This window comes from Pezoporus occidentalis, unplaced genomic scaffold (genome assembly GCF_034315485.1).
Source record: "Pezoporus occidentalis ecotype Australia unplaced genomic scaffold, CSIRO_AGI_Poc_V1 ctg15, whole genome shotgun sequence".
Lineage (NCBI taxonomy): Eukaryota > Metazoa > Chordata > Aves > Psittaciformes > Psittacidae > Pezoporus > Pezoporus occidentalis.
In genome coordinates, this window is record NW_026913316.1 from 10345429 (window position 1) to 10480555 (window position 135127).

The 135127-nt window shown below is 39.6% G+C and overlaps 1 protein-coding gene across 3 annotated transcripts; it reads right to left on the reverse strand.

The window, feature by feature from the left end:
• Positions 1-796: 796 nt before the first annotated feature.
• On the reverse strand, positions 797-60938 carry LPCAT1 (lysophosphatidylcholine acyltransferase 1). Of its 3 annotated transcripts, XM_062611016.1 has the most exons (15): positions 60588-60938; positions 53785-53927; positions 52083-52297; positions 44046-44158; positions 42583-42643; positions 40062-40120; positions 34873-34907; positions 31910-31964; positions 28423-28505; positions 17493-17618; positions 10857-11010; positions 9870-9968; positions 7553-7691; positions 2811-3022; positions 797-2239 (listed from the first exon to the last, which is right to left on the reverse strand). In XM_062611016.1, the coding sequence occupies exons 1-14, from the start codon at positions 60702-60704 to the stop codon at positions 2838-2840; spliced, it is 1584 nt and encodes a 527-aa protein (XP_062467000.1). In that variant the 5' UTR covers positions 60705-60938; the 3' UTR covers positions 797-2239; positions 2811-2837. The 3 variants fall into 3 exon arrangements, with proteins under 3 accessions (XP_062467000.1, XP_062466999.1, XP_062467001.1); XM_062611015.1 differs by having other exon boundaries at positions 797-3022; XM_062611017.1 differs by lacking the exons at positions 28423-28505; positions 31910-31964 and having other exon boundaries at positions 797-3022.
• Positions 60939-135127: the final 74189 nt, after the last annotated feature.

Consider the following 135127-nt stretch of genomic DNA (forward strand, 5'->3'; position numbering starts at 1 on the left):
AGCTATGAAGTTCACCACAATTAGTAAACATCTCCCTCACCAAAACAAACATGAAACCAAATGAACCTTTTGGTTTTCAGAAGACAGATCCCCAAGTTACACGCACCATACATGCAAATTAGGCACGCTCCTATTTAGCCAACTTCAACCAGCTTTCTTTGCTCTTTTATAGATGAGGACAAAGAATCTCTTCCTCTGGAGCTTTTAAGTTGTCCACGGGATATTAAGCTTAACTTTTTCTTCCTTTCAGATGCGCCTCAGGGAACTATCTTTCATCCCCTGCACTCTGAAATTCCCAAATTCTCAAGCTCACATAACAAAGTTGAAAGATAACTACCTCAGCCAGCCTGAGCCATGTGCCATTAAAAGTCTGCAAGATGCAATATGCCCAGACTACAGTTCATGTGCTTTCCCTTATATACCGGTTTAAATTCATGCTGTATTATCACAGAAAGTAGACCTCAGGATGTATCCCTGTACCCTGGGGTATGCTCAACAAAATAAAGTGTCTCCATCTTAGTTGTCTGTTCTGTTTTTATAGCCTTCAGTGAAGGAAGGCTCCTCACCCCACCTGGAATAACCCATCCTCCCTATTCTAATGAGATGCACTGTAAGGAAATTTTCCTAATGCTTAACTTGCCTTTTAAATAAATAGCCTGTATCTACTATTAACGTGGAGAAAAGGCTGTTCCTATCCTCTCTATAGGAATGTTTTTCATATTTGAAGACTGTTTTCGCATCTTCCATCAGTCTCCTCTCCCTTTCATTAAAGAATATTTCATGATTTCTCTTTGAGTACTTTATGTCCTCCAGAATCTATCCAGCCACTCCCCATCTCTCTCAGGTGCCCCAACATGGACAGGTACTTCATCTGAGGCCTTACCACAACTTGAAAACAGAAATACCACCACACTTCTCACATGTTAACATGAGTTAACAGTGCCCAGTTTGTCATACTCTATACCATCCCTGCCCCAAGATGTTTTATGCAGTAATACCCACTCCCTCCTCTGCTTGTGCAGTTGACTATTCCTACCTAAGTGTAGTTCCTTATATGCCTTATTTTTCCAAACCACTTATCGTATTTCTCATGATCAGTTTTAACTCAAATTTTGTCTGTCAGTCTGCTGCAGCCCTGTCAGCTCAGCATGTGTTACCTGGATAAATCAAAAACTATCACCTCCAAATGAGAACCCACAGACCCCAGAGAATGCATAATTTCCTATGTTTTTTTCCCTCATACCCTTTCTATTAAAGCCAGTTTCAGTTTGGAGACTTGCCACATACAGTTAGGAATGTCTAAGGACACATTCCAATACCCTAATGAGCTTTAAAACAGCTCCTGCTATGTAAAAAAAAAAATAGTAATAAAAGCATTTGGTACAAACAGATTTCCTTCTGCTAAAATTCCTCCCTTCCAAATCTGTATGACTCTAACATGTGGAAGATTCAAATCTCAACAGTTTTCCAGTCACAAAGCCATCATATTTTAGCGCAGCCCTACAAAATTAGTCAGAGAAATGATCTGAAAGTATTTTTGGTTTGTTTGGAAGTAGAGTTGCCATCAAGAGTTATTTTTGTGACAGAGTCCTTCCCACTCCTTGAGGCTTTTGTCACATTTCCCAATCAGCGAAGCTCTGTGGTTTTATAATAATCTGAATTTTTCTCTGAGACCTCCGTTGGTAATTAAGGCAACTGGCTTTACAGAAGGAAAGATAAGAAACATTACTAATATAAGTGGGTTTAGTTTTTGTTGTCGTTTACTTTTGTTTAACCAGTTCTAAACCATTTTAAGCTCATATACTGCATATAACATATATGAAGGTTTCTATAGAGATTTAACTAGCATTTCTTAAGAATGTTCTAAAACTTGTTGGTGGCTTTGCCTTTGAAGTAACTGCAACCTTTTGAAATTTGGGCTGATAACAGCAAAGCTTCCATAATGCATTCCATGCCAAGTTATCTGTGTATACAGGCTTGCCACAAAAGAAACCTGCGATTCCTGATAAATCGAGAGTAACTACGATTGTGTAAATGCCTCCCATTTAAACGCTGGGTGGGCATGACTGGAACCGATTAGAAGAGAAAAGCACAAACAGTTTTGTCATGTATTTGCCAACAGTATGTGGCATGTCAGTTTGGAAAACATTCACATTTAATTGCATATGGAAGATGACAGTAGAAAAGCGTTGGGGTGTGGGATAAGGAACCTTTCCTTTTCATCCTACCGTGGAAGAGACTGAAAAAGAAACAACTCTGTCATTCAACAATAAAAATTAAAAGTAATCCTTAGCAAGTTTTTGCATTATTGTTTCCAAACTGTTCACTGGAACCAAAACAAAGGGCCAAAATATGCTTGCCTTGCTCAAGAGAATAATCCCACTGAAATCAACAAGACTGACTATGCAAAGATGGACAGCAAAGTTTGGCCCCAGATAAACATCCCCGTAACTAGGGAAAACACTAATCACCAAAGTGCACTTAACACCATAGTAGCTACAGTTTCTTTACACATGCACAGTCTCTGCGACACCTGGTACATGAAACTAGCCAATGGAATATAAATAAGTGTGCCGCTTCCTTTTAAATATGAACATTAATAATGAAGCACATTCACATTTTTGCCTTTCAAAGACCTTTTTGGGAAAAAAAAAAATAAAAACACCTTCCCCAAAATAACCTGGAACATGTTGTTAAATATAGCACATATGATCAAAGAACGGTATTAAAGAACTTTCACACACAAAACTGGTATTTGCTGTATAGCTGGAGTGACTTATGAAAATCCCAAGAAAAGACAATCCTCTCACCAGGAGAGGAAGGGAACAGCTGTAGTGTTAATTCAGTTTCTTCTGCAGGGGCTTGTTTCTATCTTCAGTGCTATCAGGGCTGAAGTCAGTACAGATACCATTAGGAACAGAAAGAGATGAAGTCTCCAAGCCACTCTCAGCTCCCATCTGATCAGCATAGAGATAGTCTTCTGCAAAGTGTGGGTGCAATTCAGCAAATCTGTAGAAGTCATCTAAAAAAATACAAATTGTTGTTACACGGAATCAGCTCTTTGAAACAGAAGGGTGCTAAATTTGAATAGTTACACATGTATAATCACATGATCACTTTGGAGAAAAATAGCAGCAGTTAGCATAATGCTATTCCCACAGCCTGTTTTAGTTTCTCAGCAGAAGTTTACCACATCCCCAGAGGCAAGACGCTGCAAAAGGTTATCAAGCCCTCCTAACACACTTCAGAGCAAAGCTTAGCTTGTATGGTGAAGGAGTAAACAGACTCAGATTTGCATTAAAATGCATGAGGAGCACCCCATGTCCTGACATAACATCCCACTGTTCACTGGGGGAAGGGTAGGAGCCTTCCAGCTGAAAAACAACAAACGGCAAGAGCAGTCATTTCTTAAAATCTGGGCAGACTTTTGCAAACATGCCCTTTAATGCTTTGCACTCATAATTCTCTTCAGCCTAACACCAGCTGACCTTGCTGCCTTCCTCGTTCGAGATGACAGCATGTCGAAGTCCTAATATTTTGGAGAATATTACTGTGAGAAGATCATTAATTTGTAACACATTGGGGAAAAAAACCCTCCAATTTTAATGTTGGATACTAAAGAAGACAAAAGAAGAACAAGATCACCTCTTGGGGCAGGGGGAGGAATCCTTAACATCAAGAAATATAATTTTGTGTTAAAAATCAGACATTGAAGCCTTGTCACAACTTGCCCATATGACTGTTTATACAGGCATAATTTGAACACAAGATACGAAGTCACAAGTGGCTATACTTATAATGTAAACTGATACTGGAAAACATTATCACCAACTCAGTCACCTACAGTATATCACTCACAGCCCACTCAAATTCACAGTGAAGAGTTTGTCATCAGGCAATCCATGAATTTCCTAGAGTGCAGCACAGATGCCAGCTGAAGTACCCTTTCAGAGGTGTGAATCGCTGGTACAACTGGGCTGGTGTGGAAGAAGGGAACTACCACAGCTTTCCCTCCCCGAGACCCTTCTCCGTTTCAGATGACATGTTTTCCTCAGTACTCCGAAGGGCGAGGGAATGTCAACTGTCTCACAGGGGCACTCAACTGGTAGGTCAGCCCTGCTTCTGAACTGTTGCAAAGGGAGAAGTGGGGAAAATGAAATAAACAATTCTGCAAATAAAAAAGCATGCATCTTTTATCCATAGTTTATATGGATCTAAAGTATTGGACCCTGTAACTGCAACAAAAGCTGAAGATGTTCAGGCTATGAAAAACAGCATTACCATCTTTGTTGAAAAACCTTTATGTACAAGGCTGATCGATCATGTAAATGATAAAGGCCTTCACAGAAAAAAAACGACTACTTAAATGTTTGAAAATATATACAGCAAAGATTTTTAATGCAAGTTCAACTTTTTTTTTTCTAACTGTAATCCCATAGCAAAGGATGTGATGTATCTGACCTTTTTCAAGAAAGGAAAGTAGAGTGCTCTTTTATATTTAGAATACTCAAAAGTGGTAGTAGTCATTTCTGGTAGAGCTCAGGAAGTAGACATTTTGGGTCTTACTGAAAGAACTCCCGAGGTTATTAAGGAGTATTCATCAAGCCTGTGCATAGCAGAGCCCAAGGAAAAGTGCCTGGATCCCATTTGCCTCATCAGAAATGTGAGACAAGGTGATGGAGGAAGAATGAGCTATTTCAGCATTACTTCTAATCACAGGTCTCATCTTGGAGTCAAGCTTAAAACAATTGTGAAGCATGAGACTGGAGAAAAAGATAACCATAGTCATTTACTTGGGAAAAAGTAATTTTGCTTCCTAACCCTGCTAAAGGGAAAAATACAGAAAGAAAGAAAGACCCCAAAGTGAAGTTCTTTAAGACTCCTATGTTTTTGCATTAAGTATGCATATGTACAGTACAAACTTAAAGAGGTCTGTCTCCTGCCTTTGCAATACCCTCATAATACTTGATGCTCCTGACAGAAGCTCTGTGTTCATGAACCTCCTAGTTTTCGTTCCACCTCAGCCATGTAATTAATGTACACAAACTTAATAGGATAATCCTGTAGATAATACAGGCAAAGGTACTGCATTTTAAAGAACAAACACTTCTTCCTTCTCTCTCCAGTCATCCACAGAGGTATTCACAATACTGCAAATCCCCCTTTTCTTCTTATTACCATCAAGTAAGGCAGACTTTGGAACATTTGCACAGTCACCATTTGTCTATCAAGAACAGGTGGAGAGTATCCTAGAATTTGCAATGCCAACCTACAGAACCTATTCAAATTCTCCAGAAGCATATTTTAAGACTGAGAAATCATGCCTGTTTCCAGGTCACACTGAGCACAGCAGCTCTGGAATAAAGGTGTATCTAAGCAAGTAAGCAAACAGCACACTGCTTTAGAGAACTGATACACAGATCTTTTGACAACTAGTGTATTTTTAAAGATGTGACAAAAATCCAGACTTCTAACAATTCCAATCCAAGATTATCAGGCTAATTATACAATCTTGATTTTGCTGTTGGTCATTCTGTTTACCTGGACTTTTCCTTTGGGATGAGATCTCTGGCTTCAAGGACTCTGCTATATGTCCAGCAACTTAGGTTTGCTACTTTGGATTTTTTTGCTGTTGTTGTTGTTCTTACAAGGAAAACTGAAGACTTAATATTCCTGCTTCACACTCCAACACACTAGAAAGAAGGAGCTTGTAAACAGAACCCTCTGCCATATGTGTCCAAAGTAACGTCAGTACTCTTTTACCAGATACAAAGTTCTGATTTCTTAGAACTTGGCTGAATAATGCCTTCAGAAAAGGCGTAGTCTGAAAGTTTTCCACCTCTCCCTTCTCAGCATTTAAGTGCAAAAAACCGAGTAAGTGGAGTCATATGCTTAGGAAAGGCAAGAGACTGGTTATTTATGGCAGGAATTTTGAAGGAAGAAATGCAATACCAAAAGTTTACTTTCATCTTCTAATTCTCTACCACAATAAACTAGACATTTATTCTCCCTATTAAGCTTTCATATATGTTAGAATCTCAGTGCAATGCTTGTAGTGTACAATGAGCATTTCTATAAGAAAAAGATCCAAGCAAAGTTTCAAAGAACTTATGTGACTACCATCATACTTTGTGTAGCCTCGCAGGAGACTACTCTCAACTACAGGAAATAAAACAGTGAAAATGAGAGTTAAGCACTACAATGTCCACTGCTGTGTCTCAGTGGTCCAGATTTTATTGTGACGTGAACACACCATGATCACGTAGGGAAAAGGGCAGACTTAAATGCAACTAAGTACTATTAAAGGTGAATATTCAATTACAAATTCTTTGCTAACTCACATGAACCGGCCTGAGTTCACCTGTACACTATTTCAAATTTAGCTATTCTCAAACAATGGAGCGTGCCAGAATTAGTATTCTGCTAGGCTTACCACCTTAAGATTCTGTGCTGGTATTTTTGAATATGGGGGAAGAGTTGAGTCACTGCTCAAATGAGTTCAGGGACAAGGAGCAACAGAGATAGGCAGGAAAAAGGCAATAGCATAGGATGCACCAGGAAATGCTGGGGACATGGCAGATCAGAGGTACAAAAAGGAGAGGGGTAGTATGCAGGAATCAAGGAGGCAAGACACAGCAGTCAGGAAATAGGGGAGGGCAGTGTCCATGATACTCATTCCAATAATTAAAGTAGTTCTGTAGTTGAAGATTTACATATATATTGCATGACTGAAACATAGAAATTATTAATGTAGGATTTACCAGCATTCATACCTTAATTTGTAAGATTTTTACAAATTAAACACATCCTGATTATCCTGAAGGAAAGCCACTAGGACATGGCATGTCATAAGCACTTCTATTGGAGATTTGTGTTATGTTGGCTATCAACAACTCAGTTCATACTTAAATGATGTAACTAAATTTAGAACCTTACTGCATAAACGATGAATAATCTGAAGTAACACTCAAGTACTTTAATTCACAGCATAATCTATTCACCCAGATCTCACCATTTTTAAATGCAACTTTCTCGCCTCTGTCTCACCGGCATTACAGGCTATACATATTGAGCAGCCTGGTTAATAGCCCCGTTTTGCCCCCACATACACTTGTGTCTTATTTTCAAACAGGCTGAGAAATGATTATAGGAGCAGAAAGTATTATATCACTCTACATTCTGTAAGGGCAGAAATAGTGGGGAACAGATAAAAGAGACAAAGCAACAGGACAGAGCCAAGAGAGATTTCTTAAAGACATATATTCACATACCTAGAAGTCACAGAATAGAACATTCTGAAAGAGATCGAGGTATTGCCTGACTTAATGTGTAAGGAAAACCTCTGAAAATATGCAAGCATCACATCTGATAAAGGGGAAACTCAATTTTTTCCAATGTAAATTTACTTTGTTTGCAGTGCTTTTATCATTATTAAAGTCAACAAGTCAACTAAAAATGGTAAAGTTTAGTACAATTGACTGGTTTGTGTATCTACATGAGTTCAGACAACTTTGGCATTTTGCGATAGCTCATATCCACCTAAAATACTCACCATAAGTAATCTTTCCCTTTTCTTCTTCATCTACAGCTTTAAAAAGATGCGTAACATTAATCTGTGACACACCCATGGCAGTCTTCAGAATATAGGCTAAATCCTCTTCTGTTATAGTTCCATTTTCTGACTGGTACATCTATGAATCAAGACAACAAGATAAATCACTGCATAACTGAATGCTAACTTCTATAAACAGCACCACGTAACTAAGTAGTTATGCAAAATTAAAGCTTGGTACTGGAAATTCTAGTCACTCTCACATTCAAGTGACCTATTAAGGATTTCTGATTAGTCTGGGTAAAAGATAGCATTGATTATTAGTTCACTTGTGTATTCTTAAAAAGCAAAGCTTGCTATGTTCAGAAAAAAACCCCTATGTTTACATGCATAACCACCGGAATTTCAGCAGTATTCAGAGACAAGACAGTTTAACACTAACATGTTTTGCAGATGTGTAAATGAATAATTATTAGTCCACTGACTTATGTGTCTGAACTCCAAGAGAGTCAGGAGATACATGTAAAACATTACGCTTTATCACTGAAAACAAATGACAAAGTGCTTTTCAAGAAATTGCACATGGCAGAGGACAGCACTTGTACCAAGCCGCACATTTATGAACTGGCTAGATCCTTCACTGGCTCCCAATAAACTGTGTGAATATCTCACTGTACACAAACCCAGGACAGGGGACAAGATTAAAAAAACCCCTCTCTTTCCATTTTTTCTAGAACACTGTGAGCAAAATTTCCTCAGCTCAATACTGTTTTTGACCCTTCCACTCATCACTAATAGGATAAAGTGTGCCATATCTGCTTCCTCTTGCTGAGCGCTTCACCTTTTTAATACATGCATAGAACTTCTTTGCAGTTCTACAGTTAACTTTATATTTTACTTTTATAAGTAAATTTTATACTTTTGAGGGAGCTCAAAATTATGTATTATAAACTGTTCTATTAAATTTAGGTGCTTCCAAAGGAAAATAACTGTCCAATCTGAGCTTTTTTTCCCCTGAAATGGTAAAGTACATTGCACATTATGCATGATGACAGCTAAATCTTACTGAAATACTGTCCAAAAGCCACCTTCAAGTTTACTTTAGTCTTGTTCATTTTAATATAAAGACACAGAGTTGACCAAACAGCACCTGAGCATTTCTGTATGCCATTATATAGATCAAATGGAGTAAGGACAGAGACCTTTCTGCTTTTCCCTCAGAAGCAGCAGTAGGTTAACAGCTATTAGAGGCAGATTTTCCCAAATGTCTGTATGAACTAAATATTTTTGTTCCTTCCTCCTTTGTCAATCTTTTTTGATATTGACAAAAGGGTAAGAATGATAGATCTGGACACTAAACATTCACGGGAGCCTCATATCTTTAACAAAACATAATTAAGAGAATAATACACTTATGCTGAAGACCTTGAAAACATCTACTCAGAAAATAAGGCTGCCAAGTAGAACCATGCAAGTGAATGTTCTCAATTCCATTCACTAATGAAGACAGCATCAAGATTTAGCACTTTTCAGTTTTAACAACATTAAAGGCACTAAAGAGTTCAAGGCAAAGGGAAAAAATGATGCAGGACGCAGCAGTTTGCATGCTGAAACAGAAATATTAAAGGAATTAACAAACAATAATTCAAGGTGTCAGACAAACCCACAGGAATGGCAAGCATTAAAGTATTGCTGCTGTCACTTTCCCAAAAAGCCTGCATTAACCATCTATGCTGATGCTATGACAAACCACTGAGGACAGAAGAACAAGATCAGGAGCACTTTTGGGAGGCATAAAGTCTGGGCAGAGACTGCAGGACTAACATAGAAGCATGGTTAAGCCTAAGAGGGAAGAAAATCTTAACAAGAAGATAAAAGGGGGTAAAAATAAAGCAAAGCAAAACAAAACAAAGCAAAACCAGAACTCTATTAAGATGTACGAAAAGTTTTTACTAACTTGAAAAATGAAATTTGATTGAAACATTATAAAAAGTAGTAAGCACAACTCATTGGCCTTTAGTTTAGAGGAATAAATACAAAGGACTTCAGATTTTCAGCATGTTTCAATGTGCTGAGAAAGGATTCTACCAGAGGTCCACAGGGAGCAACTTCAAACTGCAGACTTCCATAATTCTACATAAACTTGCAGTGCATTCCCTCTGAACATGAACTCTTAATCTAATTTTCCATTACTGTTATTTTAAAATGTAATTAAGTATTAAAAGAGCATGTGAAACGAGCTTCTCTTAAGTCTAATGGCAGTATTAATAACTTCTAAAGGTAAGTAAACTACACAGAGGCTGAAAACGCTGCTTACCTGAAATGCCAACTGAATTGTTTCCAGAGTTTTGGATGGCTTGCAGACAACTGACAGAGCAATAACAAATTCCCGAATGTCAATTATGCCTTCTTCATTCTGTGAAGGAAAACCTCACCTCAAAATACTGCAGTTTGTCTGAATGTTCATAAATAACCAACAGTTAACAAAGATGCAGAATATTCAGAAAGATCATTTACAGTTACATATGCCACCGCAAAGAAGCCTCACTGAAATGGAATTATATGTCAGGGCAAGACCTTAGGTCACCAAAGCTCTGCAGAACCTTTTCAGAGTCTCAGTCAGAAGTGATAAATCTTTTTGGAAGACAGTGCTGCTACTGTCACCCTTCATTTGCATATTTAAGATTTTTACATTAAACCATCTGAATTACCAGGTAGAAATTAAAAATGGAGAACCACAACGCAAGGTAGCCTAATTTAATCCCTGAACACATGACATCTGTTCTTCGGTCTAAGAGAGAACCCTGTGCACATATCCATCTCCTGCTCCAATCAGCACCTCATCCAGATAAAGATAATAGTCGTTTCCCTATTCTGACTGACTGCCTGATGAATGAAGAACTGGCTCATCTGCCAAGTTCCTAGGTCCTTCAGGTTTCAGACACCCTAGAAGAACAAATGATTTATTTACAAGGTTAAGTAAAATAACAGCTAATAGGCACTGCATTCAGTTGCAACAAGCAGCAGCAAAGATTTCTTCCTCTTCATATTTTGCATTTAAAAAGAAAATCAGTTTTGTCCAGCTGATGCTTCTTTTAACTTCTACCTCAGTGAATCCTTTATTTACTTGGTAACAGGTGCTCTTACTTTGCTGGCAATGGAATGCAGTAGGCAAATAATGTGGCAAAGTGCTCAAAAGATCCAGCCCAAATCAAACCTCTATGAACTCAACTGGAACTGAATTAGGCTAAAGTAAAGTTTACTTTTAAGTAGTAGAATTTTTAAACATGATGTTGCTTCTTACCTCATCAAAAAGTGCAAACATACTTTCTAGTGTCTGTGAAACTGGAAATTCCAAGTATGCTGAAAATTCTTTAAGATCAATCTTTTCTTTTTTCATTTTCATGGCACTTGCAGCATATTTATCAAGATCATCTTCAAGTGTTTCTGGCTTCAGCCTAGAAAGAGTATTATTTTTGCACATTTTAAAAATAAACCCGATTTTAACAATACAAAATTCAATATACCAAGTGAAATAGTGGATGATATTGCTGTAAAACATTACAAAATCTAGAATCATAATTACTAAGCAACATGATAAAATAATGTATTAGTAATGTAATTTTAAGGCTACAATTAGCTCTTAAACTGTATCAGAAATTACTGCAAGGTTTTAGGAACTCTAGTCTTAAACTTGTGCTCTTCATTCTACCTTGGTAACTGCTATTCTACCTTGATTACTGCTTGTAAGCTGTTCAACATGGACAAGAAACACCACCATTATTAGAACTAGCTAATAAATATCAGGCATGATGTGGGTGGGATTTAGGTCACCTGAATATGGCTGTATTATAGGACAGTAACATAAACCAATTAAGCTTCCAAATTTACTAATGTCTCTGAACAGGAAGGACCTGATGCATCTTGCCTACAATAAATCAGGGATTACATAATAGAGATTATATGGCTAATCCTATTTGCCAGTCCCCGTTCTTCACATTCAGTCTGGAGCTGGACACCATTATGAGCTGACCCAAACAAAGTTATAGCAGTTTATATAGCTACAGAAATTTCCCCAGTGCTTCTGATTACAAAACCAGATTCTGACTGATGAGTGAATGAATGGCAGAGATCTACTGCATGGTACTGCAGCATGGTTGCTGGTTCTTTTTGTTTGGTTTTTTTTTTGCCATCTTCCCCACCCTCAATTCAAGCTTCCTGTTTCTGTTCTGTGAAATGAAGTCTTACTACGAATATGATATATGGTTCTCTTAGTACGTGGGGAAAAGGAAATTCCCTCCCTACTACAGCAGCGATGAAATCTTGACTAGCAGGTTTCCTCTGAACTGATTTAGAGGACATCCAAGCATTCCAGTCTGAAGACAAAAGAGACCAATATATTCTTTTGCAGTATTATTCTGCAGTTGCCTGATTTGCTGTTTGCTGCTGCAGACAAGGAAAAGCAGTTATTTACAGAACTCATAAGCTCACTCCAGAACTGTTACCAGACTGCAGATGGGACTCATCAGCAGCTTCCTCTCAATGACAAGAATGAATAAAATACTTAATATCAGCATTCTCAGGAGCTTCTGAGAAAAGATAAGAGCATTTCTGATAGGAAGATTATCTGATACATCAGCCCCAGACCATGATCACTTCTTGAAATGAGCCTTCCTAAAAATTACTGCTTTTAAGCAAAAACACAACTACCATGCTTTCTGCCATTACTTAAATGACATGTCAAAGTTTACTAACTAAACAATGCGAAGCACAGTAATTCTAAATTATAAGAGCCAAACATGCAAGAATTCTTCCAGAGACCCATGGTCCCTACAGAATATTCATATGTTCTCCATCCTGGCATTAAAGCACCTATCTTAAGTTTTGGTCCCTAGACAGTATAAAAAGAGCAGCAGAATACTCCTCTGCAGAAATTCATTTTCCATGATCAGGCAGAGAAGCAGCAGGAACAATGACAAAGAAAACCATGGAGGCTTCAAGATGCACGAACAACCCAGCTTCCCACATGCAAGGTTACATTTAAGAAGTCTCCACAGATAATACAACCCCACTGTAGTAGCCGAAATGGATTGTAACTGTATCATAGAATCATAGAATAGTTAGGGTTGGAAAGGACCTTTAGATCATCTAGTTCCAACCCCCCTGCCATGGGCAGGGACACCTCACGCTAAATCATATCACCAAAGGCCTCATCCAACCTGGTCTTCAACACTGCCAAGGATGGAGCATTCACAACCCCCCTGGGCAACCTATTCCAGTGCCTCACCATCCTAACAGGAAAGAATTTCCTCCTTATATCCAGTCTAAACTTCCCCTGTTTAAGTTTTAACCCGTTACCCCTTGTCCTTTCACTACAGTCTCTAATGAAAAGTCCCTCCCAGCATCCCTATAAGCCCCCTTCAGATACTGGAAGGCTGCTATGAGGTCTCCATGCAACCTTCTCTTCTCCAGGCTGAACAGCCCCAACTTTCTCAGCCTGTCTTCATACGGGAGGTGCTCCAGTCCCCTGATCATCCTCATGGCCCTTCTCTGGACTTGCTCCAACAGTTCCATGTCCTTTTTATGTTGAGGACACCAGAACTGCACACAATACTCCAGGTGAGGTCTCACAAGAGCAGAGTAAAGGGGCAGGATCACCTCCTTCGACCTGCTGGTCACGCTCCTTTTGATGCGGCCCAGGATACGGTTGGCTTTCTGGGCTGCAAGCACACACTGCCTGCTCATGTGCAGTTTCTCATCAACCAACACCCCCAAGTCCTTCTCCACAGGGCTGCTCTGAATCTCTTCTCTGCCCCATCTGTAGCCTGGCATTGCTCTGACCTAGGTGTAGGACCTTGCACTTGCCATGGTTAAACTTCATGAGGTTGGCACCAGCCCACCTCACGAGTGTGTCGAGGTCCCTCTGGATGGCATTCCTTCCCTCCAGCGTATCAACCGAACCACACAGCTTGGTGTCATCGGCAAACTTGCTGGGGGCGCACTCAATCCCACTGTCCATGTCAGCGACAAAGATGTTGAACGACACTGGTCCAAACACCGATCCCTGAGGGACACCACTCGTTACTGGTCTCCAACTGGACATTGAGCCATTGACCACAACTCTTTGTGTGCAGCCATCCAGCCAGTTCTTTATCCACTGAGTGGTCCATCCATCAAATTGATGTCTCTCCAATTTAGAGACAAGGATGTCATGTGGGACAGTGTCGAACGCTTTACACAAGTCCAGGTAGGTGACATCAACTGCTCTACCCCTGTCCATCAGTTCTGTATGGATGTAGGATGAAGACAGCTGGCAACTGAATCCTCCCTTAAGATAAGCCACTAGTGACATAGAATATGCAGGCTAACATCTGTCTCTAAATCAGAGACATTTGATTTGCAATGAATTGACTCAAAATTCATCTTCTAGTACTGAGGGAGTACTTGTTTTATGAGGTAGTATTTGAGACTTGTGAAATGATCTCTTCACCAGCCAATTAAGTCTGAAAAGCTAAAGTCTGAAGGCGAAAACTTGCACAAAAAGTAGCATGGCTTACCATGAATCTTACAGACATATCTTGTGGTTTGCGTTTCGTCAATATAGAAAAAGAGATGCGAGACAATCTCAAGAGTCAGTGGATCAGTGAGACAGACTTACTGCTTCAGCTTGAGTATGACTGCATTGTACATCTGGTAATCCAAAGTGGGCTAACTTCCTTCTAGCCCTTTCAGAATCGGAAAGTAATTGATGTCTGGATGACCATGACCTACTGAACATCTTCCTAAGCCAAATGTCCCAAATCCCACAGTAGGTTCTGAACCAATCTGTGAAATAGTTTTGAGTGTCTCAATGCCTTTAAAATTGTTACTTTTAGTCCAATAGAGACTATAAAAGCTAGAAAGCCAACAGAGATGCCTTTGCTCATGAAATCATGCTCCTTTGCCTAATGGCTTCCATGCAGCATCTAGGCTTTACAATACATAACATTATTTGCTGCTGTGGCGTTTGGCTTCATTTTTTAGGCCAATGTGCACTAGAGAGAACCAAAGGTCATTCTGAGTCCCTGAAGATGGAAAGCACATTTTTCAAGATTAACAGCTCTAAATCCTTTACAGCAGACTTCACAAGGAAAACCAGATCCCTGAAGGTAGGGTATTTTCAGCATAATTGCCACTATTTTTAGCCAGTGAGATGTCTTACCTCCTTAAAGCTAGTTTTAGCTGCATTTGACTATTTGAAAACAAACTCCTTTCTTGCACGCTGAGAACCTGCCAAAAACCTTCTAGTGTCTCTCAGAGCTGGAAGTTGCATAAGAACAGCTGGATCCTGTAGCTAGTAACTGTAAGCTGCAAGCTCAGAGAAAGATGCCCTAAGCCAGAAAAGCACAATACATTCAGTTCTACGTATGCTGGTGCAGTTCCATGCTACTTCTTGTCATAGTGGAGAAAGGATACTGAACAGCTGCAAAACTGACCTTCCAAATACTCTGGAAAACCCTGCCTTGATCCACAGGGCAGGGACTATCATGGTTGGTATTTGCTATGTTACATCTGATCTGTGATCACCTCCTGTAATGGACAGTATTGATCTGATCATGAATACAAATGGACAACATCCTCCAGAGGCTTACTCTTGTTACAGATCTCTGAACACTCAGGCTCAAGAAAGCAAAGGAAGTAATTAAAGATCCAAAAAGAACTCCAAAATAAATTGCTGCCCATTGTTAAAGACAGAGATGAGACCTAATTATACTGTATTAACATTTTCTGAATGAGAAGATATCTGAAGAAGTCTTTCATAAGATGCAAAGTCCAAACAAGCTTCAATGTCTCAAACATGGCAATAGATCCAGTCAAAGTAGATGACTGCTTTAAACAATGGCGTAATTAACTGTGGAATAAACAATCAAATGAAGCAGAATATTTACAATGTATAAAAGCTACAATAAAGACTACATACAGCATAGTGATCAGCATATTATTCAGACACAGATTACCAGGCTCAACAGAAGCATAAGTGCCTGAGGACTAACAAACGCAGAATCTGAGAATATGAGACAATGATCAATTGATCTCATCGGTACAGCAGTCATTTTACCACAGGGCTCAGCAGGAGACAGATGAGTTTCAGCCAGCTGTGACCCAGCAGCTGTACAGCTGTGTTAACAGAGCCCAAGAACTTAATTAGATGAAGCATGAGAACTTGCTGCTGTGGCTGCATGGCTTCTGGATTGGACCCCATCCAGCTGAGCACAAAGCAAGCAAATTTTACAGACAATGTTAATGAATTCTGTAGATACACAATGTGAATAGAAATAACTATCCAATATAGCAAACTGAGGTATAACTTGATTCCAAAGAACCTAAAACAAAAACAAGTCTGGATTTGCCTTACTATAAACTCTTGCATTTAAAACTGGATGTTACCTTGAAGGTACATTATTGCTTAAAACCAAGTATTAAGACTAGATGCAAAATCCATTTGATAAAATGTATTGTTTCAGTTATTTAGGGATGTGAATGGATGATCTTAATGCCTCCCTGGCCTCAAAACCTTTGAAGAGGCAGCAAAATGACTGCATCACCATCAAACATGCATCAGAAATGAAGTCATATTACAATCTTCACCTAATCATGCCCTTTTACTGGCACATACTCAAATCAAGACAAGGTACTGTTTTATCAATGGTCAATTACTCAAACCAGACAGAGAAATTTTGGGTTGTGGGAAACCTCACTCACAAACGCACGCAATATTTTTGGAGGCCAAAACAAAAACCCAGAAAAGCATAATTTGAAAGAACAGCTTTAAATTGAGCAAACAGAAGCCAGACAATTTAATGAGAGGATTAAACTGAATCCCAGGATTACCGACTGCCTAAGAGACAGGGGTGTTTGGGTTGTTTGTTACTTTTTTTTTTGTTTGCTTTTTTTCTTAGTACTGTAAATTCAGAGCCTTTGGAACAAAGCAAGAATCTTTGCTTTCCCTTAGAATTTTCTCCTATTCTACCGAAAGTCCTATCAGATGAAGGTCCTGACAGCAAATTACAATATGCTTGTCACCTGAATGATTAATAAATGCTGTCCTACATTATTTTCTCCAATAGATATCTCTTCTTTTTTTTTTCCATTTACGTACACAGGATGGAAAATGAAAGACAAATTAATAAAAGGAAATAAAGTACAGAATGGAACCATGAAACTGCACTCGCTACTTTCAGGTGAGGAGAAAAAAAAAATGGAAAAGGGTGTTTGTATATTAAAGCGGTTAATAGGATGAGGCTGTAAATTCAGTCAGTGGAGAAACAGGAGAAAAGCTGGAAAACAGCAATCTACTATTTGGCTTTTCACTCTTTGTTGAGCCTTTTCTGAAAGGTAAAGCCAGAGGGAACTGACACCGAGAAGAGAGGAACCACACTGCACACACTAACCTACAGTTTCATTAGAAAGTCCATTTAGCAGTAATCTACTCAAAAGATCAACCACTGCTTTGTGCTTCTTGAGAATGGGTGACCCCTCTGCCCTCACTATTATAACGTTACTCCACTCACAAGACTTGTATGGCACCACTGCTCTCTTTTCATTGTGTCACAGGGAAGGGCAACTGACTTAACTATATCAAATATCAGGAATCCCACAGTATTCTAGACACTCTTCAGGAAGTGTCTTTGATATTTGCTCAGGAATGAACACTTCAGACACACTCTGCTCACTTGAAAGAGTGTGGAAATAAAATGTTATGACCTATGCTACTCACGAGGATCTAGGGGTGGCGCTCGTAAGTGGAGATCAATATCAGTTTAATTTTGCATTAGTGTTTCCCTGATTGTAACAGAAAAACATTCCATATACATCCATAATGCAGTATTGTTAAATGAAGGGAAAAACTATATAAACATAGATATATAGCATCTTACATATAAATATCGTATATGCTCACCCAAGGCTTCTTACAAGTTTTGCAAATTCTAAAAGACACGTGTCCGAAGGCAGACGAAGTTGTCCTTCAGCCAAAGCTAACTGACAGTCTTCAAATGTATAGTCTGTCACTGAAACTCCCAACGCCCTTGAACAAACCAAAGAAACACAGTAAGCAGGATAAGCTGAGAAAACCGAGTAGAATCATTACTTACTTAAGCAAGAAATCCTGTAATAATTATGCTCTTTATTCTGAAGAACCATAATGAAGAGCCCATAAAAGAAGGTTCACATACAAAGAATGAAATATGGTAATCTAGGCATTACAGGACATCTATTTTTGCTTTACAAATACATGAAAATATAAAAGAACACAAGGGAAAATATAGGCAAAGACTTTCAGTTTCCTTAATATTTTCATAGAAGTGAATAACAAGGGTTTCAAAATTACACATCTAGAACAAAAAATACATATTTACTAATAAATATTTATATTAATACTACATTAACATTAATAAATCAATAATCACCTGAGCAGAACAACTATCCCCTTCAGGTAATACTGAAATTACACAATAGGCAAAATTTCTCTATAAAGAGTGGCTAGAACATAAAGTATAAAAGCAAGTAACTTCCAAGGAAACACAAGTTATTTTTAACTGTATGACATAAGAAGGGTAGAAGAAAAAAAAACAAACTCCCAAGCTTCCATATGCCAAACAAGTATTCATTTTTCCTTTTCTTCTAACTTGATGCTCTTTATTAAGCATCACCAGCTTAATAGCAGCACCAACAAGCAGTCTAATGAAGCCTTCACAACTTTTCTTGATTTACCTTTATTCTTTTTATCTACAGGTTTTCTACCTTACTACAACCACCTTCTTCCATCTCTGAAGTTACTATACAGTAATGGCAAGATTGATACAAAATCCTAAATGCCATATTCGTTTTGGCTTTGACAAAAATTCTGCATTGAATTTTACACTTTATTATGTACATTTTGACCTGTAATGGCAGTTACCTCTCATGCAATAACCACTTAATTTATGTTAAGTAGCCTCTTTCCCAGAATCTTATTATAAGGCCTTTGAATGTCAATGTTAACAACATAAGCCAGTTCTCTTTTATCCACTGACTAATTGTCAAATTTCAGGAATTCTAATATATATTAAAACATGAACTTAACATTAAAGCTACTGATTAGGGTTTCTCTCTTTAAGGCTGAGAAAGTCAAATATTCAGGAAGAACAGCTCACTAATACACATGCAAGCCCCAAAGTACCAAATACGTTAAATAATTAGATCACATAACTGCAGAGTCATAGAATGGTTTGAGTTGGAAGGGACCTTAAAGATCACCTGGTTTCAACCCCCTACCAAGGGCAGGGACACCTTTCACTAGACCAGATTGCTCAAAGTCATGTCCAACCTGGCCTTGAACACTGTCACAGCTATTTTTCTTTAAGCTAGTTATGAATAAACCAAGGACATACAGCATAGTGATTTTGGATGAACAGCTTCTCCCTTGCAAGAAGAAACAACAAACAGAAAGGAACAAACAGAAAAAACCAAAAAGATAGGGGTACATAGGAAAGGCATCTTAAAATCCTGAAGACTGCTGAAGGCTAGATCACCTCATACAGGTGATTGTAAGCAATTAAAGTCAGTTCCTTCAAATTTTTCACTTCTTTATCTGTTCCTATTTCATTATTCTAGTCGTTCTAACAGTGTTCTAGTAATAGCTGTGAATCAGTAAACCAACTTAATGGAATGGACAAGATATTCTTGTGATGCCAATTTATGGTTAGCATAGTAATGAATGTTGCATAAACATGTTGTGGTTTAAACCCAGCATCACACCCTCTACTTTGCCCCCCTCCAGGGTGGAATGGAGGGATGGGAAGGAGAATCAGAAGAATGCAAAATCAATGGGTTGAATAACTAAAGAACAGCTTAATAACTCAAGTAAAATATAGTGATGATAGAAAGAATACCAACAATAACAACAATGGTGACAATACAAAACAACAAGAGAACAAATGAAAGCTCAGAAAATACAATTGCTCACCACCCATTAACTGATACCCAGCCCAACCTGAGCAGCAATCTGGGCCTTCCAGGTAACTCCCCCGACTTTATATACTGGGCATGACGTGCTGTGGTACGGAATACCCCTTTGGCTAGTTTTGGTCAGGTGTCCTGTCTGTGCTCCCTCCTGGCTTCTTGTCTCCCTCCTCACTGGCAGAGCATGAGACTGAAAAGTCCTTCATCAGGGTAAGCACTGCTTAGCAACAACTAAAACATCGGTGTGTTATCAGCATTGCTCTCAAGCTAAAGCCAAGACAGAGCCCTGCACCAGCTACTAGGAAGAAAAACAACTGTTACAGCTGAAACCAGAATAAAAATCCAGATGAACTCCCACATGCTGCAGGGATTTAAATCCAAGTTCAACCTGACTTAGAGATCAAGTATTGCAGGTCTTGTCAATTATTATGTAATAGGCTATTCAATATAGTTTTGTATCATACGATATGACATCATTGATTTTGTGTTGTATACTACTAACTTTCTTTGGAAAAAGGGGTGGATGAAACAAGAAGCATCTATCCTGCCAGTTAAGAATATTTCCTAGTCCCTTCTTTTGTACTCTGTGTGGACTAGATCATCCTTATAAATTTCCCTGTAAACTGCCAGTGAAGTAGCTGAATTCCTAGGGCAGCAAGGACACACTATAAGGTCTTCCATCCACAGTGGCTTAAAGAATGTGGTAACAACTAAAGATCTTGCCCAGTCAGGCACAGTACGCTAGACTTCATCAGATTTTAAGGCATAGCACACAACAGAAATACAGGAACCTAATGGTGATCAGCTGAAGCCTAAGGCAACTACAGAGAAAAGGGGAAACTGGCTAAAAATAAGTTAAAAGCAGAAACTGAAAGGATAAAGTGCTCATTTGTGGTACAAAAGGGGAAGTGACAAGACACTTAAAAAGAGATCCTGAAAAGGGAAAAAAAAAAAAAATCCAGGAAGACTCAGCAGCTGATTAAAGGTGGCAATTAGAACAAAAGACCTCCGTTTTTAAACAAACTCCACATGGTCTCTCAAGGAAAACAGACAGACAAGTTAAAACATAGCCATAAGGCGGCAAGGCAAAGCAAGAAACAGTAACTTGTTGAAACTAAAAGCTAGAAGCTTTTCAAACACATCAAAAGCAAGATGACTAAGAAAGATCAGGCCGCTCAACCTAAGGGGGGAGGTCAGAATCCTGACTGACTGTCATCCAGAAACAATGCCAGATTTAAATAACTTCTCCAAAATAATGGTCCCCACACATGTTGAAGGAGCCTAGCCAAACACAAATTAACAACAAACACACAAACAAACCCCAACAAACAATCTAACCCAAGCTTATGATAGAGAACAAATTCCACACAAAAGCAGGGATCATCTTAGACTTGGTCAAACCATAAGGGGAAAAAATAAACTTCATCTTTTACAGCGGTATGCAACCCTTCAAGAATGAGATGTATTTGGACCAGACTTCAAGTGCTTATCAGCACAGAAAAATTCCCACTACAATTAACGCCTGCCTACATGCACGCCTGGTGTCAACACATACACAAAACAAGTTTGAGAAGGTTAAAAGCATCTTCCCTTTCTCACTGATGGCAATTTTCCAGCCTTTGGACTTCCAAAAAAAAAGCAAAATAAATTGAAACAGTGTGTTTCTATATGCATCCAAGCTTTCAAAAACTTTTGCTCACAGTCAAGTGCTGTCATAGGATCAACCAGGGCCAGATAAATTAAGAGTTCAGTGGGCTCTTCAGATGATAAATCACAAGCTGCATAGGGCTACCAGTTTAACACAAAATGACCTCGATTTCAGCTCAGAATATTGAAGAAACTGAAGCTGGGGAGCATCTGAAGTTCATTATTTGTGCTAACACTTGTTAATTTTTCAATTTCTTAGAAAAAAGACTGGCGTACTAAGAGTTCACTGTAAAGCCTGAGTGCAACTGCAACAAACTTATCTCAAGGGCAATCTTTCTCTACTTCAGTTCAACTGCTAGAGGAAAAAAAAATCATTTCAATTTGAGATGCAAATTGCAAGTGCAACCTGATGCTTTTAATAAGCTAGGAACATAACAGCTTTTCCCATCTCTTCATTTACAAGCACTTTTTTCCCCTTTTTTCTACTGCTCCTGCTTTCACAGTCAGTTAACCCAAGCCTAGCCTTTTTACTGCTCAGCAATTTTTATTTGGCCAGATGCGTGCGTCTGTCTTGACATAGCCTGAGACTTTTTGCCTTCCCTACCTTCCCTGACGTGCTGGCTATTTACCTTTCATAGTATCACACTACATGAAATTCCAAAGTCAGGAAGTCTCTTCAAAAAAATAAAACCAAATCAAAACCCAACAAAAACCCGAAAGCCTCCTGCATACTCAATCTGTCACACACAACAGTTGTACTTGTTATAGCCTGACTTCTCACACCAAACAACTCCTATGTCTAACACTTGTGCAGTCACAATATAAAAATAAATGATCAATGTTCTCATATTCTGCATACCAATCCACTATGCATGCAAAATTCTGATCATAAAACAGAATGTGACTGCTGGCAATACTATGCAAAGTGAGAGAAAATAGTACAGGCAATATTGTGACATTCTGATCTATGCTTCAACAAAAACATTTACAAAACGTTTTACACTGTTAATGACCAGATCTGTAAACTAATCCAGAAAATATTCCACAGGCTACTCACGAAAAAAAACACTCCTTTAAATCAGGCATCATCTTTACAGGGTGTGGAACACATTAAAAGGCCATCAAACTTGGTATTCTACTTCACTATCAGGTATTTTGGAAAAAGACATGGTGGAGGGCCACGAGGATGATCAGGGGACTGTAGCACCTCCTGTATGAAGACGGGATAAGAAAGCTGGGGCTGTTCAGCCTAGAGAAGAGAAGGCTGCGTGGAGAACACACAGCAGCTTTCCAGCATCTGAAGGGGGCCTATAAGGATGCTGGGGAGGGACTCTTCATTAGGGACTGTAGTGATAGGACAAGGGGTAACAGGTTAAAACTTAAAACAGGAGAAGTTTAGATTGGATATAAGGAAGAAGTTCTTTACTGTAAGGGGGGTGAGGCACTGGAATGGGTTGCCCAAGGAAGTTGTGAAGGCTCCATCCCTGGCAGTGTTCAAGTCCAGGCAAGACAGAGCCTCGGGCAACACAGTCTAGTGTGAGGTGTTCCTGTCCATGGCAGGGTGGCTGGAACTAGATGGTCTTAAGGTCCTTTCCAACCCTAAATATTCTGTGATTCTATGACAAATAACCCAAGCTTCCAACAGTCATCTGTATAGCAACTTCCTGAACCAGAGAATATTTGTACCACTGTATTGTAGAATCACTGACAGACCAATTTTTTTTACAATATATCCCATCTCTGATTAATTCCTTTAATGCATCTGGTAGTGAATGCTACAATTATGTACATGTTTTCAAGAGTATTTCCATCTACTTTCAGTTGATCTACTGCTGAGTGTTTTCTCTTTCCTTACTATGCATTTCTAGAACATCATGATTTCACTGACCTTCACAACAACCCTCCACTTTTTGATTTCTTTTTCTTCTTTCACAAAGCTGAATAGCTTTCAGCTATTTAGTTTTGGAAGGCCAGGGTAAACAGCCCCTTTACTCTCCCTGAATTACTTCTACATTGTCCAACCAAACGAAGGTTCAGGCTTAAGAGTCTGGAGGTCACATCAAGATACAGTCTTTCATGACGGTTTAATTTTCAGACAGAAAAGGGAACTGTTAACAGCTACATTTATCCATTGTGTTAAGAAAATGGATTCTGTAATGTTGGCCTTGGAGGCCTGTACATCACAAATCTTCAAGGAGTAAAAATGAAGCAAGTTCTTTGTGTTGTCAGCATTCAACATTCTAGTTCAAACCAGACTGCTGCAAAACAGCACTTAACTTTAAAAAATTATTTCTTCCTTGAGAGAATTAACTTAGCAAGAAGCTGCACAGAGTTAACCCCGTTTAGTAACTACGCTTGCCGAACTGCCAAACAGCCTTCACAGAAACAAAGACTGCACAATGTGGTTCTCATCTCCATTTTTGTATATGGCCTGAAACTTAAACAAATGGATGCTTTTTAAGTTCAGCACTTCAGTAACTGCACTTATGTTGATCCTCATGCCTTTGATAATATGATCAAAATGACCAGAAAGCATTGGCATAGAGCACAGCAGTTTTTCCAAAGCTAAATCTAACTGGTCACCAACAATAACAACAAATAGCCATGACAGACCAGTAAGCTACTGAAAATCTACATCTTCAAGGCTATTCTTCAGCAGCTGGCATTACCATGTCACATATAGTGATCAAGATCACATTCTGATACTGTCAGAGCCTGCAAGAAAAAAAGACCTGATTTTGACTTAAATAGAAGATGACAGAAGATAAAATGGACACAGGAGGCTATTTGTAATATCTTTTGACTTCACCAGCATGCTGGAAAAAAAAGGATTTACTTCTCTTTTGAGAAAGATAAACAAAAACATAATGTTCATTTGCCAAACTGATAAAGAGTTACTGCTTTTAACAGTATGACATGCTCCAAAAACGGGAAATGATCTTGACAAGGACTGGGCAGAGAAAACATAAAACAGATGTTTTCAAGTTCCATGTCTAACACACTGCACTTTAACTGAATAGCATGTATTTAAATGTTTGTGTAAATGGAGAAGAAAAACAAAGTTATCAGAAAAATGCAAACCAGACTACGACATTTTGGTATTTCTGCAGGAAGTCTGCCTTTCTGGGCTCACCACAAAAGAAACTCAAAACTCCTGGCTAGTGTTGCATCTGTAGCTATGCCAAGTTCTAACACCAGAAAGAGCAGAGAAATGAAATGCTCAAATCAGAGATGCTGACAGAACTTCACCTGAGGTGCTTACGGTTTTGAAAAAGAAAGGTGCAAAGATGTCCAGCTTCCATCAGGTTCCAGTCTAAATATTTGAAAAATGCATTAAAAAAACTGAACAAAGTTGCAATATTGTAACTGTATTTTTTCTTGAACTGTACAATCTAAACCATATTCTTCTGTTCTGAAGACAGTCTCTAAGAGAAACTAAAACAGAAGCAAAAAAATTGTGCTTACATGTCATTAAGTGACCAACAGGCCTGTGTATAATTACCTAAGCAGCTTACCTCTAATTATGGGTGAGGTTACTTCAGACTTGCACAAAAAAGCCTGCACTGCAGATTTTCACTTAGCTGCCTGCACTACCACTGGCTTATTTGTATACAAAATGAATAGTGCTAAGTACATGCAACTAACTAAAAGCTGAGCAACTGACGTACTCCTTTTAAATATATTTCATTTCTAATGCATAGTAAGGTAACAAAGTTTGTTTTGCAAAATGGGAGTGGAAAAGTTACCTACTTTCTCGTTAAAAAGAAAAAGGAATAAATATGAAGAGTGACATAACTCATTACTAGCTGAGAATAGTAAAATTGCCGAGGCAAAAAAGCTGTCATATGTAATAAATACATAAGAAAAAAATTAAGATTACATGTCTCATGAATAAAATTAAGTACTTTCCAACGCTTTAACAGCTTCCTTTATCAATGAGAAATTTTTAGAAATAAATACTTGTGATGGCAAGGTCAGATCATTTGTCCCTCCTAATTCTAGAAAATCAGGGATTGAAGCCCCAAGCCTACACACTGACAAATTTATAACACTACTGTAGTCCCAGTAAATCTTAACTAGAAAACACCTAGAAGAAACAGTAAGTGCTGAAATTAATAAACATGAATTATTGTGATCTGTTTAATCCTATCAATGTAAGGTGATAACAGCTCACACACAGAAAGACCAAAATGTTGATTTTGCAGTTTTAAAGTAAAACTTACAAAAGTGAGCCAACATAACATTTATCTACATGGTGTGACCTACTAGCATGGTCGTTTCAGAAATTTATTATAAAACAGAACAAAGTGAATTAAAACTCAAGATACCACCAAATTTTATTTGTTTTAAAGAGAGAACCTGAATGGACTATTGCCAAATTTAAAAGCACTCAATCTTTTCAGCGATTTGAAAGTGACTCAACACAATTCTTGATAGCATGCTGAGAATGAGATGGACATCAACTGAACAGAATAGTAATCAGAACAAGCCCAGAAAGACAGAATAAGACAGATTCACTCGAACAAAGTAGGCTGTATGAGAAAAATCAAATGCAGGGTATATTGATAGGAAGGAGGGGGCCATACTTTAAACAGCAGATTAACCTAACCAGCACATACCTTTTGCACAGAAGAAGAAAATGATACAAAGGAAGACAAGCCTTGAGTAACTACTCAATAGCGGTGGCTACCCTGCATGAGTAATACCAGTTCCGATTATACAGATAATCCCCGAAACAGAAGAAACAGTGATCTGAGTAGCAGTAACAAGACTGCACATGATTCTAGTTTTTTTGTCAGTGAGAAAAAATGTTGACAATCACAGACATTAAAATACTGTTAATTGCATAGGTGAGAGTAAGAAACCCTTTTAGAAAGAAACGAAATTTTTATAGATGCTGTAAAGCTTTTAAGGCTTGAATCTTGCTCATCCTCCAGAAGGACTGGAATAAAAGGTATCACATTACTAAAAGTAAGCTCTGTAGCAAGCAAACAGCCATTACTGCAAATGAAAGGTCTACAGAATTTGTGAGCTATAAATTCATTTTCTGTGACCCTATCACTTCCACCTGTGGCTGCCCACAGAGAAGCTAAACAAATAAGGCTGACCTAAAATTTCTCCAATAGAGTCAACAAGAAGAAGCAACGTAAGAATCAGACATCCTGTGCTTTATTCAGTATTTAAAGAGAAGCTGTTCACAAGACAAAATTATGAAGGCAAACAGATTTCACGACTCAAAATCATCTCAAATGCTGCACTCAGCAAGTTCTATCAATTCTCCTTGAAATCAGGGGCAAGACACAAGGTTTTGCTGCAACACTGGTTCTAGACTCACAAATACTTTATTATTTGTGACTGCCACCTCTGCTGCTGTAAAATATCCAGTAGGATTAGACTCTTCTTCCAGAAGAATATGACTGGGAGGAAGGGGAAAGCAGACATCTAAACAGATCCTGAAGTGACCTCTTGGTGTCAAGTGACCTCTTGACACCAAAATGGTCCACTGCCACCAATCAACCACCACACCAATTCAATCTTCCAGAAAATACAAACCTAGCAGAAGCAGTAATACTGTCCTTTATTCAGCAATGCATAGTGCAATTCTAGCACCAAATAACACCTGAAGTGCTAGAACTGCAATTGCTACAGCTCCAGCAGTAACAGACTGACAGCATCTGAGCTGGCCAAGAGCCACATGAATGAACTGGGAGAGTCTGGAGAACTACAACTAGAAGTAAGCATCTGGAAGTGGTCAGAAGTAAATAAGTTTTGGCTATGTTTGGCTATGGTATTTTAACTGGCTTACAGTAATCTACAATATCCATTCTGTTTCATTCTATCTTCTACATGTTAACTTCTGAACTTTGATACACATTTATTTTCCTTTCATATCAACACAGCATCTACAGCCCTTCTTCATCTCAAAGCAAGCCATATTTGCTACCCCCCCCCATCCTAACAGGCCTCCCTTTAGACCTGCATCCCATTTCTGCATTTCTGTTACCCCAAATGGCTGATTCTTCAGAGGTAGGAGGGAGAAAGAAACAGATGAAGAAAATCATGTCTCTTCTCTTGTGCACACATAGGAGGGAAGGCTTTCAAGATGCTGTTGTAAACTTCTGTGGGCTTTCAAAATGTCTCTTTATACCACATAATCCCTGCCATTTGACTGGATTACAGTTCAGAATGAAGGTTTGAGAACCCAAAGTTTAAGGACAACACTATTATGTAGTGCCAGCTGACTGTCTAAAATTAACTACAAAAATCTTCGAGGCCACTGCAACCCTAAGACAGGTTGATTTACAGAAATGCTTTTTTTTCTTTTATGAGAAATGTCCTTTCGTACAATGGATTCAGTATTGATTTATTGTTATATTATAGGCTCAACATCCTCAAGGAAACTCACAGAGCTGAGTTGTGCTTATAAGCTGGAAAAGTATTACCAGTTCCTATCTACAAACTGGCCTTTGGTTGAAACTGGTAACTCAGAAATGGAAGAGTAGTTACACAGAGGAAATCAAGATTTCACAAACTGTTTCAAAATTAGGATTAGAAATATTCCTAAATCCTTCAAGAGTTATTAATGATCACAGACCTGAGGGTTTCTCTGTAAATACTGAAAAGAACATCTACAGACTAATGGAAGATATACTAAAAGGACAAAATGAATGAATAAGAAAGGTTCATAAAAAATACAACATGAGAACATTATAGACAAGTGCTGTAGGTGTTGTCATGTTAACATTCAGTTTAATTAGTTTGCATCATATCAATAGTCTATTTCCAATAGAAGCAGCTTTCCTGTGCTTTACTATTTGAAATAACCACAGGATAACAATGAATACACAAAACTATTCTTAACCTCATGGAAAATAAAAAAAGCATAGCTTCAAAAGCAACCTCAATACCACGAAATTCAATTATGTTAACTTTCATAAAATTCAACTAGAGCTTTCTCCCTAGACCCACAGCAACAAGTAGAACTGGCTTGTTATATATGAAGACACGTTAAAAAACAAACAAATAAAAGCCCAATACAAGCTCCTATAATTCCTGCTGTATTTGTGGCTCCCTGGCCTCCTCAGAGAGGAAAGCAACTGCTAGATAAAAAGTTTTGTACACACTACTGCAGACTATAGATTCTTTGCAAGCAGGCAACTACACTGACTGGATTTCACATTTTCTTGATCCTAAAATTAAAATCACACATCTATTTTTATTCCATATTACAACATACTTACTCTGCCATTACACGTCTGACGTTATTGGCATACAACACTGGATTTTTTCTTTCTTCTTCTGAAGGAATATACACAGGCAGAAACTGCATACAGAGAACTGAATTATACCAAGATCATTTAACAAGTTAAACAACTTCTATCACAGCACTATGGTAGAAAATGTATACAGTTTGTTGCTACTTACAAAATTATATTAACAAAAGGACTATAAAAAATTAAAATTGAACTCTTAAAATCTTAAGGATGCACTATACTTCCAGAAATTCACATAACAGTGACTCTGCTCATTTCTTACCTCTACCAAGTAGAGTTTTATCTTCCTTTCGTAAGTGGGACCAGGAATTTCTAAATCATTTAGAAGTATAAGCCTTCTCTTGCACAAACTTTTCTTTTACATCCTGTATTGCTCATATCTTTCCAGATAACCAGGAAAAGCACCTGCTACATGAACATTGTTCTATAGCTTAAATACTAAGAGTTCAAACTCTCAGGACATCAGGTATTACTGTTCCCCCCCTTGCACATTTTGAAATTATATACAATTGCTTCATGAACATATTGGAAATGTTTTTATTTTCTACTGTTTGAAAAATTTCTCCTTCAAATTGGACACTAGATATTAATGCTCAGTTGAAAGAAAGTCTAAATAAATGCAGATGGCCACACAGTCACAGAATAGTTGAAGCTCGAAGGGGAATAGTGAACCAGAACTGCTGGAGCATGCAACAGAAGAGGCAGCGTTCAAAATGTGATAGCCTATATGTTCATTGAAATATGATACAAGCCCCAATATAGTGGCCAGCCTTGCCTACAAAATCCCTCAAAGCATGCCATTTCTGCCAAGTAGCTAACAGAGAGAACAAACAAGAAGGGATCACTCCAATTCCCATTCCTGCTCACTATGAGACAGAAAATCCCCTTAATGGTGCAATGCAATGATATAATTTATGCACTAAGTGAACAAGATGGTCATAATCTTGTGGAAAGCCCCTGAAGTAGAAACCAAAGTTGTAATGAGCTTAGTTGTATTTGATGTATTAACCTATGAATATGATATGGGAATTATGATCCATAAATTTTACACTGGTCTTTAAAAAGGAAAATAACTGGAGAAGAGATACAAATTTTATCATTTAAACAAATGCTTCTCAGTACCTATGGAGTTAGCCATATTTTCAGAATCACAGCAGTACCCAAAACGTTGCCATTTGCCTAACTCTTTCTTAGAAGTATACAACAATGGACAAATCTATTTTGGATTTTGCTATGGTTTTCCCTCCATGCACCACTGCAACTGAAAACATGAATCCTAGGTGTGCAAGCAGGTACACCAGCCTAATGTAATGCAATATACAAAATGACAAAGATCGTGAAGCTAACATATATGGAAAGATTGTTCCTTCAGCTTCCAAGCCCTGTTCCATTTCAGTAGCAAACTGCTATCAAGTCATTCATCCAAACACAGGACAAGTTTGAATATGAGGTGATTTCAGAGGTGCTCTACATGTCTCTAACTAGACAGAAATAACATGATCATTTCAGCACCACTAACAAAACTAAGAGAAAAACTCTCAACTGTTACAAACTGATGGATGTACAAACACTGAAGCTAACAGGCCAGCGAAACAAACTGGCAGGAGCCAAAACAAACCTCACTTGCAGATGATCATATATTCTTTCTTCACAAGATTGCTTGCATGCCAGGTCCAAGTATAGGATGGAAGGATGGGTGGGCCAATATTTGTAACAATCAATTATGAATTCTACACAGACGCTTGCTTCTCAATAAACATGCGGGATGACATGTATGGTGTGACAGAACATAAATTATATGCAGAGAAGCCCAGACTAATAAACTTCAGATCCTGATTGCTGGCTGTTAGACCTTACTACCTATCCTTACTGAAACTGTGTTGTCTTGCTCTACACATCCCTGAGTTATTGGGTCTTCAGCAGTAATTCTGGCACCAAGGCTAGTTGGCATTTGCCCGTAACCCTGTGCTGATGGAACAAAGCAGGAATAAAAGCCAACAAGCTTTGAAAACTGGTGGAAAAACATGACTTTGAACACAGAACAACTCATTTTTCCTCTACATTCCTAGATCTCCTCACTTCCTTATAAAAACAGACTCCACAAGGAGCTCCCAAGTACTCTACCTCATACTTGCAAGCAGTCTTGCAAACAGCTCTGCTCCTCTACATTCTGAAAGCTCCTGCTTTTTAGCCTGGAGTTATTTCAGACAGCCACTAGTTTTTGGGTTGTTTTTTTTTAAAGACTACCAAAGATCATAACTTGTCCTTATGCAAGGTATGTTTGAGCTACACAACCTCATCATCTGCTAGCAGCTGCCGCCTCAAAAATCAAGACAGCTCAGCAGTGTTCACTTCTGTGTAAAAGAGCCCATTTTTTACTTGCCTAGGGCAGAAAACCATGATCCTGAGAGACAGTAAAAATCCTGCCAATCAGCTGTGTCAGGCAGATACTCACTGGCCCTTCTGTCAAAAACAGGCCACTATTTTAGAAATAAGATTTTTTTTTATAAATATATAAAATATTGATAGGTAGAAACAGATGACTAAAGTGATAAAGTGCAGATCTCTGCGACAGATACAACTATTCATTGGCTGCTATTTTGTGAATTCATTATTTTTGCGAATTCATAGTGCAAATAAGTGAAGAGCACACTGCAGTGATAAATACTGTGATTGTCATGTGTTATATGTTACTACGGTAACATATATGTGTATGTAAATATGTAATAGTTCTTCTGACTAATTCACCCTGCCATCAGTTCCATCAGAGATAAATAGCTGCTTCATTATTAGAAAATCTAAGCATGAGAAATGCAGAACATCTGTCAAATATCCTATGTAACACATTTAAAATACCATACTTCAAAAGAATGCAATTACTTTCTGTAAAATGCATAGGACAGCAATTTAGAACTATTTAATTGGCTATGTAGCTTCACTAGTCTTCAGCCTTAGGATCATAAGCGTTTTCCTCAAACAAAGTTAAGAATAGACATAGGTTTTCTGTTTTCCAATTTCACATTCTGAATAGTGCAGCCTAATAAAAAAATTAGCCCAACATATTAAATAACTTATCTGGCCTATAAAAAACTACCTACAATTAATTTTCTCTAGAAAATAGTCATTAATTCGTATCCAGTAGTCTGACACTTGGATATCTAAATTACACAGTTGTTATGCTAGGTGTAAAAGAAATCAGGCCAGTAAAAGACAAAAGAATTGTTTAGGAAAGGCTCTAAACAGAGTCAGAAATCTGTCAATTTAAATTAATAAGTAAAGTCTTAAGCCAAGTCTTATTGCATTTTTAGGCTACATTTTCAGATACAGAAGCCATTTATAGCCTGTTTGTACAGACATACATACAAAGTTTGAATACAAACTTTTTACTGCAGAAGTAAGTATAGTATTATGTATTCTGATACTGCTCAGAATACACTGGGGTTTTTTTACTGACCTCAATTTCCACAGAATTGTGCAACTGACACAAAGTGAGCCACAGAATTTCTAACCTAGAAAGAAAAAAAACAAAACAAAACAGGAAAATGATTGAGGAAAAACATCTACAGGTATCAAAACAGTAGTACGTTATGCTCCAAAGTCTTCAACTAGAATATGATCATGTTTAGATAAAAAAATTAACAGAAAGGTGGAACAAAAGCAATTTGCATTGAAGTTGCATCTTAAAAGATATCCAAACAGTAATATGATACGCAGGTACTAATACATCCAGTAACAGATGACGTATGTACAGTGTGTACAGAAAGAGTAAGCGCATATCAGGAAAATGTTGCATTCAGCATAGAGTTGGCAAGATTAATTACAACTACTTGTTACCTTGGTTTGGAATCAAAGTTCATGAAATGCAGTATGTGTGTCTTAGTAGCCTAAGACACAAAATAACTGGGATCAACTTGACCTTGGAAAGCAGTAAGAATCAAATCATAGCAAACCTAACTTAGGGAGCAGTGTTAGTAGCAACAATTTATACAGTATGTGGGTAGTTAGAGCAATCAATCATTATGAGGTGAGGGCTAGTCAAAATCCTCTTAAGTAGATAAAGTGCAGTTCCTAGAAGCAACACCCTACTCATTTTGCTACCAGCTCATTCAGGGCTGCAACATGTTTTTTCTCCCTTGTTTCCCACTGAACTTCCAAAACATTAAAGCAAAGAAAAGGGGAAAAAACAAGAGTGGAACTTGTGATTTGAAGTTTATATCACTGACAGGACATGTGTAAATGTGGTTTCTAAACCCTTGTCCAAGAACATTAAAAAACCCCAGTAAGTTACAAGTGAAGTCTTCTGTCAACTTCTGTAATCCTCAAAGATTGAACCTTAAAATTTAAATATCAATTTAAAAACTGACAGAACCTGTATCCAACTCAAGTCTTATGTAGGAAAAAAAAAAAAAAGTAAGTTGTATGCTATAGTCAATCTGTGTTTTCAAGGTGGAGTCACAGGCAATCTGTCAAACCAGTAAAAACATTACTTTCCATAAATGGAAGAAAGTGACTTAAGTTTCCAAGTTCTCAATCCATTTTCGAGGCTACACCACTTCTGAAGAAACAAAATACTCCTGAATACAGCAACATTCCCTGATTAAATTTTGGCTAACACTGTGACAGAGGAAGAGAGGCATTTGCTGAGGAAGTGAAGACTGCATCAGTCTTAACAGTATTTTCTGTCAAGACATTAGAAACACATTTTAGGTCACTCAGGAGGATTAATCCTAATTAAATAAAGCTGTAATTTAAACTGACCCAGTAAATTTGCGTAACATCACACACCTCAGATTTTTAATTTAACATTACTAACAGAGTTCAGCACTTCCAAGTGTTTTGTACATTAAAGTGATCTGAGGCAACAAACCTACAATTTCCTTCCCTCTTCCTTCTCCTTGTGTTCTTGACTCCTCAGGTAGGACACTAGCTGGACATAAGCTATTCACCTTTCCCCCCTCTGGCTGCATTAATTTGCTAGATGAACTGCAATGCAAATGCAAGGGAAGAGGTAGGAGCTCACTGAGAACAGAAATCCCTGCATGCAGCAAATACTGTAGCACCTACTTTAGACCTTATCACGGATTGATCTACTTCTAATGTTACGATTTAATTGAAAGCGGAACCTTTGAAAGTGATCAATGATCTCCTCAAGTTTCCAAATCATAGAATCACAGAATGGTTTGGGTTGGAAATCACCTTAAAGTTTACCCAGTTCCAACCCCTCTGATACAGGCAGGGACACCTTCCACTAGACCAGTTTGCTCCAAGCCCTTTTCAACCTGGCCTTGAACTGCCAGGGATAGGAAAGCCACAGCTTCTCTTGGCAGCCCGTGCCAGTGCGTCACCACCCTCATAGTGAAGAATTTCTTCCTAGTGTCTAATCTTAATCTCCTTGCTTTCAGTATAAAGCTATTTCCCCTTGTCCTATCACTACAGGCCCTCATAAAAAGCCCCTCTCCAGATTTCTTGTAGGCCTCCTTCAGGTACTGAAGGCTGCTCTATACCTTCACTGAGCCCTTACTTATCCAGGCTGAACAACCCCAACTCTCTCAGCCTGTCTTCACAGGAGAGGTGCTCCAGCCCTCTGTTCACCTTAATGTAGACATGTCCTTAATTAGATCTGGTTACCAGTCCACCTGAAGGTGCAAAATTAATTAGCACCTAATTCTAAGTTATATGAATCTTGGCTAATTTTCCTCATTAGTACTAAAGTATAGGATATCAGGTGGGACATTCAAAACAACATTTCCCCAGGAGGAGGCTAATGGCAAGCCATTAACCATGCAATTCAACTCCCATTTACTTAAGGTTCAAAATTTCTTGGTTTGATCTTCATCTAAACATTTCAGAACTTCAACCCCAACATGAAAATAAAGCTAAAAAATAGTTTTTTAAAACAAGCAAGAACTGCTTCGTTTAGTATTTTACATCACAGGAACTTGCTAAGAACCTCTAGAATAACATTTTGTTTTTAAAAAATCAAGTTACATTCAGACAAGGTAATGGAAAAAGTATCTCCAAATGCCCTGAGTGGGTTGACTGTTTCCACGGGACTACACCAATTTAAAACAATAGCCATACAGATTTTATACAGAAAGACACCAAATTGATTTGCAGGCAATAAAACACATAAAGCAGAAGCAAGTTGTTTTACTTCAGGTACTTGGCTAAAAAAATTTGAAATAAAAACCTAAAATCCATTCTGCATACCATTAAAATCATAGAAGTAGACTGCTTATACCTGGATTCCTCTGAATATTATAATAATTAGGGAATACTAGATAAAAGATATAAATTTATCCCAAAGAATAAATTTACTAGAATTACTACTCAACTACACATGCCTTTAAGTCACGTAAACAAGAACTAATGAAGGAAAGTGATCATGATGCAAGCAATAAAACACAAACCACTTACGCTCCCGGCCCTTGCCATGTCCATGTGATTGTATCCTAGGAAAAGAGGGATGATAGTTGCAATTAATTACTGCACTTTAAACTTTTGTTACACTATAGATAACTGATGACATATGACTAAAAGGTTTTCATGGAAACTTCAATGCCCTCTGCAAAAGTTCTCAATCCTACGAGCAATCAGCCTAGTAATCTACCTTTTAAACACGTAATATCTATATTTAGAAAACAGTTAAAGATGCAGAGATTCTTAAATGTTGTTAGCCTTGGAAAAGAAAGTTATGTACTCTAAGAGGATGCTGCTTGCTATGCATTGTCCATATATTTTCCTAACCCACCCTGCTCAACAGGGTGTCCCTCAAGTGTCCCTATACTTTACTTGGACCTCCCAGCAACAGATACAAACATGCTGTAACATGAAGAGTCTTGGACCTGTGGGGATGACTCACAGGAAATCTGCTCAACTGACATGAGCAGCAGGATAAGTAAGACCTTTGTGTCTTACCTCAAACAGTATTTTTCCAGTTGCCTTTACTCACAGACATCATGTATTCACCTGCCTGATCCAAGAATCAAAAAGGTACAAGACATCTAAACCCACCAATTTACTCTCAGGCAAAACCAGCACCACTTTTATATGACTCAGATGAACCATGTATGCTAAGAGAGGACAAACAGCAGTAAAAGAAATGAACAAGATGCAAATAACAAAAGGGAACAGCGATCTGGAAAAGAGCATATAACAGGGGACAAGGAGGAATATGACAGTAAAGGTCATCACATTTTTAAGACTAAGAAACTGTATGGAGAAAAAACTGCAATACTGGGAGACAAGATTTAAGTGTAGAAGTAAGGATTAAAAAAAACTGAAAACAAGTTCCAGCTACTGTTTTGACCAACTGAAAAAGAAAAAAAAGTGCAAATCACTAACGGAAAGATATGAGGACTTGGTAATTCAAGTTTCTGAAAGATCAGAGGCATACTTCTGTCAACCTACTGAAATTATTCTAGTTCAGTTCTGTGCTAATATAAAGAACCGTTTTAGAGAGTTACATGATCACACGTGCCATGATCTTGAAAAAAAACAAGTCAAACTCATATTTTAGGTACCACTTAGAGCAAAAGGTTGTCACAATTAAAATGAAAGAAAGCAACGCATCCATAAAAAGTGAAAACTGTGATGAATGTGGTAGATCAACAACTTGGAGTAAAGTCAAAATATTGTAAAGGACTACTAAATATTTAAATCTTGACTTTCAACTATTATTTTAAAGTCAACCAAAATATAAGGAACAGTTCTATATCTAGCAATCAACATACATGCATGAAAATAGGCTTCGCCATGCAGTGATCTTTTAGAACTTTAATGTCTTCAGTTTTACTGTTAAACTGTTTCTGGCAATTTTGATGTCTCTGGTAATACTGAAAATAGAAGTTTTACAGGTTCCCCCCCCCCCCCCCAAGAAGCTTTTATTTACAAATCCTGACATCTTGGCGATGTAGATAGGTGGTAATTTCTCTCACCTGAGATTAGATATGCTACGTAGAACAACACCACAGCACTATACATATCCAACTCGGCTCTCCAAATTGCAACAGTGCAAAAGGAGACAAAGCAAAAAGCCAGCTCTAGAAAACCACCTGGCCTGGGCAACTGATCACAGAACAGCAAACAAATATTTTCACATTCCAGTCACTATGCTGGAAACATAGTCAAAATATCCACTCACAAAGCAAACTGAAATAAGACACATACTTACCAGCAACCCTGCAAGAAATTCCCAATGTGAATGTCACATCAGACATGCATGTTTTTTCTCATTGAGAACTTGAGGACACAGCAGGGGTGATGGCTATAAATGCTACATAGTAGAAAACAGGATTCTGGTCTGCAAGAGGCAGACATATTTTGTAGGAGACTCTTGCCAGAATATCCAGTATTTTTACAATAAAAAGCAGGAAGCAGAAGATGGGAAGTGGTATATTCTGTACTTAGTTCAGATACCTTTTATATTTATCACAGCTACCAGCTTATCTTTATGGATAGAACTCACTTTGATAGCATTCTGAGTACACTTGGAAATTTTTGCATCTAGACAATGAATTCTTTGAACTGTGTGGAAGTACATCTTCCATATAATTTTTATTTGACACAAGAAGATACTGAGAACAGTGCCAAACTTCAAACAGCAGATTGGCTGTTGTTTTATATACTCAGTCAACCCTGGTACACCAAAGCTGCACAGGAGATGCTGCCAAAACTCTTATCAAATAGCAGAGTTACCTGTAGAAGACACCTGGATATAAAAATACATTTAAAATGGCTCTGTGATATTTGAACAGGTAGATAGCCTTTCATAATTACCAGCACTCTGACAGAAAACTCAAATGAAGGAAAGACACAAAGATAACCAGTGTAAAAAAGAATTGCAAAATGACTCCTGTATAACCTATGGATGGAAACATTAGAACATTTATTTTAATCAGATTATAGGTAATAACTGTCTAGCATCCAATAGGCAAAATGCTACCAAACTAGCTAAACAGAAGTAAATTTTTGAATTTCATGTCTAAACAACATTTTAAGCCTTACAATTTCTTTCCACTCGTGCATCAAGAGGGGCAACATACTAACATACTACTCCTAAAAAAACATTGATACGGGACCAGAGGCATCATGTACTGCAAATAGTTGTAAGCCCAAAGAAAAAAGGTATTCAGAGGGCAAGCCTGACTATAGAGTTCTTCATGGCAACCAGAATTAGATTTATTTTCTAGAGAAAGCCCGAATTTACATTACCAATTCTGCCACAAGTTTCAGTCAATAGTACTTTCCCTAGTTCTTGAATAGAGTACAAGGAAATCAACATGTAAATCACACACCTACTACATTCACCCCAGGCTCCGATCTCAAAAAGCCTCCCAAAAGAGTCAGGTGCACTCAAGTTCAAGAATGTTCTCATCTGTACTGTGTAACTCAGAGCTCTGGAGGTGGATCAGAGCAGGCAGTCCAAGCTAAAAGCAGTGGGGTGACTGAACACACCGCGTATCTGGAATACACTGACTAAGCAAAGATCTTAAACTCCTTTATAAACCTAAAATTATAATATGCAGTGGCCAAACAAAACAACAGTGCATGCAAAACAATGTTTCCTCCCTACTCCGTTGCTCTTACTTGCTCTTAACTGTACCCTAATCAAAATAAACCTCACCTTCACACATCACATCATGTTTCTCCTTCCTCCGCTTTCTAACCTTGCTGCAAATCTTCTTCAGCCCACCCAAGCTAATCTAAAAATCAAACATTAATAGCAATTATCCCTCCCTCATTAGTGCTTAGTGGAAGTAGACTGTAGGAGGTTAAAAGATTCTGTAAGGCACTGAAAACTAAGTGTTTTAAAGCAATCAAAAGTGGTAGGAAAAAGTAAAGTTCCATGCACAGATTCAGGCCAACTCTGATGGATATCTATATAAATATTTAGAGTTTGTTTTATGACATTTTGCAGTAATATAAAAAAAATGGAAAATTTCATTAAAATTTATATTGTTTTACTTCAATGTAAAAAGCTGACCATCTCTGTTAATAGAACATTAGGAATATTTATTATTAGCTGAAACATTGCATATTAAGTACTACAGGCAATAAGGACATTTCAGTATGAAAATGGATTTCTGAAGACTTTAACATTTGATAGTTTTATATTGTTATAAAATGTTTTACGCTAATATACCATGTTACTTTCAGTGAAGTATGATATCAGGCATGTGCACATTTGCAACTTAAACTGCCAGTGAAATAAACATTCTTTTCTAAAAGAATTTTTCTTCCTGAAAATAAAACAATTATGTAATGAGAAGTCCCAGGCAACTTGTTAAAACACACTTCATACTATGCAAGCATAACAGGCAGCTATTCTTGTCACAGCATCCACAAAGATAATTTTGGGCTTTCTCACTGCAAACTAGTTGACTGCCATCACACCATGTCTCAGTCAAGAGCTAACAGTGCTCTATGTAAACTACCTTTGCTTAGATTCTTTACTTTTTTAATCAAGGATGTGTCTTATACCAACCTTTAAAGTGAAAGAAAGAACAATGGTTGGAACTACTTTTAAGTGCTACAGGTACCAAGAGGAGCTGAAATCCTTCCTTAGATCAAGGGGTTAAAGGGCTAGTCAGAGATCTGATGCGACAGGCATCGGCCAAGGTAGTCCTTATTTTACTTCTGATGCTTCTCCCACCCTCTCCTAAATAAGTTCTATTTTTGAAGCGGACAGACTAGATGTGAAAACAGCCCAAGAGGGCTCAAAAAGAAACTTCAATTATAAAAGCAAGCAAAGTTCTCCAAGAAGCATCTTCTAATTAACCAAGGAATGCAGACAGACAGGATTCTGGCTGCAGTAGGACAAGAAAGTATTCACATCAAGTAAATTGAATAATAATTAAAAAAAAACAACAAACAAACGAACAACCCAAAACAAAAACCACAATATAAAGCTCTTCTCTGCTTTCCTGTAGGCTTGTTCTTGAAGTTGGTAAAGTGAGCTTTGTCTTAATTTGTTTGCCTATATCTTTAAAAGCATTTGTAAAAACCAATTTATATATTATTAAATACACACTATAATTTGCATTTTACCCGAATCTGATTTATATTGAAGGACTACTCCAAATTAGTCAATGTCTAGCATCCCCTAGCCAAGCGCACAGTAAATGCAAAGCATGGACAAGAAGACACATTATGGAAGTGCTGAACTCCTCAACATATTACTCTATTATCATTTAGCTAGTTGCATTAATTTACGACCAACACCCCCACAGGTAGGGGTTGCAGAAGCATCTTCCAGCAATAAATGATATCAAGAAAACTCTTCAGCACACACTGAAGTACAGGGAGCACATGGGAACACAGATCCTAGACAAGACAAATGTCAGTTTCTGTCACTTGTACAGTACTTCCTGTAACAAACTGAATAACTTTTAAAGCACTATTCAGGAGCAACCTAATAAAAGCAGAAACATTTGAACTGTCTCAGTTGAGATTATTTATACTGCTAGAGGCTTAACAAATGCACATTTAGCCAATAAGCATTCATTAATGATTTCCAAATTTCTAAACCTATTTACCTGACCTAAAAGATTACAAAAGTGCCAATGTTCTTAGAGGAAATGCCCCATGTTTCCAACTGAACTTACCAGTTTGTTTGGATAACGTAAAACCACTGGCTGTACCGGAACTCCAGGAATGAACGCTCCTAGAAGGCAAATATCACACAATCACTGTACAGTGCATTTTGGTACAGAAGTTTATTGCAGAAAAAAAAAAGTATACAATTAATGAACTGATATGCACAGAAATGAGTTGATATTGGAAAAAATAAGATCTGAAAGTAGCCTTAAAAGTAATCTAAAAAGCAAGCACTGGAGAATGACAATGCATCTTTTCAGCAGATAAATAATAAAGAATGCTTGCTTATATTTTCTAATTTATCCTCTACCACTTTCACAATTTGTCATGTACACAAGTCAAAGCCCAGTACCAAATTCAGATTGATAGATGATTAAAAAAAAAAAAATAAAAATGAGCATGTGCAAGGTAAGTCGATATATTCCACGTGGTCAACAGCATTTATTGGTGAAGCACCTAAGCTTTCGTATTGAAAAGCAGCGTTCTATTTTTAGCTAAGCAACATCAATTTATAGGAAATTTATCATCTCTGAAATAACTAAATTAATGTAACTTCTGCCACTAGTTATTTAGAAAAATCTAATAGAAAGTATTGAACTACAACTATTGTACCCTAGTATCACTTCATTTCATATGAAAATTACAGTTCTGATAAATACGTAGCACACAATCCGTAAGTGCCATTTACTTGGTTTCTAGCACAAAGAGTGGGTAAGAATGGTAGGTCTCTTGCTCAAGATTTCTCTTATCATCTTTTCCTCATGAAAACAATTAAAGACAGCTGCACTGAAAACTATATAATTCGAAGCAATTTACTAAGTTATGCCTAATATTTTGATTAAAAAAGAAACAAACAATGGAATTACACTGAATTCTTAGCATTACATTTGCTTTACAAAATAACTGGCCAGACCTAAAAGAACCAACTGTTAATGTAGTATAAACATCTTTAAACTAAGGTTGTCTGAATGAGATCCTGCAGAGATTTGGTTCTTGGCCCAGTGGTACTTTCTATTCAGTCTCCAAAAACAACAGCCTAAGCAACTTTTGAAAGAATCTGAAGATGACAAAATCTGAATGGCAGATGACACCACCACCATTGAAACAAAACTTGACTAGCTTGCCATGTATGACTAGCTTGTACAAATACAAAACCAAAACACTTTGTAGGTAAGAGCAAGGAGTGTAGGCCACATGAAGAGAATGGGGAAAGGCATCGTGATGGAATTTACTTGAATAGACAGCTGAAGTAATTTGATGTGAGAAATTTTGGCCCAAAGAATTTCTGAGAGGCTGGATGGATACAGAAGCAGGTTCCAGTAGGAAAAGTGAGACAGTCAAGGCACAGAAAGCAGTAAGTACTAGACCAAAGGAAAAGGAAGAATAGAGAGGAAGAATGGAGATTGAGGCATAAAGGCACAGAGGGAAGGTGTGAAATCCGGGCTTTAATGAAGGATTCAGGCTGTTTTTCAAAGCATGGCCAGGATTCAGGTGGAGAGCAATACAGAGGGAGAGTAAAAAGCAAAAAAAGAGGATGTTCTCCTAACCACCACACGTTCATCTCAAACAGACAAGAGCTGAGTGGGGAGGAAGAAAAGCTTTTTGAATATTTGTTCAGGAGACAACACTGAGATTCCTTCAGCCAAATGAATCAGTCCAAGGAATCACAACGTTGACTCATCACATGATATTCTAATAGTGATATGCAAGTTGTAAACACCACAAAATACAAGACGCACAGTAAGACCTGAACACAATGAGCTAGGCAGAAACCTCAGAAAAGTCAAAAAAAACCCCAAACATTCACAACTGCGTTGCTCACTGCAGTCTCCTTATTCACCATCTCCCTACCTACTTCATAAAGTCAAGCTTACATTAAACATTGGTGGTTCTCTACAGTATTGGCATGTCTCCCTGCTGCAACTGCAGTTTACACCTGCAACAATGTTCAGAGTTATACCCTCTAAATGGAAAGAGCTTAGACTATGAATGTTAAGTTAAAAAAATATTATAAGAAATGAAAGCCTCTGTAACAGCGGTATACTGGCAAGACTCTTACGCCTTCTTCACCAGAATGCAGCTCAGCAGAAGAATGAGAGGAATCAACCACATACAACACAGCAACAAATGCTGCAGCAGCCTGAAATAGATACACACTGATACCTTAAGCTTTATAGCATATTTTAATGCTGCATGACAGACCCAAAATAGGAAATGGAGGGGGCAAGAGAAAGAAAAAAAGACAACCACAAACAAAATCCCAGTAAGAAACATTAGTCCTCCAGCTCATACACATCCCAGAAGCCAAGGAAAAAAAAAAAAAAAAAAAAATCTGAATTACCTGGTTTCCTCAACAGTGGAACTCAAACCTTTGCTAGCATCATAGAATTTCTATTCCCATTCTACCCTACTGCAAGATTTTTAACTCAACTTCTGCAACAGCAAGAAAATTACAATGCAAGTGGTACTTCAGAAAATGAAGATACAAGAACATTCTGTAGAGAACAGCAAAATGAGTATCATACCTACCAGGCTTGAATGTAATTAGACAGGATCGGTTTGTGCAAGTGCCCTCTGGGAATATCATTATCTTGAAGTAAAAGAAAAATTGACTTTTAAGAACTATTTCAGTGTGGATTTATTTATAAACACATCTTTTCAAAGCTAACATTAACTGAGTACAGTAAAAAAGTTTCATAGCAAAACAGTTCAGATTTAAAAAAAAATAGTGCTCAACGAAGAAGTCAAAGTTTTCTCTTAATAGCAGAAACACTTTCTTTATTTGTGATTTTCACCTCTTTCTTGACCTCTGATAATAATTCTATTCAATTGGAACACTGATAGTGACCAGAAACATTTGTGAGACCAAGAGAACTTTCACAAGAGATTTTGGTGCTGCTCAAAATAGCATAATCTGTTCTGCACCAAAACAAAATTCCTTCTCCCAGGCTACCTGCTTACAGGGTAAGAAAAGGAAGACTTACATTGTTTTTGCTTTTACTACTTGGTATGTGCACAGGTGTCAGAATGACAAAGGCTGAAAATACCTAAACAGAATTCTAACAATTTGAACTGAATTCAGAGGGTAGACTGTAAAAAAAAAAAAAAAAAAAAGGAAAGAAAAAAATGGAAAAAGTTTTGGACAGCAAAAAGCCAAGAACTGCTGAAATTTTGTGAAGAAAAAGACATTTAAAGGAAATATACATTACAAGGGGACAAAGTAATGAACTAGAATTAACAATACTAGTTTTATTGCCCACTCTGGTACTAGCTTGATAGATATTCTGCAAACCACTTCAGTTCTGCAACACAGTTTCTTCCTCTGTAAGTAAGATTATCTGCTTTGAAATCTATTGAAAGTCATGATGTGAAAGCTACATATCACCTTTTTGTCACACTGTTTATAACTTTTAATACTGTTTACAGTATTTCTGCAGTCCAGTATGACAGTTGCTATGACAGTCATCCTGTATCTTTATCTCAAAAATTTACAGAAAGAATGCTTCAAAACGAAAATAGCTCCAAGCCACTTATTTTGGACCACATGATGAATGCATTGCTAACAGAGGTGTATACCAGTTATTGGAACATCTGAATTGCTTGTGCTGTCTTGGACAGTATCACATCTCCAAAAATGACAGTATGCCAAAATCCCGAGAATGGTTAGAACACACAATACTCCCCCAGGTATTCTCCTGAGCACGTGACTATTTTCTTCTTAGAGAACTTACCATATGACAGCAGCTTTAGAATGACTTAGAGCTGTTTGTCCATGTACTTACCAGCCAGTATCCCCTTGAAACATACTGCAGTGAGATGGCAGTGTTTTGTATAGATAAGAATCTTCTATCTTCTAGAAAGGATGGGGTGGGGTGTGGAAATCCTATCCCTCACAAACCATCTAAAGCCTCCCACAAGTTAAAATGTTAACTGCATATCCAAAGCCTGGAAATACCAAATTCCATCTGTCACACAGTAGTAGTATACAGTACCTGTGGCCATTTACCACCAGACTGAGCACGCCTCTTTATTTCTTCAACAGTTTTCCTGCGAGAATCCTGGTCTGACCGAGATACAAACACTGGTCGGATGTATCTGATTAGAGCTGAAGAGGAAGGAAAACAAAACCAGCCTTTATTTCCCCTTTGTTTGAAAAATATTTCCTCCCCTCCCAGTAGTCCTCTGAACAAGTACATAACCTTTTGGTACAAGTACATAACGACTTTACTACATTACACTGCAAACTGAAATACTCAGCTGAATTACTGCTGTTTTATTGAGACATTTTCATAAATTCCTGTAAGGAAAACCGTTTTCATAATTCTGGCAATTTCTACTTGGTCAATAGAACAATACACATACATCACAGATAATTTAAAATATGATTGTACATATTATGCGTAGGTTTTTGCAACAAATCAGCTGTGCCTGACTATAGGCCGTTTCCTTCTACTACAAAAGTCACAAAAATCTATAGACACTCCCAACGCATCAAAGTATGTCTCTATGCAAGTGCTTCCAAAACACATTCTCTGAATCAAACTCCCGCTGTCTTTAGAGCTTTTGTCTTCTATGACAGCTCAAATTCACTGAAGATACACCAGAGATACTCCAGACACAGTTATTGTCTTGAAATCAGCATCATCAAAAAAAAAAGCATGCTTACTTCCTAAGCTGTCACCTGCATGCCTGTTCCTCATACTAGGTATCTGGCATACTCTTCTTGGCTTGGTGGGAAACCTCTTATATACAGCGAGATACAAAACGAGCATGACCAAGAATCAGAAATCAATCTACAATATGCTCTCCATGCAAATCTGTCACAAGGACACCAAGGCCCACTTAGAAAATAAATATCATATACAACTCTTTCACAGTGTCAGAAAGCACTACAAGGGAAGCATCTTCAAGTATACTACTTCATGCTTTTATTTAAGCAGGTTGTCTTCAAATACCTTTTTATCATTTTTGTGTCTTGTAAATACATTCAAAGGTTCAAGAGTCACTAAATAATTAACTATTCTATTTGCCTAAAAAAAAATAAATAAAATACAGCTTTTATTTTTCCAGCCACCATGGGATGAGCTCACTGACACAAGCTGCATAATCTTCTTTAGTCAAGGATAAACTTGTTGCATTAATGGATCAGCAGTGCTTAAAGTGTGAAGAATAAAAAGTGTAAGAAATTAGAGTCCTGTTCTCAGCAAAAGCTGCTGGTTCTGGTGTTACTTCACTGGCAGCTCAGCCAGCAACTCATCAAAATCCTACTGTGGTTCTGTGAAACCTGTCACACTTTACAGTAAGTTCCAAACATTCAGACAACCTCTGAAATACTGCTTTTATCCCACAGGCTGCTGAAGCTTAGGAGATAGTGTATCAGAGAAAAGTTACCATGTCCTTGCACTTTTCCCTACATGCCCGTTCTTATATGGTATCCATAGAACAATGCTCGCTAGGGGAGCAAAAATCATCATGGGTCAGCTGAGGTTCCTGCTGTGGGAAGGTAAAACAAAACAAAACAAAAAAAAAAACAAACCCAAAACCACCATATACAAAAAAAACAAAGCAAACCAAAAACAGGACAAGGGATAAAATATGTGAAAAAATCATACTTTGTTTCATAGAACCACAGAATCAACCAGGTTGGAAAAGACCTTAAAGATGTTCAAGTCCAACCTTTACCCCAGGACTGCCATGCGCACCACTATATCACATCACTGAGGGCCTCACCTGCACGTTTTGTCCACTTCCAGGGTCAGTGATTCCACCACTTTCCTGGGAAGCCTCTTCCAATGCCTGACCACCCTTTCAGTGAAGAATTCTTTTTCCTAATACCTGTACCTGTTTGTTTTCTTAGTGATGCCAGTTCTGAGTTTCCCCTACCACTGCAAACTACTATTCCATAGCAAAACCAGCATTACCAAGAAAAGGAAAGCAAAAAAAGATTCAAACATCCTCAGCCTTCACCCTGAAGTTTCTTTTACATTAGGCCCATCTGATGGAATTCAGGTTACTTCAGGCCAAGGACTGCACAAGATAAAGGCTTCAGAGCTCTGGAATTATTTGAGGATATGCTGCAAGCAGTCTCCTTTATAATACATGAAATTAAGCAAGCAGATAGATTTTACATAGGGCAGTATGACCAAAACATGAGCCTATAGACAACTCACCAATTCAGAGTCTCTAACAACTAATGTAATCTGTATCTGAAAACCGGGCAGGCAAGCATTGTTAACCTGAGAGCTTTACTCTTACAATCTTCCCAAATAGCAAGCTACTGCAGTGTTACCAAGCCCTCAAAAAACCAACCACACAGCATGTTCTCTTACAAATGGACACCACCACAAACAGCAACACACCCAAGTGCAAAGAAAAACTATTACAGTATGCTTAAACAGAAGAGGCAACTGAAAGCTTGGTTTCCTATGGATTTGTTCTGTCTGGTGAGTTGCATGATATAAAATAGGCTTCAAGGCAAGTTCATTTCTTCTCTCCCAATTCAGACACTATTTTCACACAGCCTGTAGAACTTTTATCTTTTAAACCATCAGCTTTCTTTCAAATACGTATGAAGCCATCACTATTTCAGCCCAGCACATCAAAACTTTATATATTGTTTATTATTTATAAACCTTGTCTATTAAGCTAAGCTTCCTTCAGGATCAGACCAAAAATCTGACAGAAATCTCAGCATTAAACAGCAACTTAAGATCCTATAAGACATTGAAACTCTCACATCATTAGTAACAAGCTGAAAAAGTACATACCATGGAAAGGCTAATTCTGTACTTGCCTTTCCTCATACACTCTTTTTATAACCATGTTTTAAAACAGAGCATAAGGCTACACAGATCCTTACTCTCGCCATGTATTTTCATGTTCAGTAAACAAGACAGTAATCTGAAAATTCAAAGGCTGTACCAAGTTGATCTGTGCAAGAAATAGTCAGAAGCAGGGCCAAGAGTTTGTAAAGAGAAACTGAGAAACATACCAAATAGGTGGACAAGCTGAGGCTGCAGTCAGAAATCGAGTCATAACATAGGAAGCCCTAGAGACAGTACTGTAAAGTAGTATGTAGGGCAAGGAATAAGCTGGACTAGAGCAAAGTCAGACCAGGAGCAAAAAGCAGCATGCATGAAAACACTTCAGACAGCTGGCATACTGAGCTACTAAAGGAAACAAGCAAAACTGTGCAATATGCTTAATAAATAGAACATAATCTTAACCTTCTCTGCTTGTCAACTTAAGTGACCATCCTTAAACTATAAATTCTAGTGGGCAGAAAAACCCTCAATTCACAAAATTGACCTTGCCAGTGTCATTTTTCTCTAGCACTGTCAGTCCTACTTGATGTAGTCACTCTCATCCCCTGTTTCAGCTCATTACAAGTGCTCCTGAAGACAGGTGAAACGCTGTACTTCACCTTCTTAGGCAGGTGCCCGCAATTTAAACAGTACCACCAGTAATTCATCAAAACCTCTGCCTTGCAGGGCAGCCAGAATGCCAGATACACTAACCAACAGAAAGTTGCTCTAGCATGAAACAGCATGTTTTAAAGGAGCCTGCAAAAATTCAATATTGCTGTAATTAATTGCAGGGTGGCAGCTCCAACTGATTTCAGAACAGTAACTCCCATGCAATCATCTCAAGCACCAGCTGATGCATAAGCAAAAACTGTTCCTTTCCGATGAGCTGAACACATACAATTGCTGTCAATGGACTTCTCAGAATAATGGGGTTGGGAGGATAAGGGGGAGGAGGTATTTCACCTACTTCCAGGCAAATGTGGGTGAGGAAACCTCATTTCAAATCAAGACATGAAGTGCTATTTATATACAAAAGTATTGCAATAAACCATTTAAATTATGCTGGACAGTTACAGTCATACAGAATAAAGCTACACTGGCACCACCACCACCGGTCTATAAGGTATCAGAGAACACAAAGCAACAGAATGGTACCGTGGCACTGAATACAGTACTAAAACGTACCCATACACACATTTTTGAGTAATAAGCAGTTACATTTTCACTACTGTAGAATCAGAGTGACAGCTGAACATGAAGCTTTCTCTTGGCCTCTCCCTAAAACACAAAACCCATCACCTACATTCCTCTGATACACTGAGATGGCAACCTATGAAGCCAGCATGAACGGGGTGGACGGCTGGAGGATTAGTCTGCATACAGAAGTCATGAGTAAAGAATTTGGCATATTTTAAGTTCCAAGAGGAAAACATACCCAGCTACCACAGCATAAATAATTCCGAGTTACTTATTTCTTGTATTTTAGTCATGATTCTCTAGAAATGCTTATAAAACACTTTCAGAAGGTGAGCTTGAACAAAAAAAATGTGGGAGATGTGGGAATAAAAAACCCACAAAAGAACTGATAGGTCTTACATCGCAGTATGATTCTCCCCATTTCCTCTGTAGCGCTTCCGTATTCTGCCAAGTACAAATGACCTCCTTGCCATTTATACATTTAAGCTAACATATCCCCCATTCATTTCACAGGTACCAAGGTTCCTCTCTTTTTTCAGAGGGTGAAGTTACAGATGTCAAGAAGCCGATTTAAACTTCAAGCACATCACCTTAAAGTTAGTTTTTAAGAAGTCAGACCACTGAAGATGTGGTCTGAATCACAAAAGTTGTCAGTAAATTTGATTTCATGGGGATTTTGTCAGACAAATCCTTTTTCCTTCTTATTGAAGTATTTCTGCAGTAGCACCAACCACTTGAGCAATGAAAAGTAACTTTTACCCAGGTTGCTTTGCCAGCCAAAACCAAAAAGACAGTGAAGTGTAACTATCCAGAAATTAGGCAAATAGTTTGTCCTGGCTTGACATGGGGTCCAGAAGACAAAACGGGAAAGTTTAAGGACCTATGCTGATGAAAGAACTGATCTAACTTGTTCAGCCAATGTAAAGAGCAATGGATTCCTGAATGTCATCTTTGTTGGGCTGCACACTTTACATTAAAGTGGTGCAGTGAACTTCACATCTCCAACCTATCAAAACTCTGGAAAGTAATTGCATAGAATACATACATGTCCTTCTTCAACATTGTGGTGATGTGCTCTGTCTGTTCTCGGCATTCTCCACTTCATTTTCTTTACTATTGACCACTAACTGCAGAAGTCATAACTCCCCCATCAGATCAAAAGAGCATTTTTAATATGGTTCCCCCCCCCCCCCCCAATGAACGAAGTTGTCTGAAAAAGTCACAAGACTTAAGTCTGCTTCCAAAATTGGCCTCTGTGGTCCAGGAGAGCTGCGTTTTAAGTCAGAAAGCACAAGAATACTCAAACACACTTGTGGAATACTTCCATGAAAAACAGGCTTTCAATCAACTGGACTTAAAACCAGATCAAAAGCTTAATATTCCATGACTGGCAAACTAAGGGTACAATAATAATAACACAGGCAGCTGCTCCAGAAACCTATTAAAATACTTTTGAAACCAATCTTGGTAACCAATTCACAATCAGATCTTTTTGTGCCAGTTATAGCACCTGATCGCTCTGGCACACAATGTACAGTGTCTTGATAAACGTTGCCATTACATCAAAAAGGCAACCTGTCTACCTCATGTTTGGATAGTCTGGATGAAGATCTACTCTGCACTTAAAGTCCTCATCCATGGAAATTATCTTCGGATATCTTCCACTGATACATTTTCTATATGCTGAATTCTGCTAAGAGTTAAATGAATGTATTTTATCCAAAATTCCCCAGAAGATTCTGAATGACCATTAACGAGACTCAATCAAGAAATCACAAGGTTAGAATTATCAATGCCTGGCTCCAAGACTTCACTGGATATGCTACAACAAGTTTGCAAGATTTACAAAAATGAAGAACATAAAACAATTCTGACCACTGTGGGGGAAGTTCTAGATGAATGGCTACCCCAAGAAAAACATGACCACCTTCTCACAGACAGCATAAAGAGAAAAACCACTGGTCCAATTGCATGAAATGTATTTTGTGTGTGTGTGTGTGTGTGTGCGTGTGAAGTGTAAATAAGTACACTGGAATTAAAATACTAGATCAAAGGAGGAGAGGATGGTCAGTACCAACTGCTTCACAGAAATCCTCTTTTAAGCAGTAAAAGATAATATCTCAACTTGACTCCATGGACAGCTTTCACTAAATTTTAAGCCCAAGTAGTCACTACAGTCATTACTCACCTTTCTGTTAAGGTCTATTTATTTTAATAACACTAACTGCTGTAATCAATGCTGCTCATAAAAAAAGCACTCCTCTAAACCAAAAAAAAAAAACCAAACCCTAATGTTTTTGAACTCCAAATTCCAGCTATAATGTTTGCCATACCCTCACCTTTGTGGCATTTTTCTAAACACCTCATAAGGGACCACATAATTTTTGTGGCTGCCTGACATAAAGTGAATGCAGCTACACAGGACAAAACACTCATTTACTTGGATGTACTCTATATTCTGGTAATATTCCATCGATTCACTGTGTGCAGTTTTCTGGGTTTTCTGTTTTTCTGTAACTGGTTTTAGTCATACATGGACAAAATTAAGTTAATTTTTTAAAATTTATTTTAAGACTAGACTTCTAAGTTAAGTTTTAAAGGACTCAATTGAATTAGGCATATGGGAAATTTGAACTACTCAATACACATCATTTGTGCTACATTGAGTGTAACTACAACCTGCATGTCCCTACAGATCCTCCTCAGATTTTCCTACTAGTCCCCACCGAATCTATTACATGGGATAGTTAAGCAGCTATTATAGCATTATATCAAATGCTATTCTGCCATTTTGTCATATTTCAGTAACACAACATGGCCTGGAGCTACCTCATTTACCTTGCGTCCTCCAAACAGCTGCAAGTAAAGGAGAGCTCCACATGGACTACTTTATTTTGCTAAGCTAGCAATTATTAAACAGTCAATTGAGCTGGGGGGGAAGAAGATAAATCTGCCCCTGCTTTTATGGCTGGACTACTCCTCCAAGCCCAAGTTGGCCCGGGCACACCTACACTGTACAGGAGTGTCAACATACCATCTCATAACAGTATCTTCTTTAAGTAGGAAGAGTTTAATTTCATGCTGTTTTCACACTATGCTTATTTGCAGGCATTTGTATTTATTAGCCTACATGCTTCTTGTTAAAAGGATCTATTCATTTTTACACAGAGTTTTCACTGCCACGAAATTTCACTAAACTGTTCTGGCCTGAATTTCACCTAATGCAAAGAGACCTTTGTACCAAGAGATTCCACACATAAAGCTCCCAGGTGTAACCACTCACCATATGTGACCATGTCTCAGCTTCTGGTTTTGAACCTGTCCTTAAAACTATACTGTTTAATGAAATTTTAGGAGGATGTCAACACCAACAGCCTGTACCAAACAACTGTACCAAAAATCACAGGCCTCTCTCGAGCCTTTGCAACAATCTACACTGACAATTCCAAAGATAGTATTCAAACACTACTGACCTGGGCATCTGCATTTCTTGTGACTAAATCTGAGTGTGCAATAATCCGCTCTTGCTCATCTCTCACACCATGCCTAAAGCAAGCTTATTGATGCATGAAGGATTAGCAGCCCTCCCTCAAGACAAGGCACCATTGAGAGCAGACAACATTCCTAAAACACGTTTCTGGAATGGTGCCCTGACTTGCACCACGAAAGAAGTCTTGACACACTTCCTTTCTAGCCTCACCCTTTGCTTCCATAGCCCCATCCTCACTTGCTTTTCTATTTGTCAGCCCTTAAAATATTACACTTTCACTGCGAATGTAACCATGAGTTCTGTAGGATTGTTTTGACTTTGTACAATGATTCAACTTTGGAGAAAGGGGAAAAAAAAACCAAAAAACATATCCCCCCCAATTCTTTCTATTGACATTAAAAATAAACCAGTGAAAAAGTCACCACATATTATAGCCTGAAAAAAAAAGTAAATGTTGCTTTCCCATACATAACCAGCAAACCTCCTAAGTAATCATTTTTAATTGTTCTTGAAAAATTAATTATCTACCAACTTACTTCCCCAAACAGGAATATCTTTACTTTCTGCTTTCATCACAATGGAGGCGAAGGTCATAGTTACTGGAATGGCATCAAAGTAGGAAGAATGGGGAGCCACAGTTAATATTGCTGCTTCTCCTGGCAATGCCCGTCTGCCTTTTACACTTATCCAGTGGAATCCACCAGCAAGCCACATCATTCTCATGATTGCTTTCAGCAAAATATCCACTACCCTGTAAAGAGTTGAAAAAAGAGTTATGCTGCCACAAGAATACCTTAACAAAGGAAAAGAAAAACTTTACACAAAAATTTCATAAGCATGAAATACGTGCAGATAGGATATGCTGCTCAAACAGAGCAGGAACACTACACAGACTTCCGTTTCCTCTTTCTCAGCAGGTTTAAGACCACTTTTAAGGTAAGAAGTCATTTAATTTCAATTCATACCTGAATATTAATGTGTTTTAATCACAGTAAGAGTGGCATTTATCACTAAACTAATTTTGATTCAGACTATGACAGCTCAGTTTCTTCTATACCATGTTTAATAATGCTTTCTAGTAACACTAAAAAAAAATTTTATTAAACTCAGTCCTGAAAAATACTATTAGGATATTGCTAGAATGCAACAACCCTGATTCCTGGGTTCAAGTTTACCCAAACAAAACAGCACAGAAACGTAGGGCAGAGATTCCCAAACAGAGGGATGCTTACAGAATATACCCTGGAGCTTTGGAAATATTTTACCTTCTTCTCTTTTCCCCATCTCCTCCCTCAAGTGTTTTTTTGTTTATTTTGTGGTGGGTTTGTTTGTTTTTTGAGGGAGTTTTGTTTGCTTTTTTTTTAAATGATAGTCATGAAAAGAGAAGCATTTACTTTGAGCCCACAGAGTGCCAAAACCAAACACTACAAATTGCTGTACTCACAGGGACTGGAGGCTGGAGAGCAGGGTGACACAGAAACTGGATTAAATGGGGGCGGGACAATCTAAAAAGCTTCAAAATAACTCTATGGAAGGTTGATTGCAGTCTATTATTCCTTTAGTAATTATACTGATAGGATTCCAAATGAAATGCAAAGTGACATGTCTCTGTGGTTCTCAAACTCCTTCCCTCCCATGTTGCAAAACAGAATCAGCTTCCCTGATGGTAATGCCAGCTCTTTTAAAGTTCTCTACAGAAAAGAGGTGATACACGCCTTTCTTACTCCTCAAATGGCAGTTTTCATGGATAGGTGAACACTATCTTACATTCTACCTTAATCAGCTTTCCAATATCAAAATGAGCACAGATTTATTAATAAACACCTGTCAATTTGTGACAGGGCAGCAGTAAATGGCGTGACGCAGTTTAAAACTTAGAATTTAGAATATGAAATCTGGGCACATTCCGTAGTGTCACTCTTCATAACAGGAAGTTGACATTACAGGAATAATTGAAATTGAAGGATGCCACAATGATGCTTTGCACTACATCCTTGATAAAGAGGCCAGTGATGATCAGCTTTTCTCCCTGTAATTCTTGTATCTCCTGGTATATCAAACAGTTGAGGTATTTTTAGTTTCCCATCCAAGGAGTGTTTAAATAATAATTCTTATATTTTTCTTCCGAAGAGAAAAGCAGGTCTGTAGGAGAGATGTCAGGTATTTCCAACATTCTCTTTTTCAAACCACCGAACTAAATACTGAGTCTCTCAGTATTTCACCATATCAGTGACTCACTTTCGCCACCAGGAGAGGGGCTTTTCAAGCACTTGCTCATCAGGTCCCATTGAAGCAATGAATGCAAAAGGCCAGGCCAGCAACATCATAAAAGCAGCAAAAAAGAGTCGGATAGGAAACAGAGTCAGGGTCATGAAGGCAATCTGCAAAATAAAAAAGATAAAATAAAAAAAAAAGCAGCATTATTGTAACATGATCTTAGACTGAATCTCATCAGCGATTCCTGGAAACTGATCTGAAGTCTTAACTTAAAAATGTTAAAACCAGCAGAATATGCTTCAATTCCAAATAAAAAATTGTAGTGTATGTGTAACAATTTTATATTCACCAATCTTAATTACAGCTGAAACACAGCACCCCCTTTAAAGCCAATGAAGTCACAGCTTTCCACGCTTCTTCAGACCCTTTGTTTGTCAGTGAATATATCTGCATGCTCTTCCCTTTCTGCAGCCTCACACTTAGTAAGTAGCACGGGTGTGTTATAAATCTTACTGCACTATAGAGAAGTTGGTCGACCACAGCAGCTCCCAGTCAGTGACATGCATTACTTCAGAAGAGCGCATTGACACAGCAATACAGAAACCAACCTGGAAAACTCTTCCAGGACTGAGCAGGCACCTGTTCCTCTGCAGTAGGTTCTTGGAACCAGAAGCTGTGGGGAACCACAGTGGGGAGCATGGTGCAGAGACCTCTGAACAAACATCCAGACACATATTATGAGTTTCAGCTACAGGTCTGTTCTAACAGGCACAACGCCCTGGAAAGCAGAGGACTTCAAGAAGTTATCCTCCCCTGGGGAGCCATAGTGAATGAACATAGCTGCTTCTGCACCTCCTCCCAGCACTCTAGCTCTCAGAGCCCTTTCCCAGCCAGTTAGCCCTCTGCCTTCAACTCTAGTGAAAAACATGTCATGTTGGAACTTCTCCCACAGTCTCTTGAAGGATTGTTCCAGAAGCAGGGCCTTTCCTGATCTTTCCAGAGCTGTTCCCAACTGTCCTCTGGAAAACATAACTTAGCTACTACGTGTGCAATGATCCACCTAGCCCAGGAAACAGCTCCAGGAGCCAAGAGTCCCTGTTTCTCACTCAAGGGACAGGAAGAAAGAAAATAAATCTCTTAAAGCAGAGGAGGGTACAGCTCTGGATGACTGGCTAAGGGAGAAAGAACCGAAAACTGAAGCTGACTGAGGTAGCACCAATGTTCCTCAAGGTGTACAACAGAGGCTAGCAGAAGATGAAGATGATACTATGAAAAATAAGGACCATATAAAGAATAAACTCAAAAGGAAATATATTGCATATTCAGTTGTACCAGATGAGGAAGAAAAGCTCTTCTGAGCACCACAATGGCTGGGCAAGGATGAGTAATGAGGCATAAGGTGCTGTCTCATGTTGTGCTTGATCTGATGCATATCCAGGCTGCTGTGGAACGCATTATTCATATTCTTCTTTCCCTAATGCAGATCTAGTCCTCATGCAACTCAGTTTCCCATTGATCAGTTCCTGCTTCCTCTCACTTCTCAAAACAGCTCAATAACCAATTCAACCTGTAGCTGCACATCTCTCTAGATCTAGGGTAGAGGCAGGGAACACACAGCAGGAGAAAAGCCTAAGCTACCAGCCCATTGCAATGTCAGATTTTACAGTGATGGTTCCAGCTGGTACCATCATCTTATAACAACCATGGTCTCATTCCCTGAAAGCAGTCCCTTGATGGACTGCTCCATTTTGCAGAATTGAAAGAAGGAATTTCTTTCTTAGATAGGCTAATATCCCAGATTAACCAGTACTACTTCCTGAAGTGCAGTGGTCAGATGAGCACTGAAGTCATACCAACTCATGCAACCTGCATCCATAGACAAGACCACCGTGACTTGCAGGAAACAGGGAAGCATTCCTCTGCAAACTGGAGAAGAGAGCAGCTGCCTTCTAAGTTTGTAAAATGAGAAAGACCAGCTGTCAAGAAAAAAGGGAAACAAAATGCAGGTGAAGACACAGTCCTCTGCAATTCACACCCTCTCCCTTCCACTTCTCCAAGTCTCCCCCTATACCAGGGCAGAGCTGAATGGCAAGTAACTGGTGATGAGCCATTCAGTCCTTTACATCTTTGTAGCAATTCCTTATATCAAGATCATGTTAGAGCCACATCACAGAACTGGAGCAGTAGTTGCATGCATAAGATCAGAAAAGATGGCATAAATGTGCGGAAAAGTCTTCTTGGTCTTCTGTGTCCAGAGACAGCAGCTGTAGCAATGGACAGCAAGAAGCAGTTCCAGCAAAACAGGTGTAACATCTGGCTGTGACACGAGCCTTTTTTAGAAGGCGGTCATGAAGTACCTATCCACACAAGAAATTTAGGAGACAAGTATGTTTGGCCCCTTTAGAAGGCTAGGAATCAATAAAGACACTAACATTTGAAATGCAGTTCAGTCTGCATCTACATTCAGACACCTTCCAGGGTAAGAAAGCTGTAACACCTACATAAAATATCAGACAGAAAGAAGAAGATCCTGTCCCTACCAACCACTGTACAAGATCTGAATGCAGGAGATACACACTCTTGGTCTGACCTTGTCCAGGCATTTCTGTGATTATCTCTCTACGTATTTAGGACATTCACCCAAACATGTTTTCTGTTAAAATTAGAAATTCTACCTGGTAATAACTTGTATATAAACACCCATGTTTTGAATACATTAAAACAAACCCTAAAGGTCCATTTGGAGCTGTACCTTATGAGGTTCAGCTCATGACCAATTTTCTCAAGAGGGGTTTGACTACAGGTCATTTAACATTTGCTGGTCTACAGGATCCTACTTAGTTTTCAGAAGTGGCAGCGTATGCTGTGAAAGACTCAAGGAAGACAGCAGGAAGGGAGAGGATGGTCTTACAGCTTGTAACAGAAGGCTGCCCTGGGAAATTGTACTCCACTCTTCTGTCAGAAAGGCTTCAATTTGAAGTCACTTAAAAGTGACTTAATCGCTTAAACTAAATAGGTATCTTATGTTCTCCTCATTCAGAGACTCTGCATTCAGATTTGAGTTTGAACTTACAATTGAAGTATAAAATATGAACTTAAATCCTTTTTAAGTTCTCCAGCATATCAGCTCATACATATCTAAGCACCGAGCAAGAGAATCACAGAGCACCCTTGTCTCCTCTTTATGTCTCTACTTCCTAGCTTGAAAGTCAGTATCATACCTCTTATGCACAAAGGAACTGAAAGAATGCATCTCTGAAATTAGTAATACAGTGAGAAACATGATTAAAATCAGTTTATTCACAACAAATTTTTCATTACTAACTACAAATTAATGGTTACATATTGAACAAAGAAAACAGAATCATGAACAGCACATGTAGCATGGTAAAGGTTTTGATTTTTCTTTTAAATATGTCAGATAGAGACTACATCTTGCCCTACACTTTCACTTCCTCACTATTATCATTCTTACAGCCTCAATTCCCTAAAGATGGCACTGAAGGAGCTAGGAACTTGTCCCTCAACAATTCTCTTATTACCCACTTTCCCACTCTGCAAGTTCCCCAATTGACATAATCATGGAGATAAATACCAGAGTAGAAAGTTTCATGTGCAACTAAGCCAATCTAACAGCTCATTGCTGCTGAAGAGCATGGTCCTGTTCACTGTTCCCCCAATCCTCCCCTTGAGTCAGCTCAAGCACTATCTGAGCTTGCAAGGAGCCAATACAGCTCATTAGAGTGAAGAAAAGCAATCCCAGCAAAAGAAAACAATCAGAATACAGAAAACCACAATAATATTCTGGCTTAATGAGACAAATCAGCTCACCAAGGCACCAAAGGAACACCAGCATTGGTGCAATAAAAGGGCCATAAACACTAGAAGAATGGAAAATGGTGTTGCATTGTATTTTTAAGTGGCAGGGAAACAAACCTACAAACACTTTGTGATAACTCCAGTAATGCATCTGCCTGTTCTGCAGAGATAACTAGAATCAAGAGCTTTGACTTACGTGCTAAGTGCCCAGAAGATGATGAGGATGAACCAAATTCATGGCTAATGAAACCATGTCTGTCTCTTTCAGAAAGGGTATTTTTATTATAGTACTGAAATAAAACAGGTAGCTGCAAGAATGATCCCCACTGTCACCCTCTGATCAGAGTAAAATAGCCACTATATCTACAGGAAGCATGAGACTCAGGTCTCAAAGAGCCTTATTGCTTTTACACTCCTGTTATCTTCCCGCTTTTATAAAGTCAATAGAAGATGATGTGAACAATTCCTTGGCATTCAAATGGATTTTTGTTGTTATTCTTCTTTGCAGTTGTTTTGTCCTCTACATATTTATTTTCTTTCCTCCGCTCCCAGGGTCTTGGGCTAAAATGCACTAAAATGCATTTACTGTGAATTGTATTAATGAGTAAAAAACCTAACCTACCCTATTGCAGAGTGCAGGATGTGGGAAAGATGAGGAGGTAGTAAAGATAACGGGACTATCTGACAGACAAAGCAGCCTTGTCTCCCATTCCCCTGTGCTCACTAACCTCTTCACATACCTCCAGTCCCCACGTTTTTAACCTTCTGAAATAAACTTTGCAACCCCAGAACTCACCCCTGTTAGATTCACAGGGGAGACAGAAAAACCTGTGACACAGTGTGTGCCCACAGCTGAACAGGAAGTGAGTTCAGCTGTAATACTTCATACCAAACCCTCAGTAAAAGGCCAAGACTGCATGGAAGAGAACGCACACTGCTGTGATTCACTGTAAAGCAGCCTCCCCATTCAAGAGGTCTCCCTTTCTGGGAGAGTGGCATTTCTCAGAAGTGGAAGCATTCCACAGCTCTTCAACAGCCTCTATGTCAAGCACAACTTTTAATCAGTGAAGAGGTTAGGAGAGCATGATTAAGGAACAGAAGAAAATTTATCACAGTTCTGTACGTCAGCTTGTGTGTTTTCTCCTCAAAGGAAACTGCAAAAATATGACTGCAAGAGAGGCTGGGTTGAAGAACTCCGTGCCACTGCACATCAATAAGCACATCTAAAAAACAAGACCAAGCCACACTCTTTTGTGGGGCTATTCCTTTAGTCCCTACGCTGTAAAAAAAAACACTACAGAGCTTTAGACACATCTTACAGTTTTTTATTGAAAATAACATTCTTGAAATAGAGTGGCAAAGCTCATGTCTCATATAGACATGAAGGCCAGCCCACACAGAAGGCAAAAGTCACTTTGCTGGTGAAGGAACTAAAGGGTCTGTTAGGACTAAACAGATGAGCAATGCTAGTAGCTCTTATGAGATTCAACACTGCAAAAACTGTGAAACCAGCACTGTGCCCTCTCAACAGTATATTTAAGATTCCTTATAAACAAGCAAGTAGAAAGCTACATTAAAAGATACATTAACACTGCAAAATAAAACACAGTTATTGTTACAATTAGATACAATCCCAGTCCATATGAATGCATGGTATCTTTGCTTCTCTCTGGTCCCTGTAAGACTTCTACCTCATTAATTACTTAGAAGCATGACTTAAGGAACAAAGTAAGGTTACACTGAAAAGAAACCATTACAACTATGTGATTCATTGAGGAAGCTCTAGGTATAAACTGAACAAGGCAAATGGCACAAACCTTTTCTCCCTTCTCCCATTCAAACAAGAATTTATCAGTAACCATAAACACATACCAGGAAACCTGATTTAGAAAAGTAAAAGCCTTTTCACTGGAGTCTACTACGAATTCTTTGGCTGCCAGATACTTAACATGAGGCGCATTCCAATGTTTTGCATGACAGGCCAGACATCTCTTGTATTAAGTCTCTGGACAGCAACAGGACAATGCAACAATCAACTTCACTCAGAATGCAGATTAAATTGAAGTTGGATCTAAAGCCCTTTGGAGAGGTTCAGTATTAGTAGATCTTAATTTCCGTGTAGGCTGTTAGGCCCCCAAAACAACAGCTTTAAGGAACTGAAGCGTTACAGTGATGAAAGTAATAGAAATGGCCAACACTTATTAGGTGAGCCTTTGATGGCACTTCTTCATCCAGCAAGTGACCCAGATCTTACCGACAGCCTAAGACAAGGGCCATGCACTCTGAATATCCAGCCACCTACTGCTCACCACACGAGGCAACTGAGGCAGAGACATGGCGGAAAAAACAAACCAACTAACAAACAAGCCACACAACTGCAAATTTACATTTTAATACCAATTCCCGTCATCTTACAGCTACCTGTACAGTGGGTGAATTATGCCACAGGGATCATTTACCCAGGGGCCAAACTTGGGATGCCATAGCCCAAGCATACCTTGACGCTGGGAAAAGAGGGCCTCCAGAGCGCTGTTCCCCTACCCCCATTAAAGTAAAAACCACCCAAACAACCCCCACCCCAACAAACAACCAAAAAACCCAAAACCAGCAGCAACAAAACCCAGAAAACCAACAAAACACGACACAAAACCATGTAAAAAAAGAAAATATGTGGTTTATTTTTAATTGTTTAAAGCAGGCGGCGGTGCACAAGTTCAGAGCACGCCCTGCGAGCGGCGGGCGCCGGCCCCGGGAGCCCCTGCGCCCCACGGCCACCCCCAGCCCCCGCCCGACCCGGGCACCGCACCACGCTGCCCCCGCCCGCCCACCGCAGCCCTCACGAGCCCGGCTTGCGGGCAAGCAGGCACGCACGCACACATGCCCCGGTTTTCCCCGGTCTCACAAAGCGCCGGCGGCAGGATGAGTGCCGCCGCCCGCCGCGGGGGACGCGCGGAAGGCGGCGGCGGGAAGGAGGCTGAGGGAGGGCAGGCCCTGCGCGCCCCTACCTTGGCTTTATCCAGGGGGCTGAGGCGCAGCTGGTGCACGAAGGGGCTCCGCGGCGGCGGCCCACGCTCCCGGCTGCCGGCCACGCAGCATCCCCGGCCGCGGCTGCTCAACTTCATGGCGGGGCAGGACTAGGCGCGGCGCGACCCAAGACGGGAGAGGGAGCGGACGCTGCACAGCGACCGCTAGTCCCCGAGTAGCGGCAGCAGGGAGGGAAGGAGGCAGACGAGCACCAGCAGCCAGCTCACTCACCACTAGACACCGGCCCCCGCCCTCCTGGGTGCTCCGCGCATGCGCGCTGCGCGCCGGCTACAGCGGCGCGGATGGGCCCCGGTTTCCGCGTCGGGTTGGTGGAGGGGCCGCGGGGTAGTGTGAGTGCTGTGTGTGCGCACCCACCCAGCCACCCAGCTTCCCTCCAACCGGGCTTCTCAGGGCATGCTGGGAGGGCGGGCTCTCCCCCGGTACCCCCTGAGGCGTGGAGGGGCCATGGTCCCCGTCCCTACTAGCGGCGGCCGCGGGGGGAGCCCCGCTTTGGGGCTGCTGAGGGGGAGCCAGCGGCCTGGGGCTGCACCTCTGTCGGATGCAACTGCTGGGCGTGGGGCAGGTGAGGGGAGCTTGAAAAACGCCAAAGGAAAGTAAAAAGTGTTGAGGGGGGTCTGGCTGAGGTGGGGGTGCGTCTTAGATGCTGGAGCAGTAACGACACGGCAATCGATAATACTGAATGAAGACATCGCCGCATCTGGATGAAGCAAGGTGTGCTCGCATCACCTCTTTGTTTGTAGGGTCTGTGGAGACTCTTCTCTTCCAAGCACTCTTAGGTGGTTTGTAATGAAGAGTCTAGCTAATTTGCACCCTGGGATCTTGGCAGAGTTGGTGAAAGAAGTAGCTAAGCGTGGGGTTTAATAAATCTTTATTGAGAAATAAAAGAGTGCTTGTGCTCTATCCACTGTCAAAAGATCAAGCAGAATGACCTGTACAGTTCTTGACTGTTTAACATCAACCACAAGCAAAACAGTGGAAAAGACACGCGAGTCATTTGATAAATATGTAACGTATCCTTAATAATCTCACAGGTCTTATAAAACAGGCCTCATAGCCTTGCTCAGTGACATTCAAAGGTAAATTGATAAAAGTGACTGCAAAAACTTCATGACTACAGTTGCTAATCATTAAGCTTAAAAATGTAAAACGGTCTCTCAGTCCATATATCCTTCCAGTGGCTAATGCTATTAAACACTGTGTTGAACAGATACATGTTTTCTGACTTGAAAAATTAGAAAAATTTCAGAGGTTAATTGTCATCATATTGGGGGTTGCAAGGTTTTGCAGGCTCAGTGACTTTAAAGATTTTTACCAAGGATCCAAAATAAACTCGTTAATAAAATCCATGGGTGTGCTAGATGGTAACTTGGTCAGTTACTGTGAGAGCAGCTGCAGTGTCATCTGGACAGGTCAGTGAAATTAACACTTTCACACAAGCTCTTGCAGCCAGATGTATGTATATTTCCAAGAATACCAAGCCATACCTTTGGAATGAGAGCTTATGTTTTGGAAAAGATGGTCTAAAAACAGTTGCAAGCAAACTATTACACATAAAGTCCCAGTGCATTGTATCCAGTGTGACTGTTGGACTTACTACCAGGATTGGTGTACAGGAAATCAGTTACTGTGTGTGTTAATGAGAGTGGTACTAGAATAAAGTCTGTAGCTCAGACATTAAAGATCAGGTGGTGCTGGACAGTACTGGAGCAAACTTCTTACAACAATACATTAAAAAAGCTACATTGATTTAATTTGTCAGAAAAGATCTGCAAGAGATGGCTTTACTGCAGTGTTCAAATCCCTTCCAGAGGAAAAAGTACCACATGCCAAAGCTTTTTAAAATGGCAGGAAATTTGTAGAGGAAGAATCAGTGGTCAGGAGCTGAGATAACTTACTGCAAATGATAAATGATTGTTTAATGATAAACAAGCTCCTTGGTTCAATTTGGGACTAGTGATAAGACTTCCTGGCCCACAGTCAGAGTATGTGATCCAGTGATCCCTTTTAACCTTAAACCCTGTGAAGCATTTTAGCTGCATTCCAGATCATTGGGCTGCTCTCTCATTTTCTCCCTCTCCAGTGACTTCAAGCCATATGAGGCTGATTTCAATAATAAACGACAGATTACTTGAAGAATGAAGCAGAGACTCCCTCCAACAGGGCCTGTATGCCACGTAGCCAGGGAGGAGTTCACCGTAGCTCCCCACAGGGATCTGCTCTCTCATGAATCTTTCCCATAGGAGGGCTCCAGCACACACACTTATTCCCAGACTGGTAGGGATAGGACATAAAGTGTGATGAGGGTATTGAAGATGTTCGGCTGTAGGATGCAAGCAGGCTTCTTCAGTTCTGGCAGTTGTTAGTTTTCCAAAGCCAGCTTCCAAAAATGATCTGATGTTATTATTAGCCACATAAGAGTTTTTGGTATTTGTAGCATCTTCCACAATTGTAAAATCAAGTGGAGCATTAGACACCTGCCTGCTCCTTTAGGTCTTAAACCTTCACTGTTAGGGTAGCTGTTCTCTATTATTGAGTATACAAGCAGTATTCTAATTTTTTATTACTTCTGTCATGGGTTCCTTAATTTCTAATTACCACATGTGTATCAACTGAAAGAGGTTCCAGGAGACTCTGTAGTTTTAAAGGACTCATTTGTTGGGTAGGAATAATGTTCCATTATTTGTAATTTGGTGGCTATCTTCTAGGTTGTTTTAGAGTTCATGAACTATTTGGAGGTTAAGAAGTGCTTCCCTGGATTTTGTTTCTCATTTGTTTTCTTTAAAATTCTGCTGTGATCTGTATAACTTAAGAGAGGTCACTCAAAATGCACAGCCATTTCCAGAAATGTGTTTCCCCACCTCTGCAGTCCCTTTAATCTGCAAGTGTAAGAAGATGGAACTAAGCCCTGTTTCTTGGGAAAGAAAGTTCACCAGTGAAGGCAGGAGCTGAGCATGAGCTCTGAACAGGGGCAATCCTGTGGCAGAGCTTGAATGTGAAAGGCAGGCTGGGAGTCTGAAAACAAACCGGTTTATCATGTGATAAACAGAGGGGTGTAGGGGCCAGCCCACATGGCAGGGCAAAATAAGCCACATGTACAGGATGCTACTGCTTTCTGTGCAGTGAACTGGAAAGTTTATTTGGATCCTTTCAGGGACACATGACGAAACTTGCTCTTGGAATGTTATTATATGATCCTGAGAAGGTGGGGGTAAGACTCTGCAAGCATGCATAAATAAAGGGCAGTATTTTATTCTTATAACATGTAGCTTAATAATTTTAAAATATGTTGTCTTCCTTTTCTGGGTTAATTTGAATTAAGATGTACTTGAGTAAGTACATCTATAGTATTGCGGTTTGACTGCTACTTTTTTGTGCAAAGCACAAAAGAGCCCTATGATGTTGCTGGCAAGATTGACATATGTTACGTAGCTCATCTAATAAGGATTTACAAGGACATAAGAGGAGGTGATGAATTTCTTGCAGGATTTATGGAATCTACCTTGCTCAATGAGAGGAGAAAATGTGTGATACATTATGTTGGATGTAAGTGTATTATGATACAATTGGAAAAGGAAATGTTGAAGCTGCCTATCATGAGAATAAATTGCAGTAAGCTCTCAATCTCCTCAGGGAAACTGTGGAACCTGAAACCATTAAAATGAGGCTGCACAAACATGTAAGTGCCATTCTATCCTGGTGTGCAAAAGCTCTAATTGGTCCTTTCTGTCATTCGTTGGTATGATTTATAGGGAGCTGTACAAATAAGAGGACTCATGTCTAAAAAGCATACAAATATTAATTATGAAATATGCTTCTGTGAACCTTGAAGTAGGAAACAGAGTATTCAGTATTTAACAGCTAAACTGAAGTGGTTTTCTCTAAATCAAAGAAACATTTGTAAAAAGTAAATATGTTGACCACAGCACTGAACTTTATTAAAAAAAAATAAATAAGCGGTTGCCTAGCAAACGTCCTTGCTTTGATTTTTATGATGGTCCTTGACCTTGATGGCCATTTGTCAGAATCAGCTGATACCTGTTCAAGACCAATTCATGTTCATCTCCACCCTTTAAACAACTTTTCTACAGTTGATTTCACATACTCTGTAGGGTTTTTTTGTGGGGTTGTTTTTTTTTTTTTTTCAATTTCTTACTTTTTCCCTTATGACTCCCATTGCAAGTCTCTTCAGTGTTTAAACCAGGAAAGGTTTTAAAAATATTTGGAAAAATAAAATTATTCTGTGAAGAGAAAATAAAATAAAAAGAGTTCACATTAAATTATTAGCTGTAGTACAGATTTAGCAATGAAAATGTGCTCATATTTTTCTTCTGATTTGTGAGGAAATGCAGAATCCATCTGACTTCCTTGAATCAGGAAAGGAATGGCTGGAGTTAGTGGCTGGTCTGTGGGAAGAACAGCAGTTTCTTGTTATGGTAATGCTGTATTACCTTTGACGTGTTAGCCTGTAAAAGTAAGGGACCTCCCTCATTCAGGAATTTGTAGGAAACAAATATAATTCAGGGTGTTCGAGAAATAATTGTTAATATGTACTTTTCACCTCAGAATATGATTTGCACATAACCTTGTCTTTAGCAATTGCAAACAAACTTGCCAGTTCCCACCTGATGGTGGCCTCTCAATACTGGACTGGGAGAAGGCACATGTGTTTGGTGTTGCTGAGTTTTTGCCAGGTGTTGAGCAGTCTGCACTTGCTGTACAAACCCTGCTCCTGCACACCACTGTAAATACCCAGCATTATGAGAGAATTCTCCCTCAGGAGCTGTGCATGCTTATTCCATCCTTCCCCAGTTGATGAAAAGAAATTTTGAGCAAGTGGAGCCTTGCTCATCTTTATCAAAGGCTGAGCCAAGACTGGAACAAATTGCTCTGGGATCTGAGATCTGACTCACACTTGATCCTTCGATCAAGAGTATCCCAATTAACCTTGTGGATTTTATTTCTCCCTCTCTGTTCTTAGACTGAAACCCAGAAGAAGGAGGCCATAGTAGTTCTGGTAATATCTCACTGTTGGTTCTTAGAGATGGTTCAGACCTAGACTGAACTCCCCTCAGTTCTTTGTTGAAAAACCACATCCTTGTAAATGGCCACACACACAAGATATATGAAGGTGAACATAGAGCACAAATAAACACTAGGTACAAATTAAAGTAGCAATTTTTTTTTGTGATTTACTATGCTTGTAGCCCCCTATATCTGCATTCATTTCTTTTTCATCTTCATAGACCTCATCTTCATACACCTCCTTACTATTCTTTGAATGTTTTGGCTTCTGTTTGTAGTCCCAACAGAAAAGAGTGATCCTAAGGAACTGAAACAGTCTCTCTCTGGCATAAGATAATATTGAAAGATAGGGAATGAAATCCTTGGATTCTTTTCTGTGATTTTTCATGTACATCTGTGGTTTGCAAGTACAATATGCAAGCCCATCAAATTCTACAGATGTACTTACCCTCAAAAGAAGCAAATTTTCTCTGCCCATATTTAAAGCCTGTCCCCAGGTATGCAGCAGCTAAAGCTCCATATGACTGTCATGTTAATTTCTGCAAGTCGTAATGCTAACTACTGAAACAACATTTTCTATCTTCCAGATCACATTATATAAAGTAGATAAAAACATCTTAAGTTTTGTGCAGACTCCACACTTGCATCTTTGTGCAAATGTTACAGTGTCTAACGAAAATACCTTTTGAATTCCAACACATTTGAACTTTCAGTTTGCACATGTTCTCTTCCACCCACTTCCTATGATTTCTCATTTCTAAGTTACTGTGAATATTTACAGTATTAGGCAACCTTTATTTAAAGAGCACTAAGTTAACGTTATTCAGAAGATAAGTAAAGCAATATCCAAATGTTTTATTTTAGGAAGCTTTGTGTGTTATTTATAACAAAATAATCACAAAGATTGCTGGTAAGGTGGATCAGATTCATATAAATGAAATCACCAGGAGCAGCCCTTGTGAAATTAATACCATGATTCAATTACATCCAAGACCATTTTCCAATAGCATGAAATGCTTCATTTACTTTTTCTAAAGTAGTAAAGTCTACTGTTAATAAGTTTTAAATATTTGTTTACTATAAGCTAGCAGCACTGGTTAAACACACAAAACATAGCATACAAACATTTTATGCTTTTGGAAGTGCAAATAGGAGGAGCTGCCAAAAGATCCCTGGGCAAGAATGTCCAGATTCAATCTGTTGCCTTAGGAGGAAGATTATGCGGAAGCAGAATCACAGCCTGCAGTGAAAAACAGACCATATGGGACTCACAGTGGTGCCAGTGGCTTTATGCTCAGCTCATGCCCCTGCCCATGGCAGCTCTCTGGCAGCTGTAGACCTCAAATGAGGCATGGCAAGTCAGAAACAGGCATCCATGGCCTTCCTACTTGTATACCCCTCCCCACTCTGCTGGGGGAAGAGGGCTATAAAGTATGTGTGTGTGTGTTGGTAGGGGGATAGCAGGGATACAATGACTGTTCTCCAAGTACAGATGTATGCACAGGTCTTCCCTGGGGGCAATAAATCTAGGGATCATGTGGAAATACAAAATATGGCTGTACAACTCTGGGTGCTTCATTCCAGTTGCATTTGGCTTCCACAGATAAGAACCGCAAATGGCTGTACCTGTGTATCTGCCAGTCAGGATGACCCAGAGGCAGGACAGAATGCAGGGAGAGCAGACGGCATAGCCAGTAGAATTGAATAAGACAATAAAGAACTGCCAAATACAGATACGTTCCTTCAGGATGCGTCATTGACTGCGTCATCCAGTGGAATAACCCATCTAAATCTAAGCATATTAAGTTCTCCAGTGAGTTTATTAATGTAGGCTAACACCATCTGTTTGTGGATGCAGGGCATTTTAGCTCTCATTAACATGATACAGAGTTAAATTTAGATAGCCTCTTACACGAGCTGAGTATCATTTAGCTGTTCTTCATGCTATGAATGATTTCTAGGTGTTGAAGAATGGAGTTATTAGTTAATATGACGGGTTGTAGCTGACTTTTCTACAGATTTTCTTAAATTCAAGGTTATCTTGCCAATAAAAAGACAATTCTTTGTCTACAACATTTTGTGTTAGTAACATTTAAGTGGAAATATATTACAACAGTGAGCCATGATGATAAACAGCAGGGATGGCAAAACTGAATGGATTAATTTAATGTGAAAGTTTTAAACCCTCTGAAGTAGTAATAATCTTTTGCTTCATTTGTAGTGTGCTGCTGCTGGCTAGATCAGATTGTTTTCCCGAAGCTTTGACAAGGAGGGATAGATCTTAGGAAAGCTACACAGTGGCAGAGAATAGTTATAATGATGGTCCACTGAACAGCCTCTGTTAAACGAAATGTCTTCCATGAGGTTTAAGCCAATCTGTGTGACTTCACATGACTCTACCCACAACCACCAGTAATCATTGGTCAGCCAGCAGAGGATTTGCTTAAGGAGCAGCGAAGATTATTGCCCCTGCGCGTTGCTAGCAATGCAGAGGTACTCGCATGCACTACCCAGCAGGCAGTGGTAGATGCATGCCTGTGTGGTGGTTGTAGCCCCTCAGTAGTGCAGCTCTATCTGTATCCTTTAATTCATGTGCTGTAGTTCTCTGGCTCACATCACAGTAAGCCAGAGAGAAAGGAAATGACATTCATAGATGATGAATTTATTAAGAGGGTAAGGGGATCATCAGCCCAGAATCAGCTGATCCTCCCAACACAACATTCAGGCTCCCACTCATGTCATAAGCATTGAATTACATGGCTCTCCTGTTTGAATTGAGAGGGTGTCTGCCCATGCAGTCATTTGCTTGCAGCAGCATGAGTGAGATTGTTACCAAAGTATTGCATCCTCCCTTCATAAATGGCACTAGCCTTTAAGTGAGGTTTCAGCCAGAAAACAAAAGAATATTCCGTGGTCTGGAAAAAAATTATAATACAGCTAGTGAGAAATTTGGAGTCTGATGTACTCAGTAGGATTCATAATTACATGCACTTAAGGAGATCTGTAGCAGTAGATGACTCTAACCCTGCAGAAAACAATATCATAATAAGATTCAGTGACTGCAAGTAGAAGCTAAAAGCATACAGGTTCAAATTGAATTGGAGAAGAGGAGATTTGGGGAAAGGCTGGTGAAAAGGAAATAATTAGACATTCAAAAGCTTCCTTTCAGATGTTTGCATCTCTCCCACTATGTGTTTTTAGTAGAGATTTGATGTCTTTCTTAATAGAAATAGAAATAAATGCAAAAGTTACTGTCTGGGATTTGGGACAGAAGTTATAGAGATCAGTTTAGGTGGTCATGTGTTGTTCTGCGTGAATGGCCAGTGTTCCGGAAGTGGTGGACTTTACCTTTTTGGCTAGGAAGTTAAACTGTTGAACTGTGCAGGAGATCTATGAGCAGCCAGGGACTTGAGCAGTGATCACAGTCAGCATCAGAGAATAAACAAAGTGTGACAGGTACCCAAGTTGAAATACACTTCAGGGCCCAACTGCCCTAAAAATCTCAAGTTCCATATCTGGAGCATCAGTAAGGACGCTGTCAAAACAGGAAATGCTTGTGAAGTCAGGGAATGACGATGACTTAAAAGGTTGTTTCTCAGAAGACAGCTCTTTCTTCAGATGAACTGGTGCTATGGAACATTCTTTTTCTCCCCTATTTTAACTGTTCTTTGGAATTCTTCAGAAAGCCTGGGAAAGTTTTATTCCCATGACTGCTTCTGTTGTGCCATCAACTCACTGCCTTCTACTGTCTGACATGATGAGCAGAATCTTCTATACTGCTTTTCCAAAAATGATCCATGCCAGAATACACAGTGTGCGAGGAATACCCTTATGATGAATGTCAAATTCCGAGTCATGAGCTTATTCTCCAACTTTGAAGAAATATAGCTTGGTAGCCTCCCAGTTCAGCAGAAGCTTTGTGTCTGCATCATAATATATAATAATAATAATACATAATAATAATTCATATGTATTCAAGCACACAGGTGCATACACCATACTTTCAGGTTTTGTATCATTTACCATATAGGAAGTGGTTACATGCAAGCAATTTGTTGCTACAGACCACATACAAAACCTGTAGCTTTATATCCCTCTGCAAAAGATACAGGTCAATTAACCCAGAATGTTTTGTGTTCTTCTGTGAATGCCTCAAAACCTCTGGTGCACCAGCATGTTGCTCTTCTTCACTCAGAACTGCTGCTTAGTGCTTTTTCCTGATAGAAAAGAACCCAAAGAGGAAATTCATTGTATTTTGTAGTAAAGGTGCATTGGCAAATTGTACAATGACCATTTATTTTATTGTGTTTGTTTTTTTTTTGTTGGTTTTCTTTTTGTGTGTGTGTTTTGTTTTTTTTTTTTTGCTAGTCTTTATATTCCACCACATTTAATCAGAAATCATGAAGTGTGCAGCTTTTGGTTTTAAGCTCTTTTCTTTAGAAGCTGAATTTTTTTACACAAACAAATCTGTTGGAAAAATGTACAGAATTTGATTTTTCTTGCACCAAGTTCAGTAAGTTTCAAAATTCTTGATGTTTCTCGGTGTATCTTCTTGTTCCTGTGTGTTTTCCAGGCAGAGAGCTTACATATAGGTAGCCCAGACAGACAGCTAAATCACAACAGTTTTTACCTACTACCATTTAAGTTGAGGCAGGGTCGTCCTGCACCAATGGAAGAAGGAGCTGCATTCTGCATCTGCATGTGCAAACTCCTTAAGCAGAGTTTCTGTAACTCCTTAACAGAGGCTTCAGTGCCTTTCCTGTTCTGTGGGTCAGGAGATGCAGCCTGACTACTGCTGTGAGGGACATGAGGACCACTCTGACCGCTGCTACCACCTGTCCTTTTGTCTACTAGGTGCTCTATAAGGTAGCAGTGGGGCATGGGGCAGAGGAAAAAAGGCACAGGAGGAGGTACTCAGTAATGAGGGTCATAAACGTGGGAGAGGCAGTGTAGCTATTTTTATTTTGGTCGATGTTCTGAGCACTCAATATCCATGATGTTTCCCTTTAAAGACGTTGTATTACCAGGAGCACAGGCACGCAAATCTGTAGCACAGCCAAGGCTTGATGTGGCAGGGCAAAGTAGCCCGTCTCCATCAGTCACAGAGTTTCACAGAAGGGACATCTGGAGCTCAACCTTCTAGCAGCCGTCTGTCCCTTTCTTCTTATACCTCTTGCTCACCCAGCATGGACTGATGAAAAAGCTCCTCTGCTACTCAGAGGCGGGAGAGTACAGGGGAAGGTATCAGCAGGTGTTACCCAAGAAGTCAAAAAATTTAATTCCTTCTGCAGGGATTCAATCTACGCTACAGTGTCTGCCAATGGAATAGGAAAAGTGTGTGTGTGTAGCATTATTTAGGAAGATGTTTTGGTTTTTTTTTTTGTGTTTGCCTGTCAAATGCATGTGGGTTCTTAGGAGCTGTGAGGAAAGAGCAAAATTAGGAAGGTGGATTGAGATCTGTCCGAAGCCGCTTCACGTTTATTCGTTCACAAGCCTGTAACTTGTTCCTCCCCTTGCATTGCTGTGGGTTAATCTGTTGGTGGCTTTTCTAAAGCTAGGAGCACCATCTAGTGGAAGCCTATGCTGGTCCGGCAAATAATTCAAACTCTTTCTAGGGGGCAACAAAGATTTTGTCTTTACGCTGGAAGTGTATGCATTTGCTTTTATCTCTATTTACAAACACAGGAGTCTAGCATCACAAATCAAATGAATTACAGAAGTGTTTTTATTCTATCCTCATTCCTGTCTAGCCACTGTTACTATCAATCTTCGTTGCCATCGTAAAAATACAGCATATCGCTTTACGCAGTCCTTTCTTTTTAAGTGCAGTGGGTTTCCCACTGCTATACTTAACATTTGGTATTTTCACGTTCATATTACGGTACTCAGTGTCATAATAAACTCCCTTAAACTCAATTTATATGTCTGAGGACAAAGGTGTGCAGGAGAGTCCGGTACAAATGTAGAATCTGCATTCAATAAAAATATCAGCACAACAGAAGACCATAATAGGAATTGCAAATAGTCTGTAGAAATGTTTATCCTTTACATGCCTATGTTTCATCTGTAGTAGAGTTTGACATTAAACTCTCAAAGCTACCTCCTAAGATACGTATTTTCTAACATTTTAAAAGAATAAATAAATGAACTGCTTCAGGCTAGAAAAAAGCTGTATGAATGTATCAGAAAGAATATGATAAAAATCATATTTTTGCTATTTTTCTCATAATGTGGCTAGTAGAGCACTTTCAATGAAATGCCAAGTGGCATATTTAAAATAACAAAGGAGAAGTGCTCTTATAAACAATTTATAATCCAAGTTTAGAATTCATTGTTGCAAGATATTGCGGAGTCCAGAAACAGGTTAAAAGAAGCGAGATTAGGCATATTTTTGGAGGATAGGCCTAATGTGGTTGTTGAGGACAGCAGTTTAGCTGCAGCCCTGGAAATCTCCCAGCTGCTGCTAACTGGAAGCTGGTAGGATTTATCAGTCTAAAGGGAGAGGAGTGGCTGGACTGGTACAACTTAGATCATAGGCCAACTAATCCATTATCCTGTCTTCAGCAGTTTCCAAAGACAGATGGCTTGAGAACAATAAAAGCAAATTTGTAAAATACTTCCCTTTTAAAACTTTCCTGGCTGAGGGTATTTCTTGAGTCTGCTGTGGTCTTTCTTACAACACTAAGGATCTTTTAAGTGCTCCTGCAGCCTCTGTTTGAGCTGTACCAGACTTCTTGCAGCCACAGGCTCTTGGGCGAAGAGTTTCTCAGCTCTCAGTTTCTCATCTGCTGTGTGGTGAGCCACTTCCTTTTGTTTGTTTTCAACATAGCTGCTACAAAATTAATCTGATGGCTTTCTCTGCTTGTACTGTGTGAGACAGGGAACAGTCAGTCTCTTCTCCATCCAGAATATTGCAAAATCACTCACTGTGAGCCCTTGCTATCTCTGTATGTTACTGGAGCAGTGCTCCCAAGCTTCAGCATTCCCTGGTGCATGGGGCACGATGAAATGTCAACTGATTCAAGCAGTGTTTCCATTGCAACATAAGGCAGACTGCTCAGGGATGCTGTGGTCCTTTTCTCTCCCGTACCTCTTCTCTGACCCTCCTTCTGGCCATAGGCTGTCATCTGCTTGTATCCTTGTACCAGCATCAATGCAATTCAATAACTGTGCCTGTAATAGCAGCAGACTGCTTTGAGCTGCACTACCTGCGTTTCCAATTCTGGAAATGTGGCACAGGGATCCCTGGACTGGATTTTCCGAGAATGGGCTGAGATGGAACCAAATGGGTTTGGGGAAAAAAAAAAAAAACAAACAACAAAAACACAGGTTGCCCATGTGGGCTCACCTCATAGACTCCCTTAGTCCTAGATGGCTCTGCAGGTGCTTTGCCTTCCTACCGCAGAATCCTCGGGGCAGTGCTTGCCAATAGCTTAGAGCATCATATTCCTGGGGCCAAATAAAATAAATCTGCCTTTGCAGCTGGACTCAGCCATCCCAGACTTAGACAAACATGACGGTACTGCATGTCGCTATTTTTCCACCTCTTTATAAATTTGGTAACTACTACTGTTGCTTAAATTAGGTTTATATTAACCCAGAAAAGCTTATAGACCAAGCAGTTTGCTTGAGACAGATTGGCAACCTCAGCACCAATATTTATGCAATCCTTTAATTTTTTCTGCTTATTTATCTTTGTTACTTTTCCAGATTCTTTCTTTCCATAATTTTGCCTTACTTGAAAATTGCTTCTTTCCAGCCTTATGATTTGCCTTGCTGTTATGTACACAGCAGAAAAGAGTAGGGAAAGTCTATCTTTTGGTGAATTTGGTGTATCCAGGTCACTGATGTTGTTGCAGCTGAGTTGGCTGTCTTGGGAATGGAGTAGTGCCATTTGAAACAGCAGCTGCTCCTGTCTGAGTCTCCAATCTTGTAAGTGTGAATTGTGCCTGTGGCAGCAAAATTAATGGCTAGCATAAAAGGAGGAATAGAAAGCAGGTGGCCTCTTGACAAACCAGCCAGAGCTCTAGGATCACATTTGTACTACAGAGCACATCATCAGCGGTGCATTTTCTTTACGCAAAGTATTTTGTGAAACCCTTTTCTGTAACCTTACTCCCTATTTGAACCACAGTCCTCCCAGGGGCCCATCCATCAGCCCAGGAAACTTGATATTAAAGTATAATTAAAATGAATGCATTCAGACCCCAGTAAAAAGACTACAAAAACCTGCAATGTTGCATATGTCTATTCATTTATATTTACTGCTCAGATGCTTTTATTTGTAAATAACCTTATCATCAGAAGAATGTAATGCCATCATGCAAGGCAGCATATAGTTGAAGTCTGAATCTTCCTAATTACAGTGAGTGATGTCTCTTGGTTGATTCAACTCTATGTTTCACCAAACTTCATCAAATACCCTTAAAATTCCTTTTTCAGAGATGAGCTTGAGGCACAGAGATCAGGCTGGGTTACGAATCTGGCTTCATAACATCTCAGTTTTCTGAAGCGCTACAGTCTGATCCACTACACCAAGGCTCATTCCCTAATAGGGGCACAAATATGAACCTTACTTTTTTAAAGACCTATTATTAAAAAGCTGCCTTTTAAGATAGGCTATCTAGGTGTTCTTATATGAGTAAAAGCTGCCAGACTGGGCAATCCATCTGAATAGGTAATTAATTCACGTAAGTCTACACTATGCGATACATTTCGATACTACAGAACAAATTATTTGTAATATTTTGTAAGTACTAAAATTAATGTTGTATGAATTTGTCATCTCAACAAAAATGTTACAGATTATATGTAATATAATTTCATCTTGTTAATGTAAAAGTACGAATTTTGCTTTCCCTGGCCTCTTGGGAAGCAAAAAAACAGTGTATCTAATTATCTGAACACTCAGGAACATGAAAGACTAGCAAGTGGTGAAATTATAAATCTCTTGGAACAACTCCATGTTTTCTGATTAAACTCTATTTCTGGTGGCTCTCAGCAATCATGTTCCTCCTATGTTCATAGTAATTGCATGTGTCAAAGCTGAGGCCTTCTGTAAACTGTACCAAATGAGTTACAATTTTAATTTAGAAGGAGATAACTGTATTTGCCCCTGCAGGCAGATTGCATTGGGTCAGAAGTTTAAAAATGAATAAGAAAGAGAGTAGGGAGGAGGCTGGAGGGCCTCCAGGTTAATAATAAGTAGAAAATCTAATAAAGCTTACATTACAGCAGTTGAATTTTAGGGAAGGGAGGGGAAGAGAAAATGCAATTTGCAAACATGAAGCCAAATTCTGTTACTTGCATCTGATCCATTTGTATGAGTGCACATTACTATATGCATGTGGGTATGTCTGGCTTTGGTGCAGAACTATCTGTGTATTTTACAGTTGAAGGCTACATTGCTCTTTACCCCTAGTACTACATTGATGAAAAAAAAATGGAGAAAAAGTTTCAAAAAGTTACAAGCTCTTAAACCTGCTGTATTTTCACTATTAAAAATACCCTCTCGGTCCCTCTAATTGCATTATATTTCAGATTCTTTCTGCTTAAATAATACACTAGATAATTGTCCTAATGTGACCTTGCATTTTGAAAACGTTTATGTCCTTATGAAGAATAAAGTCTTTTTTTCTGAATCTAAAATCTTACCTTTATTTGAAATTTTAATCAAGACTCTTTGAAATACATAGAAATATGTTTGTGAAGCTACAGTGATTTTGTGTGTATTTGAAAGCAATCACTTTAGAGATGACTAGATGCTGTCTATAATTTTGCTTAGTACTCTGGCCTGTGGAAATTGCTTCTGCTTGACCTTCTGTACAGAAGACCAATAAAAAACAAGGGTTGTTTGAAAAAAATGAGCTGCTTCTACTTCTTATAATTAAGACTTAATTTAATTTGTCTACAGACTTGCAAAATTTCCCCTTTAAGGAGCCTCCTTCGAGCTGATTCTGTGTTTGTGCATGTTTGATTTTCACCTGGAATAAGTCTGGTCATTTCCCAGAATGAGATTACAAGATGAAGCCTGTTTTGTACCTGTTAACATTTGCTTTATAATTGCTTCATTAAGAAGCTGCAATTCCGTCATGTTTTAGTGCAGGACAGTTAATTTGAAGACCATGAGAGATAGATAATCTCCTACTTCCTCTACTACCATGTTTCAGAGGTAAACTACCCTCCCCATCAAAATATTCTGGCTGTTTAATAATATGAGTATGTCAGGCTTTAGCTTTCAGCCTTTAGTTCTTGTTGCACTTTTCAATGCCAGTTTGAAAAGCTGCTTAATATGTGTAATAGTATTTTTCCCTCATGGAGATAATTATACTGTGTAATCATTTCTCCTCTCAGTCTTTTCTTTGCTAGGTTAAAGCAATTGAAGTCTTAAAGTGTCTCTCTCACTCTTAAAACCATTTTTTGCAATTCTTGAATATTTTTCAAACCTTTGAACAGTCTCCAGATTATGCACTGCAAATGATAGTGCAATACTTCCACCGCATTTCTTTATTGAAAAGGAGGGGTGGTCTTGTGATTCTTGCTATCCACTGTATGAATTTATTCTGAAATGTTTTCTGCTCTTATTTCAGTTTGAGATCTGTTCCCCCAGATAACAGATCTTCCAGGTTTTTGTCAGCTCTAACACAAACAACTTGCCTTTTCTGTAAGGTCCAGTACTTCTATGCATGCTGTGTGGATGCATCTCTCATCTATATTGGGCCCAGTGCTCTCTAACCGTGTTTGTGCAGTCCGAGCTCTGAACTGTGCCATCTAGTCAAGACATAAGTGTTCTATTAAGAACTCTGGGCAGAGCTGATGTGGGGGTTTGTATGTGTGTTTTCTTTCTGTTAGTTCTCCATTGTTTTGATAGAGTAACCCAAATCATCTTCTGCACGAGTATGTATGAACCAGAATCCACAAAGGAAGATGGAGTAAGAGTACAGGTAATACATTCTTCTTCCCCAAATGACCTTCGTGCATCTTCTTTTTCTGATAGGGTGCAAGCTGGGCACTCAAGGGGAGGACACGCAGTAACTAGGAGTTTGCCTTTTGTAAAAAATCAGTTCTGCTTTATAGTGAAGTTTAAGGCTTTCATGTGCTGAATATGAAACTTCAAAAATCTGTTAGATCAATAATTATTCCAACAATGTTGCAACAGTTCCAGGAAACTAGTATATATAATCTAAATGAATCTTCTTTAAAGCTTTCTTTGACTTTACATGTCAGCAATGATTACAGACTTCACAAACCTAATGAAAGTTGATAACTTAGCACATTTTCCATCAGCATATTTGAATAATATATCACAACACTTCACTTATCATATCTATTTGTTTTTTTGGTTTTGTGTGTCACTTTTGAGCAGGATGACCTAACAATCCATCAAGAACACTGAAGTCTATAACTTAATAGTTTGAAATTGATTGTGGTAGTGGTTTAATATTTGAAGAAGGATGAGAAGACAGTAAACAATGTGGGCAGAAATCAGCTCCTTTTCAGAGAGAAGCTTTAATGTAGTTTTGTACCCAAATGAACCACAGATGTAAATATGCTCATGCATTTTAGATAAAGGAAAGTATTATTCAAACTAAGGGGAGTAAAATCAATTATAGGTTATATGTTCTTTAGCAAACAGTTCTATCATTTCCATTTCAATCTCCTATAAAAAAAAATCCTGGGGTAAATTGTGAGTGGCTGAAAGCAGATGGAAATACTTTAGTCTTTTGGCAAACAAAACTAGTCACCTGCACTGTTTTGTAAAGTGGTGGAGTTTTTTGCAAAGAAGTGTTGGTTCCCTAGAAGAACTCCCACCCCTTAATTTCTAGAGAGAAAATCTTTTTTTTTGTCCTGTATTACTCAAACGCAAAAATGCTTCTAACGTGAGAGCCAACATGAATTTATATAATTATACAGTTTACTCTGAGGTATTAAAAACCAGAATAACATGACAAATTACACCTTAGCTGATCCTCTTGAAGTTTCAAAAAGACATAATTACATGTTTATTCTGTTCCATGTGGTCTGTTAGCAAACATATTTCCATTGGATATGGACCTTGAGTTTTCTCAGAAATAAGTAGTTGTCTAGAATTGGGATTTGTTTAATAACAAATGTAAATAAGCGACTGAAAGAAGGCTTCTTTCTGTGGATTGTAGTTTCCATTTATACATTGGAAAAAATGATATGGAATAGTTGCATGCACTAAAACTTGTATGCAGGCAGTTACTGTTTATTCAATATTAGTGGTTTTAAAAATGAGCATTTGGATTAATGTCTATGAGATGTGAATTCCAATAAAGGACAATGGCATAAATTCTGTTCTCGACTATTGTCTAACATGAGTGACTATATTAAAGCCATTGAAGCTACTGCAGATTTACATCAGCATTAAAAGAAAATGGAATCTTTCTCAGTGTAATGGGTTCCTTCATCCTGCTTAATCCTGTTTCACTGCAGCAGGGTACTACTGCTCGCATGCTGTTAATTACTGTTAGTGAAGCATACTTGACTTCAATTGCTTCTCAGAGCCCCACTCCCTGATTCCAAATGACTTTGTGTAAAGTGGAGATCTTTTCTGATTAACAACAAAAACAAACAAAAAAATTATACCATATCTCGTTTCATTACTGCCTTAGACTATTAGTTATTTCTTTTGAATTTGAACTTCTGCTTGTTTACAGGCTTCTTTTTCTGTAAAACTATTGTAGAGTTCTATTTTTGCATGAGTAAAAGTAAGCTTCATTTCTTTTTTTCCAAAATATTTTACAGAATTTGGGTAAACCCCCCTATAACTCAGCCTTAAGAATATGGCAAGGTTTTGGTTTGGGTTTGTTTTTTTTTTGTTGTTTTGGTTAGTTTGGGGGTTTTTTGAAGGTTTTTGGTTTTTTTTTTTTGAAGGGGTTTGTTTGGGGGGGTTTTGTGCTTATAAAGAATATATATTCATTAGTACAACTTTGTGTAGTGTAATGAGATATATTTTTAACAGTTTGAATCATTGTGGTATAGTCACAGTATAATATATCACAAGCTAAGGATTTGACAGTCTCATTCTTTCAAAGTGCACTTGAGTTTTGCTGTTTTGCCATCCTTTATTACTGGTAGCTCTGCCCTGTTCATGAGACTTCCTGAGTTCTTACTATAAGCCAGAAACAATCTCTGTCCTCTTCTGCCAAGCGTCCTTCTATGAGGTTAGAGTCCAGCAATGAGGAAATATATAACTGATTTAGACCTGTCAGAAATATCTGGCCTTGAGGTTGAGATGGGAGTGACAATGAAGAAGAAGAAAGGACAGCAGTGGTTCACATCCTCAGCAGCAGCTTTTTTCATCCAGCCTGTCCCTTCTGTGCGTATTCAGGGCCACTCTTGAAGCAGCCCCTTTTGCCCATGCCATTCCTCCAGGCTGACCACAAAGGCGATCACTGCAGCAAGAAGCCTTTCCCTGTCTGTAAACAGCGAGGAGAAGCAGACAGGCCAACCCAATATGGGTGATAAGCAACTTCTAGTTTATTTGTGACGCAGTTCACACATATATAGGAGTGGTAGTATTCAGCCACTCCTTCTTGGCATAACAGTATTGGTTAGCCCCCACAGCTTCCTCCACATTCTCCTCCCAGGTCCGGTCTCCGGCCACCTGTGGGGGCCACCCCCTGCCTTGCTTGCACAGTCCTCCAGAACTCTATGGTTCTGCTCTTAGAGTCATTCTGCAACACCTGTCTTCTGCTTGGGAAAGCTCAAACCAGCCAGACGTGCTATCACTGCTAAAAGATACATACAAACCCAGAGCCAGAAAAAACATCAGAGTTTATACATAACCCTTTTCTCCTTGCCCATGTTCCACCATCTAACTAAGCAATGGTCCCTGCTGTGTAAATGAGCATTCCTTTTCACTACTGATTGATCTTTGGACTCCCTGCACAGTGATAACCCACCTGTATTTTCCTTCAGAGTTGACATGGAAATATTGAGGGATATTATCTTGATAGCTGGTCCCTGATAGACATTATTAGGAAAATGCCTTATTATCAATGAGTCCTTATTAATAGTTTTATTTGAGCAACCATATATAACCATTTTACAACCAGTCTAAAGTGAATAATGATGTCTGTAGTGGCTTTTTCTTAAAATGTTGTGCATTACTAAACAGAAATCTTCAGAACAAAGCTTGTTGTTGTATCGATGCTTAACATCAGTACTAATAAAAATATATTGAAATTCAATGCAGATTGAAATTAAATACAATCAATGTTCTTAAAGTCTTCTTTGTCCTGAAGTCATCAGTCCCTGAAATCAGGTTTGTTGACCCTAGGAGGAGTCACCAATATATAAAGTTTGTGACCATGGGATTCTATCTTCTTACAAGAAAGTCCCCACACAGAATTGCACTGCTGTATGTACAGTACCAATATAATTGTATCATGCATGCCAAAGATTGAAGTGAAGGCTAATACATTTTCATGACAAATCTTCTCAATGATGTCAAGTCTTGATCCAAATTGAACACATGCCACTCATTTGGTTTTACCCTCAAGATCAAAATGAACTAACAACCCAGAGTCAATCACAGTGCTTGTAACAGTGATGAGGTTGGCAAAAAAGACCTCTTTCTTATTTTGCCTGAGACTCTTCAAATGAAGGATTCCAAATAGCCTAACGTTGAAGAAACTGCATTGTTGCATTTTTCATGATGCATATTGCAAACATTATCAAGTGATAGAAATTGAAGACAAGGTTTTATGTATGCAAGAGCCTCTCTGCCTAAAACCCTAACCTTTTTTCCAAATATGGGTTGGTCTAATAAGGGATAATGATTACAGATCTTCCCATCTTACTGTTCTTTGACTGCCAGAGCCACCATAACACCAGTATACTGTGTGTGCTAAGATAAAACATTACATCTGTAAAGGAAGGTTGTGCAGCTAGCCTTTGTCTTTCAGTAACTGACATCGTGAAGAAATGTACCCCTCTTTTTTTCAAAACACCTAGGTTTTCTCAATTCTCAAGTGCTTTTTTCTGATGTTTCTCCGTGAGAACCAGTGAGCCCTACAATGGAGCCTTCTTGCTCTTTGGTCTTAATTTTCATTAAATAAATTATGAAAGTCTTCAGGGTTTAATGCAACAGATGATAAGACAACTAGCACACATTAAAATATACAATAAAACACTGTATTTGGATGGGATAAACAGCCTCCTGATGGATAACACAATGACACTTTCTGCGTAAGTTCTCAGTAAAGCAGGAAACTTTTTGTGCATATCAGTTATGTTACATACCTTCTCTGCATCAATGTAATCTAGTATTTTCACTTATTAGCATAGGTTCAGCATATTTCTTTCAGCCCTTTGATGGGATTCCTTCCACTGGTAGGGGATGACAAAATCGTGCTGAGAGTTCATCTGGAGAGGGAGTTGACTCAACTTACAGCAATCTTATAAAGTTTACAGTCTTTTACTGGTGTAGGCATTGCTCCCTTTTTTCAGTGTAGGAAGTCCTTGTCCATTCCTCTTGCATAGCTGGGAGTACTGCTGTTAATCCAAAATTAGACACACGGAAGTATCGTCCTTTGCACTACCCAGCTGCACTGTAATCTTCTGGTAGATTTTATGAAACTCTTCATTCTCCCTGGGAAGGTTTCGACACCCTTCTGGCCTTCTAGAACATATCCAGGTGTCTCTTTTGTGCTTATGGTCCCTCAGCCTGCTGGAGTCAGTTGGCAAAATACTTCTTTTGCTGTCAGATCAGTCAGCCAGCTCTATGCCTTCCTTCACAGTGGTAGGTTAGGCAACTGGTCAGCAAACTGATATTAAGGGCAGGATTCCCAAACCTTTCTAGTTACCTACATTAGCAAGGACTGAGAAAAATACCCTTGTTTTAGTCTCTGCCTACCTCAAGTTTTGTAATATTTTGTTCTTACCTTAGACATAAGGTTGAATGAGCAAAAGTATCCTGAGCTGATAGTAACAGACACAGTAAGGAAACTTCACCTAGGTAGCCAACTGCAATAGCACCATGTATTTCTTTCTAGAAACAGGTATTTTTTACAAAAGGAGCTTGAGGAGACAGGAATAGTCTACTGTTATATCAATCAAAACTCTACATTTAGGCACAAACCCATCATTTTAAAATCCTGAACTGGGGTAGAGTGCCTAGTATGTAGTAATACAATAGAGATAAACATAGAAGGTGGGCTTTTTTAGTAAGGTTTGATATTCATGAATTCCTGGTTAAAAATGTTTATTTGAATGTTTAGAGCAGCATATTAGAATGAGTAGAGCAGCATAACTAAGATGGATGGCAGCAGCTGAGCACTGGTGTTTTGATACAAGTTCATCAAGAATTATGTTTAGTTACGTATCTCTTCTTCTGTTGCTCTTGGTTTGCCGCAGGAAATGGAATCATATGAACAATTTTAATGAAAAAACAAACAAAAAGTATCCAATCTAGGTCAAATGACATTTGTTTTGGGTTCAGTATTTCTAAGGTTAAATTCTTTAGTCAGGCAGTGGTGTTTATTGGAACATAGAATTGATTGGGTCATGTAGGGCACAGAGTACAAATAGCAGTGTCATTCACCAATAGGTACCACAATTTCCTCCAACATGTACTGAACTCCTACCACTCCTTCCAGCACCAGTGGAAGAGAAACAGGAGAGAGTATCGGTAAAACACACTTCGTTTTCTTTTCTATATCTTAAATAAGCCTTGAGGCTAAGGCTCAAATGAGTGACAGCCTGGCTTATGTTGTTTTAGTCTACAAAAGTGTTTTATCAAATCGGTAGTGCTGTGTGTCAGTCATATGTGACCTCTGTATGGAAAATGTTTACACAATATTATTAACTGTTTTGCTCCAGGGCTTCCTCATGAATCTGCGATATTCTCTGCATTAACAACATTAATAGCTGTTATGTGTCTGCAACCAATCTTCCCAGGTCTCCAACCAACTTTCCAGAAATGATTGTTTGAAAATACACTCCTACATATACCCAGAGTCTCACCAAGCACCCTTATTTAGACATCTGGGGGAAAAGTTACTATAAAATTTCAACTTGGGATTTCTGTGTTGCTTGATGGACTTTCAGATATTGATTATGCTATCAGTTCCCAGGTCAGTCTCCTCTACTTATCAGTATATACAATAAAAAGCAAAGACAGATGACTATCCAACACAGTGCTATAAATACGGTATTCGCTAGTGTATTATTTTTATAAATCTGGCTTTTTCACAACAGACACAGTCTTTACTCAAATTCTGCATGGTTTCCACTTTTTCCAGGAAAAGGATTCTTCTATCAAGTGATTTTCCAAGTCGTTTTCAGACACACACATTCCCCCTCTCCTTTTACACCATCACATACACCACTTCTTTGCTCTAAGTTATGTTCTTCTCCTTTCTTTTCTCTCTTATGAGACTTATTTTACTTTGGCGAGGTTATTTCTCCAGATCCAGAAATAAAAGTTTCATGAGTGACCAGTGATTTACTCTTCCCTACCCCAGGAAGGACTTCTATTTGAAAGATACACCTGATCCTTCATACCCTTACAGAGAAAACAAAGTATGTTCAGTCAGAGTCTTGCTGCCTGAGCTGTCTCATATTTTCAAGTAAAACAGACTCTGCAGCCTTATGGCTAAGTAATGAGGCCACAGTCTGTGTAGACTGGGGATGGTTTTACCAGTATCACCTGTTTTACTCATTTGAGCTTTTCTATGACCCTCACCCACAGCTCAGTCATATCAGTGGTCGTGTTCCGACTGGTTGTGCTTTGTGGAAAGCAACAAGCTGTTGTTCCCCGAACAACAAACTGCTCCTTATACTAGCATGTTTTGCTCCTTGTTTTAATCCGGGGCCCTGGTTCTTTGATGGCTCATGCTGCATATGTGCTAGAATAGTGGCATCCCTATCTGTAGCCAACCACATAGGTCCATCTGGTGGCAAACCCAGGCATACCTGAAGGAATAGTTCACGGAACTATTTCTACGCCTTACAGAAAACAGGCACAGATGCAGAACATGTTTGAGAATGGTCCTCCAAACCATCTCACTTTAATCACTTGCATCTCACTTTGACAGACTCCCATACAACCTCACCAACATTCCCCAACATATTTTTAACATGGTTCCCACCACCTGGTATAAGGACGCAAACATTACAGCCTGTCAGTAGCTTCTTACTGTTTCAGGTACCTGTCTCATTTTCAGTTCCTGCCTTTGTGTTAAACCCATGCTTCATGCTTCACAATCCTAGAGGTTTGCGGCCAGTGCTCTGTACTAAGCTTTGGAAGACTCTGATCTATATTTTGATCCTCTTGGCCCCAGAGAGGGGAGACAAAGATGGAGACAAAAAGCTGTCTTCTGAGGATGCCTCATCAACCTGCCTTTTCTGCCACCATGTCTGGAGGGATTAGAGGGACACTTGGAGTGAGGCAATGCCTCTGGAGCATATTCTCCTTTGTCAACATTTTGTTAATGCTTACAAAAGACCCTTCCTCCCCATTCATGCTGCTCATCCCCACCCAGGAATGCAGAATACTTTGATGTACCCTCCTGCACCCTGACAGTCCTGAATCATTGTCAGGACACTTCCACATAGCAACTAGCTAGATCACTGCTCAGGTTTTTGCTGATCAAAAGGCTTATTAAAGTCACTCGCTTCCCAGACAGGCCTATACGGTCAGCCAGGTGCCATTGCACATAAGCACACATGACTCCTCACCTCAGTATCCCAACACAGATCAAATGCGTGAGCACTACTTTCATTCTTGTAAGACTACAAACTCATGCAGACAGAGTATAGATATACGCTGAGAACTTGAGACCAAGTCATGAACTTGGTCCATTACTTTTTGTCTTACTTAAATGCAGGATGTCAAGATAAATTAATAAATTCACATGCCAAAGTGGTTAGAAGAATATTTCTGGCTTGCTGTGCACAAGTTGGGAAATGCCCAATTTACAGTTCCTGTTTAACTTTCATTTCAGCTCTCTTGCTCATTTAGTTCATTTCAGCTCTCTCTTCATTTCAGGTTTCTTTCTGGCCTGTACAGTATACGATGTGGAAGTCATTCAGGAGAAGTTGTCCATACTCAAATATAGTAAATCTGGGATAATTCACCACTATTGCTGTATTCTTCAGTACAGAGATTCTCTGCCACAACCCTTCTGATTTGTACATAGAATCATAGAATAGGGTTGGAAAGGACCTTAAGATCATCAAGTTCCAGCCCTCCCCATGGCAGGGACACCTCACACTAGACCATGTCACCCAAGGCTCTCTCCAACCTGTCCTTGAACACCACCAGGGATGGAGCATTCACAACTTCCATGGGCAACCCATTCCGTGCCTCACCACCCTCACAGTAAAGAACTTCTTCCTTATATCCAATCTAAACTTCCCCTGTTTAAGTTTTAACCTATTACCCCTTGTCCTATCACTACAGTCACTAATGAAGAGTCCCTACCCAGAACACCTATAGGCCCCCTTCAGATGCTTAAAAGGCTTTGGATTATTTGTTACTTGTTAAAGCAGAATTTGTCATTACAAATGTGCACACATACTAAATAAGAATAGAATTTCCTCCCAGTGCATTCTTGGTTGTTAAAAGACCAATAAGCCATCTTAAATACTGGGCTACAGGCTGCAGATACATTGTGGATTTAAAGCCTACATGTCAGTGACCACATTAAGTCAGATGGCAAGCAGTCAGTGGGGCTGATACGAGCTAAAGACTTAACCTTTTAACAGCAATAATGATGCGTGGAAAGGCTTATCTGAGTCTTGCACTGAGTAAGAAATTGGAAGCTGAACAAGAGATACCTACAGATAAGCAATCTCGTATATGAAAGAATCCAGTGTGCTGCACATGTCCTTCAGTGGTCTGCTGAGAAGTCAGGGAAACATCCTGATGCCATGCTTGGTGCAAAACCAAGCAATGTTTTGAGCTGATTGGAAACATATGCATATGGCACTGAGCAGTCACACAGAGATGTGCTTATTCAGGAGTCTGGCAAAGCCTGTGCAGGCTGGCCAGGTCTGCCAGCAAGGTTTTTTGTCCTCCTCCTGGCAGCTTGGACTTTCACTGCAGCAGATTAATCTTTGCTGAAGCAAGACCCTAGTGAGCTCAGAGCACTGCAGGAGGAAGAGGAGGTTCAAGGTTGGAAATGTTGCTTTCAGTCCTCCGTACATCCAACCTTGGGAACATTCACAGCGCAGAGAAGACAGGCCTTGTTTATAGAAGGCCAGCTGTCACTGAGAGATGAGGAACACATTGCTTCTCATAGCCTTTGTTGTCCAGCTTGTGCGGTTACAATTTGGGGCAGCCTGTGTTTCCTATGTATGTTCTGTTAAAAAGTGAAGGTAGACTGCAACTGCCCCAAAGGCTGTGAGCCTGAGCAGGTGGAGAGAGGGGCAGGGTGAGACCAGCAGCAGCCCTGACAGAGGGACCTTCCCTAGAAGCCTGTTCAAATACTTGTATCTCAGAATTTATGTCATTTATGTAATAACATTTCTCTACTTGACAAGTTACTTTGCACTGGTATTTTATGCAGAATTCTAATAAATCCTGTTCTAAAAGGTGGAGGCTGATGGTATCTTCTGGTTTGCTCACTTCAGAGATAAGAGATACATGGAGCAATCAAGGCTCTGGATGATTTGGTCTCACCATCAGTACTGAGCACAGCAAATAACCTCAGATTGCACCAGGTGCAACTGCAAAGCAGACTGCCCATCTGGGTAGAACTGATGAAGGAAAACAATCAGATCTGTAGAGGAAAGGATTTGCACTTGGAAAAAGGAAAAGGTAAGTGTCTGCCCACCTCTTACGCTGAAAATAAAAAGACCCAGACTGCAAGGTGTTTGTCTGACATTCAGATGCTCCAATTCCTTCTCAGGAAGTATGTGTCACTAAGGTTGATGTTGGAATGGGTTGGCCAGAGAAACTGTGAATGCCCCATCCTGTTCAAGGCCAGGTTGGACAGGACTTTGAGCAACTTGGTCTAGTGGGAGGTGTCCTTGCCTGTGGCAGGGGTCTGGAACTAGATGAGCTTTAAGATCCCTTCCAACCCAAACCATTCTCCTATGATATTATGCAACTTCTGTGGCAAATATCAGTGTTTGAATTTGTTTTCTTATCCCCTCAGACTACAGCCAGTAGGCAGGGACAGCTGCTGTTTGCTGGGAAGGAAGATCTTGTCAGCCAGCAGTGATGAAGAATGTTTTAATTGAAATGTTCCAGCTTTGGCAGGCAAACTAACTCAAAAGTAAGCTTGGAGTTTCTTGCAAGGGTAACTGCCAATAGTTTGCATCCTGCTGGATTCACCCAAGAAGATGAAATTTCACTGTGAGTGTACCACACACAGATTTTATGTGCAGCTTTGAGGAGTAAGTATCAATTCTTAAACAAGGTTATTAACAAGGTTATTATATATATCAGTAAGCACTTTTTGCTATTGAGATAGTGCTTCTGATGGGATTACATTTGCAACAGACAGAATGATGTCAGTTATGACAGCCAAGCAAACGGGTGCTTGCAAACACTGGATACTTTTAAGCCTTTCTTGGCCCAGCAAGGCCCAGCCTGTCAAATCTTTTGTTTTGTATTACCATCTTTTATTTTGGTGATGAGCACATATACGAATGCATTGGGGTTTTTTGGTTTATAATATATTGCGCATTAAAATATTTATTCTGTAAAATTTGCACTTGTTAGTGGCAGTTTTGGAATCATTAAAACTACAAAAACTTTGGATTTCAAAAACATCATCTCCAGAGTACTGAGAATTGGTAATTTCTAAAAATTAGTCACTTGTGGATGGAAAGCCAAATTGCCCAACCCTTTTAAAGTGATACAGCTGTAACTGTAATTAAAGATCATGCCATGATGTATACACTGACACAGATTTTCCCTTGGAAATATTTGGTGTTTGGTCACCACTGCCACATAATGTCAAAATTATCATGGCAACAAAAATATGACTGGTGGGTATGGTGTTTAACAGTTTGCATCTTACTGGAGGCAAAGGAAATGTTATGAGGCAATGGAAGGGCACTTCTTTGGCCTAAAGGCTCTTACCTGTACATAAAAAGTCTGCTACAGATGAAACAAACAATTTCTAGTGAAAAAACACAAAGGTATTCCTCTTAAGTATGAAGTACTATGTCTATGGTTTGCAGTTTTGTATATCTGTATTAAAATGCAGGCTAAATCTGGGTACCTAATACAATGATTTATGATACAGTTTAGAATTACACTTTGTTTTTTCTGCAGGATCACTACCTCATCTACTGCACAGAAATGGCAGTAGCACTAGCTGATGAAAGCTGCTTTTAAAATATATTTTTATTAGTCAACAGATGGGCCCTTTTGTTTTTCCATTTCTAAATGCTGCCTAGTGCTTGCACCAAACAGGGATGCCAGGGAAATGAGCTGTGGGTGTTACTAGTGTGTGGGGCCATTTCTGTGTTGTAGGGACCAGCTCTTACTCCATGCAGCAACATTCAGTGATGTAAGTGGTCATTGCCTCTGAATACTGAGAGTTCAATATCTTCAGCAGAACACCTCCAAGCAGTTTTATTTCAGGGCTATGGCTGCATAGCAGAAAACATTGTGTCAAAGCATGGATGTGACCCAGTTCTCCTCTGCTGCTTGTCACAGATCTGAGAAAAGAGCTGACTTTTCAGCCTGTAGGTCATAGGAGTTGCAAGTAGCCCTGAATGGCTGTAATACAATGAGTAATTTTCAAATGCTTGAGTTGAAAATATTCATGGCAGCAATTTACTGGTTTTTAAACATCTGTTCACTGTTTTTCCTCTAATGAATTTTTAGAGACAGGGAAAATCACCTGAAAATTCTGCTTTTGCCCTGTGCCAGGGTTGCACCCAACAAGAGTCCTTGCGTGAAACTGCCCAAAGTAGAAAAAAGGCTGTGCAAACCTGTTTGCAGCTTGATTTATTTAACCATAAACACCAGCTCAGGACTGGTGGTGCCTAAATAACATGATGTATAATGCTTTCTTTCTGAAATATACGGATGTAGGATTCCTAGGGAGCTACTCCTCCTTAAGAGACCAAAGCAGGCAAAATATTCTGATTTCTAGTTTCTTAAATACTTTATACAGTCAAAGCTAGCTGCCACACATGATACCAAGCCTGAACTAGTTATTAGTTTTGTTTTTTAAGAAAGGGTTAACTGTATAAACACCATTTTAGCACATTCCCTTATTCTTAGCAAACACCAGGACAAATTCACTAGCATCTGAGGGAAAACAGGACACCTTCACAGAAGGGAAACATTGCTAGCTGTGAGTGTATAACAAGTTGCATTTCTAGTTGGAACTTCTCAAACTGTAATTTCTAAAACAGTGCTTATATAAATGGAAAATAAAATTCATCAGTGTAATCGTTAAAGAATATGTTTCTTCTGCCAGAACAGTTTGATCTTAAAAGATCTTAAAAGACCTTAGACATCTGCTTCAATAAGTCACAAGCCTCTCATGACCATTGCTCTTAAGTCAGAAGCATTCCTCATCTACAAGCATTGCCATCTGCACCCAAGTAAAAAGAGTCTAAAACTTTAACTGAGAAAAGAATGGAAGAAAGATGACTTTTAAATGCTTTTCTCATTTAAACCATTCAGCATTTTGGCAATACCTACCAGAAAACTCCCCAAAGCAACACCCACCCCAAACACCGTAGCAGAAAAAGAGAACTATAAAATATTGTGACAGCTACATTCTGGGGAATTGCTCAGGTCTGTGCTGCTTCTGCTTTGCTTTTTTATCCTGGAAATCCCCTCCTTGGGAATTCCTTAGATAAGTCATCCATTTTAGAAACATTCTATACATATAGTTTTTATGGGTACTGAAGTCTCTGTCCATTTTTTAATGCACTGGCTCAGGATGGACCTGGAGTAGCATATGGGTTGAGATAGACATGGTACATGGTACATCTCTCTTGTGTAGAAATACCATAAGCCGCTTGGAACAAACAGGGCTGTTGCATACACCAAAGTAATTACTTTTCATCACCAGAATCATTGGTCTGCTGTAAAGACAGCCTTTCCTTGCCTTTTATATAAACCAGTTTGTTATTGCACTCTTAAGAGCATTTCAGGTCACTGTCTGCAAGTACATGGCACCTCTGTGTGTGTTAAGGGGTTGATGTTGACAATATGACAGTGAGACTGTCTCCTGCTTAGCTCTCAGCAGAGTCAGCTGAGGGTGGACATGTAGACTGAAAGTTTTATTGTGACACAAAGTACTGTGACTTGAACTTCTGCAGCCTTTCCTTTGCTCCTGGCAGTGGTCTTAAAACAATTTGCTTGGATCTTTCAGTGTGAATCGTGGGGACATGTAGAAGGCTATTGTGTGTCACACACAAACTGCCTACTCCCAAACTTGTGATACTCAACTTATGGGTTAGCCATTCGCAGAAAGAGTCTGTGGGAGTGGGAACGTCAGTCACAAAGTGGTGACAATAATGATCTCTCAGCAATCATTTTGGTCGTTGGAACAGATGTTTTGGCACTTCTTATTTTTCAGTCAGCATTCCCACGTCTGGTTTTTAGTCACAAGATCTGAATAAAGAGCCAAATACTCATTCTTTTTAAAGGCTTTTCTGTGATTTTGCCTACTGTGTTTGCTCAATCACCAGCACATGGTCACAAAACTTAACTGCTCTAAAAGGATATCCAAGGGCTGTATGCTACACCAAGTACAGAGGGAGCAAAGGGACTAGGTGCCTACCTTAGGACTTTGGCAGTTCTCATCTATATGAACAATTTTGTTGCTTTATATAAGAAAATACCCAGTTGTTGCTGAAGCTCATGAGAGAGGTTTCCTTTTCACTTCTTTGAACGTGAGTTGTTGTTGTAACTGAACTTGCTTTTGTAATCTGCTGGTGTTAAAGTCTTCCAACTTTTCCTGAAATATTATTGATAAAGCCACAGATGTGTGACACAAGCCATTTTTCCTGAAAGGAAATACCTGACCGTTATAGACTCAGGCACAACAGCAGAAGATATCTCCGTTAATATATATAGTTAATGTATAATATACAGATGCATGCCTGGGTTTCCCATCCTAGCTCCCAAGAGATACTTTACTATCACACATGAAGAGAGGTCTTCACCTCCAGTAAGTTGCTGAACTTTACATCTGTTTTAAACTGAAAATTTAGGGAGAATAATTAAATTGTCTGTGAGCGCTCCTTTTACTTTCTCTTTAAGGTTGTTACCTATCCTGTCTCTGCTAAGAGCATGGGGTACTCATAAGCAAAAGTAACAACCAAAATACTCAGATGGAAACTCACACTTCTGAAGTGTGCGGCACAGGCAGTACTAGATGTGTGAGGCCCTCCTCATGAAAAACCTCTGGTTTTAGTGGCTTGCCATCTCTCTGGGGTTGTGTTAGCACTATTCCTTTGTGCCCAGAAGGCCTTGGTAACCTTCCTCTGTGAGAACTGCTATGGTCAAGTGTCATTTTGTACTCAGCCCAAGCTGTCCTGCTATCCCATGCTCTCCTGGTTTCACCCCCTCTTTGCTGTATAACCCCAAAGCTGAGCATGGCCTCAGCTTCCTGCTTCCATGGTGAGATGGAAGTTTGGAGCTAACAGTGGATGGGCACAGATGACAACAGAGGTAAAGACCAAGAAAAGGATGCTGGGGTGCTCTGTGTCCTAAAGGGGGACTCATCCTCTGTGAGGCCATTTCTCTGATGTACCCTCCATTGTACTGTGTGTAGGGCTACATAGCACAGCCTGTATTAATAACGCCAATGGACATACTGCATGGTTTTGTGGGATAAAAGCTGATAGACACATGGTGCTTGGGGGTGAGAAAATTCAGATTTTACATGGAGATGATCAGGACATCTATGTGCCACTTAAGTTTCCCCAGCAGAGCAATGATGCACTCTTAATACAATGGGGGAACCCCAGTGTCCAAAGTGAAAAGTATGAAATTAAAAATAAACTTGAAAAATAGTCAGTGAAACTTCATCAGTACAGAAAAAGATTCAGCTCATCCTGGAGAAAGGCACCCAGGGCTCAGTTCAGGTGTACTGAGCTGGTACAAATGCATGCTGGCTATTTGTCCCATGTGGGTTGTCAGACCTAGGGAAACAGTGGTTCAGACCACAAATACTCAGAGATGTTGGTTTGAGTTAGGCAGTGACCTGTATTAGGATGCGGAATGGTTAATGGGATTATGTGTGCTGTGGTTATACAAAAGGTAGAATAGTTTTACCTTGGACAATGAGATCAGTAGTGCTAAAGGTGCGTTGTGAAGTATACCCTCTATATATAGAGCTTCATTCGAATCATTGTTTGTGTATATATATATATATACTGTTTGTATAGACAAGTTAGTAAAGCAAAGCTTATAACAAAAGTAGAAAGTGCTGGATTACAAATAAGTTATAGGAAACGTAGAATACAACTGTGATTTATAGTTCAAAAGCTCAAGCCATAAATCAGCTCAATGGCTCTTAAATGAATTCAAAGCATACAAAGTGACATGACTTATAAATCAAGTTTGGACTTCATGCATCAACTAGGCGGGATATAAATCCATTATTTGACAAAGTATGTAAGCAATTCAAGACATAAATAGTATTGCAAGTATATTCTGTCAAAGGTCATCTTGGTGGTAGCCAGTGCTCAGTAAGAAGAAGGAGGAAAGAGCAGATGATATTTCTGCATTTACTGCATAGAAGAAGCTGAGAGAAGAGCTTGTTTTACCACCAGGAGAAGGCAGGGCAGCCACCTCTGTGGGGAGCACCAGCCTTGCACAGTAAAGATGAGCACTAAGATCTCTCTGCTGGACCTTATCCTGCTGGTCTGAGGGACATAAGCCAAGCACGTGCAGTGCTGAGCTGAGCTAATTCCCTTATGTGGCTGAACATGGCTGGGATTTCAGGTTTGCATTTTTGCAGTGTGCTCTGCTGTTCCACGTAGGTGTGCTGGCTCCCTCCCAGCCAAATGGGTATCTCTGATGCTGCACAGTGTTGCGCTGTGTACACATGCCCTCTGCCAGCTACATATCCATTACAAGTTCTTGTGGAAGTGCCAGGACAACTTAACAGCCTGGGTAAATAAATCATGACTGAATGACAGAGCCCAGCGTGACTGTGAGCTGGGAAGCAGGGCTGGACCTGGGTGGCTGGGCAGGATGCAGTACCTCTGGAACACAGGGCCAATCTCTTGCTCTAACTGAGTACCCTGAGTTTTCTGTTGTCTTAGATTTATTAGGCTGTTTACTGCAGTCACCAATGAAACAATTTTTCACCACCATACTTGGCTGCTCTGGAGTGACTTGCTGCATTACAAAATGACCTAAAATACAAGACTTGTCAAAAAACCTAACACTTCAATACATTTATGGTGTATTTAACAGCACACATAAAAATGCAAAAATTAAAATCCAAAGGATACTCTTGCCTCTTCTTTAACATTTTGTGATTTTTTTTACCCAGTTTCATGGACTATTATCCTTTCTCTTTAGGGAGATAAATGAGATTTATCCAAGCCTGTGCATCCCCTCTGCCCCTTATAGCCATTTTACTTTTCAAGGTCTGAATGAGCTAAGTTTAATATTTACAATTTTTTTTTTAAGAAGCAGCTGAGAAATCACATGGAGCAATGTGAAACTGGGATTACTCACAGCTCCTAGCTGAAAAAACAGAACTTCTGTAGAGAAGCAGAAGTTTCTTAGGAAGTTGTGGCTATTGGTCATCATGGCAAAACACTTCTTTCAGCAGAGAAGGCCAAGTGACTTCCATGTACACCCATAGTTTTCCCCTGCTGAAACAAAGCACATGTGATAACTTCCTGCAGTGAGTGAGGCAGTGAGTATCCAGACCCAGTTAACAAGGGAGAAGACACAACTACTGAAGACCCCAATACGTTGGTGAGCGTTCCCTGGAGGTAAGTAAGGACAATGGTGGTGAATGTGTCTTAACATCCAGGCGGAGGCTGCTGCAACATCCCAGGAGCAGAAATGGAAGCTCCCAGGTAGCAGAGATGTTGCTGAGCAGTTACCCAGGCTCAGCCAGCCACCAGATCAATCAGTAGCCCATGCTGCACATTGCTGCGCACACACATCATGGTTTTGATTGGGAAAGGACCCGAAGCAGAGCCAAAATAACTCTGAGGCTCTGGCAGGAACACACATAGATGTGGGGGCACAAATGTTGTTCCTGCCAGTCTCTGCAGTCAAGGCTCTGGCAGGGATGGAAGCATCCTGGAGAGAAAGACAGCATTGCATATCTGGCATTGGCAGCAGACTTTCAGGTTTTGTCAGTGGCAGGATGTTGTTCCAAAAGCTGAGGAGCAAAGATAAAAGAGCTCTTCACACACAAACACACACAAAAGGGCGGTTTTACATATCAGCTTGCTGCTCTAGGGAGTTAAGGAATAGGTGCAATAAGACTTTTTAGGAATTAAGATTGTAGGTGAGTAAGACAAGTGTATGAAGGCGTATATTAATTTTAATAGAATACTGGAAACAAAAAGGACAGTAGGCCATTGTAAAATACTTGTAAGCTAATGCAAGACGTTGAAGAATAAATAAAACCATTGAAGCATTTAATAAATACCCAAAATGATTATCTACTTGGTGTGAGATAGTTGCTGGAGTAATTCACATAGCTACAACTGGGTCCAGCTGACTCCTCAGTAGTGTGGGCCAAATCTTAGTTTGCTATTTGCAAGGACAGTACAAAGTAACTTATTTTTTCCTTATTCATAGGGAGTTAACAACAGTCAATTTGATGAGAGCATCAGACTAGGTTTCCCTGATACCATCTTCCCTGGGTCGGAAGGTCCCTCATAGGCAGCCTAGTTTTTGGGTGTGCTTGGCTTGGGCATGGCCCAGCCTGCCTCCATCTCTGATGTTCCCATTAGCAGTGACAACCAGAGGGCTCTCTGCTGATCAAAGATGAGTTTTGCAGCTGGAGAAGAAGTGAAAGAGGACCAGGGCTCCTCTTTGGGCATGCAGATGTATAAGACTGGCTGGCGGAGCACTATGGGAGTGGGGAGGAAGGTGAGGAAGGGTCTGGCCTCTGGAAGTAGCTGAATATAAAGCCTGAGTGATGGTACTACTAGGACATAGACAAGAGTCCTTCCCACTGACAGCCAAGCAGCTGCTCGGAGAGAAAAGGGTAAACAGTGGCTGTGTTGGATCACCTGACATTTTTGTCCCTCTCTTGCAGTGTTATCAATTAGCCTACTAATACAAAAGGCTTGTCCTGTGAGAACAAATAAGAGAAAGGCTTAGTTAAAACAAACACTTTGAAGCCCTTACTCTGAAAGCCAGGCTGACCAGCTTAAGAAATCTCTGCCTGTTGGCAGAAGGGACAAGCATGTCTACTTTCGTGGAGGAAATCTGCTACAAGCAACAAAACCAGGAATGACAACCACTGGATGAGCAACTGGCGGAATTAAGCCAAGCAAGCAACCTGAAAATAACAGGGTTTTTTAGCAAGCCAAGAGCTGATGAGAGAGGACTAGGAGAGAACTTGGAGCACCCAGCTCTCCTTTGGATACAGGAGTGAGATATCTCTGTTTGGATATAGGAGTGAGATGCCTCGATTTGGATACAGGAGTGAGATGTCTCTGTTTGGATATAGGAGTGAGATATCTTAGTTTGGATACAGGAGTGAGATGTCTCGGTTTCAGAGCCAGCAAAGGCAAGCAGCAGGGGGCTGTGGTCTGTGAGGTCTGATCCTCAGCAGCAGCAAAGAGCCAGCTGAGGATGTGGTGGTTGAAAATGATTTCATTGAGAGCAGTGAGATTCATAATCCCTTGAAAAGGATGGAGGCAGAACCACAAAACACCAACAGTGGTTTCAGGAAGGCTAGTTTCAGAGATGGCAGCGGCTGTTTGAGAAGCAGTACTGATGGAATCAGTGCAGACTGTTCTGTTGAGGCAAAAGTGGGTGGGCAACGTCAGAAGAGACCAACATGGCTAAATAGCAAGATTTTCATTGTTCTGAAACAAAGCAAACTATCAGGGCCATGAGAGCACTGCCAGCTCTGACTGTCCCTGCTCAGCCCCTGCTGCTCCCTACCCACATCCCAGGAGCCCCTGCAAATGGGGCCAGTCTCCAGCTCCCCACAGCCCTGGCCTGACCTAAGGCAACAATTTACTGAAAAACCATTGGAACCAATACCTGTGAGCACTTCTATGAAAGCAATAAAATGAGCTACAAACAGAGGGGATTTGTCAGAGAGAACTTGTGTCAATTTGTTAGACTTCTGCAGCAATACGACAAATCTCCCTGGTGGAGGAGAAGCGGTCCGTAGTGTTTGTCACTGCCTCATGTGGTACACTGACAGCAGAGAGAAGGAAGGACACTCTGGGCAAATGGCAATAAAATATACAACTTTGTTTGGGAAACTATGCTCAAAGATTGTTTACGACTGATAGTACTCGAAATGGACAGGGTCCACCTTGTGTCTACAACTGCTCAATATTTTTACAGATGACCTGGAAGATGTGATAAAGAAGACGTCTGAGGAGGTTGCAGTGGGTATGAAGGGGAGAGGACTACGAGGGAAGGCACAGTTTGAAATTATAAGGATCCTGACAAACTGGAGAAATAAACTGGAAATGACCAGAGGTCTGTAAAATGTCCCCTGTGAGGGAAGCTTGAACAAACAAGGATAGCCTAAAGAAAAGAAGGCAGCATTAAACTTTGCTGTCAGTCTTTAAGTAAGCTAAAGGTCGCTACTGCAAAGATAGATAGCAGATGTGCATGGAGAACTGCACAAAAGCCAGCGGTTCAAATTGCATGTCAGTAGACTTGGCTTAGACACCAGGAAAAGCTTCTGCACTGTAAGGGTGATGAAACCATGGAAGAGATTCTCTCAGTGTGCCAGAAATCCTCCCTCTTGGGAGAATTTCAACACAGGATTTAAATTCAGATTATGCAAGCTTTTATGAGGATGCACAGGCATCTCTAATCTTGGTTTGGGAGTGGGGAACAAACTAGATGGCCATTTGAAGAGCTTTTCAGTCCTGAGTTTTATGATCTTGCCAAGCAACATAAATTACTGTGCAGATGGCTGGTCCTTGGTATCACTGATCACGATGCAAAGCTGTCTGTGATCACCATACATTTGTCACGGCTGATCTTATTTTTTAAGCGTATGACAATGTTAAATGGTGTCAGACTTAGCACTAATCCTTCTATTACTTTACTGGGAAAACAATGTATGCTCTAATATTTCTCCATTAATGACTATTGAGGTTTAATGATAATTAGCTATCATGCAAATTAGTCATTGTTGCTGTGCATTTCAGCTCCGTGAGACAGACATGTGAAGAAGATTCTAGTGTGGTTGAAGATTGTATTGCTGCAAGCATAAGCAGCATAAAAGGAGAGTGTGTCTCATGATGAAGTAAAAGCTCTCATTGTAGAACAACATAAAAATCTGGACTATTGTCTTGTGCAAAAAGGAACTGTTGTACCCATATTACACATATGAAGTACATTAGCCTAGAGCAGTAATAACTTCTGAATGTATATTATTAGATTTCACAAAATATTAAGCAATGCCGTGGATTAAGCCTCAAAGTGTCCTTCTGAAGTGGGTGATCAAATACTGCTATTCCGAGCTTTTCAAACATGAAAGATTCAGGCAATATGAGACTAGCTGAAAGCTACTGTGTACAGGCCTTGAAACCACAGGTCCCTGACTGAGCTTTGCTCATATAATCTGTGCCCTGTTCCTTTTCTTATATTATGCAATTAGAAAATTAAAACAAAACAAGAAAAAGAGGGGGTGGAGAGCAGACTGGTCTGACTCTTCAGGAGAGGGAATAATCCTCTCACTGAAAAAGTAAATCACCCTAAAAAAAACCACCCAAACCAGTGCTTTGTTCTGTTAAAATTGCTCTAAGTCTTGCACAGTTTCAGGATGGATGAATGGTACTAAGAACCAGTTACCATCTTCGGTCTTCGGTGTATCTAGGAGATGCTTCTACATTGCGGACATCTTCACAGGATGGCCGCAGGGGTCTAAATCACCAGGTGCAGCAAAGTGAAGATCGATCATGGCAACTACTTTCTTCTGCTAGGCAGGAAGCTTTCTGAAGCCCCTCCATTGGGGATTGCTCCTCCGAGGGTTGCTGCAGCTCTGAGGTGCAGGGCACTGTGATCTACCCAGCTGTGCTGCCTTGGCTGTGTCACAGCACACTCATAACGTGTTGGGTGCTGTTTATGGAGGCTTACAACTGCCTTTGCTCTCCAACTATGTCCATATGTGAATGCTTAAAATGCACATCTCACAGTTTTATATACTTTATAGAACTTCTATTTTTTTGTTTCCTAAAAGGAAGGTATCAACAAAGATACCAGTAAGAAAGCAGATGGACTGGCCATTGCAGAGCTGCCTTTGTAACTACAGAAATAAGATGAATCAATTGGTTTATTATTCTGTATTTGTAATGCATACCCTGAATCTTGTTGTTTGGGAGCTTTTCTTTTTGTATTCAGGACATTTCATTTTGAACTTAATCCACTTTTTGAGCATGACGTATCTTAGTTACAGGTCAGGACTTGGCTTTTCTAATGCTATCGTGCTAGTCAAGTGAGCATTGTTGTTTAGTATCACCAAACACTTTGAGTTGTCGATGTCCTGAATATGATAACCTGCTTCCTCTTTCCTGCAACATGTCATCCATTAGCATTCCAGTTGCATTACACACTCTGTTTAGGGAAATAAAGTTAGGGCACCAGGCTCTTCTAACATTATACAAGGCAACTGACTTTTTTTGAGCCCTCAGGGTTCAGCAATAGCAGTTAATGGAGATGAAGACTCAGAAAAAAGCTTTCAGCTGGCTAAATTTAGAAAAAAATAGTCTCTTTAATGATGTTACTTGACCCTTTAATTAATTTAGGGCTTTTTAATTTTACGTATTTAATAAAAATTTTAATTTCTGATGAATTATTTACTCACTGCTTATATCTTATCTCTGTATTTGTTGCAAGTCTACAGCCAACTCCTGGTTATTTATCGCAATGAAATAGTAACTTTGGTTTTAACTCTCATAAAACCAAAGCAATCAGGATTTGGGTCATAGAAGGTAATCCCCTGAAAATACAATAACCAGTCATTCAGTGTGGATATATATTTGTAAAATTATTATTTTGAAATAACAATAAAAGATGATAGAAACCAGAATGGAAAGGATCCTTTAAAATAAAAATTCCATCCATGTGCTGAAGTGAGACTCAAGGGATATTAAGTAACAAATTAGACATGAGTTTCCAATATGCTGTTCTTATGAAAAAATGGTCAATGTGGTTTTGGGTTGCATTGACCAGGCACCCTATCATCATATATTAAAGCAGGAAGCTAATAATCTTTCTTTATGTGTTTTTAGGATGCACAACATGCTTTTGCAATGCTGTGTTCAGTTATGAGCATCTTATTACCAGAAAGATATTGACAGATCATAAAAGCAGAAGGGCTCAGGTCATCTTCATTTGTTCCAACAGTGTGACATTCCACCCTTCTCTTTCTCCCAAGAGGAAAAGAAAGCACAACAGAATCTTACTTCAGAAATATTCTGATTTACTTATTAGTAAATCATGGTAATAAATGCATTGTTCTTAATTATGCAAGTTTAAGTGACCTGCCACTCTTCTGAGGACGATTCTGAATCCTTGCTGTGTACCAAAAAACCAGAAGACTGTCGCTTGAAGGTGCAAATGAGATGTAAAAGATGATGTTGCTGTATATTTCCTGCACTAGAATGGCAAAAAAAATCTAGGTGTGCTCACATAGATTCAGCACATTTACTAAAAGTTGTTGGCATCTAGAAGTCTTTCTAGGATACCAGAAGATCATTGCATGTCCATCAAAAGGAATTATTTCGTTTTCATTCCCATTGCAGGCATCACTATTATTTTAAACATTTAGAAACCTGCAAGTCCTCTTAAGCTGATCACACGTGTCTCCTTTGTAGAATATTATTAAGATTTCTGAATTATTAATGTATTTGTATTATAATCTTTTGTGATTTTACTGATTTTTTAATTTTGTTTCATTAGTCAATGCCCAAAGAAAACATTTCTCATTTCTTTAATTACAGAGCAGATAGTTCAGTAGGAATTCTATCATTAATTTTCTTGTAAAAGCTTTTGCAATTCTTTGGAGTTTCTTCAGTTTCTCACTGGAGTAAAAGATTTCCAAAAGGGGGACAACTTTTGTAGCTTTATTCTGCATCACACTGAATTTGACGATATCCTTTCTGAGTCACTGATGTATTAGGCTTCACATATGTTTTCAATTATGCCAGAAGAAGAATGGCTATGTTATATGCTTATTCATGTTTCATGGGAGATTATCACCTGGAAAAGGATGTGATCCTGGCTAAAGTAGGGAGCCCTTTGGTAATATGGCCTCAACCACACCACAAGCTGTTGGAGTGTGGGTGCAGCAGCCACCAGTGCTGCTGGGCCTCTAGCAGCCCCTTACCCTTGTAAATAAATCCGTGGCTCTAGGAATAAATGTACTCAAACCACTTGTAAACGTCCCACGTTGTATATAATATGTAATACATGATGGAAGGCATGATCTATAGGTAGATTATAACATCCATGTACACATACGCACAGAGCTATATTCATACATGCACGTCTATGCACGCAGTCATATCTGTACATTCATGTTAATACATGTCGTGGTTTAAACCCAGCCACACACCTATCAGCACCGTTCCCAGGCCGAAAGTCAAAAACACAGCACTGCACCAGCTACCAAGAAGGAGAAAAAATGACTGCTACGGCTGAACCCAGGACAGTATCCACCCCTTATTCCATACCTTTCACGTCATGCTCAGATCCCACATTTTCAATATACCATCGCTCTTGAATATATATACATCCACATACACACACACAGACAGAGAGAACGAGATCATTTCTTAGTGCATGGACCAATCCCTATAACGCTGCGGAGTCCATTCGGTCCATGATGTCAGGTTCCATCTCTTGTAACAGTCTTTCAGGGCAGGAAAGGCTGTGCACAGTGTTGGATCGTTGCCTGCTGATGCTGGTCGTTCCTTTACTGCGGAACTCATCTGGTTCTATCAAAGTTCATTCTCTGTTGGGACGATGGCTGGGGAGAAGTCAGGGCCAGACGCTGGTGACTTGAAGACATCTAGTTGATGGGCTATAAAAGTATTACACAGCAGGCTACTGCTGAACCCAGGACAATACACAAACATACAGTAGCAATGAATTGGTGTATATCAGAAGACCATGTGAAGACTTCAGGAAGGTGCATGGGTCACTTCTGCAAAGGCAGAAAAGGCAAGATGAGTCAGAGTGGTGATATGTTCCCTCTGCCTCTATGTCTTTATGTTTGTGTCTCTCTCCTCCCTGCCCCATAGCCCATAAAAGTTCATGCCATAACACGTGAAGTTCAGTCTATACCACTGTACAAGCGCGCAGTGTATAAGATAGGAAAATGTTTTGTATGAGACAGGAAAGGTTACTGAGATAAATTCTGTGGCTCCAGTTGTGTGAGTCAGTAATTAACACAATTTATTCAGTCCTTCATATATCTGAACTGGATTCCTGAGTTACTAGGGTGATGGTGCCTGGCTTTGGAGCTGCTTGAGGAGATCGCTGCATCAATTTCTTCTCTTTGATGAAAATGTGACGTTCCAAAAGTAAGATCCTGAAATATAGATGCCCATGGCCTTGAAACATTGTGGAAAAGCAGAAGGTGCACTTTGGTTTCTTTATTCTTGTGGAAACTCAAATTAATCCTTAAGCACCAAATCAAATTGTTTCATTTACAAAGTCTGTAGTTTGGTAATTACAGTATTGTCAGGACTATGGAAAACTGCTCAAAGCATAATGTAGCATTTGCATGCCATTTTTCAGTTGCATTTACTATCCCAGGCAGACTAATTGTACATCATATGATACTATCTACTTGTCCTGGGTTCAGCAGTAGCAGTCATTTTTCTCCTTCTTGGTAGCTGGTGCAGTGCAGTGTTTTGACTTCCGGCCTGGGAACAGAGCTGATAACAATGATGTTTTGGTTTGGCCAAGGACTTTGAGACTCATGCTCTGCAGGGAGGAGGGGAAGCCGGGAGGAAGCAGAGACAGGACACCTGACCCAAGCTAGCCAAAGAGGTATTCCATACCACAGCACGTCATGCCCAGGGGGTAACTGGGAGTTGGCCGGAAGGACACAGGCTTCCGGGTGGGACTCGTTTCTTGGCCGGTGGTATCGTATTCTCTTCCCTTGTTATTTTCTCTTACCGTTGTTGTCGTTGGTGGTAGCGGTGGTGATTTGTGTTGTACATTGGTTGCTGGACTGTTCTTGTCTCAACCCGTGGGAGTTGCACTCTTTTGATCCTCCTCCCCATCCCTCTGGAAGCGGGGAAGGGGAGAGCCCCAGGGTGGGGGGGGGGGGTGCCCTCGATTGCTCTCAGCCCAGCACCACTCACTGGGAGGGAGTGAACAAGCTGTCTGGCTAGGGTTTAAACCACGACACTACTCTTCCTTTGAAACAGTGTTTTCTCTGTTCTCTGCTTAAAACTTCACAGTCTTCAGTTTCTGTACATTTTGTTGAAAGCTGGATGGATGCACAGAAAACAAGCCAGAAATGTCTTCTGGCCTCTCAGTTTTGTTCTATATAGACATTTCAAAATGCTACAAAAATGGGAAGTTCCCATTGCTGCTGCTCTACCCCTGCCCCATGCTGCTGCTGCCTAACGCACAATAGTGTCAGCATCCCTCTCCCTGTGTGCCATCGTCGTCCGGGTCGCTTGGTGTCAGGCAAGGATGATGCCAATGCTTTCTTGCAGCATGTGCTGCATGTGACATACAAGCTGCCTTGCCTTACTCTTCCTCAGCCTGTTCATCCCCCATCTCTTAGCACTGTGAAAAACGAGACTTTGTCGTGCAGTGAGAGCGTTTTGGGAGCAGCAATTCTATAGCTGTTTATTGCAAAGTTAACTCTGGGAAACGAGTATGTACCTCGCCTCTGAAATGTGATCCTGTTTTTCAGCAAAACTCTCCAGCTGCGGGTTACCCGCCTCTCCTTGGGCAGGATGCACTGCTCCTGGCTAACAAATGGTGGAGCTGTTGCTTTGAGAAATGGGGATGATCACTGCTTCCAGGCTGATACAGAGAGAGAAGCTGGCAAGGCACGCATCTGTTTTAAACTGTAGGACTGCTGAAGGAACAGTTCTGTCTGTTAGACGGATGCCAGTGGAGAATAGAGATGCATTATAGCTAAAAAAAAAACCCAAATTATTTTTTAAACATCGAAAAGGGTGGCTACAGTATGCTCCTGATTCTATAATCTTCATTTCCTGAAATTCCTATTAACTAGAGGTAAATGTAGCTCATTTGATTTATTTCGTTAATTTAAGAAAATCTGGTCATATATACCAATTAGTGCTTTAAGTTTTTAAAGACAAAAGAGTCACTTTTGTATTTTAACGTTAATTCTTAGAAGGTAAAGAAAAAGTGGTCTGTGCATTTTTTAATGCAGTCAGTTTTTGTAGTATTTTCAACAAATCAGTTCAGATCACTCACTAGAACTTTACTAGCATGTCCTGGCCTATCCATTGCACAATATGCTTGATAATTTGACCTGAGATTTTTTTCCCCAGAGCAGAAACCCAAAACAAAATAGAGACCCCACACACCTCAAATCCAGCCTGCAAACTTGGAAGGGAAATTGCACCTAGCTGTAAGCAACATGAAGCATTTCAGTGCAATTTGGCTTTGAGCAGCTGTGTGGAAGCTGGCCAGCCAAAAAAAAGCTTTCCTTCTGTGTTTCAACCTTTGCCATTTTCTATGACTTCAGGTGTGAGTGACTGCTTGTGGTTAAGTAATGTCTGCTGCTGTTATTCCTCAGCAAGAGTAATGGATGGGGTTTTAGCATGGGGCCTTCTCAGACCCTAAAAGATCAACCTCTATAATCCACTGAAAAGCCATTGTATTTGAAGCAGCAAATTGTTAAATGGTCTGCAGGGTCTGCAGCACTGTAGTTTTTGCCAGACAGATAATACTTTGCACACAGTGTGTACCCCTGGAAGTAACTGCCTTAGTGATTCAGCCCGAGTGCCATCCTGAAGCTGACTGGAATAGATTTACTTTGGCACTTAGTTTAGCTTAAGTCTTTGATTGACTTGGTGCAAAACAGTTTCTATCAATCAGTGCACTTTAATTGTTACTTTTGTGACTGTTTCCTGAAGCAAAGGGGGAGAAAACATTTTGTAAGTGGTGTGACAGGAATTAACAAATGATCAGATGTTGACAGGAAGCTGTCTGGACATGTGTAGAAAATTACTGCTGAATCCTTTATAAAAATCTGGGTAGATACCAGGATGTTGCTGCCACTCTTAGACTGAATTGATGACAATGATTTTAGTTCATATCTCATAAAGAAAAGCATTTTGGAAAGCATTTAGACTTCTCTTTTGCAAAGGAAACCCATGTTTGCAAACCTAATGTTACAGCAGGTAGCACCTGTGAACTGGTCATAGGAGCAGCAGAGGCTGTGCTGGAGGGAGGGCTCGCTGTTGAGGGGCCTCTGAATTTCAGATGCTCCAAAGTTTCTAATTTTTCAGAATCTTCTACTGGAGCAGACTGTGCTATGGTTTTAATAACCCCTTTTGATAAGATACTATACTGTAGTGATAAAACACCTCAATTAAATTTCTCATCTTTTATAAAAAATGACTGAAATGTAATTCAACATTATAACTGGAAGGTGCTTAGTTGGAAGCGGATTTCGGATGTTCATTAGAGTCAGTGGCTTGGAAGGAGGCATTTAGATCCATTCCATCAGTTTCCATCTCTGCTAATGTCAGAGAAAACCAGTCTAAATAGCTGTCTAGAAGGATTTTCCCCCTGTGGTGCTGTGCTTTAAATTAGACGATTATGAAGTTTTCAATCCAGCTAAGTATAATTTATATTAAACTGAAGTATGTCTTATTATTTCTGAGGCTGCTCTTGAGCCTTTGGTTTCAGGTTGATGACTTATTTTAACAGTATTCTGCATATTAACTCACTTTCTACTGGATGCAAATGATTGAGAGATGGGAAACAACTGGTTAACTTATTCACTTAGATGCTGCAGCACTACAAAGCAGAACAAGTAGATGTGAAAACTGTTCAACTTTTGCCAGATCAGTGTCTCTGCAAATATCTTCACGTATTTCTCATGTGGGAATTCTCAGCAAGATCAATCTGCTGATGGCTGGTGGATAGGACCAAGCCATTTATTAGCTGTTAGGGTCCACAGAAGCTTGAGGCCAACAACTACTTTGAATTGCTCAGTTCTCTTGAAGAGCAGAAATTATTTCCTTTTAATTTTCCATTAAATGTTAATTTGGGTGGTAATTTCCAATCTCAGGGTAATTCTCCCTTCCTGTTATGTTTTTTTTTGCAGTCCTCATTCTTGTCTGTTCTGCCATGATAGATGGTTACTGGTACTAAGCTAACTCGTTTGAGGCTGGCTTAGGTTTCTTTCTACCATGGGGCACTCCCTGACTGTCACATTCATGCTGACTGCGATACATATATACTGATAGCTATAGACAAGCTGGCACCGCACTACTCTTATGAATGCCAACTATACCCACTGCTACTTAAATCAGACAAAATTTCATTTTAATTTGCCTACAGAAAGATGCATTTGTGCTCTCCTTTCACATTTCCTCTGGGAATGTGCTGTTGGATCTCTTCATCTGCCCTTAAAATTTCTCATTATTTGCTTTTACAGACACTTAACTTTTTTTCCCCTGTAACACTTAGGAGAAGAAAGGTAAAGCTTATGCAAAAGCTCAGTCAAGGATGTTGATTTTGAAATCCTCTACTTCTTGAGGGGATACCCTAGGCAAATTCCAGGAAAGTTAAGCTGTCAAACCTCATTAGCTCTGCCTTTTCAACCTATGACACATCTTATTCTAGTCTCTTCAACATTTATTAAGTTATTTCACTTCATAATTTTTTTCCTAAATAAAATATATAAGGCTTGATCTTACACTGGTGCAAAGTAGATAGGATGCTCCAGCTGAAGACAGAGCCCTGTAAACTGATGAAGAGAGGATTAGTTTGCAAACCCTTCTACATGCAGTACCAACATTTGTGAGTCATAAGCCAGCTTTGTTCATATATCTAGCCCATTTTATCTTTGCATGTTGAATTACCACAAATTGAGACCTTCAAAACCAGAAAACATCAAAATGTTCAGCATGGACTGTATAAACGTTGACACTGCACTGCTAGACGTACTGTTATTGCAAGACTGTATGTGATTGTGTAAACAATGGTTGCTACTTTCACATTCTCAGATACTCCATATCTTTGTAACCAACATCCCAGAGCACTATTTTCTCACTATGGTTTCTCATAAAGTGTCTTGCAAATAAATATTCAGAGATACTGAAAATACAAGGCAAGGAATTTGTCTATGAAAATAAAGAATGTTACAGCACCTCATGAATGTTGCTATTCCAAAGATGAACAAAAACTTTTTGACTGATGCTTATACAGTCACGCTGTCCCTGAATAATGAAACTCAGAAATCCTTTACTCTTCACTAAGGGCTATTGCACAATGAGTGAACTTCACAGGATTTGTCTTTACTTAGCTGCTTCTGTTGTAAAGGCTAAAGCACACAGTTCATACATATTGAACCTCTGGTTAATTATTTTTTACATGCATTAGCCCTGGTTAAATTAATCCACATTAAGTGACAACGATGTTAACTCTGTCCTGATTTAGCAGCAGTTACTATCATTCAGTATGTCTGACTAAGTAGTTTTCCTAGGAGAACTCCTAAGACAACATATGCTTTCAACAGCAATGGGCAGTTAAATACATTGTACTACAATTATATTTTACTGTATGGAGAACTTTTCATCAAAACACTGCATTATGATTGAATACTGAATCATGTTCCTGCCAACAAGTGATGCATCAAATCAGTGTGATTACAGTCAGGACTGAATCAGGAAATGAACTGTCAGAATCAATTGATGGTTATCCTGCTTTTGGAAATTTGTAGTTGCATCAGTCAGAAATGGACTTGAGAGAGTTGGCCAATAAATGCATATGAGCTGCTGAAGATAAAAATCACAGACATGAAACCAAACACAATGTCAGAAATAGCACATGCTTTACTCTAATATAAGCTGGGATTTAACCTGTTTTTAAGATTCATCTAAATCACAGGCACAGAAATTGGAAAAGAAACACAGCAGAAAATTAATAAATTGTGCTCTGAAATCAGCACAGATGGAGACGATTCAATGCTTGTTCCCAGTGCAGTTTCTAGCCATCTCAAGTCCTATTCCTTTTACAGTCTAAGTACTCAGACACTCACCAAAGGTCTATGTAATAGCCAAAGAAATAGAATATTGACAGGAAATGTTTTAAACCCTCTACAATTCAAGGTATTATGGAGTTCTTACATGAGGAAGGAAATGAAATTTAGACACCAAGTCTGGGGAGCTCCTCCTTACTCCCTGCTTACAGCAGAGCAGAGGAAATACAAGGGTGAGAAAGCCCTTCCACTCTGTCATTTACCGCAGTAGTGTCTGCTTCCAGTCTTTGTTTCAGCCAAGTTGGTAGCTTTCTGAATTGCAGCAGATCTGAAGCAGGCCCTTCCATTCCCTAGAAAGATTGTGCTGTCCCTGGAACATGCCCTGCTGGCATCCTGATTCTTTCAGCAGCCCCTGAGCCGCTGCTGCACTGGCCACCTCCAGCTCCTGTGTCATTTCCTCCTTCCTATCTCTCTGCGCATCCTACCACATGAAAGCTTCTCCCCCTGGAAAGTGCTGCAGGGCAAGACCAAGTGGGACTCTGCTCTTATAAGTACACAAAATCCAAAACCTGAGAACAAGAAAGTAAAGCAGATACTATCCTTCAGGTTGGATAACTCCTTTCTTTGAGAGCATGACTAGAAGGGGAGGTACAGCTGCATCCACTTTCATCCACAAGCTAAGGAGGCACCTCATTTCTTCCTGCATGAATTTAACTCTCCCTCTCCTCCTATCAGCTCTCTGCTCCTAACTGGTTCCTGTTGAAGTGACTTGACTTCAGTAGAGGGACTTGGTAGAGTGCCCATCACTGGAGGTTTTCAAGATGCAATTGGGCAGGGTGCTAGATAATCTCATCTAGGTTCCCCTTCCCGTAAAGGTTGGACCAGATGACCTTTCGAGGTCCTTTACGATGTGGACTGGTCTATGATTCTATGACTTTGTTCAGGAGCTAACTGAGCCAGAAGGAGAGACACAGCTCTGGAGAGGAATGGTTATGGCATTCTTGTAGAAAGAGTCCTGGGTTCTAATTTGTGCCACAATAACTGAATTAAGTTTCTAATTTACATGTGCGTTGCATAAATGACATGTATAATATCTGGAGCAAGAACTGAAAATGCTCTCTTCTTCGTCAGAGGTGACCACATGACTAACAAAACTAATGTGAATATCAAAGACTATGTATTGGAGGCAATATATCTACTGTAAGGAAAGGAATTCATCCCTCATGTGCCTGAAAAATATTGCCTCTACCACTGCTTGCAGAAACAAGTTACTTCTAAAACTTGGAAAAATCCCATGCAAAACCAAAATATTGGTGAAAAAAAAATCCTGTTAGATTGTTTCCCAGCTTTGAGCCATGACTGGGATGTTTGGGTAGGGGGAAGCAGCTGTAATGGACATTTCGAAAGACAAAATGAGCTAACATTGCAATAGGATTCACTGATCATTGCAACAGATCCTAGTCCTAATTGTATTAGAGTATATAGGGCCCTTTCTGAACATTTTCATAGTAGAATAAAATGTTTACATGAGGCTGTAGGATTTTTAGTTAGCCTAATGTTTTCAAAAGCAGCAGTTTATTGCTTTGTTCCCGTATCCTGATTTAGATGACTTGCCAAGTAATCTGATACTCAGACTTATTCTTTAGAAGCTTGTTTGCTGCTACCGTAAAACTTATATGTGCTGGGCCCAGTTCTTCAGCTGTTATTTATGAATACTCGTAGCAATTCTAATGCAATGGCTGGTTTGCATATAACTGGTGAAATGGGACCAATTTATCATGCAGATTATTAGATAAATTATAAGAGGAAAAAATTAAGACCAAAGCAGAAAAAGACAAGCATTTGCAAATCACACCTAGGACAGCAGTTTTGCAGAGCTCTACTCACTGCAAGCAGTCCGGCTGATTCCATTTGAACTCCTAGCAGTGTCTCAATGTAACCATGTGCCTAAGGCATTTCTGGACATGTATTGATCAATAAATTGCCATTCAAAACAACTACTATTACATGACAAACTTCCAGGAAAATCACAACTTAAATACAAGAATACTTATAAGAGGAATGCTTATCTCTTTCAGTGATAAATTGGTCAGAAGTGATTGAAAGATGCAAGTGTTCTTTTTACATTAAAAAATAAAAGTAGAAGTGTCCATTTCAACAGAGGATGAAAATACAGTTGCCTCAGTAGTGTTAACGGCAAGCTTTTTACTAAAACCCTTCAAATACACAAAAGCATTACTTGGCTTTGTACAAGGTATATATGTAAGAAACACTCAGAATTTTATTGATATATTTGACCACTGAATGCGGGAAGCCTACTATCCTCCTGCAATTCACAACATGAAAGCAAGAAAAAACACTGCTTTCACTAACAAGTGACTGGGGATGTATTGTTTTAAAACATGGTCAGATTAACATTTAGCCAAATATCTGTAACCATTCATGTTTACTCTTAGCTTTAGATAGGTGAAAGGTAATCGGAACTAACTCAGCTCAGAATGAAAAACAGGTGGGTTAAATCACATTACTTGCTCAGGCTGAATAGCAGATCCTGTTATAGCCAGAAATTTCATGAGTGATGTACACAACTAACAAAGCCATGGAATTGTCAAATTGCTTATTGTGTAGCTCAGGGTCCCACCAAAATTTACAGGTGAGACATCCTCTGCTCATGTTATGTGCTAGTTTGACTCATATGAATCAAGAAATCTGGGCTCAGGTATATCCCTGTGCAGAGAGGCTTGAACCTGTCTTACACTGATCATGGAAGATGATCTAACTACGAGGTGAAAGAGGCAGAGGAAAGCAAGCAGAAAAAAAAAAGATTATGCAGTATTAGCCCTGCCACTTCTTGGTTTGTTGGGAAAGAAGTTACTACGCTATTCCCAATGCTTGGAAGAAAGCCTCAATGCCTAAGGCCAGGAGAAAGGCCATGGTTATGAACACCAAATGCAGACAAGCATCAAGAATCCTGTGAGGAATAGGACTTAAACCCACAGCCTTCCTATTAGCATTTCCTTCCTCAGCTTCTCTAGCTTCTTGTTTGGCATGCTGGTTTCTGCAAATCCCATTCCCAAACACTTTAGTCTTGCTGTGTTTTCTATAAAGAACCTGCTTCTGCTTAATTCACAGCTGTGAGCTTCACTAGGAAAAACTGCCTCAAGCTAAATGCTGCAGCACTCAACATCCGAAGGGCCTCATGAATCAAGCCAGAATGTATCATTTTGAAATAGAAAATCAGAAGATATGCTCCTTCATACATATTGAATATCTGTATGAATTCTGAAATTGAAAATCCACAATGTATTCCTTTCCAAAGAAACAGCTGGTCATGAAATACTTCTTTTCCCGTGCACCTAAGTAAATAGACCAACCCATTCACTAAGCACCGAGTCTGCAGGAGCAGGGGGTGTTTCTTTATTGTTTTTGTGATTTATCATCAAACCCAGAACAACCTACGTACTAATAATCCTAACACTAAGTAACATTTCGTGGGGAAGTAAAGCAGGAAAAGCCTATTCCTTCCCTTCCTTTCCCTTCTTTTTCCCTCCTCTCTTTGCCCTCCCTTCTCTCTTCTTCACCTTTCCCCTCTTTTCACTGAAACTCAGAAAAAGTCCATGAAAATTCACTTCTGAGGTATTGCTTGGTGGGTGCTATACATTGAGTATTTCCTGCCTTTTCAATTATTTCGCATCTGAGGTTTGCTTGCAAGAGTTTGTACCCTGCGCTCTACAGTGGCGTCAGTTTCATGGGGGAGGTAAATAGTAGGCAGCTCTGTGTCTGTCACAATGGATCACAGGAGGTGGTGTATAAGAAAGAGGAAAATAGGAGCATGACACCAAATTACTAGACCTGTGAAATATAGCAGTAACATTTCAGAACAATATATTTCTTTTTTGAGGGTCAAAGAACAACCCTCCTGTAGCTCTTTCTCCAGTCATCAGGTGTTGAAGTTTCCAATGAAATACACCACTTAAGGTTTGATGTGTCAGCTTCCAGTTTGTTTCTTGGAAGAAAATTGGTTGTTCAACTCAAACTGTTTTAACAGGAATTGTTTAACCAAGCCGAGTTCCAAGTGATTAACAGCCCTTACAGTGTAGCAACAAAGACTGTATGTTTAGAAAAAAGATTATATTTACTCACTTAGAATAAACACTGAAATATTTATAGTAAGACATGAAACCATACCAATGATACCAATAGGTATTTCTTGAAAATCAAAATTTAACCCTTTAGCAAAAGTAATTGCTTTCCCACCATATTTCATCTGATACAAATAATTAATAGAAGTATCAAATATCGTTGTGACACAGTGTGCATTATGTGTGGATTAGTTTTGCAGCTCTCAAAATAAAAGATTGGAAAGTACAAAATACGCTTTAAGTATTAGAAACTATGAGTTTCTCTCAATAGAAAAAGTCAGAATGCTTTTTTTCTCCATTTACATTTCAATTCAGTAAGACCAAACATGCCATGAAACCCCATGGTCTATTGAATTATTTATGGAACTAAGGTTACTCTTCCCACCTTTGTCATAAATAGTATTTATAACTAGAATTTCCCAGTCATTTTTAGTTATGAGAGAAGTTCACCTTTTTCTTTCACTGAGGTCAAGTTTAGAGACTTCCATCTTATTTCATAGCAAATTAACATTAGAGCTAGGCCTAGAAGAGAGATTCTCTTTGCCTAAGACCATACTTAACATGTTCATTCTTCCTACATAAAAGACAGGCAATTACGTTTACCACAGGTAAAAATGTATTGGAGTCAAGTTCTCTGCAGCCTTGGGCGTATAGGTAAATGAATACTATTAGCTCAATTTTATGGATTTGAAATATACAGCTCTTGACAAAATAAAGACCAGATTCTTTGGTTACACTGCATAAACCTTGTTACATGAATTGATACATTCTCTTTAGTGGGATTTAATGGTAAATCATTACTCATTGTGAAGAAAAGGGTAATGAGTACAGCAACCATCTGTCACAATTTCACTCCCCACAGCAGAGATTAGGCATAAAACTGAGTTAGTATTTTGATATTTCACATCACATCCTGCCTAATTCTGGGCACACTACACAATTTTCCAAAAAGTAGCCCATTACTCAAAAAATTGTGCCTTTCCTTACTCAGATTTAAAATGTCATGCATAAAAAGAATCATACAATCATAGAATGGTTAGGACTGGAAAGGACCTTAAGATCATCTAGTTCCAACCCCACTGCCACGGGCAGGAACAACTCACGCTAGACGATATCGCCCAAGGCTCTGCCCAACCTGGCCTTGAATGCTGCCAGGGATGAGGCATTTACCATCCCTGCTCCAGTCTCCTCTTTTCTCCTTTGTACTAGAAATCATTTCAGGTTAAACTAAAAATAATTGACATAGAGCATAGGTTACACTATAATGATCCTCAGCCTTCTGTTGTGGAGGGGCTGCAGGGGCTAAAGTAAGAGTTAGACTAGAGGTAAAGTATTGCAGGTCTCGTGGCATCAAATGTTTTGAATCTGAGTTTAAAATTAAAAAAACCACAAAGACATAAAACCCTCCAAGAATCATCTTTGGTAATCTCTTGCTATTATTTTCTTTTCTTTCCCTGCCCTCTTTTGTGCACAGGAGATAGTCCTTCCTACTTTTGAGATTTACTTGTGCCTAACAAACATCTGCTCTAACATGGCTCTGTTCTCCACCTCCATAGTTCAGTTGAAGGCAGGGCAGTCTGTAGGGGCTGTATCTGGGAAATGCACAACTTGGGACAGTAATCAACATTGGGGTGCTGCTCCTCCTCTTCCTTTTCAATTGACTCTCTGAGAGCACTTCTGGTTGCCAAACAGAAGAAAGTTAGGATGGCCCTTCCTGCTTCCTCAGCAACCTAGGTAACAGCTACTGTCCAGAAAACAGGCACCTGGAAAGTGAAGGGGTCTTCCTCAAATAAGCCTAATATTCATCAAAAGGACAACATTTCTTTCATGGTAATCACTGACTGCAGGATCTCAAGAAAAATCCCAACCTTGGTGAAACTGAAACAGGTAACAAACCTTAAGGTGCAAAAATAGATGTGTGAAAGTTTAGTAAATACTCAGTTCTAGAGAATTCAGATTTAGAGACTTCATTTTTAGAAATGGGACCAATCTATGAAACCTGGATTCAGGTTCAAAGCTGAGTGTTGGAATGCTGAAAGCTGAAGAGAAGTGTGTGGCTTGGGCTTGGGTAGATTGAAAAGGTTCTCCTGGCCAGCAGCCATGTGAAAGATTGTCTATCCCACCTTATCAAATGAGAGCGCTCCCGTGATAGTGAGTAATGTAATGAGCTTATAATCAGGGAGGCTTACAGAAATGAAATGGTCAGTACAGGAAAAAAGAAAAAATGGCAAAATTGCCACTTGATCCTACCAAAGATAAAAGAATTCCAGCAAATAGTGGAAAGTGGCGTGCTTTTGCACTTGTTAACTGATTGCACAAGAGGAAAGACAAAAGAGAAAAGCTTAGTCTAGGCATCTGCTTCTCTGAACTGTGACAAAGACACGAAGAGGCATTTACTTGTTATCATCAGCCCAGGGAGAGCCGTTCTGAGAATGGAAATGCTAATCATCAATCTCCCTGTGCATGCAATGTCTCTGTTTAATAGCTGATAGAGCGTCTCCAAAGGGGCTTTTTTTTGCTCTTTGTTTAAAATGACATATAATGGACCTGGACTTATCAGTGTCTCTAAATGCATTTTCTGTGCTTTATCCTTACTAAGGGATTTAGTCCGTTCTAATGAATATGTGCAGAATTGATTTCGAGCTTGGTATAATTTAATCCATCAATTTAACATTAAATTAATATGCGAAGGGGGTCTCTTTGTGGATGAAAAACAGAAGGGGAACATTCTTATTAATTTAAAATGGACTTGAGAAATGGAAAGAGGCTGCTGCTATTAGTATCTGCCACTGGGCTTAACCACTGGTTAGTGAGTTACCTTGTGTGAATACTGCAGCTGCTAAAGCTGCGGTGACTGAGGGATGCCGAGCACACACTGAGCCTGGAGCTCAGGAGGTTGTCGTCAGCTCTGCACATATCAAAACTGCTGAGCGATGTCTTGCCAGGAACTTTGATGGTTGAAGGCTCCTTGCCATCCTCCTACCAAAAATGGTTTTCTGTAGACTGGAACTCCCCACACAATTTTGCATGTGCGAGAGGAGTCCAAACCAAAGCCATGTCCCAAGCACCGCTGAATATCTGGGGCTGTAATCAGATTTCACAGCTGACTCTTCATTCCTCTATGAGTTCTACACAGAAGAAGATACCTAGAATGGGATGGTAACACCTTTATCAAGCAGCACAGTTTTAAATGATTCTCTTAAGTCATCTATGATGATCTAACAGAACTCACAAAGATAGCACATAGCAACAACTAATGTTTAAAGATTTTTAGCAAGGGGGTGCACAAAGGGCACCAGGAGCTGAAGCAAATTTATCTAGAGCAGCATTCATTTAAAAATCTTTATCAAAGGACTGTTTAAATCTGTCCTTTATTCTCCCTGCAATAAGGTCAGACTTGCAAGCCTCTCAACTGATCTATCTGGATTTCCATTTTTAAGCAGCAGCACAATACTAGGTATGCTGAGGACTGTGAGGAAGCTGCATTCCAGCTGCTGCTGAGACTGCTAAGTAATCCAGGGGGGTTCCTTAGTTCCACTTTGCACAACTCCTGGAATCCATGTGCTCCAGACTTGCTGAATCTGTGGGTATTTTTTAAAGTTGCTGTTAAAATCCTCTGGGACTATGGATAGAGGAGAAAGTTGTTCACTGTCATTATATGAGATGGGTATATCATCTGCCTCTTGCTCCCAAGAGCACAGGTTCCCAAGTGCGGGAAGATGGCAACAGAAACCTACTGGGGCTGATCCAGGGGACCCAGAAATGACAACATGACACATGACAAGGGGAATCAGTGGCTTAGAACAGCTTTCACATGAAGGGAGACAAAAATAAACTAGGAATCCTCAGCTTGGACAACAGAAGATGTAATAAGGCATAGTGGGGAAAAATTATGGTTTTGTCATATCCAGAAAACCTGGTGACAACCAAACTAAGTTATCAGGAAGGATTTAAAGCAAAGGAAAGTTTCTCTAATAACACGTAATTAAATTTTAGAAGGCATTGCTGTAGGGGATTGTAGAAGACAAAACTTGAATTCAGAAACACAGTAGAAAGATTAGTGAACTGATTTGTGAATATGAATATTTTAACCAGAGTTGGCTGCTCAGGTAGAAATGATATCATACAGGTATCTGGGATACTGTTATACTTTGTTCAGGAAACACATCTTTTCTTAGATCAGATCATCAAGGCTTTTTTTTTGCTTACTTGGCATCTGCTGATTTGCAGCAGAAATATGAGTGCTTGATAAAGAAGGAATGCACAGCACAGGGTGGGAACACACTGATAAGTAACATGACACCCCGGTTAGAAAGACTGGATAGTCTTTACCTCTCTTCTGGGTTTATATATATGGCCAATAATATATGGCCAATTTCTCTTGCAGTATTATCATGCTAACGAATTAAGCTGTAATAAGACTGATCTGCATCACATGCAAATCAAGAGGATACTTTCTCATGAAATGATTTAATGTAATTTAATAATTTTATCTGTTCAGATACACATCAGTTCAGAAAAGTATCCATCAGAGAGCACCAATGAAAGCAAATATTGGAAAGATGACTACAGTGGATAGATACTGCCTCACCAAATAGGCAGTACACATAGAAAAAATGTGGACAGCAAAACAAAGTTAATGGTCTTTGGGTCTGTTAACTTTAGCTATATACTAAAGGTGCAATGGGTCTTCATCATAGCTTTAGTATGTAGCTCATCAGCTGAAACACCATGTGCCCACAGAATATTGCGCAAGACATGCAAAATCAGGATGAGAAAAAGAAAGGGGTTGAGAAAGATTTTTCCCTGCCTACATCTCCTCTATACAACCCTTAATGCTTTGGCAAGACACCTGCCATTGTGACCAATCCTCCTTGGAAAGGGCAGATCCTTAGGCAGAGTCTTGTACCCCTGGAGAAGGAGCCTGCTTCAGCAGTTCTGAGCAGGGGGATGCAGATCACTATCCCTTCCCTCCCTCCCCACCACAGCTGGTACACACTCCCATCTCAACCCTGCAGCTCCAGTACTACTGGAGATGGAACAAGTGTTTGATGCTAGCAGGCATTACTTTTTGTGTGTTTTCTTCTGAATTTCCTCTCCACCACATTTCAAGGTGTGCTTAAATGTGTCAAGAAGGGGAAAGGTTCATCTGCCTTGCAGAATTACAGTAAATGTCTCTGGAAGAAAATTATAGCTCATTAACAGACCTTTTACAGCTCTAAATATATTCACTGGTTCCTTGCAAAAAAGCTCATTACGCCTCATCACCTGGTGTGTGCTTATGTCATTGTAAAATTCTTCTCATGATGCAATTACTCAAGAGCTGCCAGCGCTAGCACATGAAGTGCACCCAGTTTGGCCCATGACTTGCCATCATTATTGCCACTCAGTTCACTTTTATCTTTAATCCTCAGCAGAGGTGGCAGTGCCTTGCCTGCAGACTTGTGAGGTCACTAAAAAAGCCCTGTTGAGAGTCATCCCCCATCCAGCCTCTGCAGCCCACTCTTGAACATAGCAAACCTCTTCATGGACTGTGGCAAGGGGCAGAGCCCAGTCATATCTTTCCCTGTACCTGTCGTGGTCCCGTGAAACGTCCCTGGGAAGACAGTGATGGTGATCCTGAGGATGGAGGCTAGAGAAGCAGAAAAGAGGCACATGGGCCACTTTCTCAAGTGTCAGTTTTGGCTGAATGGAACTTATGAAGGAATAATATTTTCTGTGGCTGGAGTGATGATTTGATGGACAGGCAGATCACAGAAGCTTGATTTTCATGGGAAAGAGCTAAAACCCACACAAGCTGTCCTGGCTCATGAGTGGTACTGCTATACCTTTAATGAGTTCTTGAGTATTAATTACAAATACAGGATAGCTCAGATTTTTTCCACTCTGGAGTGATAGAAAACTTTACCGTATATTTGTCCTGAAAACCTACATACTTAACAATGCTGTTATTTCTGTTTTTACCTATTCCTTTTCCATTAAAGTAATTTTTTTCACCATCTTCTCCCTGTAGCTCAGAAATGAATGAATTCTACTTTCACAGATAGACCTGTGCAGATAAGATTTATTTAAATGTTTTTGAAGAGGATGACAGCATGGTATGGGGATCATTGCATGGATGATTTTTAAGAGGATGACACCATGGCATAGGGATCATGGGATGGGCAAGAGATGATGAAACCTGGAGAACATTTGGTAAGATTCCTGTCTGAACTGTAAAGGCATGCAATAGCTGCCTGAACACACTGGGAGACGAGCACACTGACACTTGCCTGTATTTGAGGGATGAGGTTGTGTTTTAAACTAGGTGACTAAAGAAACAAATAAAATGGAATTGATGGAAGTCTGTTAAATACTTGATTTCCTGAAGCATTACTTATGATAGATATTTTCTCAGAGTGCCAAGAGTGACTGTTGAAGAATTTACCATGGAGCTATAAATTGTACCACAGATTTATTGCAAGCGATAGCAGAGCTCCACCTGTGGCTGCTGTGCTGAAACAGTAGAAGGTCTATTATTTGTGGTGTGAGAGCACTGGGTGAAAAATATAGCTGAGAGCAATCACTGTAGCTAGCAAGACACATGGTGGGGTTCTGCTACTCATGTAGGCAATACTTGACATATCATATCCCAACTGTGACCATTATTCCAAGATAAATTTCAAATTAGCAAGACCACATAGCTGTAGAAGGTTTGATACAGGGTAAAAAGCGTCACTGAGTGCCTGCTCAAGAATGTGGCATGTGGTGGACGCTATGAGGATAAGCAATTGACAAGAATATGCTGATGTGGCTTATTTCGAATTTCACTTCACCATTGGTTATAAACCACTTTAACCTGAGAAGCCTCATGTGGTTGAAGAACTGCAGTAAAAAACTTCTTTGTAAAAAACACCTGATACACTGTCAAGAAGCCACCTGTCTAAGGTAGGTGACTGTGGGTCCACTGGTTTTGACTTCATTAACACCCAGAGCTCAGGAGCTTGGCTGAAAGCTGGCCAGTCCTGCAAACCAACTGGAAACATCACCAATTTGTTCAGTGCAGCCACAAGACTGGTGGCTTCCAGCAGCACTTGTCTTTTTGCAGTGTGGTGCCCATAGATAAGAGGCGGGACTGCCAGATGGATGCTGATGAAGTGGCATCATACCCTTCCCTAGCGAGTGACGAAACAGGAAGGGATGACTGACAACACTTCCTGACAGACTGGTTTTAAAGCTTTTTTTTTTTCTTTGGTTTAGACTGTCAAAGAACTATCTGAGAGGATGCACATGGTGATACAAGTGGCACATCTACTAGCAAAATAAGTCCAGAGCTCACACGTTCCTTTTGGAGGGGATGAGACCAGGCAGCTTGGGGCCATAGTCTGAGTGCTGCACAGAGTTTTGGGATGGGGAGAAAAGAAGTTCATAGGATGCTAAGAAGTACTGAGGAATGTAAGTGTTCAGGAAAGCAAGCATTGAATGAGAATGAGAACTTATTTATAGCCCTAAATTATTGAATTAGCTAAAAGTATCAGGTATTTTATGTGCCCCTCTTTTATTAAGCTTTTAAGATACGCTTAGATTTTTAACTTTTTTCTGGAGCCACTAAGGCTGAAAACAATCACCTTTTCTTCCATCTCTCCTGGAAGGGAAGATTTCTTATCTATCTACAGCCTCTGCAAGGTGAATCTTTAAAATTCAAGCCATAATTGAATACAAAGGAAAATCACAAGTTTGCAGTGCTGACTTTCAATCTAGGAATACCAATATCTACGCAGATTTCCTCTTTGACCTTTCAGCAAATAATCTAGCCACATCAGATGAAAAGCTGGCACAAAACTGATGGTCACTGAAAGAGTCCTCCATGCTGCAGACAGCTACAGCAAATACCCTTATTAACACTTATTTCAGACTCTGTTTTAACATTACTTAGGTGCTTTGCCCTCCACAGCTCCTCTTAGAGGTCTGTTCAGAACTTCTCTTCTCTGGCACTTCTGTACTCTGGTACTTTTTCTAATTTCCAGTCTAATTTTATTCATGGCTGGTTTATACTAATTTGTTCTCTGCTAACATTATCTTTTTCTTAAATAGCTCATTTCCTTCTGTGGCATATAGCCACCTGCCGGATTTGTACAGTACAGTCTGAACTCCTCTTACCTTTCATTTTTCTAGGCTAAAAAAGGCAACTTCTTTTATGTTTCCTCTTGTATTCAAGTCTGCTCATTTAGCCACCTTTCTTGATCTTTTTTTGCACCTATTCCTTTTATTTTTTTTTTTTAATTTATTTTTTTTTGCAATGAGTGGTCAGAAATGTGTATAATGATTTATGGAGGGTCTCACCAAGGCCTTATATAAAGCATTCATATTTTAGTCTGTATTGCAAGTATTTTGTTTGGCAAATTATCTTTTTTTTTAGTTTCCTGATAACCTCATAATGCTGTGAATCCTGGTTTTGATACTACAATGAGATATAAGTCCCCTAAAGTTACAAAGCCATATTATGACACTAATAGTGTTATCCTTAAAAATAGCTCAGTTCTAAAAATCTGCTATAGGACCATCATTCTGTACATTAATGTGGTTACAGTGCTGATATATTTACCAGTGAAAGAGATCTGGAAAATTAAAATATGAATCTATTTATAATGTCTGTGATACAGCATCTTTTAAGCATATCCTGTGTTCTGGTTACAAAACCACACAGTAATAGAGAACAAGAATAACAAGAATGAAAAGAATGAAAATTGGCTTGCTCTTTATATTCATTTATACAGATTGGGGAAAGATGGGCTAAACAAACTTTCAAAAGATTAGGAGGAAATGTTAAAAAACCCGTTATAAACACAAATGCCTCCTATGTTGTACGATGCATTAATGCCACGAGATTTTATTACATACACAATCTCTTTTTAAAAGAACTGTTGATATCCTCAGGCTTGAGTAGAATCTCCAATATTTACTGTATACTAAAAAGTGTAAAATGTAAAAAGGTCATCAGAATGTGAAAAAAGGTTGGAACCAGACATGCATATTAGACCCTTCTACTCACCTTCCTTCTGTAGCAGCAGGCACCAACCACTAGGGATATGGGTTTCCATCTGCTTTGCACTGTCAATAAGGGGCTGTTTTCCTTCTTTAGATTTAGATTATAGATACCTTATATGACCCAAAATGTAAGGGATCAAGATTCAAATCTTTCCTGTGCTTAAGGAGACTCATGCATAGACTATAAAAACACTATTCCCATCAGTATATAAGGACTCTGAGGGAGAGGGAAGGAAGGTAGGTGATGAGTATCTGTAAGGACAACCACATCTCAGATAACACCACTTTCTTTTCAAAGCCAGCTTTTTTTTTAGATTTTGGTTGGTTTGGGTTTATATTTTTTTTTTGGGGGGGGAGGTTGTTTGGATTTTTTTAGTTTAGTTTTCAATAGATAGACATTCATTTTACAAATTCCTCCTTTATCTGTAACTGGATTTTCAAGTGTTCAGGTGAACAGCAGCTTGATTGATCAAACACAGCATCAAAACTAGACACACTTGTGAAAGCTTAATGCTTGAAACATGTATGAATGACTAGTTTTGCAAGTACCTTCTTAGACACATCCGATGTTGAGCTGCTCTTTGTGATCTCCCTAAAGAAGGCTGAGCTCAGATAGAGTGAACCCACATTGTCAGGAGTCTTTGCATATGCTGAGATAATAATCCTGCTGGACTCCTCTCATGCAGAGAATGTGGGGCTCTAGGAAGTTTCAGCTAATGATGAATAAGAAATGGAAGGTTATATAAATGGATATTTCTCAGTCAGTGGACAGAGAGACTTTTTCCACATGCAGTGTGTGACACCTCAGATATACCTATGAAAGACAGGACAATGATCATCTGCCATAATAGAAACTCAGCAGCAGCTCTGGTTTAAAAAATAAGATGCACAGAGTTAGTGAGAAGATTGGATAGAAAGGATTTTCCCTGCAGTCCTGAGGTACAGCTCTCAAAAAGCCATCTTCATGGAAAGGTAGCCCAGAGAGCAAGTCTTCAAAGACTCACATGAAAGTCCCAGGAGAAGAATCCTGGGCAATGTGTTTAAACAGTACTGGAGAACAAAGTCCATTACTGTATGAATCGCTTTAATTCTGTCTTTCAAAAGTTACTGACTGTCAGGAGATTGGCTGAAATTACAGCATGGTAAATTGAATGGAGGGATAACCTTTTTTGAAGTCCAGGTGAGTCCACTTAAGGGTGAAGAGATCTCATTGTAAAACAGGACTACCTTGTTGACTGGGTGTCATGAAACCCCTCCAACAGTAATTATCCCACCCTGGTCTTAAGGAGTGCTGTTCAGTGGTAGAGAGCCATCTGGATCCATATTTCTGTGCTAAAATGGACTAACTTGTGGCTTCCTGCCAAGCACCACCCACAGATAAATAGAACGGTAGGCTTTTCATGCACAAGGGCATCCATGTTCTGCTCATTGACAGCTAAGGAGAAGTCACTTCCTGTAGTGACCGGACAAGGGTTAATCTGTAAAATTAATCTGTAAACTGTTGCTCCTTTGGTGCAACTTGAGGCCATTTACCTCTTGTCCTATCATTTGTTACTTGGAAGAAGAGACCAACACCCTCCCCCCACCCCCCCCCAACCTCCTTTCAGGCCGCTGTAGAGAGTGATAAGGTCCCCCCTGAGCCTTCTCAAGACTAAACAGTCCCAGTTCCCTCAGCTGTTCATAAGACTTGTGCTCCAGACCCTTCACCGCTTCACTGCTCCTCTTTGGATGCTCTTCTTTGGCACCCTCTTCTTGTATTATATCGCATATACCATCCTAAAACTGTTTTCTTTTGCATCCCCCTACTTCCCTAAGATTTTTCTGACTGCCCACATAATTATAACTGCAGTTCTCTTTTCTTATAGAAAAGAGTTTCTCTTTTCTTATAGAGATTGAAAATGGAAAAATAACGTTTTTTAAAATGGTGTTCTGTCTGCAGATAGTTCATCTCCAGGCTTATTATTACTGCTAATGTTATTTTGCTGCAAAAAGTTCCTTAAGTTCTGAGACTTAAGACTGTATCCACTGAAGAAACTGAATCATACAGTCCGTCAATAGCTCCAGGGCAATTTTTCACCGGAGGTAGTTGTCTGGAACATACTTTTTTCCTCTCTCTCTTCAGACTTTTTTATTTTATTTTGGCAATTACATGAAACATTACTTCACCCCTTATTATTCTCTTGCCATTCCTAATAAGCTGTGTTTTAATTTAAAACAGCAATTTACAATTCAATTAATACATAACAACACAATCCATTGTAATCACTATGCGATAAATTTGAGTTTTAAGTAATTTTTAATGCTCACAGCAGCTGGATCTGTGAAGTGTGGAAATAGCTACCATTTTTCACCATGTGCAATATTGCCTGTGCAAAACACCATTTTTTAATTATATCACCACCAAAGCCCAATGTATGGAAAATGGAGCAACTGTAATTGCAAAGGAAGAAAATCTTTGATTACAATATATAGTTAATACAGAAAATGTAAAAGTAATGCCAAGATACAATTAGTAAAACTGACGTAAGCCTGAATTCCCTGATGTAATCACTATTTTAAAATGTGCTTCAGATTGACATCTTTCAAAAAGTAAATCTATGTGATTTACTTGTATTAGCCAATAAAGAATTCCTGGATTACTACATCTGACCAGAAACTTATTTTTTGGACAGTGTAAATAATGCATTATTACTTTACTGGTGGATGTTTCCTTATTTTTGGCAATCATGTATCAAATTCCTGCATTACTATATTATGTAGATAAAAAACCAACCAAACAAAACCCAAAGGGCCGTCTTCAACAAGTTGACAGTTCCTTTGACTTCAGTGAAACTACATTAATTCTGATGTATTTATTACTTATATTTGCTGTAGTTTGGATGATAAATATGAACCATCCTATGCCATCTGGAAATAGTACATAAACCCTCTTCTAAGTTCCCCTCCAAAAAAGGAGCATGACTCCTCTAAGAAGACCCCCTTTTCTTCTCCTACCAAGGGCTTGCTATGAACCCAAGCTCTTGCTACTACAGATATTTGTCAGGATTTTTCACTCTTTTGTAAAAGTTTTTACTCTTTAAATCAGAAGTAATTTTATTGTGTTGAAAGGAATTGTAATGCTTCTGTAAATGTAAAATCATAACAAGGGCTCACTATGTCTTTCCCTCTTCTAATAGAGCATTAATACAGGGGTTTTGTGTAATCCCAGTTTACTTCTAAAGGGACTTCAGTACATCATCGTTCCTTTCCTTTCCCATTCCAATAGTGTGCCCTGTGTCAGTTTGCTCCTGGTCACACAGAGACTCCCCATCAGAATTAATAATTCTGCTAATGAAACCTGCACTAGAAGTGCTTGAGGCTTACAGTTTTTGAAAATGGGAATGAAGTTGCTTTCACCAACCTGAGATTTAATTTAGTTTTTTTATTTTTTTTTTAACTTTAAAGCCATAGAAAATGTTTCTAGACTTACAAAAGATCATATATGAAAAAAAATTTACTGGAATATATATCCCCTCTTATGTTACTGGATAACCAAGATCTTTCTTAATTAATGGAATGTTATGATTTACACATTTCTGAAGGTCAATAGGAGAAGGAAATAAGTAATATTAAAAATCAGACAATATATATTTTATCCTGTAGCTAGAGGAGAAAATACTGAAAATTAGCAGACAGGAAAGTGTATCTAGAAATTAGTAATTCTCAAACGGAACATTTTTAGACAGGCCATTTCCTTACTGAGCTTGTATAAATGTATATAAAATAAACATTCATATTCTTTTATGAGAAGAATTAGAATATTAATTGTTGAAAAATATGGTGTAAATTAAATGTAAGGCTTTTATTATTAGAAATCTTGGTTGTGTCATAAAAGTCAGTTTGAGTTTAGAAACTGGATTTACTTGGAACAGAATCAGGGCCAGGAGACCCAAAATACTAATTTCTTACTATTCTTTATTCAAATTAAAAGATACTGTCTCTGGCAATTGCACCATAAAAAAAAAATAAATGCTGTTCCTTTATGTTATTACTGGCTTTTCAATTCTTACATTTGTCATTGATATATGTGGCATGAAAGTAAAAAATGCATACATAACATAAAGGCTGAGTAAATATACATTAAGGAGAACTACCCCATAAAGTGATTTACCCTTATCTGCATTTGCAGGTTGGTTAGATCCATCAATGTATGTAGAGCCAAACTCTATAATTCCATTATAGTGGTAGGAGGAAGAAGGTGGGAGTCTTTGAGGTGACGCCATGTCTTGTATAGTAAAATCTAGCAAAGTTTCATTTTCAAATATCTGGTGGAGAAGTGACCAAGTATCTCCAGTAATTTTAAGGACATTTTCCAAATGTTTATTTAGATAAAAGACAGATAACAGCAAAACTATAAAACCTGCAGCCAGATAACTAGGTTTTATTAATGACCTGCCATATACCGTGGCCAGATAATTAAAGTTCTCTCTCCCTTCTAACCCCCTCCTTCCAGAAAAGGAGAAAGTGGACAAATTTATTTGATAGCTTGATAACCAGGGGACACTGGTTGAAAACTCTTGATATAATCAGGGTCTATTCAATTTGCTCAGGACAGGCACTCCTATCTGCTAATTTCACCTGTGAATAGTTAATTATGCCCTGGATGCATATGGTCGAGCCATTAATAAAATTTGTCTGTCATAGGTTTCTGTATTTTCTGTTTTTGTCATCCTCATGTGCATTTTATCTATGGGAATCTTCCCTCCTCCCCTTTTTTTTTCTTTTAACATTGCACAAGACAGATGTTAGTGGTATAGGTATTTCAGCAAGGCTACGTTATAGATGGCATGCAGCATGGATCAGGATTGCTCTTTTAGCCTGTAAAAGACTGGGCCTGTGTACATAATGAAGTTGCTGAAGCATGAATGATAATGGAGTTCTTAACCATTTCACATTTTCGAGCTATGCTTAGGGAATTTGCTTCCGTCTAAACAAATGCAAGAGAAAATGCGCCTTTTTTTTTGGCAAGCTCACGAGGATTTCACACATATAGGACAGTTGGGTTTAGTTTGTTTCCTTTAAATCTGGATGCTGTGCCGGTTCTAAGGCATTTCTTTGGGTGAATGCAGGTATCAAAAAAACAGAATTTCTCCCTCCAGTCATGTGAATTTAATAAAGGGTGTTTGCTAAGGCAATTTGTTTTAATCTCTGAAAGTCCTCTCAGGATTCAGAAAGCTTCTAAAATTCACATCAGATTTCCCTAATTCTACCATTTCCTTCAGTTGGGACAATTTTCCTTCAGTTTTCCTTACCTTATAAAGAGATTGCTCAGTTCATCAAAATGATTTGCTTATTCATAATACTGCAGGCTAGAACATGCTGCTTTGTCTAACACCTCTGAATAAAAGTATCTGAAGAATAGTAATAAAACTATGAGTAATTCTTCCCCAACTTTTGCTTCCTATTTTTTTCTCCAAACACAAGACTGTTTACTCACAATCCAAATGTAGTCTTCAAAGCTGTTGAGAGCTACTCTCTCCATTGAGGCAAAACCTCTCTGCAGATAAATACTCCAGCTTTCCTTGTCCATCAGTTTGACCTATGTATTACTAGTAAAACCATGTCCTCTTCTTAAAGATTGAGATGAAGAAGATCATCAACAAATGACAAAGGCTCTGTGCCTTCCTGGCCTCTCCAGCAGCAGATATTGTTGTAAAACCTAGCCTTATTTTAAACAATTTAACACAGGATCCCTTAGTTTTGATATGGATTGGTGTCTGGCCTCCCTGGTGACTAGTAAGTCTTGAAACCTTAACTTCACCTTTACTGCTTAGGCCTTCTGCGTCCAGTCTTCTATGACAGCTATGTTGGTTCTTACACTTTTTCTGTCTGTAAGGCTGGGTCAAGCCTGAGTGAGTTTTTAATCCTTCTCTGCCAAAGAGCTGAGTTGGCTTCATGCGTTTTATGTTTTATGAAGTCATTCTTTACTTCAGAAAAAAAAAATCTAGGGATTCTTGCTACCAAGTTTTCCCTAGATATATCTTACACCCCTTCTTTCAGTCTCTAAGAACTCTCTTTGCTTGTTGGAAGCTGAAAGGTAAGGAGAAGCTTGGATATTTTGCTTCTCTCATCACCTGGTCTCATTGGATGACAGTGCTAGATAGTTTGGGTAGGTTGTTTGGTCATCACAGGGATAATCATCACTGGGAAGGGGCACAGAAGCTGTAGAGCAGACACTGGGAAAAGCCTTATTTCTGAGTGTGTATAGTGCCTAGGGCAATGTAAATAGAGCAAATAAGCACCATCACAGACATAAACCCAGATTATTAGAGGTGGCTGAAATCTCTCAATATTATTTTGACCAAAACATTGCATTTAGAGTGAAAAATTTGGCAAAATTAGTCCAATACTGACAAGAAAATTTTGCCAGTCAAATAAATAGAAACAATGACTTTAAGAAAAAAATGGAAATTAAGGAATTTTTAAAAGCTTCTTATTTTCTTGAGTGGACATCTGAGTTTTCTTTGCTTTTATTAAAAAAATATATGATCTTGAATTGAGTAACAAACATATAATTGACATTTTAGAGAGCTGGGGTTTTTTTTTGTTTATATTTTTGACCTCTAACAGTAATTGTTGTCAGTGACACTGTGAATTATCACCCTGAATACTAACACTGTAACAGAATCCACTTGAGATGTCTGAGAGGGTGTCCTGAGCTCCATGGTTAAAGTGTTGTGTGTGATCTCACTTCTAGGAACAATCTGGTACAGAAAGAGAAAAGGACAAGTCAGGTATTTGCCCTCCACCATCCCACTCATTTCTGTGAAGCTTCTTTGAGACCTCCTGCTGCTGCTACTTTTGTTTTGGTGAAGGTTGCTGCTCAACTGCTAAAGGCTCCTTACCATGGAGCATAGCGTTAGCAATAGAAATCCAAAATTATAAGTTAGTTTGCTCAGAATTAATGACTTTGGCTTCAACACAGGCAGCTGGGTAAAAAAAAGAATCTTGGGTTTACTTATACTCTAGTTTTGGAAATTTTAGGGTGAACCGAGGACACATTTAATCCATTTCTCACAGTAGGAGGCATAGAAATATACTTGTTTAAAGTTAAGCCTGAGATTCTCACATCACTTCATACCTCCAGGTGCCCAAGACTGGACTATAGTGCCTCTGCATTGTGGTTTAGGTCTCCAAAAAAAGAAACAGGTCTCCTGGCCTAGCTTCTCTTCTGATTTGTTCACAATTCCATATGCAGGGTGGGCATAATGGCAGTGAGTTATGCAGAAATTCAATCTGAAGGTCAGAAGAAGAACACTAAAGTGTGGTCCACCACCTTCCAGGTTTCTGTGACTTCTGAGAGCTCCTGTCCTATTTACTTGTAAAGATAAATGCTAGTTCAAATCCCTGCAACACACCTTGATTATGTTAATATGGACCCAAATGTTATTTAAGTACTGTGACAACGATTCTGAGAAGTTACATGATTCAGTATTTCCTTACGGCTCCCAAGTAGATCTTACAGATTTTTGATATTGACTTTTTTAGACGCCTAAAATTCTAAAGCCTAGACTAAGAAGTTTTTTTTTCCTTCCTAAATACTCTGCTGAAGTTACTGCTTGCCTCTCCTTTTTATAGTGTAGATGGACATCCTAATAGGATACATGCTACATGAAATAACCTGTTCTGGAAAGTGTTTCTAGTCCAGAGCAGCCCTATTTGTCTAGGCAGAAATATGGATTTGCTTTGGCTAGGCCTTGAAGAGAAACAAATAGAGGCATGCAACAAGACATACATAGGATTTGATTAGGTGTTGCTGTTTAACAGAAGGCAGAGTAAGTATATTCTTTTTTTTTCTTTCTTTTTTAAAATTATTTTAATTGGAAAAACATCCAGACAGCAAGCAAGAGTAGTTGGTGTTTTGGAAAAATGAGGAGTTGATGGAGGAAGGAGTGAGACCTCTTATCTCCAGAAAGTCATCAGTCATGCCTCAAGGTCTCATAAAAGGAACATGACACCACAGAGTGTTTGCTCATCACCCTCTCTTGCTGAGCTTTCTAAAAGCTCTTACTGCATAAATCTCACACATTTGCTGCCATGGACAAGGAGGTCTATTGTGCTGAAAATCTTTGACCAAGGGCTCACCTAAACTGCCCACGCTGACAGGCCAATCAAAGCTGAGTTGAAAAGGCACAGAAGCTCATCAGTTTTGCATGTCTGGTTGCCAGAGAATTTCAGTGTTGCAGCAGTAAGAGCTGGTTCTCTGCCTTGTGTTTTGGCATGGAGTAGAAGACCATGATCAGAGCAATGTATCTGAAGTCTATACTAGTGGAGATGGAATGCCCCATCAAGGTATCTTGTATCCCTGACCATATTAAACTTACTAACATAAATCTAACATGGCATCTTATACATTTACTTACAGAGCTGAGCAATTACTTACCCTTCTCCTCACTGATTAGAAAAACACATAAGGAACATCGCATGTGTTTTATGCAGCTATTTCGTGGTTGTCTTCTGCTTACTAGGGGTCCTATGGGTGCTGCATGATTTTGCAGTGCGTTTAGTCAAGCTGAGGCTGAAAACCCTGATGAAAGCAGTCATCTTCATTTGAGTTTCAAGACTATTTCTCAACCCACCTTCCATGACATCGCCAAAATACAGAGGGGATGCTCTGAAGTCATGCAGAGTTACAAGGTGAACATCCACTACCAGTTTTCCCAGTTTTTCATGACCCTTTAAGTAACAAGATATTTTAATATATGAGTATATAGAAATATATTTACCTTGTTGATACTATCAACCTGTTTAAATGCAGTGATTGGTAATTTCTCAGTATTTCATAGCCAGTCAAAATGATTTAACTACATTAGCTTATTACAAAAGAATCTTCCTTACCTCAGCTACTCAGTTACAAAGAAGGTCTCTTGCAAACACTGAAAATGTTGGAATTCTCAAGAAAAGGTTTTAGTCTTTCTTTAATGGAAAGACATAAGTACAAAGTTAATACCAACACCCCTAATAATACATGTGCAGGGAACCTAAGAGGCTGTCTTTCTTAATTGGACTGTTACACTTCAGTAAGTTCATAGTCTGAGCAGGAAGCACACAGAGGACAGTGCCCATGAAACATCTAGAATGACAGCTTGAATGTTCAAGACTTAAGAGGCTGGTAGATGTATATTATGAATTCACCCAACCTTAGTGAGTGACCATAAAAAATATTCCAGAAAGGACTTTGCTGTGCAAGAATTTCCTTTTATTCTTTGGACAAAGACAAAATGTACACCTTTATAATTAGACACAAATAATTCTTCTGTTTTGCTTGTGGGTTTGGGGGGAGTTGTTGCTTATTTTTTGGATATGTATTAGTGAGAAAAAGATTTTGTGGAAGATTTCTGGAAACATCTGCTCAGTACTTAGCTGTTATCAAAAGGCAAGAAAAACAGTAGGAACTGCTGGGGCAGAAATAGAGAACAACACAGAAAGCATTATCGTGTCATTATATAAAACACTGGTGTGCCCAGGGGTATTGTGTGCAGTTCCGGCACATAAAAAAAGGATATTATAAAACTAGAAATTGTGCAGAGAACAGTGTCAGGAATGGGATCTGAAGTAAGGAATGATTTCTTTACAAGAAGGGATTAAAACCCTTTGTTCTGCAAATTGTTGGAAGCCGGGTGAGAAACCGCAGGGAGAACATTACCCCGTGCTTTTCTTTGATGCTTTCTTTCTACATATCCATTCATGGCCACAGTCAGAATCTCAATACATAATGAAATGAGCCCTTGGTCTGAAACTTCACAGATGTTCTTGTGAGTGGAAAGTCTCCTTGCACAGCCTTCCTCACCTGTGGGGAGAAAGGTGTGTGTTTAAGTGATCAACATCAAAGCATGGATGCTGTGAAAAGGGACTATTCAGTGGTAGCAATGGGAGAATCTGCAGTGCTGACTATTTGGTCGTTGTTGCAGATGCTGGGAGCAGTGACACTGGGCCTCCTTCCAGGATTAATTTTCATAGAGCTGCCTAAGTGCAGCCATTTGTCTGTGCAACCTGCTCTGTGTAGGGAAACAGTATTCCAAACTGCTAGTACCTGGTCTTGCAGAACTATTTGCATGACACTGTGACTAGCAACCTCAATTATCTAACATGAGGCTCTTTTCACTACTTACTCTGCTAGCTGGGTTTTAGGTATGTACAATTTGAAAAGGACCAAAGAAACTGAAGGTAAAAGCTGGCACTCCTCTGGAGAGCAGTGTTGTCATTAGTCAGCTGTGGAGAAGGCAGATGCTGTCTGTTAGAGGGCTCCTGCAGTATGAAAGCATTACCAAACCACAAGGCAATGTGATCTTTCTTTAGCCATATGAGCTCCCGTGTGGCCCTGAAACAGTAGAGTTTGTCATGGGAAAATGCTGAAGTATACTTGCGCCAGCAAAAGCCAGCAGTGAACTAGACTGGCTGTCAGGTGCCATGACAGAGAAGGGCTTGGCTAGAGGGCTGTGAGCCATGGTGGTCTTGAAATTGAAAGGAGCAAAGTAGAAGTGATGAAATAAACAGCAATTAACATCAGCATTGACTGAAAAGTTTTAGGCTGGGAAAGTCAGAGGTATCAGGCCAGAAAGATGTTGTACTCTAAGGTACAAAGAGGGGAAACTGAATTGCAGAGCTATGGGGCACTGAGCCCAGCAGCAAGAAGGCATGGGCACACCCAAGGTCAGTAAATATCCCCAGACCCATGCTAGCATCCTCATCCCTGCAGAGCTCTTCCCCATGTTCACAGACCTTTGGCCTCTTTCTCCTTTCAAGAAGGTGGTATGGTCTGTCTGCCCCTCCAGAGACCACTGTGCATGGCAATGACAGAATGACATACTTTCACATCCTTCCTCTGCAAGGCAGAAAGATCTGGCACAATGCTCAAAATTGTTTGTTCTTAGCAGGGCTGTGTTTCACACAAAGAATGCGGCAATAGATTTTAAACGTAACAAATGTTCTCTCTCACCAAGATGGATCATCTCCTGAATAAAAAGTTAGGCTGAAAAAATTGAATGTTCATTTGTACCAAATGATTGAGGAATCACTTAGCAAATAAAAATGAAAAAACCCACCCCAAACCAAAAAACACACACCCCAATCCCCACCTTTTTCACACAACGCATTTAAAGGCTGCCTGTAAACAAACCAAATCATAAACCAAAACTTTCTTGTACCTTTACATGCACAAGTACTGTTATCATTGATTTTTTTCTGAGATACAATTAATAAAACGAGTGATATTTCTGTTGAACAACGAACTGCTTGCACATGATGTAGACAACTATGTTATATTTTGAACTAAAGCAAAACCCAACAATTAGATTGTAGATATAATTGTCCTAGGAAGAGTCAAAGAAGGAGTTTTTCCTATGAGCTGTTGTTAGGAGATTAGGATCTTCCCTTTCTCTACAAGATGCATTAACCTTTGCCGCAACTCGTTGTGCAAGTACAATTCTTCTTTTGATCCATTAGCAGAATATGCAGCAAGTAGGTCTATCTCACTGCCAGGCTTAGTCACATTAATCCTGGCACTTGTCATTAGGCATTTACATGCAATGTTATCCATCCTCTGTGTGTTTTGCTAGACAACAGAGGGTAAGAATACATATTTATCACTAAGGATAAGCAAATTCTTACTCTATTGAGCACTCCTGTACTTGAACTGAGCCCCGTGAGCCACATGTCTAATTTGATTGCAGTGTGGGTAGACATTGCCAATATCTCAAAACTGGTTTCTTGAGACAAATTCTGTTTCTCGTAAGATTTGTAGTATTGTTTTGAAGTTTCTGTTAGTGCTAAGGAAAAGTGACAGCTGAAACTTTTGGATTCAAAAGCATAACTCACCCAGCAGAGTGCACAAAAGGTGCCTGCCTAAATTAACCCTGTTACCAGTGGCAGCACTAGGATGAAATTCTTAGTTGTTGTCCTTCTTTTTGTTGTTTCTGTAATCTAATCATTATGTAAAATATAGTTTTTCACCCACATTTCCAACTTCCTCAAAATAATTGGATTACATTTTTAAGCCAGCTTAACACTTCTTTTAGCTTAAATAAAAGACATAATAAAAGGAAACATTGCAACAGAAGGGTATTCACCTCATTATTTTTGAAAGCAGATTTTACGCATAAGCATCACTACTGCAGAAACACGTAAAATGTAGATAAGGCATCCCAGTGCATCACTTTGCATTTTCTTTTGCCTGTTTGAAAGAAAAGTGTCTTTGGAAGTGTTTACAGCCCAAATCCTTCCCTTTGTAAGAAGAGCTACCGTGTGGCCAGTTATTAGCATTCAGAGGGAGAGAAGCACAGAAATGTCAGATACTACCAAATAGCTGGGGACCCAACCATGTTCTCTAATAAAGTTCCCTTCACCTGTGATATTTTAGATCAGAAGCTTTGACAGATGCTTTGGCAGGGACAGATGACGAGTGAGTTGAGAGTCTGTGGGTGAGAATTAAGGGGCAGGCTGGCAGGGGGGATACTGTTGTAGGTGTCTGTTACAGACCACCGGATCAGGGTGAGGAAGTTGACGAGGCCTTCTACAGGCAGCTGAGAGAGGCCTCACAGTCACAGGCCGTGGTCGTCGTGGAGGATTTTAACTTCCCTGATGTTTGCTGGAAGGACCACTCGGCAACCCAGCCGCAGTCCAGGAGGTTCCTCCAGTGTGTGGATGATAACTTCCTCCTGCAAATGGTGGATGAGCCGACCAGGAGAGGAGCGCTGCTGGATCTCATCCTCGCTAACAAGGAGGATCTGGTTGAAGCAGTAAGGGTTGAGGGCTGCCTTGGTTGCAGCGACCACGAGATGGTGGAGTTCAGGATCTTGTGTGGTAGGACTAGTAGAATAGCAAGTAGAATTGCAACCCTGGACTTTAGCAGGGCAAACTTTGGCCTTTTCAAGCAATTGCTAGGGGAAATCCCATGGGCAAGGCTGCTTGAAGGTAAAGTGGCCCAAGATAGTTGGTTGGCATTCAAGGATTGCTTTTTCCGTGCTCAAGATCGGAGCATCCCGACATGTAGGAAGTCAAGGAAGAGGGCCAAGAGACCTGCGTGGCTAAATAGGGAATTGCTGGGTATGCTCAAGTGGAAGAGGAGAGTTTACAGGTCATGGAAGGAGGGGCTGGCCACTTGGGAGGAATATAAGGCTGCTGCTAGAGGATGTAGGAAGACAGCTAGGAGGACTAAGGCATCCTTAGAATTAAACCTGGCGAGAAGGGTCAAGGAAAGCAAAAAGAGCTTTTTCAAATACATGGCAGACAAAACTAACACCAGAGGCAATGTAGGCCCACTGATGAACGGGATGGGTGCCCTGGTGACAGAAGATACAGAGATGGCAGAGTTACTGAATGCCTTCTTTGTCTCTGTCTACTCTGCTGCAGGCAGTCCTGAAGAGCCCTGTACCCCTGAGACCTTAGATGAAGTGAGGTCGACGGAGCGGTTTGCCTTAGTCGATGAGGAATGGGTTAGAGATCAGGTGAGCAATCTGGACATCCATAAATCCATGGGTCCAGATGGGATGCACCCGCGGGTGCTGAGGGAACTGGTGGAAGTCATTGCTAGACCGCTCTCCATCATCTTTACCAAGTCTTGGAAAACGGGAGAGGTGCCTGAGGACTGGAGGAAAGCAAATGTCACTCCGGTCTTCAAAAAGGGCAAGAAGGAGGACCCGGGTAACTATAGACCGGTCAGCCTCACCTCCATCCCTGGGAAAGTGATGGAACACCTTATCCTTGGTGCCATCTTTGTGTTAAGGCATATCAAGGATAAGAGGGTTATGAGGGGCAGTCATCATGGCTTCACCAAGGGGAAATCATGTTTGAGTGAACAAGCTACCTGACTGGGTTTAAACCACGACACCTTGGTGCCATCTTAAGGCATATCAAGGATAAGAGGGTTATGAGGGGCAGTCAGCATGGCTTCACCAAGGGGAAATCATCTCTTAGCCTTTTATGAGGAAATAACACGGTGGATGGATGATGGCAGAGCGGTGGATGTGGTCTACCTTGACTTCAGCAAAGCATTTGACACAGTCTCCCACAGCATCCTCACAGCTAAATTGAGGAAGTGTGGTCTGGATGATCAGGTAGTGAGGTGGACTGCGAACTGGCTGAAGGAGAGAAGCCAGAGAGTTGTAGTCTATGGGGCGGAGTCTAGTTGGAGGCCTGTAACTAGTGGAGTGCCTCAAGGGTCAGTACTGGGACCGGTATTATTTAATATATTCATCAACGATTTAGATGAGGGAATTGAGTGTACTATCAGCAAGTTTGCTGATGACACTAAGCTGGGAGAGTGGCTGACACGCCAGAAGGCTGTGCTGCCATCCAGCGAGACCTGGACAGGCTGGAGAGTTGGGCAGGGAATAACTGGATGAAATATAACAAGGGAAAGTGTAGAGTCCTGCATCTGGGCAGGAACAACCCCAGGTTCCAGTATAGGTTGGGAAACAACCTGTTAGAGAGCAGTGTAGGGGAGAGGGACCTGGGGGTCCTAGTGGACGACAGGATGACCATGAGCCAACACTGTGCCCTTGTGGCTAAGAAGGCCAATGGCATCCTGGGGTGTATTAGAAGGGGGGTGGTTAGTAGGTCGAGAGAGGTCCTCCTTCCCCTCTACTCTGCCCTGGTGAGACCCCATCTGGAATATTGTGTCCAGTTCTGGGCCCCTCAGTTCAAGAAGGACAGGGAGCTGCTGGAGAGAGACCAGCGAAGGGCAACAAAGATGATTAGGGGAGTGGATCATCTCCCTTATGAGGAAAGACTGAGGGAGCTGGGTCTCTATAGTTTGGAGAAGAGGAGACTGAGGGGTGACCTTATTAGTGTCTATAAATATATAAAGGGGGAGTGTCACGAGGATGGAGCCAGGCTCTACTCAGTGGCAAACAATGATAGGACAAGGGGTAATGGGTACAAACTGGAACACAAGAGGTTCCACTTAAACTTGAGAAGAAACTTCTTCTCAGTGAGGGTGATGGAACACTGGAACAGGCTGCCCAGGGAGGTTGT

Excerpts from the sequence above, each read along its gene's own strand:
- LPCAT1 (XM_062611016.1), bottom strand. The coding sequence starts at position 60,704 with ATGAAGTTGAGCAGCCGCGGCCGGGGATGCTGCGTGGCCGGCAGCCGG. Across the intron at positions 17,619-28,422 it reads GTCAGACGTGTAATGGCAGA|GGCGTTGGGAGTTTCAGTGA; the intron begins GTAAGTATGTTG and ends GGTTTGTTCAAG. Across the intron at positions 11,011-17,492 it reads AAACTTGTAAGAAGCCTTGG|GCTGAAGCCAGAAACACTTG; the intron begins GTGAGCATATAC and ends TACTCTTTCTAG.